General features: G+C 42.3%; 2 long non-coding RNA genes across 2 annotated transcripts; one reads left to right on the top strand and one right to left on the bottom strand.

Annotated features, from left to right (window-relative positions):
* The first annotated feature begins 41,182 nt into the window (after positions 1–41,182).
* On the top strand, positions 41,183–112,727 carry LOC129512332 (uncharacterized). Its single transcript, XR_008665027.1, has 3 exons — positions 41,183–41,270; positions 111,374–111,510; positions 112,175–112,727. It is a non-coding gene; the product is annotated as an uncharacterized LOC129512332 (long non-coding RNA).
* On the bottom strand, positions 77,804–85,353 carry LOC129512333 (uncharacterized). The gene is made up of 3 exons (XR_008665028.1): positions 84,926–85,353; positions 81,697–81,752; positions 77,804–78,187 (listed from the first exon to the last, which is right to left on the bottom strand). It is a non-coding gene; the product is annotated as an uncharacterized LOC129512333 (long non-coding RNA).
* Positions 112,728–144,179: the final 31,452 nt, after the last annotated feature.

The raw sequence follows: 144,179 nt of genomic DNA, 5'->3' as shown, positions 1-144,179 counted from the left end.
CTGAAAATCCTTGAGTTTTAATCAACAACAGGTTGATTAAAACCTTCGACTAGTGATTTTTGAAACCCATGCGCCGGCTACTGTGCGCAGGCCTGAAGGAATGACAGAGACCGCCTGGGATCCAGTGCAGCCTTGCATTCTTGTATTTGGCACCTTCTGCTGAATATATTTATTTACATCTATATGACTCCCACTTTGGACTCTAAAATTGTCGAGGGGACTGTGATTCCTCACACATAGCTGGTGCGTGACAGATGTTGCTGTGAACTCAACTGAATTCTATCTACCTTGAAAGGAAATGCAATCTGGTTGGTTAAAAAAGAGTCGAACACCCAAGACATTCAGAGAGATGCTTTTAATTAAATAAGGGTACAAGGGTAGGATAACGGGCATTTTTTTTTTTTTTTTTTTTAGTTACTACATGATCCTTCAGGGAACTTCAACCCGAATGGAGCCTACAGGGACTGAGAGTCGCAGAAAAGGAGGAAAGTCGATCTCAGGCAGGCAAAACGGTAGTGCCAACATTTTACGAAATTTATTCTAATTCACTTGATTCTGTATCTTTAATTCTACAGAACCATACTTTCACACTCAGATGAAAGACACTCATCCTTGACCAACTACTGGACTTTTCTGGCTGGTCTTGTTTGTCAAGCGTACTAAGTTGGCCCCCCCCAGTAAGTCTCCTCTCCTGGCGTTCTTACCCTAGCATTCTCTTCGCATCTAGAATAGAGCTGTATCAACAATAACATATAGGGTAAGGAATAGAGTGTTGAAAAAGTGATGGTTTCTGAGGCTAAGTCACAAAAGATACCATGGCTTCACCTTATTCCCTTGGATCGCCCACTCTGGGGGAAGGCAGCTCCCATATGCTATGGACACTCAAGCCATCCTACGGAGAGGTCTGCATGGTGAGTAAAAGAGGCTACGGGCCGACAGCTAGGCACGTGAATGGGCGACTTCGGAAGTGAACTCGGAGCCCTCAAAGCCTTCAGATGACTGCAGGCTCATCGACATCTTAACTGCAACAGTTGAGAGATTTGGAGCCCAAAGCAGCCAGATTTCTGACCTCACAAACTGTATAAGATAATAAATATTTACTATAGTTTAATCTACTAAGTTTGGGGCAATTTGTTATTTAGCAACAGATAATTAATATACCTACTGATATAGAACACCAGGATCCCTCAGGATCTTGTACTAAAATACACGTTTTATAAAATAAAGCAAATCTTTCTTAGTCTTAATCTCATGCCATTTTTTTATTTTTTATTTTTTAAAAGATTTTGTTTATTCATGAGAGATAGAGAGAGAGATAGTCAGAGGGAGAAGCAGGCCTCGTGCAGGGAGCCTGACATGGGACTCGATCCCAGGTCTCCGGGATCTGGCCCTGGACCAAAGGCAGTGCTAAACCGCTGAGCCACCCAGGCTACCCCAATCTCATGCCATTTTTTTTTTTTTTTTTTTTTTTTGCCAAGCAAGTGCTTTGCCCCTTTGAATCTTCTTCCTGGTCCCATTTATGACTATATATACCTGGACCCCCTTGTCCACAATCTTTATCTGGCACATGCTTTATTGATAAGACTTCGAGACCCAGTTTACAGAAGCCTCTTTACCACTCAGGATTGATCGTATGGGACTAAAGAACCCCAATTAGCAATGATGTAAACAGAAGCCATTGTTGTAGTTGTTGTCCTTTGTGTAAAATACTGGAGGTAGTCCATTCATTCTGTTATAATGAATATATTACACAGTTTCTTCTAGCTTACTGCTCTGACTGTGGGTCCCTTGTTCAGAATCTAGGATGTCAGTCAGAGCACCAGCCTTCACAACTGATTCCGGGTAGCAAAATGGAAGTTGGAGGATACGAGGGGTGAAATATGTGCATTTGCTGTTGTAAAATAAATTTTGTTGAAGTTGCCACTCAACATTTCTCTTACATGTCACTGGCCATGAACTAGTCACACAGTCGTAGCTCATCTACAAGGAAGGCTGGGAAGTGACTGGTCTATTCTGACGGGCCGTATGCCCAGCGAAAATTCGGAAATTCTGTTGTAATTGGAGAGGTGGGTGGATTCAATCTGGTACGAATGTGACAGTGGAGTCAACAGCAGGAGCCTCAGTCATATCTTCCCTGTGACCCCTGTGGTTCTTTGCATCCTCCACTGGGTTCCCACTAGCTTTTAAATGCCTCGCTGGGGAGACTTATTTGCCTTCAATAATCAAAAGAAAGTTCTCACTAAATGTATCTTGAATGATCGCACAACTAAGTAAATGCTGTGTCGGCCTAGGGTTCTGAGTCTTGCCTTCTCATTTCCTTGAACTTCTTAGCAGAAGACTTTAATTTTTTTTAAAATTATTTTTAAGTAATCTCTACACCCAATACGGGACTCGAACTCACAACCCTGAGAACAAGAGTCGCATAATCTTCTAACTGAGCCAGCCAAGTGTCCAACCACTAGCCTTTACTTGTGTAAAATTTCCCAAGAATAGTCTAATAAAATGCCTGGCTCTCGACTGGTCAATTATTAATCTAAGATCTTGTTTATGGTGAACTTCCCAGGACACTTGCTTTTGACTGGAGAGAACTCCTTAATCTTGCTCTAAGACAAAATATTATAGCAAAGGTCCATTAAGTTCAGTCATATTTCTTTGGTCATATTTGATCACAAAAATATAATTCAGAATGGGAACTTCATCTGAGAGAAGGTGGTGCAAAACGATAAGATTTTCATAAGCTGTTAGAGGCATGTTTTTTTTTTAATTTTTATTTATTTATGACAGTCACAGAGAGAGAGAGAGAGAGAGAGAGAGAGAGAGAGGCAGAGACACAGGCAGAGGGAGAAGCAGGCTCCATGCACCGGGAGCCCGACGTGGGATTCGATCCCGGGTCTCCAGGATCACGCCCTGGGCCAAAGGCAGGCGCCAAACCGCTGCGCCACCCAGGGATCCCTGTTAGAGGCATGTTGAGTAGGTATAACCATTTAGGATAACAGCGGTAGTACACAGGAATCACTATAAATATGTTTTTTCCCTTTGATCCAGTCATTCCAATCCTAGAAATTTATTTTAAAACAAATAATTCAATAGGAAAAAAAAAATCCATGCACTAGGATGTGACTTGCTGTATTATTTATAGTGCAGTAGCCATCAATTGAAAGCAAATAACCTAAATATTCAACATTGGGGAATTGGCTTAGTGTGTTCATGATGCTTTGATACAATAAAAAAAATTGAGGTAATTGTGGAATCATGGAAAAAGAATCATGATATTTTGCTAAGCAAAAGGAAAAAAAAGAAATAGGAAAGGACATGTTCATTGTGGTTACAACCATGCAGAATATGTGTATTGAGAAAAACCACAATAGAACAAAAAATGAGAATAATTTGATGGTGAAATTTTAGGTGATTTTTCTTTTGAAAACATTTCCTTTGATCTTCTTCTTTTTTCTTTTTTTAAAAAAGATTTATTTATTTATTCCAGAGAGAGATGAGGGGGAGTGGTGGAGAGGAAGAGAGAGGGAGAGAGAATCCCAAGCAGACTCCCTGCTGAGTGTGGAGCCCAACCTGGGGCTCTATCCCATATCCCTGAGATCATGATCTGAGCTGAAACCGAGAGTCAGATGTTCAACAGACTGAGCCACCAAAACGCCCTTCATTTGATACTCTGTTATTGTTTTTAACATAAACATATAATCGGAAATTCTTTGCAAGTGATGGCTGACTCCTGTAACAAGCTAGTGGGTGACATACTCCCCACCAAAGGGTAACATGACTAAAGGCCTGTGATGTGTTTCTGGTGGCTGGAATAGGGTCACACCGAGAAGCTATTTGAGCAGTTCCCTGGACATGATGCTTTTAAATTTTCCAGCAATCCCGGGTCTGTACTTCTAGCTGATGAGGAACAGATGGCGGGGGGGTGGGGGGGTGTTACAAAATGAGCATTAGTTATTAGTTACCCTCTCTTCTTTGGAGTTAAAATTTTTAGGTTGACTTTAGAGCCCTACGTGTAGGTTGAATCAAAAGCTCAGCATATTTATTCTTGTTCATTAGCATTGCTTGGCTTAAAGCATATATATGTATATGCTTCAATCTAGAGAGATTTTTTTTGGGGGGGGGAATTAACTTGACAGGAATTATTTTCTTCCTTTTACTCAAATTATGTGGTTCATACCTGTGACCATTTCACTAAAGAGTGACTAAGATAAAAGAGATATTTTGTTTGACATTATTGTAGAAGTTGATGGAATTGTAAAATTCCCCCAGAAATTGAGCAGCTGACTGCCCGAAGGCAGGTAGATGACCTCTCAATATGTTCTCCTTTCTCCGACATGACTTAAAATTCACACAGATCGGGAACGTTGTTTATACAACATATGGTTGCATTGTATGATTCTTTAAAATAATCATTTATTCAGATATAATTTAGATACATGAAGCTCACATGTTTTAAAGTATATAATTCAGTGGATCTTAGTCTGTTGACAGAATTGCACAACCTTCATCATTATTAATTTAAAACATATTCATCACCTGCCAGAGAAACCCCATGCCTATTAGTAGTCACTCCTCATTCTTCCTCATGTCCATCCCTGGCAACCACTTATTTGTTTTCTATTTCCCTGGAGTGGTTATGGATTGCGTGAACACTAGTATAGACACTGATTATATATATAGGTAAAATATAAAAAATATTAATAAATATAATAAATATTTTATATTTTTATAAAAATAAATATAATATTTATAATAAATATAATATATAATAAATATTTTTATTTATTATAAAATAAATAAATATATAATAAAATATATAAAATCTACTATATATATATATATACACACACACACACGCACCTACATGCATACACACCCATTTAGGCACTTACACATGGGCACATACATACATAGTGATACTCTTCAGATTGCAAAAATAGAGACACACTCAAGCAAGTCTGAGCCTTCAGGTATTAGAGAGAGCTTCAGAACCCACAGGGTAAGGGCTCAGTCCTAGAAGGCTCACCCTCCTCCCACCCCCGAGCCTCAAACAACAGTTGAAAGTCCAGATTGTCACCCGGGCTTCTGACCAACTTGAATAGAATAGAACGTCTGCTTAGAGCACAATGTCAGCCCTGGTTCTGAATCAGCCGATGGTGGCAGGGCCACATGTCACAGAGCCTGGCTACCCTTCCTCTCTCTCTCTCTCTCACACACACACACACACACACACACACACACACGTGGGTACACAAAGAGGTATGAACTTGGTGAAAACTCTGTGGCTTCCAAAAAGGGGGAGGCATAATTTTCAGGCATCTTGCACGGAATGTCCAATAAACCAAATAAACCATCATGACATGGAGGGATAGTTGGTCTATTGAGAAAAGCTGAATACAAATTTTTACAACATGAAACAGTAGCGAAAATACGGAGAAAATATACAGTTAAAAAAAAAAAAAACAACATTTTGACTTAGGCAGGGAACCAGTGATATTTTTCCTTTCTGATCTTTAGAATAATCAAATTCTTCCATGTGCAGATATGACTTTATGCAATATACTGTACAGTTTATGAAGTCTACATAAAAGTATTCTTTAAAATGCAGCCGTTTGCCTATCTGCGGAGAGGCAAACTATGAATCTATGGTAAGAATCACTTAGATAATTTAGGATGGAGATTTTACAATTGAGAAAGAAAAAATATTTTAGATGGGATTGATTGTGTTGTTCAGTCCTCTCCTCTCTGCTTCCTAACACAATTATAGGGTCTCCCCTATATTTATTTTCATGAGCATGGAGACCATGTAAAGTCCTTGGTTCACCCTGTTTGTTCTGAACAAGCTGACTCTTCAAATAGAGTTTTTTTTTTTTTTTTTAAACCTATGTACTTAGAGAAATCCATGACATATGGCTCTCTGGTTTATTTTCCAGCTGTTTTCTGTTAACCTTGACTCTGAGAATTTTTTTCTCCAAATAATTTATATATCAAGACAGGATGCAGGTCAGTGAGAAGCTGTACTTTGGATGTGAGGACGTTGAGACGCAGAGCATGAAAAGAGAACAGGATTATTTCAGCAAATTATAGATGGGTGACCGTCCCCAATTTTCAATTCTTTCTTCCTCTCCCTTACTTTTCCTTTTCTCTTCCCTCGCTTGCTTTTATCAAACTTTCACATCCTCTCTGTTGTGCCCGCGTCTGAATGATTTGTGTTTCTGGAGTAATTCTAAACCTCTATGAGTGGCACCCCTATTAAAGTCGAGGCACCACGGAAGCAATTAATTAAAAACAGCAGGCTCTTACCTGATGTCTTCGGGATGATTTTTGCTTATGCTAAATGCCCTACTTTTCCTAATGAGGATGTTCGGTAAACCTGAACATGGTTTTCCCACACTGCACTTGCAGACAAACCCTGTGTCCAGCAGGACTGCTTGCTGCCTGCCAGACCAAATCCTTTCTCTGTGACAAAGGCTGCCATTGTGTCCCCCATGCAGCCCCACTGATCTTTTCCAAAAGGCCTTTTAGAACATGTGCACATTTATTTCCATTCCCTGATGTGCTGGACGTAATAATAGCCAAAGAACCATGGTAACTTGCCTGGACTCAACGCTGTCTAGTGTTCTCTGAAAGCCATATCTGGCAGCTGGACTTCTGTGTGTGTGTGTGTGTGTGTGTGTGTGTGTGTGTGTGTGTCTGGTTGGGGGAGGGTAATCTCTGGTCCTTTTGTTGGAGGGTGAGGGAGGAATAAAGAGCTTGAAGAAGTGACAAGGTGTCAGTGTCCTCCTGACTCAGCTGTTTGGGGGCTTAATCCCAGCCCACAACTGGATGTCCAAGGGATTGAAGGAGAACGTTCCTCCTGGCAGGTTTCCAACTGTTTCCTAATGCACTTGAGAAAGTTCCATGTGATTTTTTTTTTTAATGTAGCACCTGCTCTAACAATCCCAAAGCAACTTTTTTCTTCTCTATTATACTGTACATCTGTTATTTTGCTGACATGGAAGCCGGCATAACAATTAGATTCATTACTTGCCCGATAAATTGATTCCAGCTAAGCTGAAAGACCTCGGTGTACTCTTCCAGCATTTGTCCAATGAGAGGACAAATTTTAATAATCCTGTCTGTAAAGGTTTTTTTTCCTGTTAGACCAGTGACATGTCATTCAAATGAGCTTGTTTCATTTCAAGGTGGTGATGAGATGAAATTAGAAAGCCTGAATGATGGGTAAGACAATGAGAGGTGGCTGGGAATCATTTTTTACTTCCTCTTAAGCAAAAGCAATTCTGGGAAAGTGCTTTAAAAAAAAAATCCTTAAATTTTCTATCTGCAGAACAATTTTAACAAATGAGGACCTTGATGGGATGACAGTTACTTTATCCCCCCACTTCTTTCCAGTAACAAAAATAAAGAAGTAGTTTCTTCTCTAGAGCCATTTTTTTTTCTTACAATGAAAAAATTCCACTTTGTTGTCCTGGGTAGAGTGGGGATGGATAAGGAAGGAAGATAATTTGAAAATACTCTTCCATGTTGAGGTACACATCTTGGTTCAGGCGTAGACACTGTGTGAGGCTGGGTGGTGTACAGTGAAGTCTCACTAAATATATCTTCTGAGAGAAAGAAAACAAAGAAACTGGGTAAAGGGGCCCTATGGCTGGAGGTGCTAGGCCCTCAAGAGAGACGTTGATAGTAGAGATGAAGAAAGTACTTACCCCCGGTGGGAACTTTCAATTGGCATGATCAACTTAAACACCAAACACAGGCAGCTTATATGGTGTAGACTCTAACTTAGAAATGATTTCTGCTTTAAAAGTTTGCTTTGAAGTATTTTAAAAAAACTGATGAGGCTTTTTTTTCCCTCTAAAATATTGTTATACTTAAATTCTATACAACAAATAGAACTGAGAGCCTACTATGTTAAAAAAAAATTTGCTGGTAAATGCAGGGAATAAAGATGAGTAAGAGATAGTCTTCTTGAGGTATTTATAAACTAACTGCATGGGGCACCTGGGTGGCTCAGTGGTTGAGCGTCTGCCTTTGGCCCAGGGCATGATCCTGGAGTCCTGGGATCGAGTCCCACATCAGGCTCCCTGCATGGAGCCTGCTTCTCCCTCTGCCTGTGTCTCTGCCTCTCTGTCTGTGTCTCTCATGAATAAATAAATAAAATCTTAAAAAAAAAAATAAAAAAAAATAAACTAACTGCAAAGATAGAGGGACACCTGGGTGGCTCAGGGGTTGAGCGTCTGCCTTCAGCTCAGGTCATGATCCTGGGTCCTGGGATCGAGTCCCGCATTAGGCTCCCTGCATGGAGCCTGCTTCCCTCTCGGCCTGTGTCTCTGCCTCTCTCTGTCTGTGTTTTTCATTAACAAATAAATTTTAAAAATCTCAAAAAAAAAAAAAAAGAAAAAAAGATAGAGCTAGAAAAGAATAGGCCCATGCCCTCTACCTTTATTGCAGGGCAAAGTAAGGTTAAGTCCCACAGTTAACATGTATTTTAAAAAGTATCTTGGGGGGATCCCTGGGTGGCTCAGTGGTTTGGCACCTGCCTTTGGCCCAGGGTGTGATGCTGGAGACCTGGGATCGAGTCCCGCGTCGGGCTCCCGGTGCATGGAGCCTGCTTCTCCCTCTGCCTGTGTCTCTGACTCTTCCTCTCTCTCACTCTCTCTCTCTCTCTCTGTGTGTGTCTATCATGAATAAATAAATAAATAAATCTTTAAAAAAAATAAAAATAAAAAGTATCTTGGACTTTGTAACATAGAAAATGTACCGTTTGATGGAGGGTCAGAGAGGATTTTATGGAGAATGTGGTACTTTACATGTTTCCTTGAAGAATGGATAGGATTCTAACCCATGGAACATGTACTCCAGGTCCAGTTAACACGATGAATGAAGGCTGGAAGGTCCAAGCTGTGTTCTATTTTCTAATTAATCCAGGGAGATCTAACATATAAATATAACATTAAAGGTACAATTAACATATATATATATATTCATCCACACACATATATGTATATATGAACTGTAACCTGAAACATCATCATAAATACCGTTTCTCGGTGAAGTAATTTATCAGCTCATCAGCAGAGGGGGAAGACGTTAAAAGGGATGAGTTGTTCTCCAGACTTCTGGGAGAACTTCTGGTGTACTTTGCTAATTGTAAGTATGAATATTTGGAAGTTTGAAGTTGGGGAATTATTTACAAAGCTTTGAAATATTCATCTTTCATGAGTTCTTTCGACAAATATCTATTGAACCCCTGAGATCTAAGCCATGTCTAGACAATGGAGATTCAATGATGAACAAAGCAGCACCCTCACTTGGTCCTGGAGCTAAAGTTCTAAGGGTAAGACGTGATCAACAGATGGTCAGGGAGATGTAGGACATGTCAGATGCTGTTAAGATCGATGGAGAAAAATTAATTAGATAAGGGGAAAAGGGTAGTATTTTATACAGGTGGCCAAAGAAGATGGGCGGTGGGTGGAGGAAAGAAGAAGAAGGCAGGGCATTCACACAGACACTGGAAGGAAGTGAAGAAACAAACCATGCAAAGATTTGGAGGGAGAGCACACCAAGCAACAGGAACAGGAAGTGCAAAGGCCTTGAGGCAAGAGCGTGCGAGTGTGAGAACAACTTGGAGACCTGTAAGGCTTGATTCCAGTGAGCTGGGGGAGGGGGTTAGGGGATTAAGGTTTCAGAATTTGGGGGGTGGGAGTAGGATAAACCTTTAAAGTCACTGTAAGAACTTTGGCTTTTACCTTCACTGCCACGGACGTTGGGTGGTTTAAACAGACGAGCGCCAGGACCTGAGCTCTGCCTATGCAGGTGCAGATGACTTGGGCCAAGGTGGCAGTGGCGGGGTGGGGGTGGGGGCGGGGGAGGAAGTGGGCAGAGGTTGGAATATTTTGAAGGAAGATCCAACAGTATTTGGCAATGAATTAGAAGTGGAGAGTGAGAGACAACGAGTCAAGAACAACTTGGTGGTTTTTAGGTTGAGCTCCAGGAAGGAAGAAGGAAAGGAAGGGAACGCTAGGGAAGCCATAAATCAGGGCCGCATCCCAATCTCCAAAGCAGGTTCCCAAATCCCCCAGATACAGTGAGAGGTGGCAGTTTTTCTCAAAAGCGTCAGCAGTCGGACCCCCACCTGGCCCCCTTCACGCCACTGCCGCACGGCCCACATCCACATGCCCCAGACCTGGACTTCTCAAGGAGCCGAAGCAGAGAACACCTGCCTGCAGAGCTTAGCTCATCAGAGAGGAGGGCGGACGCATTTCAAATTTTCAGTTATTTCACACACTGCGGGTTAACAGGCCATAAATCTTTATTTATATGGACTTTATTTTCCAGTGGCAGAAGAGAGAGAGAGAATAAACAAACGAGCAAGGAAATATATGATGTGTCAGGGGTTACGTGGCCGCTGGAGATCTCTGCCCAGCTCGTCCCATATACTCCAGAATAAGAAAACATTCCTTTTCCACAACTGAATTAACATCTACACCGGTGCTGTCCAATAGATATATAATGTGACCTACACGTATAAGCCACACGTGCATTAAGAAGGAAAAAGAAACAGGTGGAAGTCAATTTAATAATATATTTTATTTTACCAGACATATCCTAAATATTGCCACTTTGACATGCAGTTAAAATAAAATTATGACTTTACGTATTATTTTTCATGCCACGTGTTCAAAATCCACTGTGTATTTAATACTTCGAGCACATGTGGGTGCCCAGGTGGCTCAGGGGGTTAAGCATCTGCCTTTGGCTCAGGTCATGATCCTGGGGTCCTGGGATCAAGCCCCTCAGAGGGCTCCTTGCTCAGTGGGGAGTCTGCTCCTCCCTCTGCCCTCCCCCCATGATCTCTCTCTCTCTCTCTCTAATTCTGTCTCAAATAAATAAATAAATAAATAAATAAATAAATAAATAAATAACATCTTTAAAAAATATTAGAGTGTGTGTTTTATACTGTATGTTAACTCCGATAGAGGGTCAATCGTGGCCTACGGCTAGTGGCTGCCGTCCTGGACGGCATTTAGATTTAAACAGCACGTTGATTTGGGGCCAATTCTTCCACATTTAGAGACTTTAAAGAATGATTCAACCCTTCTTGGATCTGCATGCGCTCTCCTACTCAGGTCTCGTGTATGAAAGGATTTACACGAATAAAGTTTAAGGACCGTATTGCGAGTCAAAGGCATCCTTCGACTGACCGCCCCTGAGAAAAACAACCCAATGGAAACAACACTTTCCCTTCTCCAACTTTTCTGCTTTTGGGAATCTGTCTTTCAAACTAGAGAAAGGAGGAGGTCTTACTTTGGGGTGAATGTGTGCGCGTGCACACTTACACGCGTGTGCGTTGGTGTGTGCATGCTCACTTGCGGGTTTGTTTATGCGTCTCTGCCTTTTGTGAAAGGTGGGCGGCCTTGGTGTCTAGTGGATCTCACAATGCCACGGAAGAATCAGTGAATTCCTGGCCGGGACATAGCAGAGCGTAGCCCCCTGAGTGCCACCCTGGGGCGGGGCGGGGCGGGGGGGAGACCCCCATGCTCACCCGTGATAAATAAAATCTGTCTGTACGTTCCTGGAGTGTACGGGGATGTAGCCTTCCCAAGGACGTCGAGTCTTGAAGCTCTGCCCCTGTAACCGTTAGCTGTAAGGAAGTATTCGTGGGCAAGAAAAATTCATTTTTTGGCACATGGGATAGTTGAATACAATGGAACTGTTAGCCTTGAGAAACAAACCAAAACACAAAACCAAGCTTGTAACCCTTGGCTTGAGAGGGGAATGCTCCAGGGCAGGATCTAGGAAAGTGGATGGAGGGAGAGGGGAGGAAAACCCGAACGTGAGAAGGTATCCGGAGAGGGCGGCCCCAGGCGCAGTGCCCGGCCAGAGGCCGCAGACAGGGATGCCCTGGGCCTGTCCTCACCGTGCCACCCGCCCGCGGGTCCCGGCGCCTGGCCGTCCCTCTACACCGACCTCGGGAAGTGTCTGGGCCTCTGATTAGGCGGCCACACAGCTCGGGCACGGGGCGCAGACGTCAGCGGCCTGCCGTCCACCTGCGGCCTGGGACCAGCCGTGTCCCCGACCTGTCGCTTCCGAACGTTTGTTTCAAAAGGTTTTAATTGCACAGATGAAAACCAGATGCATGCTCGAGGGACGAACCCCGCTGGCACCCGGGACCACCGAGAGGCGCGGAGGCCGGAGAGCTGACGCGGGTGGGCGGCTGGGCTGGGGGCTAAGCTGCAGCTCCTCAGGGTGGAGGCCTCCTGGTGACTTGGGGGGGCTGCGGCATTCCGACGGGGAGAGGGCTGTGGGGGAGAGCTGCTGTGTAAAGGGGGTGACGGGACGACGTGAGGCCGGGGAAGGGCCTTGGGGGAGCGGGAATGTCACCTAAGGCCTGCGGGAGCGCAGCCTCCTCCCACCCCCTGTGTATGTCTCGGTGGCCATCTGTCTTGTGGATTCACAAGGATAACAGAAAGGACCGACTTTCTTTTTCTTTCTTTCTTTCTTTCTTTCTTTCTTTCTTTCTTTCTTTCTTTCTTTCTTTCTTTTTCTTTCTTGATTTTATTTATTTATTCATGAGAGACACAGAGAGAGAGGCAGAGACCCAGGCAGAGGGAGAAGCAGGCTCCATGCAGGGAGCCCCATGCGGGACTTGATCCCAGGACCCCGGGGTCACGACCTGAGCCCAAGGCTGATGCTCAACCGCTGAGCCCCCCAGGTGCCCCCAGAAAGGACCTTCTAAACCTGCAAGGTGGTGAATGTCAATGGTGCTAAGAACAACGTAGAGTGGTTGACTTTTGTAAGAGCGAGAACAAAAGTGGAGGCTTCGCACAGGTACCGGGCCGTGTGTACTTGACATCTCGGGGAAGTAAGAGGACAAAGAACAAAAACCTGCGTCACCATGACCATTTATGTTTCAATTTGTTCACCAGACTTTGGCTGCGGGCGCCCCCAGCCAGATACTGTGCAGGCATCAGCCGCCGGGGCCGGAAGGGCCGCAGAGGAGCTCCCCTGGGAAGCAGGGGCCGGGCTGGGGAGGCGGGCACCCTGAATGAGATCTAAGTCCCTGGCCACACCACCGAAGTGATGACGTGCAAACCACTCACATCAGGAAAATCCAGGGCGCTTTGAAAAAGAAACAGGGGGTCCCTTTTCAAAGGAAACAATGCAGTCCAAAATACGTAAACAGAGCTGCTAAGGGAGCAACAACGAGGGCAGTAGTTATTTATCTTTGCTTTACTGCAAAATCTCAACACAAGAGTTTCTTTTGAATCTGGAAGGGTCTCGATGCTCTCACGCATGTGTTCAGAGAGGGTGAGCCACGTGATGGAGAGCCCGGCGGAAGCGGGCCACAGTGCGGGGTCAGGATTCCCCGCTCCGGGATCCTCGGGCCGCCAGGAAGAGAAAGGGCTTCTGGAAAGACAGGTGAGCCTGGCAATGTGCAAAAGTAAGACTTCTATCAAGTTTCAGTCATTTGTTCTTCACTGAAACGTCATTGTCAGATTGGTTACCTGTAGGCAGGAGGATATGTTTAGGTCAAGCTGGAGGAATTTTGGGGAAAAAAAAAATCATGATGCACACAATTAAAGTTTCCTGTACTTTCAAATATACAGCCTCTCTCTAGAATTATTCGTGTATTTAATAACCTCTCACGTACGGCAGCCGATATTTTTCAGCTGGAATTTGAATCAGTTTCTCCGATTTTAAGCTACTCCTGTCTTCTGCCCTGTGTCACTCCCTCATTTGTGAAGACACACGGTCTATCAGATCTCAGGACGCTGCACCGAGCTGGGACGGTCCATGTGGTCAAGTAGGAAAAGGCTCACAATGAAAGGAGGAAACATCCTGGTCTCATCCCTACTTTACCACTATACCACTTAAAAAAAAAAAAATAGTTATACTTCTTTTTTAACTAAAATAGAGCCTGGGATTTGATGATTTCTAATGATCTGAAACAGTTTCAAGATCCTGGGAGGTGACCGTTTCTGATGCTATTTTGAGGCGACCGTGAATTACTCAGTATTTATATCTGAGCGTAGGGTTCGTTCTCTCCCCAAAAGGTTCCCGAGGAAAAATCCAAATCATAATGGGCAAATAGTAACAGAGGTGGAGTTTTCGTTTCCTTTTTTTAAAACTTTGTCTTTCTTGGCATTCTGCGTGATTTCTCGAGTCCATTCTGATTTCTTTGAAGCTGAGTTTATTGTTCTTGCTGCCACGGAACTCTTATCACGAACCCTATTATTATTTCGCTGGGGGGGAAAAAAGAAGTTTATTGCACACCTGTACGCCTTCTACCACCTCTCTGCTGAGGCTCTAGCAAATGTTAGCACATTTTCCAAGGCTCTTGAAGGCTCCAAGCCTTGATCCGTGCTGTTCCCTTTCCTGGTTATTCTCTACGACCTTTTCCAGCCTTTAAAAACTGGGCTCAAATATCACTTCCTCTGCAAAGCCTGCCAGAGAACTTCCATTTTTGCATTCATCACATTGCACTGTAATTGTTTGTTTACACATCTGTTTCCTCAACTGGACTCGGGGCTCCCTGAGGTCGGAAATCTTCTCTTGTTCAACTTTGCAGCTTCCTGTCGGCGGCAGGGAAGTCCAGAGGCAGAAAGGTGGCCCACCCTAAGCAAGTATGTGACCCTTCAGCAAAAGAGTTTTCCTGCCTTCACATTTGCCCCTCTTCTCCCTCCCTTGCTGTTATTTATCTTATCTACTTGTAATTCCTGTTATCTGACAGCATTGTTTACTTTGTAACCCCAGCTGAAAAAAAATGTTAAACGAGGTAGAGGCCTTAATGAGAAAAGAATTCATCTCTGTATTCCTAGGGCTTGACTTAGCAGTGTCCTTGGAGGATCGTACTCAGATACTAAATAAATGTATACCTAAGAAGTGATGTGACACTCGCAGCATTTGACCGTTACCACAGCCTTAGCCCCTGTCCTACGCAGTCTCGATGTATTTACTCATTTCATTTTCCCAGCCCGGGAGTAGAAACTGTTATTTTTTCCCAGGATATATGTAAGAAAACTGAGGCTCCGGACGTTTAAGTCACTGGCACAGATCACACAGTTGGCGAGAAGAAAAGTCGGTATTCAAACAAAGGTGATAGGACAGGAAAAAGCTAATTTATTTCGCACTTGGCTCATCCTCGGGATTTCGTGAATCAAAGTGATATGTGCTGATTTAACACTGAAGGAGCACGGGTCACATATACCAGTTGATGTGCGGTGTTTTCCTCCTTTACAATCTACATTTTAAGGGAGTTTGTTTGGGCGCACATCAGCCAGGGGCTGCTATGCTCTGCACATCTCTGGGAATATTGATCGCCGGAGGCTCAGAACTGAGCAGCTTGTGGGTCTGTCTCCTATGATACCTGTGCCCAAAGCAGCATCTCAAAGCCCTGGAGGATGCGAAAAAAGTATGGATTTAGCAAATTGCGTAATCCTCATTTTGACATGGGTCGTGCCATAAAGAAGAGATTTTCTCTGTGATTTCTAAACTGACCGACTGAAGCTTTTCAAGGACCCCGAGTTCCAGATCTTTGGGCAGAGTGGGCCTTGTGGAGAAAAGGCAAGAAGAAGGTTTCCTTCCCCTTCCTCGTCCCCCGGGTCAGCTTCCTTAAGGAGTTCTTACTGTTCACAGTCTCATAATTCTTGCCTCCATGTCTAAATCTCCACACCTATTTCAAGTCCTTATCACCAGATTGGCTCGGTGCCTCCGTTTCTTCCTCCGTAAAACGAGGATAATGGTAGTAACCGCCCCCCCCCCAGGGATAAACAGGGGGGCACAGGATGAAACGGGAGATGTGCAGGGGCTGGAGGGGAGCCTAAGGAAGACAGGATGAGTTGGAGACACCAGTGGAAAAGCTCAAGAGATAAATATGAGTAAACGAGGTGATGGGTGGGGAAGAGCTGGGCCTTTTCGAGTAGGGTTCCTGACCTAAAGAAGAACAAGGTTGGGTTGATTCCAAAGCCCTACACTTGCTCAAGCCAAAAACAGAGAATGTAGATCCTGTTCTGATGCAAGTGGAGGACGCCCAGGGGCCTGCTGGGGTAGGCTGGGGGAAGGAAGAGCTGGCCATAATCCCCGTTCTTGGCCAACCACCAGACTGTGTCACCGCTACTGCAGACATTCTGAATGTGCCCTAGTACAATGACATGATTGTACTACACGTTTGAATCATTCGTTGGATATTTTCCTATGATGATCATAAATTCTAACCTGTGCATTTGTGCATCGAATATTGTACCCAGGAGAGTGATGGTTGGCCACACTATCCCAGATAAAAGAGCAGAATGAGCCTGAGTCACTCTTAGGAGGGGCAGTGTTGGCTAATTTGTCACCATCCTGATGAGGTTTTCCCTGCAGTAAAATTGCAGCTTACTAGGAGGGACCTCGAGAGGGTTAGATAATCCCTTTCTTGGCTTCTCAACCAACCCTAGACAGATAAGGAGATTAAAGCTCAGGTAGTGATTTGAGGCCCTGAGTAATGGAGATGTTTCCATCTCCAGCTTCGTTTGCCATTAGTTGACCAGTTGACTGTAGACAAATCTCTGTTAAAATACTAGAATGCTTTTTTTGGACTGCAATGAATTTTAAAGACCTGTAATCTCCTATCCCTGCTTTGTAAACAGTGAAGGGCATGAACAGATGGCTTGGTTGTTTCTTCAGTGAAAGGGATTTTCTAAGTGACCGTCTTCAGGCTAAGCTGGCTGAGTTTGAAGACAAAACCAATTGCACCATTCACCTCATTGGCATCTACTCAGAACGGAGGATCATCACTGCGCGTGACAGATAGACGGGGACAGCCTCAGGGCAGACACGGTGTATTGTGGCTGCATTTGAGGTGGGTGGGAAAGCCCAGTGGACCAAAACGACCTTGGATATACAAAGCCCCCAGAAATTCGTCCTTCTTAATGAGCTAAGCTTTTCAAATAGAACCGTCTCTAGGAGTGCTGACACGCGGTAGCTCTATCAACCCCTCACACCTTCGTGTGACTGTGTTGGAAGAGACAACAAGAACCAACAGTGCACAGTGGGGAGATGATGCAAACGCTCTGTTCTCCCCAAGGGCTTCTCAAAGAAGGACCTTATTATTTCAGGGACGAGAAAGCAAGATGGAGAGGAAAAGGATTCTGGAGGACAATAATGGCAAAATCGGGTTATTTTGCTAGTTCCTAAAGATAAAATAGGACTGCTGAGCTGGACAGAAGAGAAACACCTTGTCAATATATATTTATGTTTAGTTTCTCTTTTTTCTTTTGTCTTATTCTTCTTCTTGGGGGACCGAAGTCAGTATTTTCTAAGGAAAATTCCAGAATCCCAAGTGACCAAAAGCTCTGCTTTGGCTGAAAACATGCATAAAGATACTTATGAGCTCTATCTACTAAGAACACAAACGTTTGTTGGGACTCCTTTCTACAGAAAAGACGGGGAAATTTTCCTGATTTTGAATAGAGATCCTTAAAAACAGCTTTATGGAAATATAGGTCCATACACTGTACCCATTTAAAGTATATTTGGGTTTTGGTATGCCCTATTATTAATTTTTAAAAATTTTGGCCACTTGCACATGACATAATATTTGCCATTTTAACCACTTTGAAATATACACTGAGCAGAGAGTTTTAAAATTATTATTATTTTTTTACAGACGAATTTTGTGACTTAACTTGTGCTCATAATATGAATCTGAAAATAAAATAAAGCTGCGGAATATATATGTATAAAAAAATCAGTTGAAAAGACTACTGAAATGGACTCTTGTGTAAATGAGCAGCAAATCATTAACTGGTCTTTAGAGACTCCCGTCAGCAGCCAGGAGCCCCAGTGAGATCCTCTGGTTGCTCCTCCCAAGTACCTGCTCTGGAAAAGTCTATAACATCAACAGGTATATCGGGAAAGGTCGGAACCAAAGTGGCCCTGCAATGTTGTTGGTCCTGCCCTCCAGGGGCTTTTGGTCCAGGGAGAAAGAGTGGTTCACTGACTGGAGCGCGAGGTAGGCGCCAACAAATCCTAGGACCCAGCTACCAATAAAGTACAATTTACTTTATTTATAATTTAAATTTCTTTCTTTCTTTCTTTCTTTCTTTCTTTCTTTCTTTCTTTCTTTCTTTCTTCTTTTTTTTTTTTTACAATTTAAATTTCTTAACAACTGTCTGAACTTTTGTCCCAGACAGACTGATAATACAGTTAAAAGCAGGCTAAGTAAGGAAAAAGATAGGCAGCAGGAAAATCTTTTTTTAAAGCTTATTTTGTCACCTGTGACACTTCGCACGGTAGTAGCTGCCGAGGTAGGAGGCCTTCAGGGTTCCTTGGTAGGTTTGAGAAAACCGTGCTTGCTCCACCCCCAGAGCAAACACACGGCCCTCCAGTCACTGTTGTAATGAGTCTGTTTGCTCTGGACTCTTGAGGCAGAGTCTACAGGGTTGCTAACAGGGGCCGGCTTCACTTGAGGGCTGTGCGGCTCTCTAGGAGAGATGTCAATTGTTGCTTTGCAAACCACGTCAACGTCTGGACACAATGGCAGTGGGCCGTCGGTATGGACACAGGGTGAATCGTGTAACTCAGGGAAGGGAAAGGTATTTGCAAAAGCAAACCTTCCAGGATTTGAACAAAGCTGCAAGTACAGCTTCTGTTTCCTTCATCCTTCACATCAGCAAAGTACATGATGACCAAGGAACGTATATATCCTTTTTAGTCACCCGAACCTGTAGACAATGTTCTAAACTGTCCTTTTTTTATTTTTATTTTTTAAAGTTTTTATTTACTATTTGACAGAGAGAAAGAGAGGGAGAGAGAACAGCAGGAGCAGTGAAGAGGGGGGCCTGCTGAGCAGGAAACCCAACGCGGGCCCCCCACCAAGATCATGACCTGAGCTTAAGGCAGATGCTTACCCGACTGAGCCACCCGGGGGCCCCTAAATTGCCCGTTTTTAGAAAGACACTGTTTGCCTCTATCTTTAAAATAGATAGAGCATAGATGCCGGAGCATAAATGCTATTCTAAACTGTGTTACTTGTACAAATACTTTCAAAATGATTTTTGTTGCCAAAAGTAAAGTAAAACAGTAAAACAGTGATTTCTGTGTGTGTGGGGGTGGGGGTAGTGGGGAGGTGGGCAAGTGGGGGTTATGTTGTGCAATCATGGATTTAGAAGCCAGGGATGGAAAAGAAATAATCAATGCAGGATGGATATTAGGTGTTAAACTTAGGCCAGCAGGACGTAAGCACCAGGGTTTTCTGCAATGTGGTCTTCAGACCACGGGCTTCAAAATCTCTTCACAAAACAAGCAGAGAAACAAAGAAACAAATAAACAAATCCCACCCAAGACCACTGGAAGTCAGCCCGGTGGGAAGAGACCGCTCTTACCTGCATTTTTAAAATCAGCTTTCTATCATTCAGCCCTGGATGGAAATCGTTCTGGTCTTTTCTGATTGTAAAGGTTGTGTTGGAGCGACCACAGCTCCTGGCAGCCAAGGTTCCCCGGGGACTGTCCCTGGCCCAGCTGGCACAGTGGGGACTCCTAACCTTCTGTGTTCCATGCACCCCACTGGGAGCCTGGTAGGTCGAAGGAGCCTTTTTTTAGGACACTTATAAAGGAATAAATAAAACACATAGGATTACTGAGAAAATAAATGACACTGCCCTGCAGTCATCAAAGAAAAAATGTCCTATCTGTCCTCTTAAATGAACACACGAAATAACACTACTTAGCGGTAGCTGCAGTAATGATCCAACTTCCAAAGCGGTGATGAGCGTAAATGAAATTTTGATGTCTTCAACAATCAACATGCCTAAGATTCTGTTCATGATTTCTGTTTCTAGTATTGGTATTGCTACTATGACTGGTTTATTTCCACGCGAAATAGAAGGAAATGCTAAATGGCAGTTAAAAGTCAGCAAAAATAAAGGGTGACTTTTCTCCTTATCTGATTCCAGGAGCTCCCTGAATTCTAACCCTCAATTTGTATACAGCTGAATTCAAATCCCAGCTAAGAAAAGATATTTCTTTTCTAGAAAAGAGGTAGAAGTAGTCACAGGAAAACTTCTTTTGCTTCCCGGTTAAAATGTGTCACTCCTAAGAAATGTCTTCGTAATGAATTATTTTTTAGTTAATTAATTAATTAATTGATTATTTTTTTTATAAACCCTTGTGTTGAGGGCTGCCTTTCAATAGATCGCAGCGAGGGAGCTGCTCTGCTACATACGAAACCCCAACCCAGAAGCAGGTCATCTACGAATGCTTTAGCACCAGGTTCCCCATGAACGTGTGTTGCATGACGGGCTTCCTAATGAATTAGAGGGAAAAATCTACCGACAGCACATGGTAGGGCAGCAGACACACAAAGGTGCTGTTTTTTATTTGCCTTGGAATTGTGTTGGGTGCTCAGCTTCTTACAGACCTCTCACCTGCTGCCCACCTTACAGACAGGTGTTACATGGGAAATTTGGACACCCTGGACCACTTTTCCTCTTGACTTTCTTTGTCAAGATCCCTAGAACAAGCTAAAGCCTCTACAGCTTCCCACACAGAGATGGGGAGGATGAAACAAGATTGCTCACCTTAGGCTAGTAGAAGCTTTGTCCTCGCCCTGCTGCTGAGGCATCCGAAATAGGAGTGTGAGCATCAACCATACATGTGTAGACTTTGAAGGCCTCCCCTCTGGCTCCATCATATCAGGATTCACACCAAAGGGGCTCAGCTGTTGGTGCCTCACCACGTGATGGTGAACGGGGCGCTGAGAGCCCAGAGGATCCATCTTGTAGAAGAGACCTCAGTCTGCCTCACTCAACCCCCATCATGGTGCAGTGTTGCCGAGTAAATGTGGTCCCTCAGTGTGTCCTCTGCTGTTCCAGTAGAAGGGACCGTCAACGGCCTCCTGATGATGGAGTTGTTCACCTGGGGAGGTGAAGGCACACGCACGGAATTGAGCATCAGGGATGCTGAGACTCTGTGACAGCGCTTTCTCCATCTGACTGCCTCCAGTTCCTCAGCTGGAGTCAAGAGAGCCCTATCAGGCTGTCTTTTATGTAGTGGTTGTATTAGTTTGCTAGGGCTGCTGCAACAACGAGCCACACATCGGGCCCCTTAAGCCACGGAAACTTATTTCCTCGCAGTTTTGGGAGTTGGAAGTGTGCAATCAAGGTGTCAGCAGGCAAGGGAGCATTCCAGGCCTCTCTCCGTGGCTTGCAGATGGCTGTCTTCTCCCTGTGTGTCTTCTGTCCTCTGCCCTCTATGCATGACTCTGTGCTCAAACTTTCCCTCTTTCTGAGGACCCCAGTCATGCTGGCATAGGGCTCACCCCAGTGACCTCACTCTCACTCAATTACCTCTATAAAGACCTTATCTCCCTATAAGGCCACATTCCAAGGTACTGAGTGTTAGGACTTCAATAGATGGATATTGGGAGAGGGCTGAGGGTCCATAATTCAGCCCCCTAACAGCCATCTTTCAGATCTTAGCTATTAGATAAGCGGTCAGCTCTCCTAGATGCGCAGCGGTAGATTCGGAGACTCTTCCAGAGGGCAGAGCCTGGGCACTGGTGACTGAGGCACCCGGAGGACAGCCGCTCTCTCTGTCCTTGGCAGCTCTCTGTGGTGCCCTCGGGAGACTCATGCCTCACTCCCAGGAAAGAGGCTAGGGAAAGGTGGCCTTCTCCTTTGGGAAACCAAAGAGCAGCCAGGACTGCAGCAGCTAGCAATGCCAAAGGCAAACGCAGAGACTTTCTTCCCTGTGACAAATCCAGTAACAGCTCGATTCAGACTCTTAGTGCTGGGGGAGAGGCAGATGGCTAATGATCAGGGTCCCAGCCCAAGAGAGGACCAGAATCCCACCTGACCCATGGCCCTTCAGCCTGGCCTTGAGCCCACAGAGCTAAGAGCCTCTTCAGGGGAGCGTCATCATGGAGCCCACACCGGCCTTCACATGCTAACCCTGAATTTTAGCAGTAAATTGCTGGGTGTTCTCATGGTGTGTTATTTACTCTACGACACTTTATCTGGGTTTATAAACCATGGACTTGGTTTTCCTGCCAACTTCAGTGTGGGGTAATTGAAATTAAAAAGAAAGAAGCCAAGTGCCAAAGTCGACAAGTCTCATTGATAGAACAAAAGGAGAAAAAGCAGCTGAATTTCTAAAATAAAATAGATTCTATCTAATGTAAAACAATTTTAAAAGAGTTTTTAAGAGAATCCTGGTGAGGAAATGGCTTTCAATTGCCAAAGAATTTTGTGCCATTGATAGGATATAATCATAAAATTTTATGGTGATTTCGATTTCATTAACGTTTCCTTGTTTATTTACCACATCTGAGATAAGCCACACCTATGAAATCTGAACAATTAAAAATTATCTGAAATTTTATTATGCTACCATGAGATAAAAGCAGTTCTAAATCGATCCCGGCTGTGAATTTTCAACTTCAAAACTTTTACATCGAAATCTGTCTGAAACTGAGTCACGTGTGCCATTTTTTCCTCTGCAAGTAAAGACCTGTTACTGTTTCCAGGACATGCTTCCTTAACTCACTTCTTTTTCTAAACTGAGTTCAGTGATTTTGTTCTCACTCAGCCTCTATGCAATCTGAACTTTAGCTTATTTATTTCATTTATAAGTTTCTGCCCTTGTGTTGGCTTTGGGGAGTATTTTTCGTTTATTCTCCAAGCTTTGCTTTTTTTTATTACTCAAGGGATGGGTAGCTATAATTTACACGTCCCATAGACTCTTTTTCACAGCGTTCTAATATTAATCTCTCAAATCTTCTGTAACCCTGCTTTGCTTGTGAGCCACTCTAGTTCTTGTCCAACCTAGATGCGAAATCGTAAGCTCCTCAGGGTAGTGATCTTGTGTCTTGGTGTTTTGTAATGTGTTCTAGACACTTCTTACCAGACTCTGAGTAATCATAATACACAAATTGGTGTAATTAGATTACGGCTCTGTTAATGACGGTATATCTTGCAGATAACATTCTACAGCTAGGTTAGGGTGTGATCCAGCAGCACAGAGAGCCAGACGTGGGTAAAATGATTAAGCAAAGGAAAAGTCGGAAATAAATTTTTTTACAAGTGTAAAGGAAAGCAAACCTCTTGCAGTGTGGCTATTTGTCCCAAAAAGAAGTCAAAGGTGGACTGTCAGGCTCAGGAGAAGACTTGTACTTTAAAAAGTGTGCCAAATAGGCTAAATAGGAAAATACAAAAGTCTGTGACTACTCATTCTGGGCTTGCTGGAAATCTGAAAAGAAAAACTCTTCCTCAGGTACAGAAAATCAATGAATATCTGAAAAGCATGCTGGTAACATACTGTCTCCCTTGGCAACTGATCTGATTAGTCTGTGACCCAACTGAACTTTTTTCTTTTTTCTATATTTGTTACAGCTCTAATCGCCACGTCTCCTAGATGCTTGGACAGTGATACGATAGAAACGGAAAATTGGAGACACTCCCTCTCTAGCATCAGATCACTTCTGGTCACTTCCTCATGGGCATTATTAAATCAACTGAACAGCTATCTTTAAAATCCCCATTAGGTTTCTGGGGAAACAATATTTATAGATACTGAGAGCCACCTTCCCCGTTCTTTTTCAAAAACAAAAGAAGATAAATCAATAGAAAATTTTCCAAAATTGGGAAGAATAATACAGAGTTAAGAATTTTTTTTTTTTTAAATTGTGTTTATAAGACTAAGAAAGCCCTTCCCACGGAACCTTGGTTACTGCCTCGGGGCTATTGCCACTGTCACCCTCTGGGAATGTAGCGTGGAGGGGAGGGTCTTTGTCACATCCCATTGTCCCTAGAGAGTGAGTATAAGGGGCTGTCCAGACACGGGGCTGGGATGCTATGTCAAAGACAGTGAGGGGCACCCCACTTCGCTGAGTCAGAGTCCTGAGTCTTAGTGTCTCCTGGAGCTGTCGTGCCCAGGAGGAATTAAAGGGGTGCAGCACGGGGTCCGGTGAGGGCGAGGCTGTCATCTGTGTTGACTCAGGCAGCAGAAGAGTTAGCGACTCCTCATGCTACACCGTGACCTCCAGCACAGGAAAGCTTGCAGTCTCTGCCAAAGTCTCAGAATCATCCTTCTGGAGGAGCCAACAGGCACAAGAGGACATAAAGGTGACAAAATGAAGAATGCTAACTTTTCAGCCTTCCTGGCAAGCTTTCTGAGGTGACAGGGTTGGATGGGGTTCACCAAGTGAGTCTGGCAAACCTACGTGCTACTGGAACCATAGCAGCTTTAGGCCACTTTTTAAAGTCATTTAAAAGAAAGTAAAATTAATGTAGGGTGTTATGAATGGAAGGTTTGTATTCCCCCAAACTGACATGTTGAAATCCTCATCTCTAACGGAATAGCGTTAGGAGGTGGGGGCCTTTGGGAGGTGGTTAGGTGACGAGAGCAGAACCCCCTGCGTGGAATTAGCACCCCGTGTAAGAAGAGAGCTTGCTTCCTTCCTCTGCTAGCTGTCACGGGAGGCCACATCCGTGGACATAGCCATCTGCAAGTCGCAGCGGGCTCTCCCCAGATATCCCATCTTCTGGTGCCTTGACCTTGGACGTCCCAGCCTGAAGAACTGTTAAGAAATAAATACATGTTGTTTAAACCACCAGGTCTCTGGTATTTTTTGTTATAGCAGCCACAGTGGACTAAGACACAGGTAATGCCCAGAACCCTGTGGGAAAGTATTCAGTTGTATTTTTTAGTTTGTTCAAGAAAGGATAAGAAACTAGTTCTTGTTGAAGTAATAAATAAAAAAAAAAAACAGACACAAAAAACTAGCTCAATATCTTTGAGGACAAAATGAACATGATTTAGTATTGAAATTGGAATAAAGACTAAAATGAGGAAAATCCTAATTTAATATCTTTCCTGTTTATTGTCTGTGTATGAAACCTACTTATCATCTAAAAAGGTTTTTCATGAATTAATTGGAAAATCTATCTTCTGAAAACATTACATGGTATTGATTGTTCTTGGTTTCTGACTCTGTGTGTATATGGTGTAATATATATAAATATAAATATACACCACACACACACATATATATACATACACACTATATATATATATAAATCAAAATATATATATATATTATGGCATATATATAACATATATATATGTTAAATATATGCATATATTTAACAATTTAATGTCAGGAATACCAGGCAAATGGAATTGTTTTTCCTAACTATAATCAGGCTTTGTCCACTTAACATCAAATATTACCAACTTAAAATTTTTTCTTGCCAGCTTTATGGTTGTTTCATTCATAATTCATTTCTTACAAATCAAGCTGCAAAACTCTGTGTTACCCTCTGTTCTTAAAGTGAAATCTAAGCAAATGTAGTTTAAAATTCTCAGTCATAACTGTTAAAATTGAGATTAAAGCCACTGATCTCAGGTGACCAAATAGAAATGATTAAAGTTAGAGATATTTCAAGATGTGTTACCAACAACAGTTTTAAGACAAAGCTGTTGGGCAGCCTGGGGGCGCTCAGTGGTTTAGTGCTGCCTTCAGCCCAGGGTGTGATCCTGGAGTTCCGGGTTCAAGTTCCACATCAGGCTCCCTGCATGGAGCCTGCTTCTTCCTCTGCCTGTGTCTCTGCCTCTCTCTCTCTCTCTCTCTCTGTGTCTCTCACGAATAAATAAATAAAAATCTTTAAAAAAAGACAAAGCTTTCACAATTTCTAGAGTTCGATTTTTGAACAAGATATTTTCAAGTATTTGAATGTTATTTTATCCTCCATAATTTAAGGAGGCCTTAGTAGATAAGACTGTTATCCTTTTTTGTAAACCTATTAGAAATTTTTGTGGTTAAAAGGTAAGCCTTTTTGCATTTTGTTATAAAGCAGTCCCTTCGTAGATGTTTATAAAGGAACCAAAGCGATACTATTTGTCACGCAACTTTATTTTCTTCGTATGTGCCTAGTGTTAGATGGGGCTGAGTTTAGGAAACTCAAAGCTTCAGAGATCCGAATAGCCCAGGAGGTAAAGTATTAAAGTAATACTTAATTTGCAGGATCGTCACTGTGAACTAAAGGAAAAGGTAGTTGTTTATGCACATGAACGTAGACGTACATACACATGTAATTGTATATATTTTCTTTTTTCTATAACCAGCATTTCTTTTTCATTCTCTACACACATGTTGTGGACTTGATCACACATTTATTCCCTGGGATTCTGTGGAGTATAAAGCATATAAGAGTTGGGGAGGAAGAATTTGAGGCTGATATTTGGTGATGGGTTCTTGGGATAAATTCATTAGGTCTGAATTCATTAGGTTCCTTAGTTGTGTAGAACCAGCAACTCATTACTCATTACTCTTAAGATTAATAGCAAGACCTTATTGAGGGGTCAAGATGCCGAACATCTATGCTTCCCCGGAGAGTTCAGCAGGCAGCCTTCCCTGACTAGGCTCGCCCCCTGGAAATAATTCCTTCTTTTTCACCCCCTCAGCACTTATGGTTTTAAGTTGGATTTCACTTTTTTTTCCCTACATAACCATTTTCCCACCATCGCATATGGTTTTGTTCCTGCTACTTCCATCCAAACTATTATTTTCAAGGTTATAAGCCACCAACTTTCTTGTCACCAAATCCAACGAACACTGTCCATCAGTATCTTGTCTGTCCCCAAGTTGTCAATGCTGTTGATCACTCACCCAATCCCCGGGCTCCCGAGTTACCGTTCAGTGTTTGTTTACTTCGTCACCTCACATTTGTCTTTCCTCGATCCTTCCATGTTGGGTTGCCTCTCAAACCTGCTCTTCATTCAGAATTTGCTGTCTTGGTGCCAGGACCCATCCACCCATGGTGGTAAGGAGGGTACAATATTGTCTGACGGGTAAGGCAATTGGACACACCTACCTCTAAAACTTCTTTGCCACTTTGTGTGTCTTGTGAAAATCACATCTCTAACTCTCTATTTTTCATCTGAGGTTGAGGTAATAATATATCTACGTCACAGTGTTACTATGAGGATTCAGTAAGGTCATGGACATGTCCAACTAGCACAACGTCTGGCATATAGAAAATATTTAATAAGTATAAGGCTTTTCTACGTTTTTTCCTAATTGCCTTAGCTAGAAGCTTGGAGTCATCTTAGACCCTTTTCTATATAATTAAATTCCCTGATACAGCTATTCACGAAGTGCTATTGATTCAGCCTTCTAAAATTTTCTAAAAAGCATTACCTCCATCTATGCTCATGGCTCCATCATATACTGCCTGGATCCCAATTTCCCCGATCCACTCACAGCTAAATAGAGTCCTCAAAATGTAAAACTAATCTTGACGGAACCCAATTTAAATCCGTCAGTGGCTCCCTGCCAAGTTCACAGCCAGGTCTGCCTCCATAATGTGGTGGGGAGAGTGCGTCTTGGTCAGGCTCTCCACTATCTCTTCACAGTTAACTCCTACTACTCCCCACTACAAATCACGCTTGGATTTTCTGGAAAGTTTCTTACTTTCTGTATCTTCCCACGTATGGTTCTCACTCCTTAGTCTCTTCTCATTCTCCTCCTCTGATTCATCTGATTAACCCTTAGACTTCCTTCAAAGTCAGCTCAGGCATTACTTCCTCCAGGAAGGTGTCCTGAGGAGCCAGCCTGGATTAACTGCCTTTTTCTCCTCTGCGCTTCCCATCACCTTTTGCATATCATGGCCATAGCATGGGTTACACCATTTTTTCTCATTTATTTAACTGCTCAGCTTCCCTACCAGACTGAAAGCTTCTGGGAACATGTTATATCTCCTGGATATAATATATGCCTATACATACTATGTCTTAACAGGTATATGTTGAATAAATTGAATGTTGAGTAATTCCTTATCATGTAACGAATGTTGAGTAAATGAATGAATGGATGAATAGATGGATTAATGAATGACCTGAAGTTTTCAGAATTGGGCACACTGGAATGCATTCAGTTCTTTTCACAGGTTGTTTCCATATCTATATCTACCTTTCTCTACTGTCTAACTTTTGCCTTCCTTTCCACAGGTAAGTGCCCAGACTTTAAGTTCCTTTAGCAACCCCATAGACGTATTTACATTAACGATTGCCAGCATGTTCCTCACAAAGGACTTAAGGAAATTAATGTCAGTGTCACTTCTCATTAAAGTTCAGAGACTAGACTCATCAGTGAGCTCTAGGGTCACGGCCTTGTCTGATTTAACTGTGTGTTGAATATTGTTATTAAGCCTGTTTACGGATGACGGAATCTGCTTAGAGAGGTGAAGCGACTTGCTCAAGCTTATGGACGTGCACAGTCGCAAAACTAAGATTTTATTTCCAAAAGCCATACTATTCTACACCCCATCTGAGAGCCAAAAATAAAGTCGAAAAAGAATCACATTGTATTCATTTCAATTTTTATTCATGTGACTGCTGAACCTAAATTAATGATATTCTAATTTTCTGGTATTTGGCTGATATATGCAGTTGTCATTAGATATTTTAGGCTAACGTTATTATTTCCTTTAACAATGGCAGACCGATATGAACCACTTGCTTCCTTCTTGTGTACGATCAGTGAGGAGAAAGAAAAGAAGTGGATCACAAAGATTTACTCATTTTGTTGGTTTATACCCCATTTCATATTAATATCCACAATAATAAATGAAGTAGACAATATTATTTCTGAGACAGCTGTGTTTGAGAATTGTGATTGACAACAGAAGATCTGAATATATATATTGAGATAAAATTTTCACCAGAGTTGATGGCAGTTCTTCACTGACAAATCATTTTCTTTCTTTCTTTCTTTCTTTCTTTCTTTCTTTCTTTCTTTCTTTCTTTCTTTCTTTTCTTTCTTTCTTTCTTTCTTTCTTTCTTTCTTTCTTTCTTTCTTTCTTTCTTTCTTTCTTTCTTTCTTTCTTTCTTTCTTTCTTTCTTTCTTTCTTCTTTTTTTTTCTTTTTTTTTTTTCTACTTTTGTTCCAAATCCCTTTTTCTACCATGTTGAAGGGAGGCTTCTAGACAAAGGCCTTGTTTGAGTAGTTAATGGCTTCACCCGGACAAGTTCCCACCTTATCTTTCATGTCCTTTGTGTACTCTAGACAAATAAAACAGATGGAGATCGGTGCTTTGAGCCAAAGAACACAGTGCAGTTGGAAATACTTGCCTCATGTAGCCACTGCCATGTTTATTGTTGTTCTAGATAATGGATGCTAACACACTACACAGTGGAAGATTTGTAGTCCCTAAAGACACAGTCCTCTTTCTCCCATCCACACCTTTGGTCCTGCTGAGATCTCTACATGCTTACCCTTCTCTCTTCCTCATGAACTCCTTTCCATTTTTAAAACCTTAGCTCCTCTAGGAAACACCCTCTGTTTGGCCCGTGCTCCTTTTCTGAGCAGCACACCTTGGGTATACTCCAGAGGTACCCACCACCTTGAATTATAGCTATGTCTTTGCACAGCCGTCTTCTTTGCTAGGTGTGAGCTTCTTGGGTATGATAAACAGTGACTCACAACCGAAAGTTCAGAGCAAAGTTCAAGGTAAGTCCCGCACACAATAGTCATTCAAATGTTTGTTCAGTAAATATTGAATAAATATGAAGATCTGTCCTTAGTCTGAGATGATGCAATATTTGTAACCATTGAATCAGATGATAATATCCTAAGCTGATCTGTTATATAATGTTAACAAAAATGATCAGGGTTCTTTGCATTTATCCAATGTATATTGAATGCAATTATTTTAAAGCCCCAATGAATGTTTTTATTGAAATATATTAACTCTGCAGAGTAGGTTGGAAGTATAGGACGGCATAACGGCTAAGTTGAGCAAGATTTTCATTTCCAGAGTCTCCAGTTACCTCTTCTGATCCAGGCAGAGAATAGAAAATCAGATGAAGCTTCATTTATACTTAAGTGTGACAGTGAGTTTAGAGTTTGTATTTGTTATGGACTGCTACTCAGAGGATTGGTTCTGATTGGGTGCTGCTGATGTCAGTCTCAGACTCAATTCTTGCCTCTAATTTGGGGTAGAAGAATGACAGCTATGGAGATCTAGGGAAAACATTAGCCTAGTAGATAGCTTCTCTCTCCTTAGAGAGCAGTGCCCGCGTTCCTGGTGGGACAAGTGACCCTAGTTTACCTAAACTATTTTGGAGAAAACAAACAGGTTGGTATACTCTAATTTCCTTTCTGTTCAGGAATAACCATGATATTTAAGTCATGAATATTTAATCAAAGTGTATTGACCACACATTGTTTGAAAATATAGTTGAGTACTTTGAACAAATGAACATAATTACATAGACTAGCACTATATGGACGACAATGTGAAATTCACTGCTACTGATTTTACTTAATAATACTTAACTCCTTTCTTGGGAATAAATTTAGTTTATTTCAATCTAACTGAGGGCTTGTCTTAGCTAACTTAGTGCTCAGCAGGGTGCATACTGAAAATGGCAAGAGAAAACTGATAGTAAACCATAAGTGTGTATTGGCCATGTATGTACCTAAAGCAGCATTAGAAAAATGTCCTACTGCTTTTTCATTAGTCACTCGTTTTTTTTTAAGCTGTTATAAATATCAGTGGCTGAATATAGAAAGAGGAAACGGATATTGATAAGTAAGAAATGCTCTTGATTCTTGAGAAACAAATGTTTGCTTGTTTCTCTCTCATATTTCTAGAGCCACCTGCTCATTGAGGTCTTTATAGGAAGGGTCTCATGTGAGAGAAATAATAAAATGAGAACATTTTATGATCAAAATTCAGCGTGGTTCTTTTAATTTACTGTTTCCCATTGAGTCCTACAGAGGACAAGGTAGTGAATTAAGCGGACAGTATTTTAAAAATGTGTTCCACTCACCTTTTATCTAAGCAAACAGGTTTTGGCTACTTTTGTGCTCTGACTCGCTTCCTATCCTCTCCCAAATTTATAACTGAGTACTGATAATCTCTCTGCTTTTTGTTGTCTTTCTAGCATAAGATAACTTTGAAATAATCAACAATCTATTTTCTCTGAAAGGATTTGCTTAAGGCATTTGAAGACACAATTATTAGAATAAACCTCCTTAACACAGTTATGGAGAGAATTATGGAGAGATTCTGGGTCTAAAGATCATGTTTGAGTCTTGACTTGACCACTCTTTTGTGATCACTTCTGTGATCTTGGGAAAGTGACTTTCTTCTCTGGACCTCAGGTTTCTCATCCATGAAATTGGATGATAATACCTCACAGTGATTATAAGGACTAAATGAGATAATGTCACAAAATCAGAACTACTTGTAAGTTTTAATTATAAAGTTTTTAGATTTTTTCTACTAAAGTGTAGGACAGTGTCTCATTTTTTTATCCTCAGTACTTACCAATAAGCAAGTATACAGTAGACCCACAGAAATGTTTGTTGAAGGTGTCACAGGTGCTTGGTCCATGTCAAGGCTTCCTTACCCACCTGGGAACTCTCCTGGGACCTACACTGAACTTCTTTGGATGTTTCTCACCAATTCTGACACTGTGTCTGGTGTACAGCAGTTAGTTGTCTCTCAAGGAAGGAAGGAAGTTGTCTCTAGAAGAAAGGAGTGGTGGCCATGCTGGTAGCATCCTCTGCTTCTGAAGAAAGCAAAGTAATCTACTGCATCATACATATTTGGCCATTTTTTTTTTTTTGTAACTACATCAGGGAAGAGAAGGTCTTTAAACTCTAGTGACACAGGAATCTAGACAAGCAATTGTAGTGAAAGAATCATGTGTAAAGCTGGGAATAATAAATAATCCCAGTGAGATCACAGGTGTCTTGGCATACATACTTCAATAAAATTTATAAAATGGTTTCCAGAATAAAAGCATATCACCTAATGACAGTAATTAGAATCTATAATAAAACCAAACAAAGAACTGGGAGAGATCACTTATGGTGGCTAAACATACTGGGTACATTTGCCCAGCTATGTCTTCTACAGCTTCGTAAAAGACCTATGAGCCAGGGTCATAGCACGTGAGAACACCATGTTGTTGACCCTGTGCAGCTCATCTAATCACTTTTGTTTCTATGTTGGCATAAAGTCCAGGCTGATGGCCTAGAGATGTGGATTCTAATTCTGATTCTGCCACTAACTTATAAAATGAAGAAAAGCAAGTCAATTGACTCCTGTGTGCCTAAATTTCCTAGACTCTATAATAAGTATCACAGGTATGTTTGCTCTAGGTATAGAGCCGTGAGGGTGGCTGTGAGGACTAAATGAGGGAATGTAAAAGAGTACTGGAAAATAAACATTAAAAACTCTTTATCTAGACATTTTGCAATCGCTCTGGATATAGCAGTTGGCACTTACAAGCCCATATAATGTCTTTCATCATCTTCAATGAAGACACTCCAACTGCCATGACTTCAACTTTTGTTGAAGCTATATTTTTTCTCCTGATAACTATGTTGTTTCAGTGTTACGATACTAATGAAAATCACCTCCTTAGCTGATGGTTCACCTTTGTGAAAATTGGAGCTTTGGCTATTGAAAGCTATGGTAATAATGTTTAATTTTTTTTAGTGACCTTTATTTAAAGTTTTTATCTCCTGGCAAAAAGGGTCTGTCTTGGAGTGCCAGGTGGCTCAGTTGATTAAGCGTCAGTGGCTCAAGTCATGATCCCCAGGTCCTAGGATCCAGACCCACATTGGGCTCCCTGCACAGCAGACAGTCTGCCTCTCCCCCTCCTCATGCTCTCTCTCTCTCTCAATCTTTCAAATAAATAAATAAAATCTTAAAAAAAAAAAAGAGTGTCCGTCTTGTTCAGTTTTTTATTTTCTGGCATAGGGCATGGCATATGACCTGTGTCTAGTCAATATTTATAAAATAAATGGATGAAGAAACTCGCTATTTTTGAGAGATTTTTCCAAAGCAAAATTTTAAGCACCCTACCAGTTTCTTGGAAAAATTAATGGCTAGCTGAAGAAGAAGAAATACTTGAATGCATCTGATCTGTCATCAGATAAATACTCAAATCATCAGGTTAAGAACATATGGATGAACTGCTAATTTGATGGATGCTTTCTGAGTTCAGGCACATGTTGGACAAGCCAAGAAGATCTGCAGCTGAAACTCGGTGAGGTCAAAAGGTACAATGGCTTATAGGTGGAATTGTTTGGGGGCCATATGAGCTCAGAAAAGTTACTATTTCCCTCTCTCTTTCTCTTTCTCTCTCATTTTCTTACTAGTGAATGACATCTTCACAAAGATTTAAGAAATGTAGTTGTACATTAAATGGAGATTTTTGAAGTATAGGTCTTCATTTATTGAACATTCAAGGTCCTCTTATTTATCAGAAATTGACCTATATATTCAAAGTCCAAGATGTTGAAGAAAGACTTTGTGGATCTTATTGTAAACTGTCAATGCAGATTAATAAACAGGCGAGCGCAACATTTGTGATAAAGACCATCGGAACACATACTAGGGTTACTTTATAAAGATTTGGACTGGAAGACAAGGTCAAAATAGGCTTTCAAAAAAAAAAAAAAGGCTTTCTAGAGGAAATACTGTCTAAACAGAAAATAGAAAAAACTGCCAGGCGGCATGAAAGGTGCATGAACAGTAAGGCTGGTCCGTGGAGGAGGGAGAGATGACTGGGGCAAGAAATATCCCTGGAGGTCAACTGGGATAGGCCACCCGGACCTTGACAGCAATGTTAGAGTTTGGACGTCATGATGAGACCAATGGTGAGCTCTTGTGGGAACGAAGCAGGGGGGGTGATGAGATAGAGTTAGTTCTTTAAAGGTTCTTCTGGCCCACAGTATGGATAATGGATCAGAAGGGAAGACTAAAGAGAAGCTGTTGTAGTCACCCAGGAAGAGAAGATGGTGGTTGGAATTGGGGTGCTGGGAGCTTTGAGGGAGAGAAGCCGAGGAATCTGAGAAATTTCAGGGAGTAGAATGTAAGAGTCATCACACGTCCAGCCAAGGATCATAGCTGTGGATCCGCAAGTAGCACATGAGGGCCCCTGGGACTAGGGCTTATGAGACCATGCACACTTGTGACAAGCAAGCTGTATGATCTTGGAGGAGAGAGCCGATGGAGGTCAACTTCATGGGCATGCGGCCTGTGCAGTCACATAGAGCCCTGCACTTAGGTCACTCTGCTTGGTTTAATGCTCTATTGTTGTCATTTTGAAATTCTTAAAGGTTATTGGACAAAAGGCCCTCTGCCACCCCTCCGCATTTTCATTTTGCGTTGGGTCCCACAGTTTATATAGCAGGTCTGGATACTACCACTAGTTGATGTGGGAGGTGCTCATAAACGTCAGCTGGATGAAGGAATTCTTCTATCTGTGGTAAACATCCTCAGTCAGCTTTGGAGTCACGAGGCAAGCAGGAAGCAGCGGGCTCTGCAAGACAGGCAGCTCCCAGCAGCAGCAAGGTCTCTCATGTTCTGCTGCGTGAGGGTCGAGAAGGACTGGGAAGGGTGTCCTTGCCCCTCCAGCTGAGCCAGTGCTCCCCAGGGGTTTGTAGGTGGGCCCTGCCTATCCAGTGAGCTGATTCAGCTTTTATAGGTTGTCTTTTCCGTTACTTCTAGACACCAGTCTTTATTTACTTACTTATTAAATTTTTTTTCTTTTTTTTTAAGTAATCCCTATATCCAACATGGGGCTTGAACTCACAACTGTGAGATGGAGAGTTGCACGTCCCATGGACTGAGCCAGCCAGGTGCCCCTACACCAGTCTTTATTTAATACTTGTGTGGATTATCTAGCAATGGTATCTTTTCCCTATTCTATTGACTTCTGGTTACTCGGGCAGTCTCTGAATCGTTGATTTTTTTGTCTTCTTTTCCACTCCAAATATCATTTCGCTGTGTTCACTCGTCATGCTGTATATTTTTAGCCCGAGTGTACTTACTGCTTCAATTACTGACAGCAAATTATATACCGTACATCCTGTAAGTCTGCTGTCACATTTAGGTATTAAAAGATTATTTTAAAGCAAAACTTAATAGCCCTTTCTTCATGGTAACTCTCAAAGTTGTCTCTTCTGTGTGCCTTCTTGCAAACGCCTCAGTTATAATCTTCACTAACATAGGTCCTTCAGAAGAATCTTACTCCTTCCAGGCACTTTCTACTTGCTGGTAGAAAGATTTGCTGAAAGAATAGTCATTGGTTGAACAGGGTGTCTTAGTCTGTTTGATCTGCTATCACAGAAATATCGTAGATTGGATGGCTCATAAGCCAGAGACATTTCTTTCTCACAGTTCTGGAGGCTGAGAAGCCAAGATCAAGGCTCTGGCCGATACCGCGTGTGGTGAGGACTCACTTTCTGGTTCCAATTCTCACTGTGTCCTCACATGATGGAAGGGGACGAGGAAGCTCTCTGAAGCCTCTCTTATAAGGGCAATCAAGGGGCACCTGGGTGGTTTGGTCACTTAAGTGTCTGACTCTTGATTCAGCTCAGGTCATGATCTCAGGGGTCTTCAGATCAAGCCCTGTATAAGGATCCAAGCTCAGTGGGGTGTCTGCTTGAGATTCTCTCCCCCTCTCTCACTCTTTCTCAAAGAAATGGACAAATCTTTAAAAAATATGTATGTAAGGGCATCAATCCCATTGACAAGGCTTTGCCCTCAGCACCAAATCAGCCCCCAAAGGGCCCCTCTTCTTATATCATCACAGTAGGAGTTAGGATTTCAACATATGAATTTGGAGGGGACACAGACATTCATCCATTGCACATAGCAACCTAAAAAGCCAAATAATGCCTTTGCTACGTTCTTAGGACCTGTGAGATGGGGCACAAAGTGGAACCAACAAACAGGAATTTAGGATTCCTAAGTCCTAAACCAACAGCGGACTTAGGAATCACTGAAACTTGGTTTGAAATCTAGTTCTGCCAGAGTGAGCTGTGTGATTCTGGGCAAGTTATTTAACCTCTTTGATCCTCTGTGTCTTCATCGGCAGAAGAGGGGTAATGATAGTATCTTGAAGGGTCACTGAGAAGAGAAATTAGGTTAAGGGCCAGAAAATGCCCAGTATACAGTATATAAGAACTCAATAATGGCAGCTACTCTGTAAATATATTCTGCATTTTCTTCTCAAAATTTCTAGAACTCAAGGAAGGTGTAAAATATTCTCATTGTGTAAAGTGTAAGAGAAATGTATTAACTTTTATCTGTCTACCTATTTATCCTTTGCATACAGTTTAATTTCCAAAATTGACTTGCAGTATTTCCTCTCCTTTCTTAAGGTAGAAGGACTACACTTCACCTTTTTAATTTGAGAATTTTCAAATCTACATTAAAATCAAGATAGTACAATAAACACTGATGCACTCTTTTCCTAGGTTCACCAACTGTTCATATTCATCAATTGTTAATAATTATTGACAATATCAATTGTATACATCCACTTTTTTGCTGAACCATCTGAGAATAAATTAAAGACATCAAAACCCTTCACCCTTAAGTACTCCAGCATGCACCTTTCAGGCATAAGAACATTTTCCTACACAATCACGCTACATCACATTTAAGAAATTTGATCGTAAAAAACCTTCCTGGGGGCACCTGGGTGGCTCAGTTGGTTGAGCTTCTGACTCTTGGTTTTGACTCAGGTCATGATCTCAAGGTTGTGAAACTGATCCCTGGGTGGAGCTCTGTGCTCAGCAAGGAGTCAGCCTGGGATTCTCCCTACCCCCACCCCACTCCCCCACCCCCCACCGCCACCCCCCACCCCGCCTCCTCTCCTCCTTGTGCAAGCTCTCTGTCTCTCAAATAAATAAATAAATCTTTTTTTTTTTTTTTTAAAAAAACATCTTTCCTCTAGGACAAATCTTCCATTACATTTATTCATTCCCATCCCTCCAGCAAAGGCAAATCATAAGGATTTTTGTTGGTCCCGGGGTTGTTTTGAATTCAAGCCAGAGGTTCTCTGGGAGTCAGGGCAACTTGGTTTCTGGAAGCGTGACTACTTCACAGTCATTGTAACAGAACAAACTAGCAGAGGAGAAAGACAATTCTTAACATGCTCAAGCTCACCTCTCTAGCTCTTCTACAAGAAGGCCGCACTTCATTCAGACTGATTTGCTCCTTCTTCGGCATCTCTTTACGTACCTGGCATGCTCACCTGTACCCCTCTTTTCCGTTTCCACTCTAAAGCCTTTCTCTCCCCACCTGTGGGAAAGCTGCCACAGCCTCAGGTTTCACCGTGTCTGAGGACTTCCCTGAAGATGTCAGGTCACCGCTCCGTCAGCCTTCTCTGAATTGCTGTGTCCCCCTTCTATGAGTCTGTTTACTGAGAATTTTCTTACGTTGTCGTTCAAATTATTTTAGATGATTTGTAGCAAACAGGACTTAGACTCTGTATGGACAAGGTTTTAGAGAGCTTAATAAGTGCTTGACATATATTTATTGGTTGATGATTTTATGTATGGTTGTGTGTCTTTTTTTATTTATTTTTTGAAGATTTTTATTTATTTATCTGAGAGAGAATGAGTGGGGAAGGGGCAGAGGGAGATGCAGGCTCTGTGAGTGCAGAGCCTTGACATGGGGCTCCATCTCAGGACTCCAGGATTATGCCCTGAGCTGAAGCAGACAAATAACTGACCCAGCCACCCAGGCAGCCCTGTAGTTGTGTGTCTTTGATTAGCAACGACATTGTGCTGACTCAGTGCCTTTTACTCAATGACATCCAGCATTTGTCAACAACAGAAAAATAAGTTTTTACAACTGACGCACTTACTGTCAATTGCATTCAGGTGCTTCGTATTATTGGCTTGTCTTTGTCAAAGGTACAGATCCAGCGTTTGAGTCCATCAGTAGCGGCATCTTCATTGGGGCACAGGTTTCAAAGCCAGCTGGATGCCAGGTGCCATGACATCATTCAGACTGCTGTGTGGCCAGAATGATTCAGATGGTTAAGTAATTGAAATAACTGGATTGTCTCATGGTTTGCTTTGCTATTTCAACTGTATTATTGTTTGATTTGAGAAACAATACACTCCTCAACGGCTTTCCTTCTGGAATCTATATTGTTTAAATTATGAATTGACCTTTTAATTGGTTCAACTGGACTATATTGTGTCAACAGACACGGAAAGTTTCCTAAAATTGTGAATCTTCCACTCAGAGATGGCTGTTTAACTCCGGTACATTTCTTAAAATTTCTAGTAAGGCTTGTTTCCCATTTCAGGATCATTTTCTATTTTTTGCATTTTTTTTTTTTTCTAAAATGCCAACTAAACTTTCAATCTCCCCAAACAGCACGATTTGTTTAGTCATAAAGTGACTCCATTTTGATGACATGATTTTGGTTAGAATTACAGCCGGAGGGGTTCTCTTTAACTCATTTTCAAAGGTGCTCTTGAAGGGACTTTGCTATTATCCTCCAAGTTCGGATGCGCTTTTGATTGTTGTATTTCCGGAAATCACAAATAAATTATTCCCTGGGGTCAAGTGTGCTTTCCTTAGCAGTTTTCAGGGAATCACGTCCTGCTCGCCATATCCCTGTGCTGCGGCAGGTGGACGTTTGAGTCACCAGGGTGACCACCTTGAAGCAAGCGTCTCCGAGCTGTAGACCTTACCCTGCTCTTGCTTTCTGTAGTGAGGAAGTCGGCTATGTTTTGAACACATGGACTTGATGGTTAAACATATCAATCACATCTCGGCTTTTTCGACACACCCACCTAAATTTACATTCCACTGAGTTTAGTAGAAATGAAGCAAAACAAATACTATGGGTTTCAAGCCGTCAGGTTAGTTACCTTGACCTAAGTGACAGTCACAGTAAGTAGTTTGAAGTGTTCATGGTCCAACCAGTTTGAGGACACCTCTCTATAGCACTTCATTCATTATAAGTTCAGAAAGGTCAATTAATGTGACTCAATCTATTCTAATGCGATGCTTTCTCATCATTTGCCATTGTTTACATTTATCTCTTTTAAACTCTGCTTCCATGCTATCTCCACAGTTTATTTTAATATTTGATAATGTATAGAACAGTGTTTTAGAATTGACACAATTCTTTGGTAAATGTCAAGCTTGTTTCCTCCTGAATCCTTGTCTCGTGCGAATTCATTTTCACAGTGATGTTGATGCCAGGGAGTGATAAGGATCTACTTACAGACCTCTTTGGGGACTTTAGCTTTCAGGAAACAGGAAAGCTGTTCCTGTAACACTTACCTTAAATACATAAATTGTGGTGAGCAGTTTAAATTATGTGAGTGGGCTAGCTTTTAAAAATTCCTTGAAATGCTTTGATATTGAACTTGGAGTCAAATAGGACATATTGGGTGGAGAGAAAATGGGATACAGTGAGGTTGTAAATCATCAAGGTCTACTGAATTAATATATTTTAATACAAGTCATAATAACAGAAGAATGGTGATATTTTATATTCTTCGACGATTATTTGAAAATTATCTGTTTCTTCTTTGCCTGCCTTTTCTGGTCTTTTCCAAGTCACTCATGTGAAAAGTCACTTATTTCTTAGAATAACCTCCCGTATAAGTTTTTAGCTAAGGATTGAAACATGGGCATTTTTATCATACCAAGATTATTTCCTTTCTTCTCTCTTTCTGCCTGCCTATGTCAAATGTCTGGGAAGACAGTTTCTTCCTTGACTAGATCCTGAAGGATGTTTGCTTGTTTGTTATCAAAACATAAACATTTCCCATAGCACGATTCTTTGTATTTGTCTTAAATTTTTTTGCTATAGTTTCATAGAAAAACAAATTTAAGGGAACTAAAATCTTTCTTGTCTCTTATCAAGCGGAGTCATCTTAAATTCTAATTTCAGTTTTTACAACACATTCCTGTTTTCCGAGTGACCTGTGGATTGCTCTTCTTTCCATACATTTTCACATCCATGTCAGTAAGTTTAGGTTTTTCTTGCCCATTTGACCAAAGTCTATCCTTATTGTCTTCTTCATCTCCTCCTCATTATCTTAACCACTTTTTATCAAGATCTCATTCTAGACAGGGTTTTAGGACCTATCTATATGGCTTATACTAGATTTACAACAACTTACAAGCTTTCCAGATAGGAAACTGAAGCTAAGATAGAGTGGTAGACCAAATAACAACCCCCCCCCCCCACCAAAAAACATCCACACTAATCTCCAGAACACAAAACATGTTTTACCTTATATGGTAAAAGGGATTTTGCAGCTGTAACTAAGGTTTGGACCTTGAGAGGGGGGAGATTTTTGAAGGGTTATCTGGGTGAGTCCAATCTAATCACATGAAATCCTTAGATACAGAAAACCTTTCTTGGTGAGGTTAGAGAGAAATGTGATGAAGAGGAAAGTTGCTGGCTTTGGAATCAAAGAAGAGACTACAAGGAGGAAAAAAATCAGGCAATCCTAGAAGCTAGAAAATAAAAGGGAAACAGATTGTTCTTTAGAGCTTCTAGAAAGAACACAGCCCTGTCAACAATTTAATTTTAGCCTGAGTCTCACCAACGACCAGAGCTGTTAGATAATAGATTTGTACCGTTTAAGCTAGTAAGTTTGTGGTAACTTGTTACAGCGGCAATGGAAAACTGGTAGAGAGAGAGAGGTTAAGTGTCTGTTTATGGTCACACAACATTTTAAGAGTTGGAGCCAAGATGTCATGGCTGATTGATCTACTTTGCCTTCCTCCATGCCATGCTGCTTTCTTAGTAGCCAAGAGAGAGAACTAATATTTCTTTCAGCATGCAGAGCTAAGTACATTTTCTTTATTTGTTTTTCTGTCCAGCCTCTGGGCTGTTAATTCATCATTGGTCTTGAATATCTAGCACGGTGTACACTTCTTAATAGAACCCAGTTTAGGAAAGAGAGAAGAGAAATACCCATAATCGGGGTGACTGTGCTATAGTACTCCACCAACAACGGGGTTGAGAAAGCAAGAGATGAACATTGAAAAACATACATAGAACCAATATCCGTCAAGTGGTATTTGCCAAGAATAAAAAAAAAAAAAAAAGGCCTTGAGTTCAACAACGTTACAGGAAAAGGCACATTGCATTCCAGAATGCCCTGGATGTTAAATTACAAGTTAAGTGAGTATCTAGTTTGTGTGACAAAGGCTGTTGCTGAATCTCCTACCCACACACCCAGCTCATTATTTCACTGTCTCCCTATTGTTCTATTTACTCAGGAAAAACAAAGAAGGTGATTTGTAAATATTGACTAAACAAAGGACACTTTAGAAAAGATTCCAAGAACTCCCTGTGCTTTCATTACCATGACACTGCCATGACACTGGAGTTACCTTCTAAAGAGGGGAGGGTCGTAGCTGACAGCGGTCCAGCTGCTCCCACAGCTTGAGAGACTGCCTTGCTGCAGGGACACATCAGGCCACAAAGCAGGTAACAGTGCAGCGGGAGTGGGCTGGGGCACGTGGTCAGAGGGTTGAAATCATTGCATAACCTCTTGTTTTGCACAAATACTTATGGAATACAGTCTCCTCTTTTCCACAGTGGGAATTCCTGAGTATTAGGTCTGAAGTCTGAATAAGTAAAGGACGAGTAAATACATAAACATCAAACAGCTTTTCTTCTGTAAGAAACAAGGTTATTAACTACTATAACAGAACACTAATGGTAACCATGAATTACCTCTTCATTTAAGAGGTGTTTTTTTTTTTTGTTTGTTTGTGTGGGTTTTTTGTTTTGTTGTTTTGTTTTTTTTTTGTTTTTGTTTTTGTTTTTTTTTTTAAGTAGACTCTACGCTCAATGCAGGGCTTGAATTCATGATCTGAGCTGAGATGAAGAGTCAGACACTCAACAGACTTGAGCTATCCGGGGGGGCCTTAGCAGTATTTTAAAAACAGTGTCCGTTCTCTATTTGTGATTCTTAAACAAAGGCTGATTCTGAATTTGGGGGAATGGCCTATTGACTCTTCAAGATTCAGTTTTTCTGAAATTATTCCATGATCACTTTGGGTGGGTATTGCCATCTTCCTCGGCCCTGCCCATGAGAACCGAGGTGGTTTCATCCAGACCCAAAGGCATCCTCCTACCAACACAAAACTAAAAGCACAACAGTATTAGAAAAAGTCAACTATCTTTAAAAAAAATTCTCATCCCGATATTCATTAGACGAAGCCTGTCCTTGGCCCTCTTTGCTAGCTGCTCACTTTTCTGATGTACTGGTGCAAGAAACAAGACGCCACCTAAGACATTGGCTCTGCCGTTCTAATTTTACCCCCATGTTCCAAGTGAGAGTGGAGATTACAGTTTCCTCTTGGTTGTGAAAACTTCTGTAGACTCTGTAAAAGAAGTTTCTATCTGAGACTGATCCAAGGACTCTTTAAGATGGGAAGTCTTGGGCCATTTGGAATTTGACATTTTACAACTGGAGTAGAGAGAAAATAAGGCAACAGAGAAGTAAATATCTGGTCTCACCCAAAGCTATCTTCACTGGACAGATCTGAATAAAGGTATTCACCTTGAATAATTGCCTATTGCCCTGAAGTATTTTAACTTGACAACAATTATTTATTTTAAAATCAATTTCTACAGAGCTTCTTACTGCATGGAAGATTGACATTTGTGTGTCTTTGCTTCTCTCTTTCAATTTATAATAAGCTTTAACAAATACAGGGCAGTGTATACCCAGAGATAGCTGTGTTCTATTTCTGGACATTTGAATGGCAGCAACTTCCTCTTTTAAAACAAAGACTTTGACTTCTTTCCAAATACCCTTTCATGCCAGGCTACTCAGTTCACATTGCCCTGACTTTTTGCTCCCTAGGCTGGGTCAGGCCATCCCATGAAGCACCTATACGAACTGGGGCTGACCCACATGTCCTGCTACTGCTCTCTTCTTACCACAAGGATGTAGGAGAGTGTATTTATTTGCTGCCCAATATCCACTCTTCTGTCTTCTGTTAGCCATATCCATCTTACCATCACAGGGGTGACCTCACTGTGAAATAAAGTCCAGAGTTAACCACAACTGAGGATGGAGACACATTCCTAATGAAACTGTCTGAGAATGTAGATCCAACCATGACTTTGCCCTGGAATTCTGAGTTATAGGAACCAAAGCTGTGTTTTTTTCCTCTTAGGTTTATTTGCAAAGCATTTTTCTCACTTGCAACTGAGTCAAGTCTTATTTTTATGAGTAGAAGGATAATATATCACAGAGGCTTTCTAATTGTATCTCGAGGATCCCAGAGTGAATGAAATGACTTCATTATTCATTTCAGAAAATAGGGTCTGGAGAGGTATCTGCACTATCATTTTTTTTTTTTTTGTGCGCACAACAGACATTACTAATCAATTGATATGGTGAGCTCTGAGTATTGCAAGAGGCCCCATCATGCACCCCAAGAAGGTGGGGTGGTATATAAAATGAACCTATCCTGATTCTAGTATCTTTCTGGTCAGAAAACAAAAAGAAAAAAAAAAAAAAAGGAAGTCTGCCTAGGGGATCAACTTGCCACTTCCTCGCACCCAGTAGTTAACACTGTCTGACCTCAGGGGCCATGGAAAACCCTATAGTATTTGCCCAAATCCTACTCTGTATTCTCTGACTCCTCAAATTTTCCATCAGAGCTTCAATATTTGTCTTTACATCTCAATGGTTGTTTATAATCTATGCATAAAGCATTTAAGAAACTTACAATCACAGTATCCTTTGGGGCAAAGGTCTAGAAAAAAATGGAATGGATGGTTAGATCTTATTTTTTATTTTGTTGGTTCTGCAGATTGGACTTTCAAAATAAACTTAGGTAAAACAAGCATAATAAGTTGGACTTTCTAACTTTATGCATGAGTTGATTTTGTTTTTAAAAAGGCAAGAAGATAATCTGTTTGCTTATTTGTCTATCATTGTATTTAAAAGCCAAATAATCACAGAATCTACAGGCATAGCCTTGTGCCCATTCATTCATTCAACGAGTATTTGAGGCTCTGCTTTATACTGGGTTTTGTACCAGGTCATAGGCACAGCTGTGACCCAGCAGACACTCTCTGCCTTCACAAAGCTTCCATTCCAGTGTCCAGAGTTTCTCTAAGCAACTCACCCAGATTTTCTCTTATTTTTATCACAGTGCTGGGAAGATGGTTTTATTTTATAGATGAGGAGGTTACAAAGCTAGAGATGATAATTTCTTTGCCCCATGTGTCAGAGTATTAAGCGGAGGAAGTGGAATCTGAGTCGAGGCAGTCTGACTCCTCGGGCTGCAGGTAACACCGGGACACCTACATGGCTCCCAATGTCTGAGAGAGAGTGTGCAAGTAATACCTATTATTGTTAAATGTCTTTAGGGAAAATGTACTTAAAATTGTCTTTCGATCACTTGAGTTTGGCCAAAGGATGTGAGAACAATTTTTCTGGAGCATAAGAAGGAAAGAGCAAGAAGCTAGAACTAAGGTGGCAGTGAGTAGAGGAAGAAGAAGACGAGGAGAAGGGGGTGAGAAGGAAAGAGGAGAAGGTGAGGAAGAGGAGGAGGTAGGTCACCTCTATGAAGGGAATGGTGACAGAACCAACACTGGCTTGGGTGCTTGGTCCTCGGTGGTTGGCACCTAACACACTACATCATTTAATTCTCACCACAGCTGTGGGTCACTCCAGAGCTCACATTCTTGCAGCTCAACCAGTCCTTGGACAGTTTTGTCTGGATTCATTAATTCATTTCATTTCTGGGGTGGACCAACCTAGCACCCCCCCTCCCCCCCCAAAGTGAGGATATGAAGATTCAGAGGGGCGGCATCTAGAGAGTGGTGCAGCAGGACTGGCCCTCTCTGGGAAGAGCATCCATACAAAGAATATTCACTTTGGAAACTTTAGTATTATTTGGTAGTGACATTTCTGGATGTAAAGTTGTGGTGAGCCTCAGGACTGGGTTCAGTCTTTTCTCAATGACTATAACAAAGAATTTAGTCTGCTGCCACAGAAGGTAGCATCTAACCAGGGAAACTAATGTTGAGCAGACAAGGACTTCCATGGACCGAGGCTTCCTGGATACGCCCAGCCCCTAGAAGCTGAGAGCACAGCTTTTTGTTTGTGGATTCCTGGTTTAATGGTGGGTGTGAGTGTATTTCTCTGGGCCTGAGATTATGTGAGACAGTGTGTGTGTGTGTGTGTGTGTGTGTGTGTGAGACCAGCGTGGAGTTTTAGAAAAATTATTCCCCACGGAGGTATAAGTTCCCTCCAGAGTTGAGCGCTCTGTTGCTAGCTATTTTTTAGACAGCAGCATGAGGAGCCGGACAACCTTTATTTAAACAGTTGTTGTTTCTCCTGACCCCAGGTTAGCCTTAGAAAAGTTCTTCCTCCACAATTATTTTAGAGTTACCAAGAGAAAATTCCAGACATATCTAGGCCATCCTTAAAAAAAAAAAAACAAGAAAAACAAAAAAACAAAACAAAAAAACCCAGCCCTCCTTTGTGGTGTTACATTCAGATAGGAGACTAAATGTGACCTCATTTAACTATTTGGTCTGTCAAAAAGGAGTGTCATGCCCACCACTGTTATTTTGAGTGGGTTCCTGCAAAAATTAAGTTTTTATGTGTTCTAGTAGGCAATGTACAATCTTTAGTCTGAAGCACAAATTGTAGCCCTGTATAAGCTATCTAGTACTATATAACTAATTGCTCTCAAAAACTTAAGAGGCTTAAGAGAGTAAACACTTATTATCTCAAAATTTCTGTCCAGAAGTGGCTTAGCTGGGGATTCTGTGTCAGCAGCTCTCACAGGCTGCAGTTCAAAGCTTGGCCAGAGCTCAGTCCTCCCAAGGCTCGGCTGGGGGAGGATCTCTGACCAAGCTTACTGCTGTGGCTGTTGGAGGCCTGAGAAGATCCACTTCCCAGCGCACTTGCGTGGGCCTCTCATCAGGACTGCCTGACAAAGGCAGTTGGCTTCTCGGAGCAAGCAATCCAAGGGAGAAGGGAAAGCTTCTAAGACAGAAGGGCAAACATCTTATGACCTGATCTCAGGAATGACACCCATTGCATCTGCTGTACTCTGTTCATGAGACGTGAGTTATTAGGTCCTGTCAAAGTGGCTAAAATGAGCAACACAAGAAACAACAAGTGTTGGCAAGGTTGTGGAGAAATAGGAACCCTTGTGCACTGCGGTGGGAATGCAAACTGGTGCAGCCACTGAGGAAAACAGTATGGAACTTCCTCAAAGGTTAAAAATAGAACTTCTCTACCATCCAGTAATCTTGTTACTGGGTATTTACCCCCAAATTACAGAAACACTAATTCAAAGGGATCCGCGTACCCCTATATTATTGTAGCATGATTTAAAATAGCCAAATTATGGAAGCAGCTCAAGTGTCTGCTGATTGATGAATGGATAAGGAAGGTGTGATGTATATACACAACGGACTATTACTGAGCCATAAAAAAAAGAATGAAATCTTGCCATTTGCAACAACACGGATGGAGCTAAGTCAGTCAGAGAAAGACAAATACCATATGATCTCACTCATGAAGCAAAACAAATGAGCAAAGGGAAAAGAGACAGAGAGAGAGAGTGCATGAAAGATAAACCAAGAAACAGATTCTTTTTTTTTTAATTTTTTTTATTTATTTATGATAGTCACACACACACACACACACACACACACACACACAGAGGCAGAGACACAGGCAGAGGGAGAAGCAGGCTCCATGCACCGAGAGCCCGACGTGGGATTCGATCCCGGGTCTCCAGGACCGCGCCCTGGGCCAAAGGCAGGCGCTAAACCGCTGCGCCACCCAGGGATCCCCAAGAAACAGATTCTTAACTATAGAGAACTGATGGTTACCAAAGAGAGGGTAGATGGATGCATGCAATAAATAGGTGATGGCGATTAAGGAGGGCACTCGTCATCAGCACAGGAAACATATGGACTGTTGAATCCCTACATTGTACACTTGAAACTAATACAACACTATATGTTAACTATACTGGAATTAAAAAAAAAAAGAAAAAAGACATGGGTTACTAGGTTCAGTCTACATTCAAGGAGAGGAATTGCACAAGGGCTGACTATAGGAAGGATCATTGGGAACTGTCTTAGAGGCCACCTCACCACCGGCCCAACGCAGAAACCTTCCTGTCTATGGATATTCTTGATCACTAAATACAAATAGACATTTAGGTTCCCTCCATTCAATAGTTGGTGAGGTCAAAATAATGCTGTTGGTAATTCTAAAGCAGAGCTAAGCAGAGCTTGTCTTTTCCTAAGCAGAACAAAAGTAAACAATAGGAGGTACATGTGAGAAGAAATCTGCTTCAGAGAACACATAAAGACAACTGAGCCAGTTCCTTTATGTCAGCATTTATCAAGGCCTATGTGTAGGGGACGCTCTGCTGTGCGTGAAGTTGTCCTCTGGTCTCCATGCACACAAAAAGTACATTGTCTATTTAGGAAGGTAAGACAGAAAAAAAAAAAAAAGAAGACTAAGAAAATGGAATAATAGTATGAGTTTACATTAATATGAAGCACGTAAGTTGGTATAAAGACATCACATGGGAACAGGGTCAGGAAACTTTCTATAAAGGTAAAAGCCACATTGGATATACCTTAGGCTTGCAGGTCACATGTGGTCTCTGTTTCTCCTCTTCCTTCTCCTCTTCTTTCTCTTCACCTTCTTCTTTTTGTATAACCTTTTAAAAACGTGAAAAGTGTTCTTAGCTTGTTGGTCAAACAAGCACAGCCCAGCTTTGGCTTATAGACTGTAGGGTGCCAATACTTTTCCATATCTCTCTTCTTTAATCACTTGTGAACGATTTTTATCTCCCAATCCATCTTCAACAGATATTTTTACAGGAGCCAATAAAAATTAATTACTAGGAAAAACCCCCCAAAGGAATCGTGATGCTTGATTTTATATAGTTGGAGGTTATTTTTGTATATTAACGTTCAATTTGGTGAACTTTCCATAAAGCAGATTGCTCTCCATAATGTGGGTGGGCCTTGTGCCATCAGTTGAAGGCCTGGCAGGAACAAAGGTTGGCCTCTCCGAACAAGAGGGAATTCTCCAGCAGACTGCCATGAACTAAACGGCACCATCAGCTCTCCTGGGTGTGGTGCCTGCCGGCCTACGCTACAGGTTTAGACTTGCCAAACTCCATAATCGCCTGAGCCAGCTCCTTATAATAAATCTCTTTCTATATGTATGTACACGTCCTGTTGGCTCTGTTTCATTGGAGAACTGTGACTCATACAGGCACATAAAACTCAAATCCCCATTTTTTATTATTTAGATTCAAAGGCATACGTTTTCTTGGTCACTTTGTTATAAAAGTTTCTAAGTGCTTCCTCTTAATTTCTATACTTATCTCACTGTAGACCAGTTGTAGGTTATGTTGTGCTGCTTTCCTGCAGACCACTCTCTAGCTGGAATTGCTCCAGGAAGTTGGATAGGCAGGAAAATCCCCGTGTGTTGTTTGGCCAGAGAAGCTGAGCTTGAGCTATGCCCTGCAGCAAAGGGTGCAGGAACTCCTACGGGAGCACCCTGTCACTCCAGGTTCATCCTAGGAAGAGCATATGTGCATCTTTGTGTGTGGGGTTGGGGTGGGAGAGGTTAGGGCACAACTGAGATGGGGGAATCAGGTCAAGCAGTAAGCTTCCTTTTCATTAGAAAAAGAGGGATTACAGCTTAGCCCCATAGGCAATGAGGGATCACTATAGATTTTTCAGTAAGGTCATTATGGACATGACAAAAAAAAAAAAAGTGTTGTTTTAGGACTATTAATCTGGGGCAACGGAAGGAGAGAGTTACCGTGTTGTTGGGATGAGCATTCTTGGGCAGTGGATGAGTGGGTAGTGAGAGGTGATATTGGAAATACAGAGAGAGGCCAAATTATGAAGTTAAGGAGTCATGGAAAGATTTTTAAATAGGGGCAATCTTTACCAATTAAGATTAATGAAGAGAATTTTGGATTAATCCAGGCATAATGAGATAACGAGAGCCTGGATTGCCATGGCAGCCAGGGCTCTATTCATGTTGCTTAGCCCAAGATTGGCTTAATACACGATTCAATGGCTCCGGATGGTGGCAAATGAATACATCGTCAGACCTGGAAAACAGAGTGTCTGGTCTCGGATCAGACTGTGTGTGAATAACAAGGCGCACTTACACGTATGAACTATACGCGTAATAGTGTTGGGGGCTGATGCTGTTTTTTTCTAGTATTGGAAAAGGCACCTTGGATAATCTTCTTCTGGGGTTTACATCTATTTTGCAAACGCCATTGATAACCAGACTTCGTTTCTTTGATTAGCAGACTGTCTCCTAAATTAGTTAGAACATATAGGCTTTAAGATATGAGCAAGATGGTACTGTTTAGTTCTAATCTAGAAATTTGAATTCACGTGCAGAAGTTTGAAATACAAGATGATGATTGACTTACAGCAATATAATTTAGAAAATTTGTTCCATTACTTGTGCTTGGAAAACCAGCCCCTTACTTTTCATAAAATCATTAAAAAAGGTTTTCTAAGGCTCTCTTTTCCATACGGTTGGGAGTAATCAGACCTACACTCCAGCCTGTGTGGTACGTGTCACTCGAGAGCAGAATCACTCAGACAAGGCCAACCCAATTCCTCCGTCTCGGTTGGACTGGTGGGAGATGTCATTCTCTACTGTCTCCCGGAGAGGAAATAGTCTGACCTCTTTCTCCCCCTCTGAGTCGAAGGATGGCTGGGTTGATGTATCAAGGCCACCTTTATCTGTGCACACGCTAGGTGAGTTCATGTTCTCAGCAGAACAGCCAATTTATTTGGAACAGTCGTTCTCCAAACGTGGTCTCCAGATCAGAATCATCAGCCCCACTGGGGAACTTGGTAGAAATGCAGATTCCCTCAACCCCCGACCTGACCAGCTCTATCAGAAACTCTGGGGGTGCAAGGCCGCAATCTGCGTTGTAACAAGCCTTCCGGGTTATTTTCACGCATGCTCAAGTTTGTGAATCAGTGGGTTAGAAGGAAAACCTCATTCCGAGTTTGATTGTTGAACCCAGGGCTTCAGTCTTAAACCGGATCAATAGATCTCTGAGTTTGTTTTGGCAAGAAATTGAACAATCGAATCATCAGCAAGGAGTCAATCATGGTGTCGAAGAGAGACTCTGAAGGGGTGACTGGGTAGGAAGTGAGGGAGTCGGCTCCCTGGGAACTCCTGCTCAAAGCTGGGGGTGTTTCTGCACTCCATACGGGGATACTCTGCACCTTGAAAAAGGATGCAGGTTTGCTAAGTGGTTATGCATTAACTTACCAGCGGCACCACCTGTGGCTCCCCAGGCTCCCAGCCCTCGGCCTGAGCCGGCAGCTCTGCCCAGCGAAGGAAGCCAAGCCGAGCGCTGCCCGTAAGGGGAGGCACACGGGACACCCCACATCCCTCGTTTCAGCTTGCTAGGGACGCTCCTGTGCCTTCGTTCCTTTGGGAGCAAACTATTAAAAATGAGATATTGACTAAATTCAAGGGCAGGGCTAAAAAATACCTTTTTCTCCAGCAAATGGTATTGAGACAGATTTTCCCAGGACCTAAGCTATTCTTTGGCCGCAAGTGTACCTTTGGAAGGGTTTCCCTGCACAGGAAGCAAACCAGCTGGGTGCGCTTCACACAACAGACAGATTTGACCACGTTTGAAAATCATACTTTTGTAAACCAAATAACATTTTAAATTCAGCAGGGAAATTGCCACTTAAAAGGAATTTCCTGGCAGCTCTTTTGCCAAGAATATAATCATCTCATTATTTATTTCTTATGAAAAAGAAATCTCTGTATTGCAATAAAAGCATAGAATTTTCAAGGAGGTGGAAAACTCTTGTTATTAGTTCTTTCTTTCTTCTTTCTCTCTCTCTCTTTCTTTCTTTCTTTCTTTCTTTCTTTCTTTCTGTCTCTTTCTTTTTCTTTCTCTTTTTCTTTTTGGGTTGACAAAGCCTTAAGCAAAAGAAAAATTCCTGTTTCCAATTTTTGTTGAAAATCTTTCTAAAATGCTTAAAATTGACTTTTTAAAATTAGTGGGCAGTGGCTATAAATCAAAACTTCCCTGCTGGTTAAAGACTGTGCAGCCCATTTCTATCAGCGAGACAGTGAGAGACGTGGCTTCTGTGCTGACCATGAAAGGATACACTGAGAGTTATTTATCAGAATAAAACTTCTAGCTTTATTTCTTTTTACTTAAATGTTTGGTAGAGAAGAGCATCGGTTTACTCAGACACTTTTGGAGGTTGGGCCCTGGTTGACATTTGTACCAGGCACACCTACTGAGAGTGTGTCTATGTTTGGAAAAACTAATATTTAGGAAATGATCTGAGTTAAGATCTCTCTGGGTTTGACATGCGATCACATTCTCGCTGAAAAAAAAAAATCGTTGTTTAAGCCTGTGGTCTCTGTTTTAACATTTTGCTGTTGTTGAGATTAAAGTCAAATTAACCAATTTGAGATTAAATGAGAAACGGCTCACAAACAGGCCTCTCAACCCGGTCACTTGGGGCAGCCCCCTCTGCAGGTGAGCAGGACAGGACGGAAAGCCACGATGAGACCTCGCTCACTAACCTACACTGGGATTAATTTAAATTCAGCCAAGTTCATGCAGTTACTATGATTATTATTAATCCCTGACTCTTGGTGCCACTGGCGATACAAAGATAAATAAGAGATGGTCCCTGCCCTCAGAGAGAGCTCACAGCCGAGGGTGGAAAAGCTGCTGTATTTGGGGGGACAGGGTGTGATTTGAGAGGGGCGGGTCCAGTTAAGAGAAGAATAATCTGGAATCTTTAAACCTGCTTAGGTGGTGGAGCATGTGGGTGCCCCTGGGGACCACTATGGAATGCCGATCCCTTCTACTTCATCACAGAAACTAGAATCTCAAGCACAAAGTATGACTATTTAAATCTATAGATGAGCTGAAAAACCACACCTGTGAACTCCCAAGCCCCCCAAAATAACACCAAGTTGTGGAGCTAAGCAGGATGGACCGTTCCTCCATTTTCCTGTTCTTATTAATATACTGCTCGCTAACCCATTTTGTCATCTCTAGCACTTGTCACCAGACAAGCAGTAGCAGGTGCCACAAGTTGAAGGAAAATGAAGACTTGAGAAAATTCCTTCCATTAGCTTAGCTTAAAGCTGCTCTTTGGGAAATGATGGGCTCTCGATTTCTAGAGCAGCCCGGAGAGCCCGGAGGTTCTGTTGAGAGGGTATAGGAGCGGCTGAGGTAGAGGAGGGATGGGCCTTGTGTCCAGAAGGATTTATTGTCATCCCAGTGCCAGTCAGGAAGGCCCTCCAGAAAGTTCTCCGCTGCTCCTTGGGGCGGGGAAAGGACAGACATTCCTAAATGGTAAGGACGTGCCTCGCTCAACGTTGCACCTTCCTTAGTACTAATATTGTCCCAGAAAGTCGGTGCTTAATAAGGTGACTGTTGAATGGCACCACGAGCTGGAATTTGGAACACGCGTCCCTATTAAAACAATGTTGTCCTGGTTGTCAGGTTTTAAGGAGATAGTGTTAGGTCAATAATAAAAAGATACAAATGGGTTAGATGCATGTTATGGGCCGATCTTGGAGGTCATCCTATTTATGACATTATTTATGCAGAATGGCGCCTTCTTAAATTTTTGATTCAGTTAGCAAATACTTATCTCTAGATGATCATGTACCAAGGACCTGCTGGGCAGGTTGGGCCTCAGTTTCCCCTTGAGTTAAATGGAGATAAAACAATTCTTGGGGTGCTTGGGTGGTGGCTCAGTGGGTCAAGTGTCCGGCCCTTGATCTCAGCTCTGGTCTTGATTTCAGGGTCTTGATCTCAGGGGCGTGAGATGGAGCCCTGCGTTGGGCTCTACTCTGGGCACAGAGCCTACTTGAAACAAACCAAAACAATTCTTACTTAACCTCATAGGTCTGTTATGGAGATGAAATGAATTATAATTTGTAAAAGTGCTTTGAAGAGTGCCTGCCTTATAAAAAACGCTTAAGAAATATTAGCTAGCACTCAGTATGAGAGGTTTGCCCCACTGAGTAGAGTATTCCTACAAAACCTTCCATAGGCTGTCATGTTGTAAAGCAAAGAAGCCATTACTATTAATTTACTATTGATTTTGAAATTAATACATTAATTTCAAATTAATTTCAGATTAATTTGTTAATTAATTTGAAAAATGTGGGGGTGTTCCCAGGCTCCAAAAATTCTTTCTCCCAGGCTTTTCTGATACCTTACGCCACATCTGGCTAATGGATGCACAAAATAAATAGAGATAAAGCCGAGATGCTCACAACAGACACGGGTCGAAGCTCTGGCAGCTGATGCGGAGATGCTGAGTGTGGCTTCTGGGGAAGAGCGTGGGGGGCCGCTCTCGCTGCCGGGGCGCCCTGCCTCTGTAACAGCCACCGCAAAACAAACCCCGGATGCTGTTTCTGCTTTTCACCTCTTTCTCCTAAAAGGGAAAATCGTCTTTGAATTTCTCCTGGTGAGCAAACACCAGCAGTACTCAGGTAGGCCTTTCATAACAGCCGAGCGACGCGGCATAAAGTTTTGAGACGCAGGTGATCCCTGGATTGTACACAGACACGGTCCCTTCCCCGGCTGGAAATTGAAACACTTTTCTGTAACAGAGCATCTTGGTGGCCGAGGGCAGGCTGTATAATCAGAGTTTCTTGGTATTCTGGTCTTGAAGGGACCAGCTGTTCTCCGCAGTCGGGGCTGCACTGCCTGTGAGCAGTTGGTGTTTGTCTGTGTGGTTGGACTGGTGAGCAGACCCCTCTAGGTTTTCCCCCCGGGGCTGGGGGAGAGCAGAGCAGAGCAGAGAAGTTTCCGTCTCCGGAAACTCTACCCAGTGGCTGTGCCTCCTGGGAACCTGCAGCTCTCCCCTCTGCACGTGGACGTACGGCCAGGAAGGCCTGAGGCCCACACGTGTGACGAGCCTGCTGTCAGAAGCTCTTAGCTTTGTCCATGCGAGGGACTCGCACGACCTGCAGAAATCCCACTAAAGGCGAAGTTTGATAGTTTGAGATAAAGACTTTTTGCCCTGACCTGGAAGAGGCAGGCAAAAGGAAAAGTTTCACTTCTTGGATTTTCAAAATACGTCAAAGCCTTACGGCGAGCTTCTCCAGTTATGAGGTTCCAGGATGGTTTTGGACATCCTAAAGCAAACACGCCAGGTTCTGAAGCCTGTCAGGGATTTGGGATGGAATTTTTACATGCTTCCTGCCACTGAGCCTTGCGTTGCTCAAATTAGTCCCAAGTGGATTGGAGGGTGAAAACACCACACTTTCATGCTGTCTTAAATCTTGGTAAAAGGCAGCTTATTGATGCCCGGGTGACGCCAAGGTGTGCAGATCGGACAAGCTCAGGGCAAGCTATGGCCAGGGTAGAGAGGAGCCGTCCGTCACAGAGCAGGATGGAGGGCTGAACTCCACAACGGATGTTCGTTTCCCCATTTGGATGCTCCTTTTGTCTTTTCTGATTTGTTCCTCGTAATTAACTGCTCCGGTTCCAGGGGCCTGCTGTTGATTTTGGTCAGAGTCTCTCTAAGGGCACATTCTTTGCCTTCACTCACGGTACAACGACGTCCATCCAGTCATCAACGTCTGCGCGTTTTCATTCTCAACTAATTGAACATGTTGCCCACGAAGGCTTGGCCTTAAGAGGCGGAAGTAAAACACGTATAAAGCCGTTTAACCCAGGGTCTAGAGATTCAGTTTTCAATGTCGGTAGGGTTTGCAGGATTTCATTTTGCTGACTTTTCAGCTTTACAAGTTGGACAAAGATTTGCTAACAGGGAATGCGTTTGTCTTGTCCTCAAAGTTCTTGAAAAAGTACCCGTCAAAGGGAAAGCTTACGGAAGTATCTCTGTCAGCGTTCACTAGGGGGACTGCTGGGCACCTTGAGGAACTGCTGTTTTACGCTGTCGCCATCTTAGGTGCCAAGCTTCGGTTTACCTGGTACTGCAAACTAGACGTGGGACGTGAAGCTGGTTTTCATCAGCACAGAGAAGCTGGAGAAGCGGCAGCCCAAGACCTGGAAACGACCTGTGTCTTTTGAGTGATGGGTCTGTGTGTGTTGGGGGGGGGGTGCACCCAGGGGTTGGGGCAGGTGAACCTCAATAAGTTCTTTCTATTATTAGATCTTCACAAACTGACAATTGGTACAGTGACCCTTCAGATTAAATATAGGACTGGTGCTTGGATTCGCAGACAGGATACACAGAAAAAGGAAGCGCATCTAACCGCTGAGCTAGTGCCTTCTGTAGTAGTTCCGGGAGAGCATCAAACCTCTCAAAAGGCTTTGGCTCCATAGTAGAACCTTGACACCTGCTACGGGTTCCAGGGTGAGGGTCTCAGGAGAAAGAGAGTAGAAGCATGGGGTACACTCCCGGGGAGTCTCACTTGTGGGGCTGGACCCACAGTTTGACAGGGACAGAGCAGCTGTGATGGTAAAAGTGACTTTAGGGCATATTTGGGAAGTGTGTGGACCCTGTGACCCCCTCACCCAAGCTGATGATGGAAGGAGTACAACTACTTGTCATCAAGATTGATGGCCCTTCCTGAATAAAGAGAGCTTTACCTGCCGTGAGATGGTAAGACTCAGAAAGAGACTGAGGGTCCACTACGATGCCCCGGGTTCACTGCACGCTTGGGGTCCGCACCTTTCTGGTTCTGGCTGTGGGACGCCGGTCTCGTCGCTTAACCTCTCTGGCCTCGTTCTTCTCACTCACTGCACCGTGGGACACATACATGAGGTTACTGTGAGATAAATGATAAGAGGACTCAGCGCAGGGCCTGGCACATGGCAAACACTTAAGGACTGTTAACAGCATCCTTTATAATTTTTTTTTTCATCCTTTATAATTTTATCGGTGCTTCAAGAATAACACCGAGCATGAAAAAGCAACTTTGAGAACAGAAAAGAAAAAAGAGGTACGTAGACTCTATTAGGAGGTACGCCGGGGATGCCCAACCTCACACATGGAATTCACTCACGATTTTGATTAGCGCCTTTAAAGAACAATGCCTGTGTTTAGTTTTACTTTCTTAAAAGATAGCTCCATACACGAAGTCATTTTATTTTCAAGATTCTAAGGAAATGTGGAAATTAGAAAGGAAATAGCATACGAGTGTGACTGTATTATAAAATACGTAGCAATCATGAATATGAGAAAGCATTTCCCTTTTTAACTTCTCCGAGTAGATGAAGATTTTATGAGTACTAAGTGGAGAACTCAATATCCTTACTACTTAATTCCTTTTTTTTTTTTTTTACTATTACTTAATTCTTTGGGGTAAACTAAGATATTATTATAATTAAGCTACATTTACATTTTTTTTTACTGATACCACCCTCATTTTTTTTAATTTTTTTATTTTTTTTAATTTTTTATTTATTTATGATAGGCACACAGTGAGAAAGAGAGAGAGGCAGAGACACAGGCAGAGGGAGAAGCAGGCTCCATGCACCGGGAGCCCGACGTGGGATTCGATCCGGGGTCTCCAGGATCGCGCCCTGGGCCAAAGGCAGGCACTAAACCGCTGCGCCACCCAGGGATCCCTTTTTTTTTTTTTTTAAATTTTAAAGCTAAATAGCTAATTGCCTTATATTTTATTTTAACTCTAGCACTTGCAAAATGCTCTAAAAGTCTTTGGACGGACTTTTACAGTCTTTTAATAATTTGATCCTCAGAACAACATTGTAAGGTGGTCAGAACAAGTGTGGGGCCATGTTTTATGTTCTTCAAATCAGAAACAGGAAAAAAGGTTGAAGGACTCAGCTAGCAAGGGCTGGGGTTGGCATTCAATAATTCTTACTTTCAGAACTTAAATTTGTCTGGATATTTATAGTTTGAAAGAGTTTGAAGATTTTATTCATTTATTTATTTCAGGGAGAGCTAGAGAGAGCACATGCACCCATGGGGAGGGCAGGGAGGGGCGGAGGGACAGGGGAGGGACAATCATGTGCAGGCTCCACGCCCAGCACAGAGCCCCACCGGGGGCTCCATCTCTCCAGCTGAGATCATGACCTGAGCTGAAATCAAGAATCGGAGGTTCAATTGACTGAGCCACCCAGGAGTCCCTGAAACAACTACTTTAAATTGATCTGCTCAACAATCCCAGACAGAAGGCACAGTGTCTATAAATCCATTTTACTCCTTAACCTCAACAAATGGATCTTCCCACTTAATCATACAAGCTGTTATAGTTCTGGATAAATTATATTGTTTTTTTTGTTTCGTTTTTTGAAAAATGGTATCTTAGTCTTCAATCTGATTTTGTAGCACCTGAGTCCTTTTTTTTTTTTTTTAATTTTATTTATTTATTTGACAGAGGAAACGACAGAGAGCAAGCAGGGGGAGCAGCAGGCAGAGGGAGGGGGGATGCAGACTCCCAGCTGAGCAGGGAGCCCGACGCGGGGCTCGATCCCAGGACCCTGGGATCATGACCTGAGCCAGAGACAGATGCTTAGCCAGCTGAGCCACCCAGATGCCCTGCCTGGATACTCTTTCTAATGGATAGTTTTTACCATTAAATTGAAGACAGACCCCCAAAGTGTCAAAATTTACTAGTTGGGTAGATAATGTAAACTCCAACCTCACATTTGAGTGAAAACTGAAAACTTTAGTCATCTAGGAATCTATAAACCCCAAATGATTGAAATATATGCTTAAAATTGTTCACACAGACAAACGGTTTCGTGCGGACAGGACTCTGGTGAGGAAAGTTCGGGGAACGTTTCTCAGTACCACATCAAGCGCCTGGTGGTTTGGGATGTTTTCACAAGCTTCTTTCTGAGGAAACTTTCACTTTTCAGCGTCTCGCCATGGCTGGGGACCTGCTGGGGACAGATCCTCATCTGCTGGCTCCTCGTGGGGTCCCAGTGCTGCGGGGTTGCCAGGTCCTTGTCTTGCGGAGTCGGAGGATGAATCTTGCAAAAGGGTGAAGACACGAAAGGGTGAAGTGAAAGCTTATTAAGTGAAGGTGAGAACAGCAAGGAAAGAAAAACATCGGCGTAGAGTCAGAGGAGCCCCAAATGGGTGGCCACTGAGGGTTCTGGTGGCCCGTCTTTCATAGAAAACTGACCAGGGAACTTGTCCTATGTCTTGCCTATGACATTAGAGACAAACAAGGTGGATCTGTGAATACCATGAAACGATCCCACTTATATTTAGAACAAACAAGGTGGGTTTGCAAGTATCAGGCGACTCTCTCATCTGTATCTAGAAAAAGACAAGGCGGATGTGCTATGCTCCCTTCTCTCTTGCTAATGTCTCACCTATGGCGCTTCTTGGCATCTGTGAGCCTGGTCACATAGCCCCCCACCTGCCTCTCCCTGCCGAGCGTCACCTGCCCCTTACTCACCAGCTTGTGTGACTTTTACTCATTCCTAGAGAGGACCCGTCTATAGGATTCGCTGAAAGCTACCCCGGGGAAAAAGAAGCAACATCAAGGCGGCTGCTTTCTTACCCAAGGCCAACCGATCCTTTAAAAAAAAAAAAAAAAATCATGTACGTTTGAGATGATATTCAGAAACCAAGAGTAATTTTTTTTCCATCTTTATGCGTTCTCCCTCCTCCCCGTCCCACCGGACCCCTACGTGGCCTGGATCAATTGAGTCACTTATGTGATGGGAATCGAATGCTGTGGGAGCTGGAACAAATGTTTGGAAGAGATCTGGGAAAACTTACGTAGGGTTCCCCTGATGAAGGCAAATAAAAACCAGTCACCTCTTCAGCCCTTGGTAACTTCTGACTCATTGCCTTGTGGACATCTGTAGCTTTTATGGTCCGTAGCACTTTCCTTGAGGTCTGTTACCTTGCACTGTGTTATTACTGTTCTTATCTTTTTTATGGACATGCCTTGCTCTCCCAATTAAATTGAGGGAGAGAACGCATTTTATAGCTGTATATCTCTTTGGGTTCTTATGTATGTTCCCAGCTAACCTCCACCAAGGAGATCCTCAACACACCGGTTACCGCCAGTAATACGCACAGATTCCCCACTGGAGGTTCTGATACTTTCCATCCCCCATGAAGGGAATGGAGAGAGCATCACTTTCCTAGAGAGGCACCTACGACCTCACTGAGCTGACTCGTTGATGTGTATAAGTACAGCTGAGTCAGAAATCATCCAGAGATTAGATATCAAAGAGCTAGCTCAACTAGCTTCATACTCCTAGTTAGATTAATCAATAATGTATTATAATGTATTAATTAATTAATAATGTAACAGCCCAAACTGAGTTCATGCACATGGGGATCGTTGAGTTTTTCCCTCCTTGTGGTTAGTTCACCATATTTTAGGAAGATGTCACAGGAATTAGATTCAGAGACTTTGCTGGGAGACAAGGCATGATAAATTGTTTAGTGGCAATAGTTTTATTGGGAAGAAAAGACAGAAACTTCTTTTTACTCAAGAGCCACACAAGCTTCAGTGGCCTACGTAAATAGTATCTTAATTACGTCTCAAAACAAACCATATTGAGCTGATCATCACACGTGGGAAAGCGGCTTCAGCTCACAGCACTGATTACGGTACCTTCGACAGCATCCTGACTCTACCTCCCCACCTCTCGCTCCTTGCTCCCTCTTCATACTTCGGGTTGACTTTCATCTTAGTGGGAGGGGCAGCTTGACTTGTGCCAGCAAATGGTAGACTGGAAGCCCGGCGCTCTGGGAAGCAGCAACAGGAAGATCCTGATGGAAATGGAGACGCTCCATTTCGATGCCTCGAACAGGGATCCCTGTTTGAAGAATTTTAAAAGAATACATGGCAATGGGCCCCTGGGTGGCTCAGAGGTTGAGGTCTGCCTTTGGCTCAGGTCGTGACCCCTGGGGTCCCAGGATCGAGTCCTGCATCGGACTCCCTGCATGGAGCCTGCTTCTCCCTCTGCCTCTCTCTGGGTCTCTCATGAATAAATGAATAGAATCTTAAAAAAAAAAAAGAATATATGGCAATAAAATGGAAAATAGAGGCAGTTACTGTATTAGGATAGTTTGGGTCAATCTTTTTTTGAACTGTACAGACGATTTATGTATTTGTCAGACAATTGCCTTATTTTGGCCAAGGCAGCATGTCCCTTAGCAAACGTAAGGAGTGCTGTGAATGGGAACATCATCTCTCCCCGTGCTATGCGCAGGGGGGGCTTGGGGATCTTAAGATAGAGTTGCATACCGCGCGTATCTCTAAAAACAACCCCACGGCGTGCAGAAACACGGCGTGCGACGAGGGACCCTGGAAGCTCTGCTTGCCCAAAATACCTCTGCTGGACCCCCGTCACCTCGGTTGGAACTTCCTTTCCTTTGTGATCCGTCTAATCCCAGATGCTAACTTGCTTAGCGAATTTCTCTGTTTTAGCCTCGATTTCCTCAGTTGTAAATTGAGGGGTGGGAGACACTCAGCTTCCTGTGGTCTGTTTCTCCAGGTTCCTCTCCTTCCGTCCCCCAAGGACCTACTTTCGTGTTTGGTGTTCAGGGTTTTCCTGTACTCAACTCGCAGGCTATTCTAGATCATTTTAATTATACCAGAATCCAAATGTCTGACTCTAATCTTAGAAAAACAGTCCAATTGACTACGATTGCCCTTGAGCACTTTCTTATCAAGGAATTGTTCCCTGTGCGAATCTCTGATAACCTTTCTCTAGAAGGACCCAGAGACCTTCTGAGCCTCCACTTGACCTCCCCTCTCTGTTTCCGACTCCGCATCTTCACCATGGACTCTGCCTCCACCAGTGGGCTGAAGGCCGCCAATAGTTGAGACGAGCTAACCCCAGTTTGATCAAGTCTTACTTTTTTTTTTTTTAAGCCAGGCAGTAGGAGTACAGTAATTTCTCCTACTTTTTCATAACATCCTGAGCTCGAGAGCCTGTTGTAAGGGAGAGATACTTAGCTTGAGGGGGGGCAAGGCCAGGCCTGACTTCTGTGCCCACCGTCATAGGCCTTCTGGTCTTAATCTCAGGAAATCTCAGCTGACTCTGTCTCCCTCAGTTTGTGTCCAGCAACAGCTTTCGTGCAGTGAAGGAAACACATACCTAAATACACGCACGTGCACACATACGGAATTCGAGAAGTTTCTCCTGGCAGAGTAAAATACTAGGATGCATTTGGAAGAAGAGGGGACAAGGAGGAGACTGTCAAATTTTTTTATAGGGGCATCCGGGTGGCTCGGTGGTTGAGCGTGACCCCGGGGTCCTGGGATCGAGTCCCGCGTCGGGCTCCCTGCATGGAGCCTGCTTCTCCCTCTGCCTGTGTCTCTGCCTCTCTCTGTGTCTCTCATGAGTAAATAAATAAAATCTCAAAAAAATTTTTTTATATAGCTGAGGTATAATGGACATATTATATTACACATATACCTATTATATTAGGTTCAGGTGTAAAACATAATGATTCAACATTTGTAGGCGATCACCACAATAAATCTAGTTAACATCCATCACCATCATAGTTACAATTTTTTTTTCTTCTTCTTGTGGTGGGAACTTTTAAGATTTCTTCTCTCAGCAACTTTCAAATATGCAATACCACCTTATTAACCGTAGTTGTCAAGCTCTGCATTACATCCTTATGACTATTTTACTTTATTTCTAGTAGATAGGGTCTTTTTATTTTTTCATTTTTATTCAGTTTATTTAAACTAAAAAAGCACACCAGTTTACCCGTTTCTCCCACCCCTATTCCTGGCTGCTTACTACCCTCATCTGTTTTCTGTATCTGTGAGCTCGTGTTTTATTTTTATTTTTTCATTCTACATACAAGAGAGATCATACAGTACTTGTCTTTCTCTGCCTGACTTAGTTCAGTTTCCTCTTAGCAGAATGTCCCTGAAGCCCATCCATGTTGCTGTAAATGGCAAGATTTTTTCTTTTTTATGGATGAATAATATTCACGTATTCTTTATTCATTCATCCATCAGTGGACACTTAGGTTGTTTCCATATATTGCAATTGTAAATAATGCTTCAGCGAACATGAGGGTGTAATATATCTTTTCAAATTGTGTTTTCATTTTCTTTTTTTAAAGATTTTATTTATTCATTCAGGAGAGACACAGAGAGATGTGCATTCGATTGTTGTAAATTAATTGACTATATGTGCATGAGTTTATTTCTGAGCTCTCTTCTGTTCCATTGATCTATGTGTCTGTTTTTATGCCAATACCATCCCATTTTGGTTACTATAGCTTTATGATATAGTTTGAAATCAGGGAGTGTGATGTGTCTCTAGCTTCATTTTTCTTTCTCAAGATTACTTTGGCTTTTCAGCTGAGACTGCCAATTAACTCCAGAAGCCTGAAAGTATGTCTCCAGGTCTGATATTTGCACATGGCCCACAGATATTTATTGAGTGGCCGCTGTGTGTTAAGCCGGGGGGCTGGGTCGTAGGTGGGAGATGTACAAAGCTAAGTGGGATGCTTTTTAAATTCAGTTTCTTAGCGATGGGGCTTCCCCTACTCCCACATGCCTCATAATTCAAGTACCATTAAATGCATAATCCGGGCAAAACTTGCCAAGTTTAGTCTTGACCAGCACCTGATTCCCACTTGAAACTGTAAATAGTCTTAGGTTTACTCAGAACTTGGCTTTCATACAGATACCTCAAGTTCCAGGCTCAATGAAAGGTGAGTAAGCCTTGGGGACGCTCTCAGCATTTCAAGCCTGAGCTTCGAAAAGTAATGAAAGGGACCCCCAGACGAGGCCTGTCTAGTGAGAAGGCTTCACATCAGTCTCCAAACTGAAAGTGATCAAAAGAAAACCTTTCCCCTTTTCCTCCCTCCCTCCCTCCCTCTCCGCCTCCCTTCTTTCCTTCCTTTCTTATAAAGGCCATAAATAGTATAATCTGTTGGAATTTCCAGAAGAATAACCCCTGCCCCCGATATTGAGCACTTTCTTTATTAATCAGGGTGAGACTATGAAGTGTGAAATACTTCTTAGAGGCAGAAATCACTCAAAACTTCTCCACCTTGTGATTTACTTTTACAAGTGACAATTTAGAAGCAGACAATTCCAGGCTCCTCTAAGGTAGGGTACTGTCCCCAGCCTAGCAGTTATTTCTAACAAGCCCTCAATGCTCTCTTTACAGCTATCAGTTGAGCACTCTTGCAAGCTCATGCAGTCATTCCAAACTTTCCTACTAAGTTTCTGCTGCCAGGAGCTGTTGAAGATTTTGCTAGAACTTTCTTCAAAGCATGATGTGTGTTTTCCCCCTGATGAGTGATTTAACCTGATTTATTAGAGGAAATCATTCTTTGAGAACGGTTTAGTATCTTAACAGTAATCCTTTGCCATTTTCACTTGCCTTTTAAATGAAAGGATTTTACCTTCATTGTAATTTCTGTTTTATTGTTTAAACTTAATATTTGTTCTAATCTTAACTTAGGGACAGAAGTTCAATCTCTTGCATTTATTTGAACGTTTGGGGGTAGGTGGGTATGGTTAAAAGTGAAGAGTTTCATGAAACACGGTCTCATTAGGAAAACAGTCCTAATGAGAATAAATATGACTTGAACCATTTCAAAGTATTTATTATTATTTATTTATTTATTTATTTATTTATTTATTTATTTATCTATCTATTTATTTATTTAGATGAGCAGCAAGGCAAAGTTTTTTGAGCGATAGTAAAAGTTTATTGAGCTGTAGTACAAAGCTCCCGAAGAGGGATGGGACCTGAGAGCATTGCCCATCAAAGCCCTTATTTAAAATTCTTCAAATTTTACTTTTTTAAGGAAACCTCTCCAATTATATGAAGTAAGGAGTTGAGGAAAAGGTAAATAAAAATAATCTTTCTAAAATTACCTTCAAGAGTCTTCTTATTTCACGCATGACTTATAGGTATACTTTTTTTAAAAAAAAGATTTTATTTATGTATTCATGAGAGAGAGGCAGAGACACAGGCAGAGCTCCATGCAGGGAGCCCGATGTGGGACTCGATCCCAAGACCCTGGGTCACACCCTGAGCTAAAGGCAGACGCTCAACTGCTGAGCCACCCAGGTGTCCCATAGGTGTACTTTTTAAGAGCAATATATTATTCATTTTTGTCATTTTGGTGTTTAAGCTTTTGAAAGCCAAATATATAAGTTTTAATCTTGAATGTAGAACCCAATACGATTTAGTTGGCCTTTATACCCAAAGTACTGACAAGGTCTTAACTGTCTTCTTACATAAGAACCCCACGTCTTACATTGGTCCTGGTGATTCAGGCTAATAATCAGGCATTCCCATAAACAAATAACAGCCAAGCAGATAGAATAAATCCATCTTGAGGACTGAAACAGTAGAGTGGGTAATCATATTAACTCTTGGCCCATGGCAAGTCTATGAATGTTTACAAGGAAAATCCATTTCCTTGTTCATTCATTCATTCAGTTAAGAATTTTTTTGCAAGCTTCTTTTGGATAACAATAATCATTCCAGATCAGAGGTTGTTAAACAGTGACCTGCAGGCCAAGTCTGGATAGCTCATGAGCTAAGAATGGTTTTAACATTTTTAAATGGTTAAAAAAAAAAGTCAAAAGAAGAATAATATTTTATGAAACATCAAAATTATATGAAATTCAAATGTTAGTGTTCAGAAATGGAATTTTAATGAAACATACACATGCACCAATTACCTGTTGTCTATGACTGCCTTCAGGCTTCCAAACCAGAGCTGGGTAGTTGCAACACATACTATATGGCCTGCAAAGTCTAAAACATTTACTATCTGGCCTTTTACAGAAAATGTTTGCTGATCACTGTTGTAGACACTGGGAATTCAACAATGAGAACAATAGGGAAAATAATTCTGTACTTATGAAATTGTATTCTAACAGGAACTTAAGAAAAATAAACAAGGGGACGCCTGGGTGGTTTAGCGGTTGAGTGTCTGCCTTTGGCTCAGGGCCTGATCCCAGGGTTCTGGGATCGAGTCCCACATCAGGCTTCCTGTGTGGAGCCTGCTTCTCCCTCTGCCTGTGTCTCTGCCTCTCTCTCTCTGTGTCTCCCATGAATAAATAAATAAAATCTTAAAAAAAATAAACAAGATAATTTCAGGCCTTTGAATGTATTACAAAGAAAATGCAACAGAACAAGGTGAAAGAGGGTGAAGGTGGTTAGTTTAAGAGGTCTCTGTGGCAGTGGGTCTGAGAGCTGAATGAAAAGTAGTCAGCCAAAAAAAAAAAAAAAGAAAAAAGAAAAAAGAAAAGTAGTCAGCCATGAAGAATAAGAATCTGGAAACAGAAAATCCCAGTCAGCAAGAACAGCAAGAGGAGGGTCTGAGCTGCAAGGAAGCAAGGTTGTATCAAAGAGGGATGAGGCAGTAGCAAGAGGGGAGATCAGACAGGGGGTTAGAATCAGACTGGGGCCTGGTCACAGAAGGCCCCTTCGGATGAGGCAAGTGTGTATTTTTCTCTATGAGCAAAGAGAATTACCTGAAAGGTTTTATGCCCAGGGATGATACGATCTGAATGAATTTTAGAAAGACAATTTGACAATTGTATGGAAAAGAGATTCTAATGTCAGTCAAAACAGATGCAACAGCTAGAGCGCGTTGCTGTCAACCCAGTGAGAGCTGAGGGTGGCTTGCATGAGAGGGGCAGCCAGAGAGATGGGAGAAATTGGACAGATTTAGAATGTAGATTGGAGGTGAACTGTCAAGGCTGCTGTGGGGAAGGCAAAGGAAAGAGAAAAATCATCGTGGATTACACCAGGTTTTTGGCTAAATCGGCCACTTCCTAATGATATTATACTCCAAACCCTTGAAATATATGAACTATGTCTCAAATAAGACTTTCTGTCCCGGGCAGCCCGGGTGGCTCTGCGGTTTAGTGCCGCCTTCAGCCCAGGGCATGATCCTGGAGGCCGGGATCGAGTCCCATGTCGGGCTCCTGCATGGAGCCTGCTTCTCCCTCTGCCTGTGTCTCTGCCTCTCTCTCTCTCTCTGTGTCTCTCATGAATAAATAAATAAAATCTAAAAAAAAAAAAAAAAAAAAAAAGACTTTCTGTCCCATGAGTAAACACTTATTTTCTACTAGAAGCTTACTTAGTCTTTTACTAATTTTTTTCCTTTCCTGTCTTTCCTGAGTTAGAAAATGGTTGACATTATACACAAAGGCATATTAACTAAAGGACGGATGGAAAGCTTTAGACTGAAGTCTCTGTGTGGACATCTTTCTACAGAGACTGTGGAAAAGGTGCAAGTAACCATGGAAGACCAGCCTAGCACTACCCGTGACCTTGCCTTACCTAGGTGATCTGCTGTTCATTTGTAGATACTAGGGCAATGAATAATCAGATTTCCTTGCGACATTCTCGCAATTGCTCTTAATTCCAACAGATACCTGTAACACTGATTCATTTATTTCAGTTCAGCCTGTTACACATATATAGTTGAGGTTATCCAGCCAAATAGCAGTAGCCTGTATTTTCTTAGACTGTAGAAATGTTATGTTTGCAGAAAGAAAACACATTCCTTCCAGTATTATTAGCATGACCAAACACTGATGATGTGTATCTGCCAAAAATTTTTGTGCAAAAATTGAGGATGTCATCTTACCAACACTATCATTAAAAAGATGGGATGAAGGAACATAAATACCTTTCCTAGATTTTTATTCAATCTCCTATAAAAAGGAAACCAGAACTTTAAACTTGTGCACGGATTATCCTTCTAGCTACACTGATGACTTAGGAAGACGACATGACTTTAAATAGTTTCAATCACTGAGATGGTTGAAAAGATGAAATGAACTGGGTGATGGGAAGGTTGCAGTAATCAGTATGAGACTCAGTAGGACTTGGTGGTGGGCTGAGTGTGTGTGAGGAACACACACACACACACACACACACACACACACAGGTGACTCTTGAGTCTTGACTTGAGCAGTTGGCTGGGTGATTACAGCATTTTGGAGACCAGAAACCCTAAAAGGGAAGGGATGATTAAGGGAATGACCCTAGTTTGGGACCTACATTGAGTCTGAGTTGCTCATTATCTGCACTTAAAGACAGTCAAGAAAGAGTTGGAGATATGGACTGGGTGCTCATAGAAGAGATGGAGCTTGAAGATTTAGGAGGATCTTGGAATCTTGGGAATAAATAAGATAGCCCAGAGAAAATGCGAAGAGTGAAAAAGGCTAATATTTACTCTCTAAGGGATAAGGATAAGAAGAGAAACTTGGAAAGAAGACTGCAAACGAAGAAGCAGAAGGTAAAGAGCAAACCACTAGTGTGGGGAGCCATAGAGGCCACAGAGGATGTTTTCAAGAGTGATCAACAGTTGTAAACGCTGAAAAAAAGGCAAGTGTTACAACAACTGAAAATATCCACTGAATTTATTTATACGTCGACTTTGGTGAGCCTGATAAAAGCAATTCTGGTAGAACCACGGCAGAGAAAATTAGATGACAGTGGATGAAGGAGTATGAATGGCAAGTGAGAGTGCAAAATGAGGATAGTCAGGTTTTTCAAGAAGATTGACAATGAAAAGTAGAAGAGTAGGATGTCTGATCAAAAGGATGTTGGAAAAGGGAAGGTCATTCCTTCGCAGTCATAAGATTTGAGTTTGTTTAAGTGCTGATGAGAAGGAGTAAGAAAGAGAGAAGGTCGATATGTCAGAGGGGAATTAATTACAGATCAGCGTCCAAAACAACACCAGGAATGAAATTTACAGTGTGTGTTGAGGGATCGGCTTTATTTAAAATGATAGATTCTGCTATTTTTCCAGTATGAGAAAAGAAAATGAGGATTAAAAACGAAAGTAGATTTGATAGTCAGAAGTTCTCTTATGATGACTTCTATTTTCTCAGTGGAGTAGGAGGAAAGGTTCTCAGATGGAAATGCAAAGCAAAGAGCAGCTTTGAGAGACTTGAGAGGGGTGAGGTGGTGAGAGCTTGAAGCAGCATGAAAAATGGAAGCTGGCTAAGGAATTTTGGTCAGCTCCTTGATGGCCAGGTTGGAGAGCCCCGCTGAGAGGGGTGATCACAGATTTATGATGGCGAATTGCTCAGTATTAGTTTTCTTTCCTTTTTTTTTTTTTTTAAATATTTAAATTCAGTTTGCTGACATAGTATAACACCCAGTGCTCTTCCTATTAAGTGCCCTCCTTAATGCCTGTCACCCAGTTACCGCAATCCCCCGCCCACCTCCTCTTCTGCAACCCTTTGTCTGCTTCTCAGAGTTAGGGGTCTCTCATGCTTTGTCACCCTCTCTGACTTTCCCCACTCAGTTCCCCTCCTCTCCTCTATAATCCCTTTACTATTTCTTATATTCCCCGTATCAGTGAGACCATATGATGATTGTCCTTTTACGATTGACTTATTTCACTCAGCATCATACCCTCCAGTTCCATCCACGTTGAAGCAAATGGTGGGTATTTGTCCTTTCTAATGGCTGAGGAATATTCCATTGTACACACAGACCACATCTTCTTTAACCATCATCTGTTGATGGACACCAAGACTCCTTCCACAGTTTGGCTATTGTGGACATTGCTGCTAGAAACATCGGGGTGCAGGTGTCCTGCTTTTTCACTGCATCAGTATCTTTAGGGTAAATCCCCAGCAGTGCAATTGCTGGGTCGTAGGGCAGGTCTATTTTTAGCTCTCTGAGGACCCTCCACACAGTTTTCCAGAGTGGCTGCCCCAGGTCACATTCCCACCCACAGTGCAGGAGGGTTCCCCTTGCTCCACATCTTCTCCAACATGTGTTGTTTCCTGCCTTGTTAATGTTCCCCATTCTCACTGGGGTGAGGTGGGATCTCATTGTCGTTTTGATTTGTGTTTCCCTGATGGCAGGTGATGCAGAGCATTTTCTCATGTGCTTGTTGGCCAAGTCTATGTCGTCTTTGGTGAAATTTCTGTTCATGTCTTTTGCCCATTTCATGATTGGATTGTTTGTTTCTTGGGTGTTGACTTTAATAAGTTCTTTATAGATCTTGGATACTAGCCCTTTATCGGATAGGTCATTTGCAAATATCTTCTCCCATTCTGTAGGGTGTCTTTTCGTTTTGTTGACTTTATTGCTGTGCAGAAGCTCTTTATCCTGATGAAGTCCCAATAGTTCATTTTCACTTTTATTTCCTTTGCCTTCATAGTGTGTCTTACAAGAAGTTACTGTGGCCAAGTTCAAAGAGGTTGTTTCCTGTGTTCTCCTCTAGGATTTTGATGGATTTTTGTCTCACACTTAGATCATTCAACCATTTTGAGTTTATCTTTGTGTCTGGTGTAAGAGAATGGTCTAATTTCATTCTTCTGCAAGCAGCTGTCCAATTTTCCCAGCACCATTTATTGAAGAGACTGTCCTTTTTCCAGTGGATACTCTTTCCTGCTTTGGCAAAATTAGTTGCCCATGGAATTTAGGGTCCATTTCTGGATTCTCTATTCTGTTCCGTTGATCTATGTGTCTGTTTTTGTGCCAGTACCATGCTGTCTTGATGACCACAGCTTTGTAATACAGCTTGAAACCCAGCATTGTGATGCTCCCAGATTTGGTTTTCTTTTTCAACATTCCTTTGGCTATTCGGAGTCTTTTCTGGTTCCATACAAATCTTACGATTATTTGTTACAACTCTGCGAAGAAAGACCAAGGTATTTTGATGGGGATTGCATTGAATGTGTACATTGCCCTGAGTAACATAGACATTTTCATAATATTTATTCTTCCAATCCATGAGCATGATGTTTTTCCATCTCTTCATGTCTTCCTCAATTTCTTTCATGAGTTTTCTATAGTTTCTACAGTATAGATCCTTTACCTCTTTGATTAGGCTTATTCCTAGGTATCTTATGGTTTTGGGTGGGGTCTTTCTCTGGTTTGGGGATCAAGGTAATGCTGGTCACATAGAATGGGTTTAGAAGTATTCTTTCCATTTCTATCCTTTGAAACAGCTTTAGTAGAATAGGTATTATTTCTTCTTTAAATGTTTGCTAGAATTCCCCTGGGAAGCCATCTGGCCCTGGATTTTTGTTTCTTGGGAGGTTTTTGATGACTGCAATTTCCTCTCTGGTTATTGGCCTGTTCAGATTTTCTATTTCTTCCTGTTTCAGTTTTGGTAATTTGTAGGTTTCCAGTAATGCAGCCATTTCTTCCAGATTGTCTAATTTGTTGGCATATAGCGGCTCATAATACATTTTTAAAAATCATTTGTAGTTCCTTGGCATTGGTTGTGATTTCTCCTCTTTCATTCATGATTTTATTAATTTGAGTCTTTTCTCTTTTCTTTTTAAAAAGTCTCGCTAGGGGTTTGTCTATCTTACTAATGTTTTCAAAGATTCAGCTCCTGGTTTCATTGATCTGTTACAGTTCTTCTGGTCTCTATTTCATTCAATTTTGCTCTAATCTATTATTTCTCTTCTCCTGCTAGGCTTTATTTGCTGGTTCTTTCTCCAGTTCCTTTAGATGTAAAGTTAGCTTGTGTAGTTGAGATTTTTCCAAAAATTTCAGGAAGGCTTGTACTGAAACTTATTTCCCTCTTAGGACCACCATTGGTGTATCCCAGAGGTTTTGAACAACTGTGCTTTCATTTTCATTGGTCTGCATGAATCTTTTTAATTCTTCACTAATTTCCTGGTTGATCCATTCATCTTTTAGTAGGATGCTCTTTAACCTCCAAGTGTTTGAGTTCCTTCCAAATTTCTTCTTGTGATTGAGTTTTAGTTTTAGTTTCAAAGCATTATAGTCTGAAAATAGGCAGAGAATAATCCCAATCTTTTGGTTGAGATTTGTGACCCAGTATGTGGTCTATTCTGGAGAAAGTTCCAAATGCACTTGAAAAGAATATCTATTCAGTTGCATTAGGATGGAATGTTCTGTATATATCTGTGAAATCCATTTGGTCCAGTGTGTCATTCAAAGTCCTTGTTTCTTTGGTGATCTTCTGCTTAAAACATCTGTCGTTAGCTGAGAGTGCCATGTTGAAATCTCCTACTATTAACGTATTATTATCTATGTGTCTCTTTACTTTGGTTATTACATGGTTGATGTAATTGGCTGCTCCCACATTAGGGGCATAAATACTCATAATTGTTGGGTTTTCTTGTTGGATAGACCCTTTAAGTATGATATAGGGTCCCTCTTCATCTCTTAGTACAGTCTTTGGTTTAAAATCTAATTTATCTGATATGAGGATTGTTACCCCAGCTTTCTTTTGAGGTCCGTTTGAAAGGTAAATGGCTCTCCACCCTCTCATTTTCAGTGTTCTTCAATGAATCTCTTGTAGACAGCATGTAGATTGGCCTTGCTTTCTTGTCCAGTCTGATATCTTTTGACTATCATTTAGCCCATTCAAATTCAGAGTAACTATTGAAAGATAGGAATTTAGTGTCATTGTATTACCTATACAATCCCTGTTTCTGCAGATTGTTTTCTTTGGGCTCCCTCTTTGCTTAGAGTCCCCCCTTAATATTTCTTGAGGAGCTGGTTTGGTGGTCACATATTCTTTCCATTTCTGCCTATCCTGGAAGTTCTTTATCTCTCCTTCTATTCTAAATGAGAGCCTTGCTGGATAAAGTATTCTTCACCTTTCTCATTTAGGACCTTGAATATATCCTGCCAGCCCTTTCTGGCCTGACAAGTCTCTGTGGAGACATCTGCTATCAATCTGATATTTCTCCCCATTTAAGTTAGGAATCTCTTATCTTGACCTGCTTTTAGGATTTTCTCTTTACCTCTGAAATTTGCAAGCTTCACTATTATATGTTGGGGTGTTGACCAGTTTTTGTTGATTTGGGAGAGGTCCTCTAACTCTTACATATGAATGCTTATTTTCTTCCCCAGTTTAGGAAAGTTCTCAGTTTATGATTAGTTCAACATACTTTCTGGTCCTCTCTCTCCATGCCCTCTGGAATCCCAATAAGATGAATGCTATTCTTTCTCAAACTCACTTAATTCTTGGAATCTCTCTTCATGAGCTATTAGTTGTTTTTCTCTCTTTTCCTTCGCTTCCTTCCTTTCATCAACTTGTCTTCTATGTCACTCACTCTCTCTTCTGCCTCAGTAACTCTAGTTTTTAGAGCATCCAGTTCAGTCTGCATCTCAGTTAAAGTATTTTTAATTTTGGTCTGATTAGATCTCATTTCTGCAGTAAGAGAATCTCTAGAGTCTTTTATGCTTTTTCCAAGAACCACCAGTAATTTTATAACTGTAATCCTGAATTCTGTCTTTGACATCTTACTTAAATCCATATCCATTAGATCTGTGGTAGAGAGTATTCTGGTTCTTTCTTTTGTGATGAATTATTCCTTCTAGTCATTTTTTTTTTCCAGTGCAGAATGGCTGTATGAGTGAGCCGAGGCAAAAATATCAACCAACACTTAAGCAAAATACACCCCAAACAATTCCAAGGAAGTCAGGGACCAGAGAATAAAAGAAAAAAAAAAACAATGAAAGTGAAAAACAAATTTTTAAAAAAATAGTAAAAAATTTAAAAAGCGCGGAGGGAAGGAAATGGTGGGAGAGAGAGAATATACTCACAGAATGGACCAAGACAATGATCCTCTTGGTTCTGAGTGTGTTTTGGTCTGTATGTTAGAAGGTACTAAGGTCCAAATTGATATAAAAAAGCAAAATTTATATAGAGAAACAACAGTAACAACAGCAAAAACAAAAACAAAAACAAACAAACAAACAAAAAACAAAAATGAGAAGAAAAAAGAGAGGGGTAGAATGGGAAGAAAGAGAGAATATAGTCTCACAGAATGGACTAACATGGTGCTCTACTTGGTTCTGAGTGTATTTTGGTCTGTATGTTAGAAGGTACTAAATCTTAAAATCATAAAAGAAAACAAATCAAAAAGTCCCCTCAAATACCCAAAGCTTACATATTTACAAAAATATGTTGAAAGGAAGCCAAAAATGAAGAATGTATCTATGACATATCATTGTAAAAAAATGCAAGTCAAAAAGGAAAAAACTCAAAAATGAAGAGTGGATAAAATATTGTAGTTGAGGCAGGAAAAAAGAAAGAATATTTGATATTTTTAACCTGAAAGATGAACAAATCATAAGGAAAAAAAACCTCGAGTTCTATATACTATTTTCCCTCAGTCCTGGAGCTTTCCAGAACTGCTTGGTCAGTAAACTTGCTCTTCCCCTGTTTTTTCAGCAGTTCTTCTGGGGAAGGGGGCCCGCTGTGCTGATTCCCAGGTGTCTGTGTCTGGGCGGAGGTGCCTCACCCCTTGCCAGGTGGCTGGGCTCAGTGTGAGCTCTCTGCCCTGGTAGGACTTTGTTCCTGGAGGCCATGCCTCGCCCAGGTGAAAGGAGGGAAAAAAAAAAAAAAAAAGCTGCAGCCAGATCTCCAGCCCCAGAACCAAGAGCTCCCAGCAGGTACCAACCTGCAGACTCTTAGTGTGCACTGGTGGAGATCCCGCTGGGGGCAGGCATGGGGACGCTGATTTCTACAGTTTGAAGGGCACTGGGAGAGCTTTCATGAGCTTGTGCGTTCACTGGCTCTGCCCCTCCTGGTGGGAACAGGGGATAGTCCACTTCTGTCCCCTGCCAGGCCCTGGGGCAGACAGCATTCACCCGCTCGAGTGTGCACCTGCTCCACCTCTCCCAGATGCCCGCAGAAGGCTGTTGCATTCCAGTCCTTTACTGGGACCTAGTGCGGCAGCGGTCCCCCAACCTAACCATGGTTTACAGTTTATGGCACAGACTGAGCTCTCTCCTGGGCTCGCTCACCCAAACTCGTTTGCCACTCCAACGCTTGGGGATTTTGGCAGTGTAGGCCTCTGCATACTATTCTGTGCCTCCGAGAGTATTGAGACCTCACTGCCCTTCCTGCGAGCACTTCTCAGGCAGGGAAAACTCTCTCTAGAGCAGATTCCTAAAGGTCTCAATTGTGCACTGTATCACTTTCCCGCAGCGGGCTGACAAATGCTCCCTCCCCCTCGTATTTATCTTCAGATATATCCCCTCTGTTTCTCTTCTCTTCTCTTCTCCTTGCACCTTGCAAGGAGCAGACACCTTTCCCTTTGTAGTGTTCCAGCTACTCTTTCTTTACGTCTCAGGTGGAATTCATAGGTGCTCAGGATGGGTTGAAAGTTATCCAGCTAAATTTGGGGGACCAGATGAAAGGAGGACCCTACTCTTCCACCATCTTGCCTTCTTCCCCCAATATTACTTTTCACCTGCACCATGCAACACTGAACCAAACCTGGTAAGCTGCATGGAGAAAGTAAACAGGTGAGGTCACCGGTTTTGGGGTTTGGCCAAGGAGACGCTATGGAAAGACAGTGGGGCGGGGGAGCCCAGAGCATTGGTAAGAGAGGAGGCAGAATGTTTAACCACAAAATCTAAGCAGGGTAATTATGGGACTAAAGAGAGGACAGGGCTGTTAGGCAAGGAAAGAGTAGAAGAGGACCAGAGGTCCTGATGAGCTCCAAGCACTCATTTTAGATCTAGTATATATTTGACGAATACTCAGTTGATAGCATGGGATAGATGCCCATTTCCAAGTGCAAGCACCAAAGATCACTGGACTCTCGTCCGTATAGCTCTCTCTCCATTACTAACACCTCTGCTCCAACTGAGGGGTTCAGTTCATTGAATCAGAGTATGTCATCCTGCCTTTGAACATTTTGTCCTAATAATATCCTGTGCTAATGCCTATTCCATTCCCTTTTGCCTATACAAATCTTACTCATATTTTAATGTTCAGGTCTGACTTTCACAAAACTTGTGGCTCAGAAATAGCACAAGGGAAAAACAAAATCCTCGGACATTTACTGAGCACCTATTATGTTCCAGGACATGTACTGATCACATGCAGTTCTGATTCAATTTGGGCATTGGAGCACTCATCTTCCCTTTGAAAGTGAATTGTCCTTATTGTTTTTAGCACTCTATGGCATGGTATGGTTTACTTGTATCAAGAGGTTCTTTTTTTTTAAGATTTTATTTATTTATTTGAAAGAGAGAAGGGAAGAACACAAAGGGAGAGTAAGAGGGAGAAGCAGACTCCCTGCTGAGCAGAAAGCCTGATGTGGGAATGATCCCAGGACCCCAGGACCACTCCCTGAGCTGAAGGTGGACGCTCAACCACTGAGACACCAGGTGTCCCATATTTTTTTTTTCTGGGTTAATTATGTTGTGTTTTATGTGTGATGGTAGCATCTTTCAGAATGGATTGGGCATAGAGACATAGTTCATAAATTTAGAATGTGAAAATACACATAATAGACTGAAGAGTATGGAAAAAAGGAGAAGAAGTGTGAGTGCCAACCGTCATTCTTTGTAGGTGCTAGGGATTGGGAAAATTTGAAAATTATTGTCCTAGTGTTACAAAATCATTAACATATCTTCTAAAGGCAAGTAATTTACTGCTGATTCAATAGACTCAGACTTGATATATTTGTTATGGAACATCTTCAATTCTACATGACTCTCTCACTTGAAAAGGAGTCAACAATGGATAGAGACATGGATTTCTTTTTATTAGTTGTGTTTCCATATTTTATAGTTGACAATTCAGTAAAATATAGTTCAGTAATTTATTTCAAAAAATAAATACTGTATAATTTGGGTAGTTTTGCATTAAAAGGTTAGTATTGTTGAGAAAAATAGTATTTAAATTAAAGTTGGCTAAAAGTTTAAAAGACTTGACCCATATAAAATATAGTGGTGTTTATAAGTCAGATATCAATGCCAATAGTTCAAATTTTAGCAGCAACAGAGTAATGTTTTGGAGTTAAATTACTGGAATTGGCTCATTAAAGCTATTTTGTAGCATCTCGTTGAGAAATGGCTATGAATTTTTCTTTAATGAATCATCAAAACTTTCTTCTCGTCCTCTTCCAAATTCTCCTCCTACTTCATTTTAAGGAGGTTTATAATATTTTTACATTCAAAAGCTAAACTTCACTTAAAGGATTTGCCAACATGATGTTCATTTCACAGACAAATTAATTCAAGCACAGACAAGTTATACTTGTCTGAGTTTCTGCAGAAAGTTTTTGCCGGAACCAGCAATAGAACTGGAGTTTCCTATTTGCAAATGAGGTAACTATTTTAGAACACTCTCTGCTGTATGTTTAGTGGGTAAAGATGGTCAAACTTGTTATACGAGATGAATGGATCAGAGCCTTTTCACAACATCACCTTCTTCGTGGAGATCTTTGGTTTCTTCATTAACCTCAATTAAGTTTACTAAAGGACTGTTGATTTTAGGGAAAATTTACAAAATATTTCAGTATTTTGAGGGCTCAGCAATCTCTTACTATAGAAAAGGGGGGCTTCTTATATTCCATTTCTATTACAAATGTACAGTGACATATATCATTGAGATGACAAAACCTTTGTAATTCATAGGTGTATATAGTACTCTGATCCCTGGATATACCATAGCAGTGGAGTGTAGGTTTTCATACATGCTATTTTACTTTCTATTGCTTGTTATAATAGAAATATATGCATATTATAGAAAAATTAGAAAACAGACACATAAATAGAAGGAAAATAAAAAAATACTACTCTGAGTTAAACTCTTTGGCACTTTGGTGAGTATAGTTCCATACCCATCCCACTTCTCTATGTAGATGTTTATGGATATATATATATATACACACACACATATCTTTATACATACACATACACATATCTTTAACACCATATATACACATTTTTTAACTTGCCTGTATACTTAATAATAATAACCTTTACATGCCATTATGTACCGATAGCTGTATTTTATATTTTTGCAACATTATTTTTAGTAGCTGTACACTATACTATTATGCAGGTACATTCTACTCTATTTGACCACTTTCTATTATTGGACATTCGATTGTTTCTAACATTTTGTTATTACAATCAGCACAGTAATATACCTACTTTCACATATATCTTTTTGCACTTTCTTCATTATTTCCGGAGGCTAAATTTCCAGAGGAATCACTAGGCCAAAGCCCTGGGCATTTAAAAGTCTGATAATTATCAGCTAAATTGTTCTCCAGAAGGTCTTATAATTTACCCTGTGACCAAATAAATGTGAGAACGTCTCTCTTCTCTCACTAACAAAAATTAAACTATTAATTTTCATCATCTCATTCTGATTTTTACAGTAACTGTGAGATAGCAGAACAGATTAGAAAAACTGCTAATGGTCACACATCGAGAAAGTCACAAGAGTGGGAATCAAGGTTTCTGACCAGCCCTACCACATATTTCTTTTATATCACAGATTTCTCACCATCTTGCTGTTGATGGTGGCAATTCCAAGAAAACCATCAGGAAAGAACCTGAGTGGGAATTCTTGCATGTCACAGCCTGACTCATGTCTGTGTGACTGGCAGTGCTCTGGCCTCCAGCCATTGGACTGTGGGTGGCACAATTCTGGAGATCTGAGTAAGAGGCTATGCTATCACAGTGCTTGTCCAGGCCAGCACTGAAGCCAATAGAAAAGGGAGGAGGAAAGAAGCAGTTGAGGGTCACCAACTTACAGGCCTTGTAAGATGGCCCTGAAACTTTTTGAGTCTTGCCCTATATTGTGATTGAAATAATGCAGGCCATCCATCTGATCTGAAGATTTTTAATTGGTGGGTTTATTTTGTTTCATTGTAAGATTCATACAAACAGAATTCTATTTTTGTTTTCATTTACACAAACACTCAAGTATCCAAGTTCTCGTGAGTGAAACAACAAAAGAAGAGGTGGTAAAAGAGATTGCCTTTTGGATAGAAAGATGTAAAAGTGAGAATTTTTTTTTCCCCTTTGGTATTATATGGTTGGGTAAATTTAACTCAGATTTCAAGAAAGAAAAAAAAAAAACAATAACGAGTTCAATCACGTGTTTGCAAAGTTGTAGAAACTATTTGGCTAAAGAATCATGTAGGAAGCGGTTATGTGAAGGTGCAAGTGATACTTACAAAGGGCTAATGAGCCAGTGGTGGTAGTAGGCGGTGTGGAGTCAGGGCGACAACCAGGTACAGGCTCTGTCTTTGGGGGTGTCTCATTGTGTGGTGGCCAGAGGAGTGCTCCAGGAAGCCTTCCTGACCACGAGTCTTTTTTTTTTTTTTAAGATTTTATTTATTTATTCATGAGACACACACACACAGAGGGACAGAGAGAGAGAAGCAGAGACACAGGCAGAGGGAGAAGCAGGCTCCATGCAGGGAGCCCGACGTGGGACTCGATCCTAGGACTCTAGGATCATGCCCTGAGCCAAAGACAGATGCTCAACCACTGAGCCCCTCAGGCGTCCCCACGAGCCTTGACTTGATTCACTTGTTCTCTTCTGTGCTTCAATCTTGCTCTGCTCTCTCGTCATCAAACCTGCATCATAAATCGAAGTCATTGATTCACCTGTCTGTTGTGCTTGTTGGACAGCGAGCTTCCTGAGGGCAGGAATTGTGCTTTGCTGTGCACTGTGTTCACCAGGAAAGGCTGCATAGAAGAGAGATGGTGGGAACTTAGTAGACAAAATCAAATTATAATATAGGAAACATAGCATCAGAGTTTATCATTTTGGAGTAGTAATTGTGTTTTGGTGGTTATATTCACTGCCTCTCAACAATAGGGGGGTATACTCTTCAAACTGATTAAATAAATTTATATTACATTAATACATTTCAGTCTTTATTAATTTTGCAAACTTGGACAAATTATTTAATCTACAACCTCAGGTTTTCTGCAGAGTAAAAGTGTTAGACTAGATCAATAATTCTCAGTGATGTTTGTGAGACCTCTCCTGATATTCAGAGATGGAGTAGGATATATCAGGATATTTATTAGGATATTTGTGGTTTGGAAAAACATTCTCAGTATCATTATATAATTTTATATTTGGAAAAGGAAATGAAAGGTATTATTTCTGTAATATTAAACAGTAGGGAAAAAAAAGTTCTGGAAAATGTTGACTCCTAGGTTTCACAGAGGTTGGGAGCCGACTCTTTTTGGGAGGTTGTATTAGAATCTCTAGCACAGGTGTGGGAGGGACCATAATCTACATTATTTTATGTTTTTCAAGGAGTTCAACAAATGTGAGAGATACTGCATTAATCTAAAGAAGCTCTAATCACCTAGGATTTCATCATGGCTGACATATACCTTGTTTTTTCTTTGGATTTATTGAAAAGTTCACTTACTTTTTTTTTTTTTTAACTTATATCATTTTGAAGAAAGGCAAAACTGTAGATCACATTAAGACAAGGCTCAGAAAAATAAAGAAGATAAGAAAACCAGTCAGACTGAGTTACTGAAGTATCAATGTGTAGAACTACTATTACTTCATGGACTTGCCCACATCCTTAAGGGTCGGGCTGATAGCTTAATTTAATTGTAGCTTAAAAGATCCTGTGAAAGAGTTGAAACACAGCATAGCATGTTTGGGTGACTGGTTGCTGCCTTTTTGAAGAACCAGAGGCTGTGTTCTCATGGTGCTTGGAGACCCTACTTGAAGGATTTTTTTAAGGGTAACTCTGCTGTTTGGTGTCTGAATGACTTCTCCATACGATGAAATACTTCCAGATAACAACCTGCACAATTCTCATACACCTTTCCTGTCATGAGTATCCATAGCCACAACAAAAGTATAAAATGATTGGAAATGCCATACAAATTTAAAAGAAAAGACCGAAAGGTCACCCTATTATAGCAGTTGATACACAATTCACTTCTTGCAATATCCTCTTCCTGGGGCTTTCCTCAGCTGGTTAGTGATGGGGACAGCTGTGCTGTTTATACTCTGTAACTGTTGGACACCTGGTCCATGCTCTTCAACCCCTCTGGTACCTCGATGACTTGATCACACTCCTGTTGTCCCATGAGTCAAGTGAACCATGATATTTTTCACACTACTTATAGGCCAACCTGGGCTACTTTTACTGTCTATTTTGCCTCTGTGTTTATCAGATATACAGAAGCAGAACCCATTTGTCCTGTTTTATGGTATTTTTAGCTCAGATTCAAAACTACTACATAGCTTTAGACTAAGGGCGTTGTTAAATTGTAAGCAGAGTTTATGCATTTAGAGTAGCAAGTCTAAAATTTGACTTTTGGACCTAAATCTTGAGTACTTAGAGTACTAACTCTCTTAGTTTAGAAGTCCAGGTCTTCTTAAGAGCAGATGTCAAGGAAAGATTACCTGGGCAAGAGAGTAATTGGGGGAAATGCTTGCGAAGGAGAAAAAGGGGTGGGGAGCATGAGTAGGCAAGAGCAAGTTTCAGGAGAGAAGAGAGGATCTGGTTGGAAGCAGCTGCAGACCACAGTCCAGTTCTGAGAAAGCCTCAGCTATGCCAGTAGGGATCCCTGAGCTCCCTGAGCTCACGTCCTATCAGAGGAGACCTGATCAGGCAGAAATGGCCCAGGTTTCCTACCCCCAGTGTTCTCCTTGTCTGGGAGCAGCCGATGGGAAGGAGACCTAACTCTAATGCTGCAGTGGATCCAAAGTTATGTCAGTTTGAGGCTGTCAGACAGCTATGTTCCCTGCTGCAGGTGCTCTGGAAGGGAGAGTTCTAAGGGGGCAACTTCATGGCCACCCAAGTGCCTAAGCATGTGACCTGAAATCCTCAAGATCCTCAGCAGAACTTTCCAAAGCTTATGGGCATTTTTCCCCTCTGTTCTCCACGCCCATCTCCAGCCTAATGTATAGCAATTCATTCCATTCTTAGACTCTCAGTTCCCTCAGAACCAGTTTAGGTCGAGAAGCTACACCTCTGGAGGCTTACTGTGTTTGGCTTTTTATTTCCTAGCCGATAAAATCACTCCTTAAAAAAAAAAAAAATCCTAATTCCACAAACATTTAGGGATGAAATTCCTAGCACTGGGGTAAATACAGAGGACAGAAGATAAATCAGACACATCAACAGACCCATATCCTAGAGAGGTGCATATGTATTAGCAGAAATTTTAATGATGTGATAAATAGAGGACTAGACTGGACACAGATGGGGACTAGCTTGGCCAGCCTGGGCAAAGTCTGAGCAGAGTCTTCAGGGACAAATACAGCTTACTCAGACAGAAAAATGCAGTCAGAGCAAGTCTAGGCAGAAAGAAAGTATGAGGAATGGACTATAAGAAATGAAGCATTCCTGGAAGATAAAGGGTCAGACTTAGAGGTAGACAGGATCCAGATTTATGCTTGGGGACTTGTACTTGATGATGTTAGCCATGGTCACAGGTGCCCTTTACAAGTGGGGCAGAGGACTTGGGTGGGTAAGACCAGGGAACAGTAGGAAGCCATTGCCTATTGAATATTTATTTCCATCCATTCACTGACATTTTTGTAGGAGGATAGGAATCCTGGGGAAAGATTGACTTACATTCAAAAGATGTGGATTCCAAACTCAGCATCACAGCTCACCATAGTTAGACCAGTCACATAATTCCAGAAAACAGACATTTCTGTTATTTAGAAGTGGGAAATAATGACACTTGGCTTGACCCCTATGGAACTATTGTGAGGATCAAATGAGCTGAGATAAGACTTTCGGAAGGCACTTTGTAAACTTTCAGTCTGTGAAAAGTAAGGGACTGTTATCATGTACTGCGCAGGAAATAACAGCACCTGGGAAAACCCACAGAGTGTGGTTTTGTAAGAAGTTGCTCAGCCTTCAAGGGAGAAAATGCCTGGCTCAACATTGGCCAAGAGGAACAGATCTGGGAAATTACGACATGAAGTAAAGCAAATGGGGCTTCTGTTTTGCTTCTGGAAATCACCAGTTCTTAATTGTCATTCTCATTGTTTACCCTTCCTCACCTTGGGTCGTTCTGAAATGAGAGGAAGTTTGGTCGGGTCAGGGAGTACTACTAATAAGGCAGAGGAGATGGTTCAAACTTACTGGATGTAACAAATAGAAACTGAGCCACTTTAATGTGGGGAAGGTGGTAGGCTAGACATCGGGCATGTGAGTGGGCATTCGAATAAGGGTGAGAAGAAACAAGTTCAGCTTTACCAGGAAGCTTTCCAACTCTTCAGGAGTACTATGGGAATCCCTGTCTTCTCATATTCCTAGGGAGAAATAGTATATATTATCAGATAAATAATATTTGCCCTTTAACTCCTCATCTGGAAAAAAAAATCCCTCCTTTATTAGCTTGGTTTTGATGATGATTTGTTCAATTCTCAGGGAAGAAGCTACTAAAAATATAATCAATATACTCAATGTTGGTGAGACCCAGAGGCCAGGCCTGATACATACATTATCAGTACACATATAAAGATATGGAAAATCCCCCCCCCCAAAAAAAAAATTCCCATGATAGAGACTATTCTTAGAATAGCATTGTTTTCTTTAAAAAGTTACCTATTGGGCAGCCTGGGTGGCTCAGCGGTTTAGTGCTGCCTTCAGCCCAGGGCCTGATCCTAGAGACCCGGGATTGAATCCCCTGTCGGGCTCCCTGCATGGAGCCCGCTTCTCCTTCTGCCTGTGTCTCTGTCTCTGTCTCTCTCTGTGTCTCTCATGAATAAATAAAATCTTAAAAAAAATAATAAAATAAATACATAAATAGTTATCTATTCCATGAAGAACAAAAAATTTTATAGAGGAATCAGTCTAGAAGTGTTGGTGTATCCGTTTAGACAACTGGTTGATTTAAAAAAGGGACTTGCTGGCAAAAATGTTAATTACTTTCTCTTGAGTACTTGTATGTTAGGTTGATCTTTGCCATCTTAAAACAAAACCAAAACCAGACAAAAAACTAAGGGACTTTTTAATACTGATCAGATGTCCTCTGAAAGACGTGGACTTTTGGAAAAGAATTCCCCAAGGAAGATGGTTGCTGAGATCCATTCACTCAATACCAAGACCAGCCACTTCTGTTTTTTTTTTTTTAAACTAAAGTTTAGAGGGCAGAAAGTGAAAAACCTTTCCAGTTTAATTCTGAGGACCCACATGGCTCCGTCATGCCCACGCAAGTGTGCGTTTGTTATTGCTGTGTAACAAATTACACGGATTTAGTGGCTTAAAATAACATCATTTGTTGGCTCAGTTTCTACAGATCGGAGGTATGGGCACAGGGTAGCTGGACCCTCTGCTCAGGGCTTCCTCCACAAGATGCTGGCCAGGCCTAGGCTTTCATCAGGGTTCTCTTCCAAGCTCACGGCCTGGTCGCTGGCAGAATTGAGTTGTGTGCGGTTGCAGGAGTAAGCTCCCTGCTCTCTTGCTGGGGTCATTCCCCGCAGGCCGAGCCTTCTCGACATTCTCTGCCCTGTGGTGCCGTCTACACATGGCAGTTTGCTCCTTCAAGGCCAAGAGGAGAGTGTCTCTGGCTTCAAATCTCTGACGTCTTTTGAGGACTCATTTAATTGGGTCAGATCCACGCAGGGTAACTCTCCTTGGATTAATTCTCAGCCAATTGACGGGAGACTTTCGTTACATTCACAAGACCCCTTTTTGTCGTATAAAGGAACATAATCATGGAAATGATATTCCATCATATTCACAAGTTCTGCTCACACTCAAAGAAAGGGTATTGTGGTGCGTATTTACGTCGGGGAGCAGGAATCTCGGGGGCCATCTCAGGACGCTGCCTGCCACCCATACCGTGGCGAGGGACAAGTAACCAAAAGCAGTGACGACTGTTACCTGGGACATAAAGCCTCGATTGAGACAACAGGTTCATAAACGACCTCTCTATATATCCATCAAATGTGTGTAATTCTGCATTGTCTTTATAGATTCATAGTACGTCAAAGCAAGAAGAGCACTTCTAGTTCTATGGCTTTTTCCAACTATATATATATATATATATATATATATAATTTTAAGATTTTATTTATTTATTCATGAAAGACAGAATGAGAGAGAGAGAGAGAGGCAGAGACACAGGCAGAGGGAGAAGCAGGCTCCATGCAGGGAGTTTGATGTGGGACTCGATCCCAGGACCCCGGGATCACACCCTGGGCTGAAGGCAGATGCTCAACCACTGAGCCACTCAGGCATCCCCCCAACTATATTCTATGGAACACTTGCAATAAAGTCCAGGATGTGAGCACTTTTTTGAGGGAAAAAGTGTTCAATAGTCCTGTCAGCTTGGGATTCACTGCACATTCCTGGAACTCCTAGCCCTCATTAGCATAGCAAAGACTCAGGGAGATCCTACAGGGAAAAACAAACACCCAAAAACTTCTCTGGATCCAAAGAAGGGTTCCTAAACCAAGCCCCAGAAAAATTAAATAAGTCACAAAAGCCTACTAGTAGGCTAGTGGAGAAGGAAGGCCTAAAACTAAGATGCTTAGGCTTTCTACCTTCCAGAAACGTGAAGCGTGTTCCTCACGCCCTACATGCCTGCGAGATAAGCTTCAATGAACACAGCCAGCTTCACGAGGAAGTAAACAATAATATGTAAATAGTTTGGCGAATGTATTAATGCTGTGTCCATGGGACCCGTGGTGTCTCTTTGAGAAGCCTGCAATCCCGGCCACGTCTACTCACGCACCATGCAGCAGAGGTGCCAGCCCAGAGAGCGGGCCCAGGGCAGCTGTACCCCCACCTCTCTGTTACCCACACCACAGCACTTCCCAGGTGTAGGACCAGAGGAGGGAAAAAGGAGCTTGTGAAATCCGTCTCCGGGACGTTTTGATAACTGTAGCACACGTACCTGCCAGCCAGACATTTGGGGCTAAGGGACTGATGGAAAACGGATCATTTAAAAATAAGCCCACAATTCAAATGAAGAAAAAAAAAAAAGCGCACGGAGGTCACTGCAGAAGGCAATACAGACCATGTATATAATAAAAACCTGATTCTTGGATCCGAGCGCTTGCAAGCACATGCCCGGGCTGCATTCCACAGTGTAGATCGCATCACGCACATCTGACCAGGAGACAAGAGGTTCCAAGGGGCGCATATTTTCAGCATGAAAACGAGGAGCCATTAGTGGTCGCAAGCACCGGGCCGGTCAGCTGGCGGGCCTGACACACCTTGGCATTCATTGCTCCCCAAAGCCACGCGGTTGCGCCCCGGCAGGGGGGGTGGCACGGGTGGGTGCTGTAGCAGTCACCCCCCTGCATCCCGCTCGGCTGTCCTTGGAAGGAGCCAGGCTAAATAAAGGACCTAGACTCCACCACACTTTTATTATTGGCCGGTGATTCCCCCCACCGGGCAGAGGCCTAGATTCGCAAGTGGTCAGACTTGGTGCATTCTCTCTCCTGGTGCTCCCCTCTCTCCCCCCCCAACTCACCTCATGGTTTCTTTCTTCCTTTTCTGTGGCAGCTGCATCTCAAAAAGGACTGGTGCACTCGTTAAAAACAAGCCCAAGGGGATCCCTGGGTGGCGCAGCGGTTTAGCGCCTGCCTTTGGCCCAGGGCGCGATCCTGGAGACCCGGGATCGAATCCCACGTCGGGCTCCCGGTGCATGGAGCCTGCTTCTCCCTCTGCATGGAGCCTGCTTCTCCCTCTGCCTGTGTCTCTGCCTCTCTCTCTCTCTCTGTGTGACTATCATAAATAAATAAAAATTAAACAAAAAAATAAAAATAAAAAAAAAAATAAAAACAAGCCCAAACCCAGCAAACTGTCCTCATGGTGATGGTTCATAGCCACTCAGACCCAAAGAAAGAAAGAAAAGAAAGAAAGAAAGAAAGAAAGAAAGAAAGAAAGAGGTAAATAAACCATTTAGTCATAAAGGAACTCAAACCACAATATACACCCACCACAATTCTCTGGCAACATTTCCACACATGAGCATATTCTCTGGGGTTTATGGAACCTCCCAGAGCGTCCACTAGGGCATGACTGGGGCAGCACCCTGTGGACGACTCCAGGCTTCGGGGGCTTGCATCTACTGTGCTGGATGCATCAGGAAAATGTAATTTAGGATTTTTTTTTTCTTTTTCTGAGCTAAGGCAGTTCCATTATTCTTAAACGCTGAGTGTTCGGTGGCCATCCTCCAGCTCTCTGGGTTCCACAGCTGAGCCCCCACCCTGATGCTTTCACACCAAAACTACTAGCCCATCGGCAGGTGGCTGTGTGGATACGCTTGAGGACCACAAGAGGCCTTGGTTCTTTGAGAAAAACAGCGAAGCCAGCATCCAAGGAATGGGATTGTATTTCAGCTTGTATTATTCTGGGGCTGCTCATGGAAGAACCAAAATAATAGGGAAAATCATTTCCGAACCCAGAACGTTGGTATATCTGTTAATCGAGAAGTAAAATCAGGTTAGTATATAATATTTTCCCCTGTTATTAGCCCTCAAAACTGGGCTCAGACTCTATTTAGTCTATAATTAACAAGATGTGATGAATATGTTACGCAGAAAGATTTTGAATATGACCGATGCCCCTGCTTTGTTAGACCGTATTCAATGAGGACAGAGTCGTCCTGTAACAGAGAACACACACGCTTGAGCTTAATGCAGATGGATGTAGAGACACATGTTTTTCTTTTTTTCTTTCTTTTTTCTTTTTTTTTTTTTTTTTTGAGACCACGTTTTTCTATTCTAGCAGTGGGACAATATATTTACATCAAGAATATCCAGAAAATCCTGACTGTACAGGTTGGTTGCTGTCTGTACAGTGCTTCTGTCTATCAGTATGGCACAAGGGGGCTCTGGGAAGTGCCTTGTATGATACCCACGCTCCATGTGGGCGTGACATGAGACTTCAGCGTAGTTGGAGCTCGTTAGTCAGAATATTCTTTATTGGGATCCCTGGGTGGCGCAGCGGTTTGGCTCCTGCCAGGGCGCCATCCTGGAGACCCTGGATCGAATCCCACGTCGGGCTCCCGTTGCATGGAGTCTGCTTCTCCCTCTGCCTGTGTCTCTGCCTCTCTCTCTCTCTCTCTCTCTCTCTGTGACTATCATAAATAAATTAAAAAAAAAAAAGAAAATTCTTTATTGTAAGAAATATGGGTTCACTTCTTCCTGGTAATTATTTATGCTAAGTTTATATTAAAAAAAATGCTGCTTCGAGACAGTAAGGTCTCCAGGCTTGAGGTGGGGCAGGGTGATCTTATTTCCATTCCTCTTCTTTCTTTTATCTGGTGGCCTGAATTTGTTTCAATCCACCAAAACCAAGATGAAATTGCTTCCTCAAAAATTCTTGATTTCCTATGATCTGAGGAGCAAAAGGAAGACGGTGTTAGGGGTTCCCAGTAACATGAATAGATATTTTCCCTTTCACTGCTGCACACCAGGATTTCAGGTCAAACCCTAGGAAGGAGACAGGAGGTGTCGAGGGTGAGGAGACAGTTCCCCAGTGATTTTTTTTCTTCTTTTATCAGACTGTAGCTTTAAATGACTGTCTTCCTGGTCCAAAGCAGGCAGGGCTGCTAAGAATTTCAAATAAGTATACAAATGACTTTATCTGATCCTGTAATGGACATATTTTCGATAAGTGAATGGGGAGAGGTGAGATCCCCATTTCAAAGGAACCGGCAGTGGGCCCGCGAGGGTTGGCTAGCAGGAACTTTCAGGAAAATAGTCGTAAGTGCACTGCTGGGCCTCGGCGGGTGCCTTGGGGCTGTACTTTGGACTCTTCACTGCCGGTCTAACAGGTGAGGCCCCAGATGCAAATATTTGGTTTGACCCTTTCTTACTGTCAACACTGCAGCCCTTTGCATGATGTAAAGTATAGAATTTATGGCTGTTTGCACAGACATTATCAAAATAATTGTAAATCCTGCTTTCTTGTTATTTCTGAAAGATTACTGGCCTCACCGGTATTTTAGGGAAGGGGTTCGGTGAAGGTAGGTGAGTAAGGGGCTAAAGAATGAGAAGAGTCAACAGTACAAATGGATTCCAGTGCTCTGCATTGAATTCAGACGCCACGGTAGAGCAAGGAACAGTCACCCAAAGAATCCAAAGTTCACATCAGCACAGGAAAAGGCGATCATTCCTGAACTTAATGGGGTGGACATCAAGGCCAACCTCCTTTCCACACAGACTGTCCCTCCCGTCTTTACTTTTTGCTCATGACCACACATTGTGGTTTTTGACCACCTTCCTTGTTGGATTTTGTTGAATCCCATCTCGTGTTCTTTTTTTTTTTTTCCATCTCGTGTTCTTTTTCAATTTATTTTTATTTTTTTGCTTTTCCGATCTGTGTAAATCTTGCCTCTCCTTATGGTTTTTAAAACATCATCAGGGCAGATGCATTTGGTGTGAAGGCAGAGGGCAGCAAGTAGAAAGATGATGGACTGTGGGATCAGGCCGGCTGCTTTCAGATGCTGGTTCTTTTACCTACTGACTGTGAAAGCACAGGCCAGTTCGTTAACTTCTCCGAGTCTCTCTTTCTGCATCACTCAGAGGTGATCTGTCCTGTGTTAGGTATTACAAAAGAGAGTGAATATAAAGACCACAGCCCAGATCTAGTTCCTTCATATAGTTCTTCCCTTCTCTTGCATGTCTTTGACCTTCCTTGGCCCCAGCACTCTCTGCTTATACTTAGCACACAAGAGCCATCTAAACGTGCTGGTTAAATGTAGTAAAAATACATATGCTTTTTGAGAGTGGATGGAAAGATATAGAAATTATCTCGTATCAGTTTGCGTCAGGGTGGAGAGACTCAGCCCTTACAGAGCTCCACCTGCCTTCCCCTGGATCAGGAGGTTGCTATTTTGTGCTGAACTCTTCTCCAGAGTTGCCTTAGATCCCCACTTTGCCCGTGTAGGTACAGCCTTAATACTTAGATCTGGAAATGGGTTTGTTGAGAGGCAGTAGCAAGGTGGGGAGTGAAGAAGGAAGATAAAGTAGGGAAAATTGGGCAAAATATCCATGTGAGGCAAAGTAGGGAGAGCAAAGCCCTAAAACAAACTAATAAACAAAACAAACACTGAATTAAATACATTTGAAACAACCAAATTCCATTTAAGTAGCGTGATTCTTGCAGCATGGAAACAGTGAGGGCCAAGACTTGGGTAGACATGATCAAGTCTAGTTCATACTTAGGTGTTGAAGTATGTCTGCAAGTGTAGATTCCCCAGGGAATTAGAAAGCTGAGGGATAGTCCAGAAAGTTTAATAAATAAGATTAATCAATTCTATAGTCTATTTGGAAGCCAGCTTAGACTATGCTGCAGGAAAAACACTAGACGAATATTTTGTATATCATTTGACTTTGATGTGTGTAGCATTTTGACCTGGCATGTTCTGGAAATCATGGACTGAGGTGTGCCCCTTTAGAAGAGAACATATCTGGGGGATCCCCAGCAGGGTGGGTGGCTCAGCAGTTGAGCACCTGCCTTCGGCCCAGGGTGTGATCTTGGAGTCCCAGGATCCAGTCCCGCATTGGGCTCCCTGCATGGAGCCCGCTTCTCCCTCTGCCTGTGTCTCTGCTTCTCTTTCTGTGTCTCTCATGAATGAATAAATACAATTTTCAAAAAAAAAAATTAGAAGAGAATATACCAGAGTTAATATTTGATTAATGAGTTGGGGAGGTGGGAGGGCTTATTATGCTCCCATCTCTATTCTTGTGCAGCTGAAATTGATTTTAAAAAATTCACCCAAAATTTACAATTTCAAAAAATTATTTAAGCTGTAGGTTGGCAAGAGGCAAGAGGTAGAGTTGGAGATCCACACTGGAGGATAGCTATGGGCTTCGCTCCTGACCTTGCCCTCTGTTGGGGAACTGGGAGCATTTAAAGGTTGCATTTGTGCCCTGCGTGGCCTGTAGTGTACCCCAGCCTGGGTCTGCAGGGAGGTGGGTCACTGTGCATACAAGTGTAAACCACAGAAACATTTCTTCCCCCTAGGAAATGGATTCTGATTATGCTACGAAAACAAGTGCCAACATTTGTCTTTCGTGTTTCTCAGTGGTTCTGCAGAGGCACAGACTTCGAAAAACAAGTTAAAATTTAATTATGAACTTAACAAACTGTTTTGAATGTTTAAAGGCCAGGCATTAAAAATCATGTAGAATCATTAAGAAACCATAGCTGCCTGTCCAGGGTGTACAACGTGCTAAAAAGGGAAAAGGAAAGAAAATAGCTCCAAGTTGTTTTTACAGTGATTTGGGAAATAAAACTAAAAGCAAAAACGTGATGCCCAAGGTTTCTGTTTGTTTTTTCTTCCTGTGTCTCTAACTTCTATCTTAAATCTAACAAATGACTGCCTGGATTTGTCCAGAGGCAGTGACCAAGCGGGGAGTGAGAAGGAAGCGTAGAAACGCTGGCAAGGGATCAGCAAAAGGGAAAACCAAAAGGAAAGTCATGGTGAACACACTGAACTAACAAATTAAAGTAATAAAACTGCATCCAAGTTGACGTGAATACTGAGCAACCTGATGCAATCAAAGTTGCAGGCCTACCTTGGCCTAAGTATGGAAATTAGCTAAGGTGCAAATGATCTGACGTGCTCTCTGAACGCTAGCTGAAGTCTTAATTTTACATGGGTTTCAGCTCTTGTTTAGTTTAATAAATATTAATTGAGCACCTGCTGTGTCCCAGCACAGCCAGGAACCGGCCACCCCGTGTAAGCAGCGGAGGAATTACAGCAGAGTCGGGAAGGTGACAAGCCAGCAGGTACTTCGGCTGCGGTAAAACAGGGTGTTATAAGATAAAACCATGTAAGAGAAATGATGGCTAATGAAGAACAAAATTCTTATTTAAATCTAATTTAAAAGATGTGAGTGACCACAAGGCCAACGCGGGTTCAACAGCTGACCATAGTGGTGAGTTCTGAAGGACCCTGCCCTCTGCAGCTGAGCTAACGATGTGTGAAAGGCGCTAAAAATACATACATCGGATAGGAATTTTGAAGCTCAACCACCACTACCTATGAATTATCATTATTATATTCAGTTATTAGTCATTGAACCAATACTCTTTTCCATATTCACGCAAAACCATGGAAAATAATTAGATCCAAGCAGATCACAGAACACTTTAACTTTAAAAACTGTGGTTTTATGAAATATCTGTTCAGTCTTCCAAAATATCCAGATGTTTGGCTTTTGCAGAAAAAAAAAATATTGCTTGTGTTTTTCTCTTTTCATTCAGATGCTTTGACATTATTATATAGACTCTAATGTTTTTGTTGTCAAGATGTGATTAGAACCTTCTAAATTACCATCTGTGGCGTCCGGTGTTATTTAGGCCCACATTAGACCTGACATCACGCACTTAATAGTTACTTCAGAGTTTTTACAGAGTTTGTGTTGTATAAAATGCGATGCCAGAGCCTCTATCACAGATGTGTTCAATAAGCAAAAGCTTACGAGAAATTCTCGTCCATATATTAGTCATCTCCCATCAATGTGCTCCCTCCTGATGCAGTTCGTCTCCGCATCCTTGGGGCTGTGGAGTTAGAGAGCCTCGGGCAAGGTCATCGCCAGGCCCATTGCGTAGAGGATTAGGCCTTACAGAGGCTCAGCCTTGCTCGTCACCTCCCCTCACAGACTATGGACTTGCCTTCGGCTCCCGGAGCCCCTCTAGGTATGCTGGGGGCTTTCCTGGTGCCCACTGCCCACAGGGCCTCCCCCAACACTATCACCAGCCTCGGGGGCTGGCGCCTGCCGCTCTGTTGTCTCTCTTCCACCCAAGCGACCTTCTCGCTCAGTCTTTAAGTCCAAAGGTTTATCATTTAGTGTTCTTTCCCGGGTCCTGTAGGAAATACACCCATTTCTCCCAAATCTGTTGACTTGATTTCATTCTCCCAAATTTCTCAATGATTCGTTTTGTCTGAGAAAAGCTTTTGTAGGCCTTCCTTGGCCCTTTGGTCTGACTCATTGGTGGAATCTCCCTGCCTTTCCTTGCCTCCGTGTAGAGTCTCTTGTGAGCCCACCAGGAATTTCCATAACTTCTATGGACTCCGAGGCTTACAAAAGCGTTGGGCTTACTTCCTCATTTCAGTGGTCGCTGAACTAGCCCAGCAAAGAACCCGAATTTCGAGTGGCTGCCATTAGAATGGTTTGTAAACCAGAGTCTGAACGATGCTGTTTGCCCTTCCGAGATCCTCCTATTCTCCATTTTCCCCAAGTGTCTCCCCCTTGGAGATCTGTAGCCCTTCCAAGCCCTTTCCCTTTGCATCTTCCTTCTTTACAGAGTCACGGATCACCAAATTGTCAATCCTCTTAGCGCTTTTATCAGTCATGAGACCTTTCCCCGAGGTCACACTAAGACGTAATAGTGGTTTGGTCGGTTTTTCTGCCAAGGAGTCTTTTAAAAAGCAAATATACACTTTTTTAAATGGAAAGAGACATGAACATACCTTTAAAGGAAGAGTGAGGTGAACGACCAATACTCTCCTTCTAAGTAGGAGAATTTAGTGCATGGGGCATCTAGGTGGAGAGTGCGTGTGAGGGCGTTAGTAGTGCTGTTCCGTACCCGGCAAATATTCCACACCCACTCTGGTACCTTTTTGTCTTTTTAAAAAATTTTTATTGGGGATCCCTGGGTGGCGCAGCAGTTTGGCGCCTGCCTTTGGCCCAGGGCACGATCCTGGAGACCCGGGATCGAATCCCACGTCGGGCTCCCGGTGCATGGAGCCTGCTTCTCCCTCTGCCTATGTCTCTGCTTCTCTCTCTCTCTCTCTCTCTCTCTGACTATAAATAAAAATTAAAAAAAAATATTTAAAAAAAAATTTTATTGGTTGTGCCACATAGTTTGTTGGGCCTCCGACAGCACTCTTCATCTGAAAACTCAAGTAATTGCCGTGCCCAAGCAGGGGCACGATCACCCTGTTCAGCTCCTTCTCTTCTCCTAGCACTCCCTGAAGATCTGGTTTTGAGTTCTGTAGACAGAGCCCTTGACCCTGCATTGCACAACTGCCCTGGAGGGAGAGATGTTCTCTCCCCTTCACATAACCTTGTTCTCTTCTGGAGAAACAGCTCTGCAAGATTACACGCACTTGAGGGAGAATAACATTACCGAGGAGACGATATTTAGCTGTTCCCTTAAAATCCAGTGGGCAGTGATCCAAAAGCATTTGGGGAAATAGAAGTAACTCCTTGCGAGCCAGCCAACCAGTGGCCTACATTCTTTTGCTTAATGGTTTTTTATGAGGGCATAGTTCAATTGCCTTAAGACCAATAAGGTTATTAATGGGCTGTTTAGGTTTTTAACGAGATTATTTAGAGACTCAAAAGCTTTCTGAGCTCATTTAATAGATGAGTTCTCTCATGACAGGCAAACTGTAAGGTCAGTGATCACAAAGTGAGGTGCGCCGATCCCTTGATTTATCGAGGTATGGGGGGAATAGTGAAAATAAATAAATGTATCTTTAAATATTTTTTAAAAACCTTTTTTTGTGAGTGCTTTATATCATTCATAATACATTACCGGGCAGCAGAGTTAGGTCGTTCGTAGGTAAAAACAGATATATTGGGGTGATCTTGTTTTAAACTGTTAAACAGGGGAGATTAAATAAGGTGAGGGCTTACTGATGAAGTAACACCTTGCCTACAATGCCTAGCTCCTCCAATCCACGCACTGTACGAAGATGGGCTCTCTGAGATGCCGTCTCCCATGTAAACAATATACCCAAGAAAATCTGAAGCTTTTCCCTGAATTCCAACCACCTAGAGAATCTAGTATTAGTGTTGTTTTTTTTTTTTTTTTTTTTTTTTTTTTTTTTTTTTAGTATTAGTTTAGATAAAGTCGATGGCAGCTCTTGAAAGAGAACATTTATTTTTAGGCCAGAGCACCTGTCTTTTTGCATGATCCTTCAGTGTCACGGCCGTCAGACATCCCTCCTGGACACAGCGGCAGTGCTCACAGAGCAGGGCTTTGAGGAAGCCAGAGGAACGGGATGCGTGTGGGTGCCCAGGTGGAGTGCCTGTGGCCTGTCCCCTCTGGGGGAGAAAAATTGGAGCCTGTTTTCCTCTGGACATCGGAAATGAGGACCTCCTATGAGAGAAAATGCTGCCTGCTTTGAATTGGCAAGAGAAAGTTTTCTTTTATTTATTTTTCCTTTATTTATTAAAAAAAAATTTAGTTATCTATTCATGAGAGACACAGAGAGGCAGAGACACAGGCAGAGGGAGAAGCAGGCTCCATGCAGGGAGCCCCATGCAGGACTCGATCCCAGGACCCCGGGGTCACGCCCTGCGCTAAAGGCAGACGCCCAACCACTGAGCCACCCAGGGGCCCCAAGAGAAAGTTTTAAAGGCACGATTCCTGCCTGTTTCTCCGGAAGTTTGATAACTAAGGGACCCAAGATGGAAGGAAGGAAAGAAACAGAAGTGTGGGTTTTTTGTTTTTTGGTTTTTTGTTTTTTGTTTTCTCCCACTGTATCAGCCTGCTTCTGCCTGCAGAGGAAAGCGCACTCCAGCTTTGAAAACCGTCATATCTGTTTTCAGATCCCAGGAGGCCGTGTCACTGCTACCTCACAGCTCCACACGTACCATTCCCATCCCGGTCTTGGTGGCCGACAGCCCTGGCAGCCCTGCTCTGCGTGACTGTCTGGCTGGACGGGCCTGCCTGAGCCTTCATGCTCTAAATTGCTTGGTATGTGGTCTTGGATGAGTTGCTTATTCTTCCTAATGATAAATAGAGTAATAACTCCTCCCCACAAAGCTGGGTACACTGTGTGCCATATAATTTAAGTATTCTAAGTGCTGGCTTCCTTTTCTAAGTTTTGATCCCCTCTCCTGGTCAGTTCAACCCATCGCTCATCTGCATGGTGTCCCTTGTCTACCTCTCTTCACGTTAGGATCTTACCTTTTGGGGCCTCACTGATCAGGAAGCTTCTGCGGATCCCTTTCCGTGTAAATTCTTCCCCTTATATTTTCCTTCCACACCAGCATTTCACCAAGAATTGGTCGTGAAGCACTAGTTGTACAGGATTAAAAAGTGTCACATGAAACATAAAAAAGGGGAGAGGCATGGTTCCAAGGGCCTCAGTGCCTTGGGGATATGCTGGGTGTGACAAAGGAGCCCGGCTTCTCTAACAGGGCGGCTGTGGTGCAGAAGACACCACTCTGCACACTTAGCCCATCTGCTTACTTTGGAGTACAAAACCTTCTTTATGCAGGTGCCTCATGGGTCTAGAGTTCTGTGGAACATACTTGAAGAACTACTATTCTTCATTTATCCTGCTAGCATTAGGAAGAGGCTTCCATTCTCTGAGGTCTTCATGTCCAAAGACCTACTGTTTCCTGACATCAGTTGAAGACGAGCTAACTCTGGTTTCATTTCATTATCCCGAGTAACTCTACTCTAGTTCCTTAATCACAAACCACCACCCTAAGACCGTATCTAACGGCCCCTCCCCAAACTAGGAGAATTAAAAAAATAAAAAATCTTCCCTTCTACATCATCTTCATTATGAGCTTCTACTTTTGCTCTCTTTAATGCAGTAAAGAAGAAAGTAAAGAACAATGCTCAGAGTAGATAACATCAATTTTTCCTATCGCAGGGCACCTGGGTGGCTCAGCAGTTGAGTGTCCGCCTTGGCTCAGGTCGTGACCCCGGGGTCCTGGGGTCCACATGGGGCTCCCTGCATGGAGCCTGCTTCTCCCTCTGCCTGGGTCTCTGCCTCTCTCTGTGTCTCTCATGAATAAATAAATAAAATCTTTAAAAAAAATTTTTATTGCATTTCATAAGTTCCTAGGACATTATATACGCAGTATGTAATTTTAGCGTTTTATTCTTTTGATCACAAGATGGCTCTTTGTTCTAACCAAACCTTCTTTAAAGACACCGAAGACCACGTAGAGCGATATAATAGGAAGTGTGTTTACAGCAGATATTCCATAAGCTTAGAGCAACAAAGGAGAAAGTATAGCACGGTATTTGCTGAAACCACAAGGGGAGGTGTTTGTGGTGTCTAAGACCTCATGTACTTCTAGGCTAGAATAAGAATGCTGATGTTGAGCAATTTTAACCCCTTCTCTGTGAAGTTTGCTGGTGTTTCCGGATGTGGAGAGTATCTCTTACACAAGCATTAATTAGCACACTGGTTGCCTGTCAGGACAAGCCCAGGGGTGGTATTATTTGCATTTTGTCAATCAATGCCTCTGGGGTTGTAACGACTCAGACCCAAGGAATGACTCAGAAAGCCAGGGGCCCACGTCGTTCTGCCCTGGACTTGGCCCCACAGCACAGCAGCGTGACTCCATCGGCCCAGCTGCTCACCTAGCTTTCGGTTTTCCTCTCTTACGGTGTCATAGGTGGAACAGTCGGCAATCCAGAGTCCTCAGCCCAGCTTCCCAGTCTTTTCACCTTTAGTTCTTGCTCAACCGGGGGCCGAGGACAACGGCATCATGAGTCATAGGCCCTACATCCTGGCAAGTAATCATTTTCCCACAGCAAGTGATGATTTATGCTGGGAAGGGGCAAAGAATGTTGAGTGGCTTTTTTTTCTTTTTTTTTTCCACCCAGGCTTTGTGCTAACAGAGGGTTGGCTGGGAATGCTCTGGCTCCACTCGCAAGGCCATCTAAAACACTGTCTTTAGAATATTTTTACTTTCTGAGCGTGGGGTCCTTACACATACGGTATCCACAGAGAACTGGAATGTGATAATCCCATCATATGCGCTGTTAAAAAAAAACAAATACGACTTTGAAATGTTTTCCCTTCGGCACACATGAGGACTAGGAAAGCCTCACAGAAGTTGAGAACTGGAGAGGCGCCCAGGCCTGACCCATTTTATAGAGGAGAATGCAGAGACTCGGGGAAGTTGCCTGACTTACCCCTTTCCACAAAACGGCTTAGGGACGGACATATCAGGGCTGCAATTGGCTAGTTTTAAGCTGCTACCTTATCTGACATTAAGATTACCTGTACCACGTCCCCAAGGAAAAGTCTAGGTATAAAGAAAACTGTGATTTGTGCGGTGAGTCACCTCAATTAGTGGCAGAAGAGTCAAGGGGAGAAGCATGATCCCTGGGATCAGTTGGCCTCGGTTTGAATCTTGGCCCTGGACCTGGGTGATGGTGGCCAATTTCCCACTTAATTCCCCTGAATGTGTTTTCTCACCCTTACAGATGAGAATAGGGTTAATAATGTCTCTGTGACGTTTCCTTATGGATGGACAAGGGGCAACGCACGCAGGGCCCAAGCACAGAGCAGGCCGCCGGGCACCCAGGCCCTGCTTCGTGTTTACCCCCCAGCGCTGTGGCCCTTGCCCTCTGTGTCCCCCTTCCAGCGAGCTGAGCTTCGGGGCGGGCCTGTCAGGCTCGGCAGGGCCCAGTTTGTTTTCTCAAGCCAGGATGAATTTCTTTTCCTTTGTGATTTGCATTTGAGTTGTCTCATTTCCCTGAAACGCTGTCACAAGCCAGGAGGCTGTTGCAGAACATGATCTGAAACCTCACGGGCCAGGGAAAGTCCCCTCCCGAAGAGGCTCCTACCCCTCCTTGGGCTTCCCACGTCCCTTTCAAATGGCACAGTCAGCCCGTCAGCCAAGTGTCTGGCCAAGACAAGGACCTTCCCCAAGTGTCCTGCGGGCAGTCTGAGGACAGTGGCGAAGGGAGGGCCTGGCCACCTCCGCTCCCAGGGTCTCCACTGTCACTGTGCCTCCAAATTCCTCTGGCTTCTCCCGAAAGGCCTTTGTTGTTGCTTCTCTTGCCTTTGGTCTCTGTGTCACCTTTCTCCTCCCACCAGGGCCAACTCTCAAAACCTCCAATGGAAATTTAGAGGCTTCTGTGGTTCTTAGGGGGTTATTGGGTCTCTGCATTTTCTGTGTCCTCACTTCCTTTATAGCTCACAGGGATTTCCTAAGAAGCCTCTTCCTTCTCTGCCCAGTAGTTTGGGCCAGCTCCCCGCCCCCACCCCGACGGGGGATTGCCACTTAGGGGCAAAGGCCCTCTTCTTCTTTTTTAAACATAGCTCCGGAAATACATGCCTTATGTTCATTCAGGTCTTGCAGTGGAAAAAAAGAATCTCCGGCCATTCTTGTGACATTTTTCTTTATTTTAAATATTATGTACATATGGTGATAAAACAGAGTCTATTTAATCAGATGGATTTGTCTTTTTACCCCAAATGTGTGTGTGTGTGTGTGTGTGTGTGTGTATTTTCTCCCCAGTGGCCTACTTTCTATTTTGTCACCAGACAATTTTCCCACTTGAGGATATGTTGCAACACAAATGAATTATCTGCAGTAGTTTAAAAAAAAATAGCAATTTATGCCAATATTTTGAAAATACTTTAAATAACAGTAAACATGATACACGAATTTTTTGAAAAGAGAAAATAATAGGCTCTAATCTCGTCCTTTTCATCTAATGACTGATTTCATTTTCAAATATTAACTTTCGTTTTCTTATTCACTTACTATTTATGTGTTATGATTGCTTAGGGTAGGCTTTAAAAATTTTGTGCTATAAAAGTGAAACCAGATGTTGCCTCAAATTTATTGCAACGGGTCCGCCCACTTCTCTAACTTTATGTACACTCTCCTCTCAGACCTATAACACACCAAGTTAGGATGAAGATAACATTCTCCTGTCCTGGGGATTGCTCCCCTGTGAGGCCCTGGAATCAAACTCCATTTTTGGTGCTCCTCTTCCTTTTAAGAATGAAAGAGAAAGATTCCAAAGACACAGGGAAATCTTTATTTCGTTTATTTCACAAATGCCCAGTGAGTATGGAGTATAACTATGTTGATTGGGACAGAGTTTATAGCATCACTCTGGCTTGGTGAATATGGGAGTGAAAGTGATGAAGGAAACTCAATTGTTGGTTTGGTAATTCTGCAAGTGGCTCAGGGCCAATCAGAATGGAAAAGTAATCTCTACAGTCATGTTCTGAAACAAGGGAAGAAGTGAATGTGGAAGTGATATAATAAAATGAGAAGGCATGGCAAGTCATGGGCTGATGGTGGGATTGAATTTGAATTTGGAGATGGGTAAAGTAATGGACCCCCCCAAATAAGAGAACTAAGTTGACTCAATGACCACAAAATAGTTTAGTGTCTAGGAGCAATAAACCAGTGGCTTTGTTTTTTTGCAAAGAGTAGTTGCACTGAATTAGCCAGATGGCCTTTCACTAAAAGGAGAGAAATTTACAGCAAACAAAAGTTGTTATAATTTTGTCTTTTTTCCAGATTTCTATTTAGTTTTTTTCCTTGTTGGCTTCCATTGTATGTAGGCTACCCCACGAGGTGGCAAAGATGATCACAACACAGATTCCTTCGAGTATTTGATAAAATCTTCTATGTCTAGAAATTTTTTCACAAGCACTTAGGAACACAATATAATTCTGCTTATAACTGCATAACATCACAGAACTTCTGAAGTTACATATCTTTACCTGAGAGTTCCATAGGCCTCCGCGCTGTGAAATAATGGACCAAGCCAGCACCCTGACTTTTTGGACAGGATTACTTCCCACACCTAGTAGAGACCCTTGTACATATTGGATACATTGAATGAATGAGTCAATCAATGAATCAACCAACCTAGCAATCCATCAATAGCACTTTTAGGTGATCTCTTGTGCTGCAGTGTTAGGTGTTTTATATATGTTGTCCTCATTCATTCTTCTAACATTATTTTATGGATAAGAAAACTGAAGCTAAACTAGGAATAAAGTGAGCTGAACACCTAGAATTTACAAGCATGGAAAGAAGATCTGAAATTCAAGGGGATGAAGCCTACATGAGCAGGGTATTGGTCTGGGATGTCAAGGAATGTTGTTGGATTCACTGTTGTGCCTCAGCTGGTCCTAGTTCCCAGCCACAGCCATGGGGCCACCACCTTCGAGGCATTCCCAGGCCACTCTGTGTCTCCTGACCCCTGGCTACCACTTGTCAGAACCAAAAAGTACTTACTGTATTTTCTTTCTAATAGCCTTTTAAAATAACACTTGGGTATTTCATATTTTTAGCTTTCACTTCAGAACCTGCAGTCAACCAAAACCTTTTTTAAAAAAAACCATGGTTGAGATTTATTTGCAATCTAGTTATTGGGATTCATTCACTGGGTATTTAGGAAACCCATCGATAATTGTATACTCACCATTGGAAAATCCCAATCCCTTGAGGTTTGTCACCTCAAGTTGTTTGTCAGAAAGAATGACACAAGCTATAGGTCAGTCGTTAGAGCGACAGCAAATTGGACAGCCCGTAAGAGTGAATTTCCTCAAGCTGTAAGTACTGGGTGAGCGGAGGAAAGTGTTAGAAAAAATTATCATGGAGTCACAGGGTTTAAGGGTTTAGTGGAATTGGGAGATCACATTTTTTTTTTTTTTGAGAGAGAGAACACGTGCAAGTCAGTGGGTGGGCGGGGTGGGGGGGCAGGCAGAAAAAGAGAGAGTGAGTGAGAGAGAGAGAAAGAGAGAGAATTCCAAGTAGGCTCCACATCCAGCGTGGAGCCCAACACAGGGCTTGATCTCCTGACTCTGAGATCATGACCTGAGCAGAAATAAAGAGTTCAACACTTAACTGGCTGAGCCATCCAGGCAACTAGTGCGATCACACATTTTAAGAATTTTTACTCTTTTTTTTTTTTTAAACCTTAGAGCCCATGTGAATTGGGTAATACAAAGGCACAAAAAGAACAGAAATAGAGGGAGTTGTCCTGCACAGACCCCAAACTGAGAAGAATGAAATAACGGACTCTTCCTTTCAGCAGATTGTCTCATATGAGAAGAATGAAGGACAACTGATAACACAACTTTCAGCAAGAAGACATATAACTTAGGGCACCTGGGTGGCTCAGTCAGTTAAATGGCTGCCTTCAGCTCAGGTTATGATCCCAGGATTCTGGGATCGAGCTCCACATCAGGCTCCCTGCTCAGTGGGGAGTCTACTTCTTCACCATCGCTTGTGCCCTCTCAAGCACTCTTTCTCTCAAATAAAGAAATAAAATCTTAAAAAAAAAAAAAAAAAAAGACATATAGCAGGAGCACCTGGGTGGCTCAGTGTTTGAGCATCTGCCTTCGGCTCAGGGCATGACCCTGGAGTCCCACATCAGGCTCCCTGCATGGGGCCTGCTTCTCCCTCTGCCTGTGTCTCTGCCTCTCTCTCTCTCATGAATAAATAAAATCTTTCAATTAAAAAAAAAAAAAAAGACATACAGCATATATTCTGGTTAGTTACTAGTGATTTGAATCCATGCAGATGTATCCAATGCTGACATATGTATGCATAATGTGTATTTATGTGAATAGTCATAGACTTGAAGCATTTTTTCATATTGCTAAGACTTAGTACTAAGTGCCAATATGAGAAGATATTTTACTTTCTTTCCCATTAATTTTGATCAGCTTAAATCCAGCTACTTTAAGCTCCCCTGTTCTTGCTTTTGTGAGAGGCATTACTTTTTTCTCTCTGTGTGTATATCTTTATTAACCATATTGTTTGGGCTCTTGATAAAGGAAGATATAATACAGTGCACATTTGAGCTAAACGTTCATTTCTTCAGCAAGGATTTCTATTTAAGACCTTGTGCTAGACAAGGGTGAGAAGGGGTGTGGAGAGATGATGAAGTAAGATGGGCCAGATGATTTCAAACACCCACTGTGAATTTTACCGGATTTGGCAAAAGCGTCTTCGAAGATGTGTTTAAGGTAAGGATCTTGAGAGGGGGGGATTATCCTCGTAAACCCAATGTAAGTACAGGGTTCTTATCAGAGAGGCAGGAGGTCAGAGTGAATGGTAGGAAACGTGATGATGAAAAATGAGGTTGAAGTGCTGCTCTTTGGAAATGGGGTCACAAGCCAAGGAATACAGGCCACTCTAAAGTTGAAAAAGCCAAGGAAACAGACCGCCCCCTAGAGCCCTCAAAAGGAACACAGCCTTCCTAACACGGATTTAGATCCAGCTCTCCAGAGCTGTAAAAGAATATGTTTGCATTGTTTTCGGTCACTTTATTTGTTACAGCAGCAATAGGAAACTAATTAATACACCCTTTGATTCAATAAGAGGAAATCCCAGGAGACACTTAATCCAGTATATTAATATGTGAATTTTTCTGCCTATGTTATATATATATATATATATATATATATATATATATATATATAATCATATATTTATATATGGTCAATTCAATCGTTTGTTTTTCTTGGTGCTAGCATCCAATATATCATATTAGTTTTCCTAAAAAAAAAATATGTATGATTCTAAGTTTAGTAGCAACTTAGAGGAGAGAATGGACAGTTTGTGAGGACATGCTGAGGGAGTCCAGGGAGCTTGGTATGGTAGGGCTTGGTGGTCTCTGTATTGGTTATAAACTCTGGGCCATGTTGTGGTAACAAAAAGCCCTAAATCTTAGAGCGATAGCAGTTTCTTTCTCATTCATGCTGGGTCTACTGCATGGGTGGGTGACTCCCTAGGGTAACCTTCTGTGTCTTCTATCATTATGTGCTTCTATAACCGGGGCAGGCAGGAGAACACTGTAGCCTTTCACGACAACCATGACATGCTTCTGCCAAGAAATGACACTACTACCTCATTGGCCAAAGCAAGTCACATGACTGTATCTAATTTCAAGGACCCAAAAGTATAATCCTCTCCAGTCTGAAGAGAGGAAAATTAGCAGAACTGGTAAGCAGCATTTCCATCTACTCCCTGATCCCAAATTTTTAGGGTAGAGAAGAATTCTAAATACTTTTTAAATATTCATCTATTCTTCCAAATATAATGATAACTGCATGCTCAAGTCCAAGGTACCCATCTTCTTTCATAAAAACATTTGTAAGTCTTGAATCGTCTCAGTATTATTGCAGACCCAGATTTCAGTTTAGAAGTCAATGCTGAGAAAGTGCTATGATTAATGGAGCAAATTTATTTTGAATACTATATTCTTTTATTTTAAGGGGCTTAAAAAAAAACACCTACGGAGAGCTAGACAAAATGAATACATGTGAGCTAATAATAAAGACAGTGAGAACCCAAGTGCTGCTGAATTAAGTATTTAGCAACATTTGTAAAGAAATGGAAAGTCATATCTAATTATTTCATTGTGCTTACCTTTCTTCAGTCAGAAAGTCTTTGGCATGCAGTGCTTTTCTATAGGCATTCCACAGTGATTTAACATCAATTAATATCTACTTGCAGCAAAAGTGTTGACAGTAAGTTTTTAAATTCACAAGCTTGACATTTTGCAGTGTAATTGGGCATAAGTGAAAGAGCTTTCCAGGTTGCTGCTAAAAGCACCACAGAAAGATGTGAGGTGAATGTTAACCCTTTGCCAAGGAGGCCCGCTGCGACTTGCTGCTTCCATAGCAAATTGTTGCTAGAAAAGAAGACAAGAGACCCTCCAATCTGTTTTAATTCATGTTAATTTTAAAGATATTTATTTATTTATTTATTTATTTATTTATTTATTTAAAAGAGAAAGTGAGAGACAGAGAGATCATGGACAGTGAGGAAGAGCAGAGAATCCCTGCTGAGCAGGGAGCCAGATGCAAGGGCTGGATCCCAGGACCCCAGGATCATGACCTGAGCTGAAGGCAGATGCATAACTAAGCCACCCGGGTGCCCCAACCCAGTTTTTTCGTCTACAAATTGTACCTTCAGGTTTCCCAGACTCTGGAAAGGAATTTACTTGTCCAAGCTTACACTGCTGGTGTGTGTGAAAGCTTGGATTTAGAGTCGGGTCTCTGCTCCTCCTGCTTGTGGTCTCTCTCTGACGCTCTCTGAAATAAATACATGCAATCTTAAAAATAAATAAATAAATAAATAAATAAATAATAAAGTCTCCTGGCTTGAGTTCTGTGTTTGTTTGACTCTGTCACATGTGCACCTAAATGTTGGGGGAACCAGAGCGCTGGAGCCCTAGATAGCTCGAATAGGGCCCCACCTGAGTTCCGAAGCTTACGTTTCAAGGTTAGGTTTGTAAACGCAGTATTTAAAAAGCTTACTTTCCCTGTGTTCTCCTAAGGCCCATTAGCTCTAATGTAAGATATGTTGGATCCAGGAATATGACAAAAGACTGGTGTTAGTTTATTTCCTTTGTTTCTTCTTGTTGCAAGCTAACTAGTGTCCCCAGCACCCGGTGAGAAAATTAGGCCTGTGTTCCTGACGAGAGCATTCTGCTAAAAGTGGTTTTCAAATGCCTCTTGATGGAGTTACTATTTAATTTAGGCAGTTTCTTTTCTAAGAAAGAATCAACAGATTCTGTAGGCTTTCCCAGCTAAAACCTTTAGTTTTAATCACCTCCTTAAAAACACTCTCCCTAATCCACTCAGGGCAAGATAGTGGCTTTCTTTGCATCCTGGTCTTTAACTTTGACATGATTAATCACTGAATATTTGAATTTACTACTTCTTTTCTTGTCTTGCTCGGGGTCTAATTGGAAAGGAATCAAACCCAGAGTCCCTTTGAATTCAGGAATTCCAGGTGGCCTGAGTAGTCAAATAAGAAATTTTAATGTAAATACTTTTAATGGATTTTTAATGTAAATACTCTGTTAAGTATGAGATCTGGATGACCACTGTCGGTATGTATTTAATGTGCATAGAAAAACTGATACGCAACCTTCCAGAACATACCAGGAGCTTGAAATGTACTTATCGGTTCTATCTCAGATCAGTCAATAGATCAATAAGTTAGAAAACAAAAAACAAAAAACAAAAACAAAAACCAATCCCCAGGGAGTTAACTTAGAGATTTCTAGACCCCCATTCTGTGTGTATCTCATGATAAAGGGGAATCTGCTCTCACTGGACGCTAGAACCATTCATATCAAACTTCTATCTACAGTTTCGGCCTCACCCCACTTCATCAGGAAGTTGCCGTTTCCTGATAATTAAAATAGCCAGTAAGGTTAGGAAAGGGGAAAATCCATTTCTAGCTTTTATTATTATTATTATTATTATTTATTTTTTAAAGATTTTATTTATTTATTCATGAGAGACACAGAGACGCAGAGACACAGGCAGAGGGAGAAGCAGGCTCCACACAGGGAGCTGGATGTAGGACTCGATCCCAGGACCCAGGGGTCATGACCTGAGCCAAACCACTGGCCCACCCAGGCATCCCCATTTCTAGCTTTAAGTACCAGGTAAGAAATATTTTTTCTCTACCGTATATCACACTCGTGTAGACAAAGTGATTTCATGCAGTTTATTATTTGGGGCAGTCATTAGCAAATATTTTCCGAGCACTAACTATGTGCCAAACATTGGGCCAGATGCTGGAGATTAAGCTTTAAACAAAAGAGATAGAATCTTTGTCTTTCTGGGTGAGGCTAGTAAGAGATTCAGGAAAAAAAAAAAAAAAAAGCCAAGGATAACACAGTATGATAAATGAAATCACAGAGAGTTCATATGCTCTGGAAATGCCAATGAGTGGCCCTTCAGTTGTACTTGAGGGGCTGGGAAAGGCTTCTTGGAAGAGGTGGAGCTAAAATGCAGCAGAAGCAGAGGTTATGGCAAAACTGGGGACTGGGTTGGGGGAAGCAGTGTGATATGCTGAGGAAACACTCAAAAATGAAAGGTGGTATGGCACATTTGAGGTAATAAAGGCATTTAGGTGGGCTAGAAAGAAGGTTAGCGCTGGGGCTGGGTTGGCAGGGCTGGGGTCGTGCAGGAGTTTTCTAAGCTACGTTAAGGGATTTTGCTTTATCATGAAGAACAATGGGATATATTGAAAGAGTTTTAGGCGCAGAGTGACATAATCACATTTATAGTTTAGAGGGGGGCACCTAGGTGGCTCAGTCGGTTCACGATCTGACTCTTGATCTCAGCTCAGGTCTTGATATCTGGGGAGGGAGTTCAAGCCCCACAATGGGGTCCATGCTGGGCATGAGGCCTATATAAAAAAGAAAAAAAGAAAAGAAAGGAAGATTACTCTGGTTTCAGTATTAAGTGGCCTGGAGGGTTTAAAGCCATACTTGGAGAGGCCAGTTGGAACAGGCGGTCCATACTGTTGTGAGGGATGCTGGCACCTGATCTAGCCCAGCAACCAGTGAGGTTAAGAGGTATGCGATGGGGGTAGAGCCTACAGCCATTGATGATTGGTGGTGAGTCAAGCCAAGAGGAAAGTGTCCAGTTTAGGTAATTTTCAGAGATCAGAAACAGGAGTAAGGTCAGCTTTGAAGAGAGAAGGTGATAATTATGGTTTGGGTCATCTAGGGGGACATCCACATGGAGAAGTCCAGTAGGCCATCAGTTACATGGCCCTACCATTCAGAGGAGAGAGCTCATCTGTGAATACAAATTGGCAGTCACAGCACGTAGATGGTAACAAAAGGTACTACGTGGAGTGAGTGCTGAGAGAGGAGTGCTGGCACCAATAACCACGGTGTGGGCCATCGGCCGGAATCCACACAGGAGACTGAGAATGAAGAGTAACAGGGAGAAAGCCAGGAAGTGCCCATTCTGCAGAATCACAGAATCTAAGAAAATCAAGATGAAGCTAAGCACAGGCCCGATAATTCATATATTTTACCATAAGAAATCAAGACAGGCCAAGGGATGTTAGGAGTCGGAGCAATAGAAGTGAAGACTTTGCTTTTAGGGTCTATAGTTGTGAGTGTGTGTGTGTGTGTGTGTTTGGTATTTACAGGAGGAAACAGAGAATGGGGGGAATATTGTCGGCAGATACCACTTCTGTTCCCTTCGCTCAGTCAGCTACGAAGGTTTAGTCATTCAACATATACTTATTTAGAACTTACGTACAGAGTATTTTCCCTAGGGCAGCGGGAGATAAACAGGAAGTCCAAGCCATAGTTGCTCCCTGGGAGCCTGTGATCTAGTTAGGGATGTATCACATGCACAGCAGCACCAATAACAAGGGCAACATATGAGGAGTACCAAGGGCTTGTGTAGAAAATAAGAGTTGTAAAACTCTTACAACTCAAGAATTTAGAGGAAGGAGGCACTAATTTTCACCATGAAGGAGAACCAGCAAGACCAGCCCAAGGGCTGGACATCTAGCTCTGCGAAGAGACTAGAATTCTGCAGGTTTTGGATTGTTTAGTTTTCCAACAAGGAAGGTGGAATCCCAGGCCTGCTCCCCAACATGCCCTTTTCAGGATTATTACTCCATCTTTCCAGAAATGTCTCTGGCTTCTCAAAGAAACATTCATCCTGAGGGGAACAGTTAGTCTTTGTCTCTCCATAGTAATAGAACCAGCAGCTCAGAAAAGAAAAGCCCGGCAGTGACTTTTCCATCACCCCATCAGCCCCAAGGTCGTTCTGAGAAATCCCCAAATTTCTTGTAGGCAGAGCATACGATATATTTAGCAACAAGTTCCTCTGTGCCCTGAAGTATGCCAGAAACATAAACTTTGAAAGCTCACGGAAAATAGGAGAACTTGTGGTTTTGTTACTTGGCAACTGAGATTTGAGATGTTAAAATAGGAAATTTGCATTATTTTATAATTCTAAAACTGCAATACATGGTATTCTCTATTCTTGGGTGCGGGGAAACACTGTACACTTAGTACCCCACCGCTTCAATATCCACACTCGTTAGACTAGCGTTGCTGCTGTTATACTGTTGTCATCCAGAGTGGATGCCTCACGGGCTGGTGTCCAGGTGAAGCAGGGAGTCTAGCTAGAATTTCCCAGGAAAGCCTATATTCAGACGATGAGAAGAATTTTGCCAGCAAACTAGCAAAGTCCCTTGCTAACAAAATGGTGGTGATGGTGGTGGTAGAAAAGAACATTGGAGAGACAGAGATCAGAATAGAGGCATCACCCTGACTGGGATCGTAGTGGGGGATGTTGCATCGGCTCTACTTCGGGGAAACGTGCCGTCCCTCTTGCTGGCCAGCCCCACCTCCCTGGCTGCTGTCCCTCCACCTCTGAAGTTGCCCCTGACTCCATGCCCAATGCAGAAGAACCTATCACGTTGGCAACCCATATCCTTAAACCGTATCTTGTGACTAGCGCCGTGGCCAGAGTGAAGGAGTGATGATGGAAATGGACAGAGTATTTGGCGTAGCTTCATGGGGACGGTGGCATGGAAGACACTCTTCTGTATGACTCGACTAGAATGGTTACCTGAAACTCAAAGCTATTTTAGGTGCGTTGGACACTTCTGGATTCAAGGGTGGGCCTTAGCACATCTCTGCTCCCTTTCCAGTGTTATTATATCCCCAACCACCTAGAGGAGTTTTATTACAAGACGGATATAAAAAAATATTTATTGAACAAATAGCTTAACTGAGTCAATGAGCTGTAGATAATACAAAATCGAGTGATCTTTCTAATGTCTCATGAAATTAAATTCTCACTTACGTTAATGGATTATATTTCTAGACAAAGATCTCAGATTATTGGCCATTTATAAATCACAAATCCTGCAACTTTAGGTGTGGGTATGACATTCTATTATCTGTTACAGAAAAAGCTTGAACTGTCTTCAACAAAATGTTACCTAAGCATTCTTTTCATTCTAAAAGGCGACAAATCTATGAATGTAGATTATTTCTCAAGCTGCTTCCATTTATAACATTCCGTGGTTCTTATAAAAAACATATAAAAGAAGAAACACACCCGCCGGCTCTATTCGACACTTCCTATACTGTAGGCTTTGAAAAATCATGAAAACACAATGCCAATTCACCTTTGGTGGTAATCCAGTACCTCACCCCGTCTAGAAGAAATGTTAATCATTGACTTCTGAAAAGTTGTTGCAGGTTATCTGGTCAGAACAATTAATTAGCAATAAGGACTTACCATTTACTAATCACCTTTAGGGCGCTGTGCTAGTGCCAGTGCAGCGGCACTTTGAATATAGTTGAGAAGACAGACAAAACCCAGGAACTCATAATTACAAACTGTCAAAAATTACCAGGACAAAAAATAACGGGGCCGAGGTAGAGGTGAGCTATTTCTATTAGGAGATCGGGGAAGGTCTTTCTGGAAAGGTCTCATCTGACAGATAAGAAAGATTCAGCTATATTCAGGGCACAGGGGTAAGCATTTCAGGCAGAGAATACAGCATGAGCAAACAAATCACGATTTTAGAGCTTCTTGTATTTACAGATGAAATGATACAACACCTAGGATTTGCTTTAAAATATTCATTGAGCAGGTGGGGAAGGGGAGCTTTAGGGTTATAGACAAACAAGATTGGCCAGATAATGATGATTTTTGGAGCTAAGTGATGAGGACACAAAGATTTCTTCTGCTGTTCTTCCTTTTATGTATGTTTATAATTTTCCATAATAAAGTCTTTTTTTAAGTGTTTTTTAAGAAGCCTGTGGAACGTGTCTGATTTGTAGGTCTCGTTATTGTCTAATATTGATGGTGGTTTTAGAATATGACCCTCTTTTACAACTCACCATTTAAAGAATATTGGAACTTTTGGTCTGAGGAGACTAGTGTTTGGAATATCTGAGCGGGAAGCTCGGCAAAGTTCCCTTCATATAAATTAATCTCTAATTAATCGGTATCGAGGGGATAGCCCTCGGTATAGACTCATGTCTCACTTAGAGCCTTCACAAATTTTCATGAAGTGAGAGGAAAAGAATATTTAAAGAAATTTGACCCTGTTCGTCTTTTAATATATCAACTTTTCTGAAGTATAATTTACATGCAATCAAGTTCACTTATTTCAAACATACAGGTTGATGACACCGTAGAACCATACCCAGATCAATGTAATATGGCATATGGCATACCTCCACCCCTCTAGAAAAGTTTCTTTGTGCCACTTATGGTCAGTTCCTCCTCCACCATTTTAGGAAACCACTAATCCAATTTCTATTATCATAGATTAGTTTTGTGGGTTCTAAAGTCTCATATAATGGAATCATACCCATTCTTGGTATTGTCTCCCTTCCTTCAATATGTCTGTGTGATTTATCCTGGCTGTGGTGTATACTAGTAATTCATTTTTTTTTTTATTACTGAGTAGGGTATTCAGTTGTGTGACTATACCACAATTTGTTTATTTATTCACTTATTGATGGATACGGGGTGGATTCCAGGTGTGGACTATTATGAATAAAACTGCTATGAACAGTGAACATTTGTGTACAAGTCCTTTCTGTTCCATACATTTTCACTTCTTTTTAGTAAATACTTAAAAGTGGAATTGCTGGGTTATATGGTAAGTATATTTTTAACTCTATAAGAAACTTCCAAACTGCTTTTCAAAGCCCTTGTACCACTTTACACTCTCACCAGCAACGTATGAGCATTCCATTTGCCCCCAGTCTTTGACGATATTTGATATTGCCAGTCATTTTAATTTTAGACATTCTAGTGGGCGTAAAGTAATATCACATTACAATTTTAATCTAATTCACACTTACATTACATTTACAATCTAGTTTACGTTACAAGCTAGTAGTGTTGAGTACCTTTTCATGTTGAGTACTGGATATTCATATATCTTTGTGAAGAGTCTACTGAAATCTTTTGCCCTTTTAAATAAGTTATATTATTTGTCTTATAATTGGGTGCTTTACATATACTGGATGTTCTCCTTTATCAGTTATACGTGTTGCAAAGATTTTCTCCCATTCTTCCTTTTCATTTCCTGTATTTTTCTCTTGAAGAAAACAGGAGGATTTAATTTTGATAAATGCAATGAATTTTATTTTATTTTTGGTGTTATTTTTGACCTAGTGAAGAAATCTTTGCCTGACACAGTCATCACACATGTTTGGATCTATTTTCGGTCTCTCTATTCTATTCCACCCCCTTGATTTTTTCACAGTAAGTCTTAAAATCAAATAGCGTGAGTTCTCCAAGTTTGTTCATCTTTTTCATAATTATTTTTTCTCTTAGATCCTTTGCATTTTCATACATATTGTTGAATCAGCTTATCAATTTCTTAAAAAAAAGAGATATGCTGGGATTTTGATTGGAATTACATAAAATCTATAGATTAATGTGGTGAGAATAGAGAACAATCCTGAGTATCTCAATTCATGAACATAGTATATATTTCCATTATTCAAATCTTTAAATACTTCTCTAGCAATGTCTAATCCTTTTCTGTGTCTTAATCTTGCACAGATTTCATCATATTTATCCCTAAGTAGTTCTGTCTTTTGATCTTATTGTAGACAGTATACTTTTGAAATTTTATTTTCCAGTTCTTTGTCTAAATTTAGTTTTTAAAAAAGTCATTTCTAGCTTTAGTACTTTGAGATTAATACATTTGCAACTTAACAAATCATATCACTGACATGTACATGAGTTATTTCTCATAAAAACACAAACTGACTCTACTTTCTACTATAAACTGAGGCATCACATGAAAAATAATTTGAATCAAGCTATGAAATGTGCAAAATCCTTCTCAGCCTTTTCACTATGCGTCTCTTAGGAGAAAATTGGAGAGATGTCACCATGTTCTTATACTATCGGAAATGGGAAATGGGTAATTTTTTTCCTTTATACTGAGACTATCCCTAGAAGGGAGTATAACCTAAGGAAGGATTGGAGAAAAAAAAGCAGCAGAACCCTTTGTCATGATTGTTCACAGAATGTGTGCTAAATGTTCCCATTGTGTTTTTCGGAACAACCTTCTTACCCCAGAGCTCAGTTCAGGGAGTCATTGTGCTTTCCCAAAAAGATCCTGATTCTCTGGGTTTAAACCTGAGCTTTGTGACTTTCCAGTTGAGTAAGTTTGATTGAGTAACTTGTTCTATAGAGGACTTACAGTGCTTTTTATTTTTTCCCCTAAAATTGAAATGGTAATAATTCTTGCTTTGATTCCTTCATGGAACTTTTTCTAAGGATCAAATGTTAAGGCTCATAAAAGCCCTTTGTAAACGGCAAATCTTTAATCAAATGTTAAGTATCAGTATGATTGGAACCTTTTCCAGTGGCTATGTGGAGCAATTTAATTACTAGTGACAGTTTGTTGATTTTTTTTTTCTTTTTAAACATTTGACACAGGAAGAAGGGAGAGAAGACAGCCTTAACATACACAGACTATCTGCTATATGTTGGGCACTTACCTATATGGCTTTTAAACTACTGGCTTTTAACCTATGGCTACTACAACCCCATGAGGCTGCGGTGGGGATGCTGAAGTAAGAACTGTTTTATTTTGTTTGTTTGTTTGTTTGTTTGTTTGTTTTTGAAGTAAGAGTCATTATCTTTTACAAATAAGAGACTGGGATTCAGAGACATTAACTTGCTCAAGGTTTCTCACGTATTAACTATCTGACTTTAAGACTTTGCATATCCTATAACACAAACTGTCTAATTGAGAAACTAGTGAATGTTGGCAATGAGCGCGCAAGGGGAGTGTGGGGATGCTTGAGTAGTGGATGCAAAACAGCTCCAAACTCAGTTGAGGGCCACTGGATTTGCTCCCCACTTGTCCGTGTGTAACCTTGTTGGTCACCACAACCATGTAGAGTCTCCAAGTGGTGAGGCAGGCCAGACTTTTAAGGCAGCTGAAATCACATTTCAGGCTGAGGTGTTTTCATAGATTTTAAGTTTATTTACAGTGTCTGTATGGAAATTTATTTTTGGAAGCTTCAGTCAAATAGTATTTCTTAAGTATCTTTATATCTCTAGACACGGATACAGGACATACCCCCAGGGAGATAATTCATGATAGTTCCCAGCAATACACAGGCAGTGCTATAGGAATCCATAGAATATCATGCTCTAGGATACAGAGGAGGCTGAGAGCGTACGTGGGCTTCCATTGGTTGCTACAATCTCACTTGTGCTTTGAATTGGCAGGTAAGATTCAAGAAGGAAGAAGGGAAGGGCATGATGGGAATGAGAAGACGTGTTTTCTACTGGAAGGACCTCAGGGAGGCCATGTGGTTGGAAACGTGCTGTCAAGAGATGGTCAAGCACGGGGTCTGGAGGGAGACTACCCACATCTGATGGCCCACCAGTGCCTATCTTTGAGATTCTGGTTTACCGATTCACTCCCTGGGCCCGTGCATGTATGTGTGCATGTATATGTACATGATGATGCACACACAATCCCCAACCGTGAAAGAGGAGCAGTGATAGTGCTCATCTCCTGGTGTTACAGTGAAGAGTCAGTGAGACAGTGCATGGCTAGTACGGCAGGCTTCCTGACACATAACTCACACTGATTAAAATGACAGCTGTCTGGGGCACCTGTGTGGCTCGGGTGGTTAAGTGGCTGCCTTTGGCTCAGGTCATGGTCCTGGAGTCCTGGGATCAAGCCCCTCAACTCCCTGCTCAGCAGGAGTCTGCTTCTCCCTCTCCCTCTGCCTGCTGCTCCCCCCACATGTGCTCTCTTTCTCTCTCTCTCTGTGCCAAATAAACAAATAAAATCTAAAAAAAAAAAAAAAAGATAGTTGTCTTTATTACTAATGGTCTCAGATGCCCAGGAAAGGCAAACATTTGCTCAAATTCGTGAACATCACCTTCCAAATTTGTGTTTGTAACCATATCAGTTTACTCGGGCTGCCATAACCAAATACCACAGACTAAATGGTGTAAGCAACAGAAATTTATTTTCTCATAGTTGAGGCTAGAAGCTCAAGATCCAGATGTTGGCGGGTTTGGTTTCTCCTGAGCCTCACTCCGTGGCTTGCAGATGGCATCTTCTCCCTGTGTCCTCACATGGCCTTTCCTCTGTGCACCTGTTAGTTCTCCCTCATCTCATAGGGCACCAGTCACGTTGCACGAGGGCCCCACCCGTATGAACTCACTTGACCTCAATTTCCTCTTTAGAGGTCCTGTTTCCAAATGCAGTCACATTCTGAGGTCCTGGGGTTTAGGGCTTCAACATTCAAATTTAGGAAGGGACACAACTCCGTGCATAATGGTAATCATTCTTGCTTTTCTTCCTCTTGCTTTCAGAGCACTCCTTTTCCTTTTCAGGGTTAGTCCTTACACACCTCCCACATCCCATCAAGTATTGCCTTCCTCCTCTCTTTTTCGGTGGCTTAATATCTGGGGCTCTAGGTCATGTTGCTTTCGAATATTTACTTATCCAAGCTTTTTTTTTCTTTGAAGAAAGAGGTGGATAAATATAAATCTTCCTGCCTCATACATTTATGGTGGAAATAGAATGCCTTTGTATTTTTTTCCCTGTAGCGAAGTGGAGAAGATGCTTTCAGATTTTTATATAGTGCAGATAAGGTAGCAGCAAGCGTGTGTGTGTAGGTGTGTGCGTTTGGCATGTAGCCAGAAAACCAGGAAATCCTGACTGATATTTGGATGAACAATCAAAACAAAAATGCCTGTCTTCAAGTGAACAATGCCTCAGACATGGAAAGCCCAGCTATAGAAAAAAGTAATCATAAAAAAAATAAATGTTAACGAAGATTGCTTGTCTATACGAAAAATGCAGATCGCTGCCCTTACATAGAACGGAAAAGGTAACGCCAAATAAACAGTCCCCAGTGTACAGCGTCCAGCTCTGGACAAGGAAGGACAAAGGACCACAGAGAGGACACCCACATCTCCAGCCCCCCCATCTCCCTGCTGTGTAGTTCTGCTACAACTGGGAACAACTTTCTTCAAATTACCTGGTGGTGAGCTTAACCCAGGAGAAGATGAAGTTGAAGGACTAAAACGCTTAATGACAGAGACACTGGGTCGTCAGGATGGAGTCCTGCAGGACTGGGTCATTGATGACTCTGCATTGGCAACTGGTGGAGACCAGATTTTGAACCTCCTCAGTATCCATATATTCCTGCACATATTACAAAACCTAAGGACCATAAGAAGTTGTTTTGGGTTCAACTTCAAGAGAAAGCCTTGTTTGCAGTCCCTAAAAATCACAAGCTTGTAGCTGCACCGTTGTCTGAATTGTATGACAATGCCCCAGGATACGGACCCATCATTTCTAGTCTCCCTCAGCTTCTGAGCAGGTTCAGTTTTATATACAACTGAATTCCTGCACGGTGGAGAAGTAAAAGGAGCCGTCTCTGTGAGCACAGCTAAACACCGTGTAGAATAAACATGGTAGAAAAGTTCTTTTGGTTTTTATCTCTTTCCCAATCCCTAAATTGCTACCGACTTTCTATTGTTTGAATAGTAAAGTTAATATGAAGAACTAGATAGTGGTGTAAACAAACGTGATAAGGCTTAATTTACTTTTGGTTCTACTCTTACTTTTTTTGTACAACATTAAAGAATATGAGCTTCCAAAAAAAAAAAAAAAAATCTCCCTGCCATGTTGCCACACTGTGGATGTGGTCTTCACTTCAGTGGCACTCAGGCAAGGAAAAAAAAAAAAGAAAGAAAGAAAAGAAAATGCACATGTTGCATATGGAGAAAAGCTTAAGTTCTTCCTCGATTTATGAGCTGCCAAATCTTGCTGCTGGTGTTTACGTTAACAGAGGAATGCGATATTAATATTTAGCTCACTCTGTGGAAATCTGCATTTAAATGGCAACTTCAGGGGCACCTGGGTGGCTCAGTGGTTGAACCTCTGCCTTGGGCTCAGGGCGTGACCCCAGGGTCCCGGGATCGAGTCCTGTATTGGGCTCCCCACAGGAAGCCTGTTTCTCCCTCTGCCTGTGTCTCTGCCTCTCTGTGTCTCTCAGGAATAAATAAGTAAAATCTTTTTAAAAAAAAATTCTTAAAAAAACAAAAAAACAAAATAAACAGCAACTTCAGCATGCAGGCTCCAGAGCAAAATCTCTTGTCTGTCCGGGTCCTGCACACACACACACACACGCACGCACACACATAGAATGTTTTCCAGCTCCCATGGCTGGGGGTCCTCAATTAATCCGGAGAATGACACATGGCCAACAGAAGGAGGGGACGGAGCGAAAGGGCAGTGTTGCCCGTGGCAGTGTGCTGTCGCTTTGAGAACGTGCTGGGGCTGGGAGGGCCTGGCAGCTGCAGCATCGTAGGGCCCTGGTGACCTAGATCCGGCCTCGGCCCGGGCACGAGCAGCCTGCTCGGCGTGTGGCTGTGTGGCCGTGTGGCCGGGCCCACTTCCCCATGACCACCTGGGCTGCTCTGCGCCCGGCTGCACGAGGGACTACTCGCTGCTGGCATCGTCAAGCCTTCAGAGTGAAGAGTCCTTAGAGGTTTTTGAGAAAACTCATGCACAAGCCTTGACGGAGGCTGACAGTCTTGGACAGCAGTGGACAGTCGGGAAAGGCAAAGGTGGGCCCGGTGGCCGTGACCTCGTGACCTCGTCCGCGCTCCACGCCCGCCGCAGAGCCGGGCCCGCACTCTGTGCCCCGCCAGGAGCTGGGTGAGAAAGATGTTTCTAATCCAAGTGGAGCAATAAACAGGGAGTAACTAGGTAGAAAGGCTGAGGCATTCGGTTCCCTGCCTGTATGTGTTTTGGCCTCTTAGAATCTGCAGAATCAAATAATTTAAAGCCTCCTGATAAATACGTGCAAGTGTTTAGAGGTGGAATTATTGCAGCCTTGGCTGGGCTGGACCGGTACAGTCAGGTTTCACGGGAGAACTTTAAACAGCGTGTCCCTCCGGGGAAGGGGGACTGGGCTCTGGCAGAGGAATTCCACTGGGCAAGTGCGACTCAGGAACATCCGGCCGAGGACGGGCGTGGGACCGCAGGAAAGTGCTCCGGCTGCTTTTTTGACAAAAAGCATAGCGTGGAATCGAAAGCGTTCGCAGGCCTTTGTGTGGAAATCCGGGCACCCTCTGAGCCCTGCTTTTGTTGTTGTTCTTAAATTAGCTCGGGAGGGTAGACCGTGGGACTTCCCGAGTGACCCTGCCTGCGTCCTACCCGAGAACTGCGGCGGGACAGTCGCCCGGCCCGGCTGACCAGCTGCTCCCGGGCCACGGCCGGCCCTGGGCCCCGAGGCCTCCCCTGACCGAGGCCTTCCGGAGGACACCAAGCAGGGGAGAAGCTGGCTGGTCCCCGTGGGAATCGCCCCGAAGCAGCTCGTGGAAACAGGGAAACACATCGAGAGCAGGTCTCTGCAAAGGAACGAGGCCACCGCTCCTCTTGTCACAGGGATTTGGGGAGCTACTCAGCGCTTCCTTCACCGCTTACTAAGCTTTTCTTTCCTGCTGCAAGGACTCCGCCTCCCGCCCAGATCCTTCTGGTCTGAGGCCCCCTCCTGTGTGAGAACTGGCCTCCTGCGGGAGAGGCATCCCCCCTCTGGGAGCCCCAATCCGGGCCCCCTGGCAGGGACAAGTTACCGAGTTAACTAAGCAGCTAATACATTCCTGGCGAACTAGGTCAGGAATCCGAGAACACATCCCACTTGCAAAGGGTAGTAGCTGTGGGATCAGTCCTTCAACTCTGAGGGATGACAGAAGATGAAAGTTAGTTACCCCACGTATGCCAGAAAGATCGCAATGATCTTTCAGGGCTGAAAATGGATGTGGGAGTGGAATAACCAGACACTCTCGTCTCCCCGTCTGTCTGCCATCCTGGTCAAGAGGGTAGCCCCTTTCTGGGCCCCCATTTGAATGATAAATTCCATGGTCTTCTTAACAAGGTCTTTCAGTGCTTAAAACATCCTTCTTCGGTGTCTTTCTATAATTTAATTTGTTGCATATGACTATGGGTTTTGTTTTTTTTTTTTTTTTTCACGTGACTGTGGTTGTATTAGCATCAGGGTTTTCTTTGAGAACTTGGGTCAGCGCCTCTGCAGAAGTTGCACGGCTTTCACGGGGTAGAGTTAGGGGCTCTCAGGAGTGAATCCAGGAGGGAGCCTTGCCCACACTGGGAGGTAGGTTAGGTTCACAACGGTGCCTGGTCCCTCCAGGTTGGTCTTCTCTGCCCCATGCCCCTGGGTTACATGTTTTCCTCTGAACTTGTCTTCTCACCATCGCTCTTGCTGGTCCTCTTGCCAAGGTCTGGCCCTCCCACGTCTTCCACTATCACCGATATACAAATGATCGATAAGTGCATTAAAAGTCTGGTTTTTGAAGGGTTATTTGCATTTTTAAAAGGGGCAAAGACTTGAAAGACCCAGGGAGAGCTTTCTCGGTGGAATTTCTGGCATCCACCCTTAGAACCTTAGCCTCTTCACTTGCCCTTAGACCTACGCCCTCAACGTCGGTGAAGCCGACCTGACACCGGGTGATCAGCAGGACTCCGGTATAAATGACCTGAAACGCAAAGTCGAGAACAGCCTGTTGGTTTCATGTGCCTTCCTTTCCTTGGTCTAGGAAGCTGAGTTATAGATTTCTGAAAATGACATTTGTGGGAAAGCACACACAGACATCCAGAGTGTGTCTATCGTTTCATAGTTGGTAGACAGGGAATATTTGGGATCAATGCAACACTAGGACTTCTGATATAAAAGAATAATGTATGCATGGCATATTTCAGTCGATTTCTCAATTAAATTGGCAGACAATTGGCAATCTAATTGTATGGTAGTTACTTTTATTGTGTGAGAAATTAAGCCTTATAATATCAATAAATTCTAGTGGATTGTTTCTCACAGAAAAATTTAAAAATACAGGGTAAGGTATTTCATTAGATCATTCAAAAGCCTTCTAATGGTTGTGATATTGTCTCTCTTCCACCCCTCAATCATTGATTTATTATCTTCTAGGGTTTGCCTTGCCAGAGTATTTAAGGACTAGTGTAAACATTATCTTTGCAAAGGCTTTCAGACTTTCAGCTCTGAATTTCTGCACAGCTTTAATGGGATTCATTATCCAGACATGCAGCATCTCATGAACTGAATCATCTTTTTGAATTGACCATGAGTTCACTGATGCTTTAACTACAAGACATTTTTTTGGGGGGGAGGGGTATAGTTTTCATGTTTTATTGTACACGTTTGAATTTCATTATTAAATACTGAGCTGAAGTATATGCTTGCCTTGGCTCATGTCCAGATGTTTGAATCGTAAAGATAAAATGGATGGCTTTATATTAAATAATTAGAGACTGTAGCAGGCGGTGAATTCTGTTGATACATTTACACGGTGAGTGGTATGAGTAAACTCTAAGGGCAGTAAAATCTGTAAAACTGCATTGCAATGGGGGAAACTCATTTGGGACTGAAGGGAGAGGTCCTTGGTTGCTAACAAGGATCTCACCTTGGCTTCAGACTTCAGACAAACTAAAAAAGAGTCTGTCAGTATATAAAAGCCGCTGAATTGCACTAAATCTCCAGTCCAGGAGAAATAGTAGCAACAGGAGAAGTAAAGGAACTGGCTCGGGCCTTTCTGGGCTCTGAAGGCTGGCCAGTCTGTAGCAAGCAGAGCTGACTGGGGCTGGAAGCGGGAGATCCAGCTGGAGGCTGCCGCTCAAGTCCACAACCTGCAGGTTAGAAGAGCAGGTCGGGAAGTCTGGAGGCGGAGTGATGAATGCATTCCTCAAAAGTCTTTGCCTTCTAATCAAGTTCCTAGGATGCTTGCCTCAAAGAGAGTTAACCACAGGATATTTAATGATGCAAATGGCCAGTCCGTTTCTGACGTACCAGAGCATCTGCCCATGGCAAAGATTTGTTTGTTTTGACCTGTAAAAGCATGGTGCTAGGTTGAATATACGTGCTCCTGACGCAGGCTAGACACAGATGCATTTAGTTCTGAGACAAAGTTATCACCTTCCACTTGGAATTTTCATAAGAAATGGCTTATAGCATGTTCGTTCATTCTATGGCGGTCATCTCACTGCCAGATAAAGTGATTTTCCATTCTTTTAAAAACCATGGACCTTCGTTTTCTTCCCTTATAGCTCTGCTTTTATGTTTATTGACTTTATTAGTTCATTCACTAAGCGGATATGAAGGCAACACCATCTTCCTTCTCCAACGAGGCCTTGTGCCAGGTACTATGCCATGCAAGATATTCAGGTTGCATTCTGGTGGGATGGCTAAGACTTGTACCCTTATGCACAATATTCCAGGCAGTGATGATGTGCCGTATCTGTGATGCAGACCATGAGCCCCAGAAATCTGAAATGGAAGGGATTCCGGCCCTCCTGGGAATGATATTTAGAGAGCCGAAGAGTAGACTTCCTTTTGACCAAGATTGGAGGGCAGTGCTGGGCAGAGAAGCTGCAGCTGAAGAAACAACAGGGAGGTGAACAGGGGGCATTCTATGATCAGGAAATAATCCAAAGGGATCCCTGGGTGGCGCAGCGGTTTAGCGCCTGCCTTTGGCCCGGGGCGCGATCTTGGAGACCCGGGATCGAATCCCACGTCGGGCTCCCAGTGCATGGAGCCTGTTTCTTCCTCCGCCTCTCTTTCTCTCTCTGTGTGTGTGTGACTATCATAAATAAATAAAATTAAAAAAAAAAAAGGAAATAATCCAAAATAGTTGCATTTAGACCTCGACCTCGAGGAGGAGTAGGGCTTGAGTTTGGAAGAACAGTCGGGAGCTAGAATTTTAGGTGAAATGGTTTGGTCTTAATTCCATCGGCGGTGAAGAGGCAGTCAAAAATTTTAAGTAGGATCCTGGTGATTTTGCTGTGCTTTCAGAGAACCGATTAAGGGCAATCTGCAGGATGAAGCACAGGAGGGGGGAAAGTCAGTTGGGAAACTATGGCAACACTCAATGTGGTGGGAGAAGATTTAAACGGTGGTGGTAGCAGTATGAATAAAAGGAAGAGAAGATACGTTACATATGAGTGTTACTGTATTTCCCCAGAGAACTGAGATTGTGTTGGTCGGTGAAGCCATAAAATCAGTTATGCTGCTCGTAAACCTTCAAAAGATGTAGCAAGTTATTTTGCAGAAATCGTGCCCATGGTTTATTTACGAAACCCACTCAATCAGTGATTTAAAAGGACACACGTCACATGATAGGCAGTGATTACCAACATCTTAAGCCCAATACACTTCTTTTTCCAACCCTCCAGCGCCCACACTCTCCAAGTGCAAGGGCTCCATCCCTCTGAGAATGATGTAGCATTTCTGTTTTGGAGATGGGGAAACCGTAGCCCAGAAAGTTTAAGTATACAAGGTGACCCAAAAGCAATATTCTCATTACACTGATTTCCTTTAGCAGGAGACAGGTCAGACTATCTTTAGGTGACAACTACTTTATAGCCAAATAATTTGACCAGACCACACTTTTGATGAAACGGCCTAATTGGGAATAATTAAGGTTGAGCATAAGTGGAGGACTAGGGTTTCTCATCTAACAAGGAACTGTCCTTAATTGCTGAGACCGGCATGGATAATTTAGAAAATTTAGGACAATGACATTGGATTGTTGTCATGGATTATTTGGAGTAATTGTTGTCTCTTACTCAAACTTAAAAAAGAAAAAGGCCTGCTAATTCTTCACTTTCGTTGCATATGTCCCAATCTACAGGCTGCCTAAGACTGTCTATTTAACAATAATCTCGGACTCATCAATGGGAAGAGAGGATCAACACATCTGAAAGAACATAAGGATCAGTGGAATGCAAGTTCCGACGATTCTGACGATATCACCCATTGCACATCCTGCCTGGCACATGACACCAGTAAGCCACGGTTTATTGGAAACAATTGCTGCGAGTGTACATTGGTTGGGCATTTGTGTATCTACCTGAGAACATAGGATTTATGGTTTTGTACATGTATATGATGAGGTAGGAAGAACAGGGAGGAGAAAGAAAGATAAGAAGTTTTACCTAAAAGCAGAGTTTTCTGAGTAGTGGTTCTTGGAGCATTTTTTCCTTACATCACTGAAAGACTTCTCTCTCAGGTGTTTGGCATAAAAATCATCCTTTCAGGATCCCATTTTATATATAACTCGTTTTTGTTCGTGCAGAGTTGCCCGAGAAGGCCGCACTCTAATGGGTTATGACTTAGTCTTCTCTCACAAACAACAGAATCCTGGGCTTTGAAAGCTGACAGGGGGGGAAGAAGGGGGAAAAAAAGAAAAAAAAAAAAGGAAATGTTTATACCTCCTCATTTTGACATGGCTCCTTCAGAAACCTGATACTAAATATCTTCCTGCATCTGGAGGAGGGAAGAAAGAGACCATACAGGCATTCTGTACATAATGTTGAAATAAAACCCTCTATTGTCCCCCAAGACAATAGAACTAGTCCATAATAATGTAGTACAAGTAGAGCATAAACTACACAAGCCGGCAATGCGATCTTTGTTCCAGTGTAATCTTCCATATCAACCATCGACAATCCCCAGAGGTAAGAGAAAGGCCTTTCTCCGATTTCCCATAACCTGCCACCACTTCTCTCTCTCTCCTCGCTGTGTAGAAAGCAGGAGAATAAAGTTCCCCGTTGGGTTGGCTAAACGTGTTTGACAACATAGGAACTGTCCTAAATCTTGGCCAAAGTCTCAAGCGAAACCCAAACTGTTGGTGTGGATAATCAGAAGGAGTTAGCGTCGTCCTCCGTTTCAAGGTCTGTAGGAGGTATTCATTTGGGTGGGAAGAGAAGTAGAAATACTGAGAACTAAGGGTGGGGAGCTCGCGATGAAAGCACAACTGGAGAAGATACCGTGGTAACTTCTCTCTCCGGAGATGGCACCACAGTTTTTATGGGAGTAGGTGGTGGAGACGATACGTTGCTAAAACAAAGTAAGATATCCAAGAACGTCAGGATGAAGTTCACTGACTGAGCACATCGAATCCGACACTGAACCGATTCTCGCTAACGGGTTCACGTCTACCTGGCACTCGGTGAGGGGGCAGGAGGCTCCCGCAGTGCTGAGGAAGGCCAGCACGCTGCCATCTGGGGGGGCTTGCACTCATAGTGGCCATTCCACTTAAGCGCACGGATGAGCATCAGAGAAATATTTTAGCTCCTAGTATTTTTCCTGAGCCTGGACCAGTTTGAGGCTCTAAAACTACCTGAGTTTGTCTATAATTAACCTTGCTGAACACTACGACTTTCAGGTTATAGGCGAGAGTCAACAACAACTAACTCACAAAATGTGTCACACCTTTTCGCACCCATAAGATTCACCCTTTTGTAAGAGAAGATTCAGTCTGTTAAAAAAATATATTTTATGAATGAAAGAAATGAGTCTGAAGATAAACACCGTTAAGACGTGCGAGAGCAATCAAAATAGGACGTTTACGTAGTTAAAAAATTGAAAAGACGAAGGAAGGAAAAGGTTCATGCTGTTTATCTTTGCTGGAGAATAGAAAAGAGAGAAGGGCTCACAAAGTAAGTGTATGGCCCCTTGACATCCTACTCTTCTCCCTGGAAACATCTGGTTCTGCGTCTTTTTGGTACACTTGGATTTTGGTGTGTCTCAGCATCCGTCCCATAGACATGTTCAATAATACTTACAAAAGAGCTATAATTGGTGTAGGGGATTTGCCAGTGAACAAAAACAACGTCCCTGAGCTCACAAACCTTATACCTGGAGACATACAATAGATATATAAATATTTGAGGACAAGAAGGTTATGGGGCGCCCGGCTGGCTCAGTCCGTTAAGCTACTCAACTCTTGATTTTGGCTCAGGGCACAATTTCGGGTGAGATCCAGCCCCACATCCAGCAGCATGCTGGGCATGGAGCCTGCTTGAGGTTCTCTCTCTCTCTCTCCCTCTCCCTGTGCCCTGATGCAGGCTCACTTGTACTCACACTCATACTGTCTTACCCGCTCTCCAAAAAAAAAAGAAATGCGAAGGAGGCGAAAAATAGTTAAGTGGAGAAAGTTACAGAATTGAACAATTGTAGAGTAGCTTATAAAATATAGGGGTATCGGGACGCGTGGGTGGCTCAGCGGTTGAGCGTCTGTCTTCGGCTCTGGTTGTGACCCCAGGGTCCTGGGATCGAGTTCCGCATCGGGCTCCATGCAGGGAGCCTGCTTCTCCCTCTGCCTGTGTCTCTGCCTCTCTCTGTGTGTGTCCCTCATGAATAAATAAAATCCTAAAAAAAAAAGTGATCTTGAGCAAAGAGACAACAGGTTTACACCAAGAAAGTTGAGATTAAATGTACAAAATTACGTTGAGTTTTAAAGCATTGAATCATTGGAAAAATTTATTCAAGAGTAACACAGAATCTCATTCAACTGAAATACTTTGGAAAGACCATGATTATTGGCCACAAACTACGACCCAGAAAAAGGATCACCCCAGCCATTTAAACTAATCCAGTCAATTTGATTAACCATATAATCAAATTAATTTAGTAATTAAGACCACCAGGAAAACTGGAACATATTCGGCGATTCAGTCTATTTTTTATCAGTAGGTACTTTCCAGGGGAAATGTCTATTTTACTGTCTTAGGACAGTGGTTCTGCTATATTTGGCCCATGAACAATTTCAGTAGATTTTCAGTTATTTATCATAGAAAATTTTTTTTTGTTGTTTGGAAGGAACACCAGCAGGCCTGAATAGGATCTGAAGCAACTTGAATCAGTGCCTGATTTAATATATTTTAAAAATAATATTTTAAAAAACAGTCCAATGCTCATCACATTGGGATTGCAGAGAAATGAATCTTTTGTTAAATATTATATATATACCAGGTTCTTACCAACTAGTTCCCTTCGGTGTCCAATATGAACATTCTGCTGAAAAAACTGGCAACGCTTTTCTCAATCTTCAGTGATTCTTTTTTTTTTTTTTTTTTTACTTTTTTTCCCCCCTCTGCTTTTCCCAAGCTTCAGTTTGTTGATGACATAATAAAGTGTTTGGAATTTAGCTGACAAAATGCACGGTTCCTCTCAAGAGCGTTGTGCTGGGCGCTCTTCGTTGCCGGAATTCAGCCTCGATGGTGACTTTCAGGTGAAGACTATCCTGCCACCTCCCAAAGGTCCTCACCTGTGAGAGTGTCGCCCGGCAGGGCATGTTTTCCGTCTTTCTCAAGCACGCTGGGACTGGGATCGATGCACATTGATTCCCGCGACATTTGGGTGGCTTTTATAGATTTGTGATAATTAGTTGCCTAGCTGACTGTCTCCACCCTTAGCGGGACTCTGTGGCCACATGAACATGTTGCAGATGATGCGACATAGAAGGTGCCCAAGCATGGGACGCCTCCTCGGGCCTACCGAGCCTGGGCCGGGGGAGGCGCAGGATTGCTCTGTCTCAGATGCCCACCCACCTCGGGTGGTGTCCGGGCTGCCCTGGCCGTCTTCCCGGTCCTGAGAATCGTCGCTTGAGACATTGATTTTACCCCTCGTGGACTCCAGTGCCCACAGGAGTGAGGGATTATTCTTGCATGTTGGCCTGGGTCGGTGTGTATTTTAAATGAGGAAGGATGCTCTCGGGCCTGGACTCAGGTTACATGGTCATTGGTGCTTGTCAACCGGGGCTTTAGGAAATCAGCGTGTCTCCAGGGTCCAGGATGCTCACCGTGGTCCCTGGGCCCAGGCAGGAGGGCCACAGGGTCCCATGCACCCCGCTCTCCCCTACCCTTGTCCGACAGACACTCTGTCCTCTTCAGTCTGTTGCCAGTCGGTCCATTTCCAGGTTGGCTGCCGGCCACCAACCCAAGTTCCGTGTCAGTGAGGTGGAAAAGTGAAGAGGCCTCTTGCGCCCCCCAGGTAGGTCCCCAAACTAGATGAGACCCGGAGCCGAGACAGGCTCTCTGCTGCCAGCGAACGGGATCTGGGCCACTTGTGCGAGTCGAGCTGCCCAGTGCCAGCTCCAGGCAGGTCATTCCGTCCAACGGGACCAGGGGACACCCCACCCCTGCTGCCCAGCGCCGCGCTCACCTGCCCCGACCCGGGGCACAGGTGGACTCTCAGCCGGCTCACATTAAGGCTCCAGGGCAGCGGCCTGGCCTGCAGCCCACACCCCACCTGCCCGACGGGGCATCTGGTCAGCACTGAGCACCCTGCTCTGCCCAGTGGGAGAAACAGCCATGCTGCCCTAAGCAGCTGAAACCCCAGCCCTTTATACCAGCAACCACCCCATTTCAGGGCCACTGGATCTCCACCCCCCCACCCCCTGGGCCCTGGCCCCCTGGCTGTCTTCGGGCCTGTGCATTGCTCCCCAGAGGCTTGGGCTCCGGGATTTTGTTTCCTCCCAGGGCCACGCCACCCCCCTGACACGCAGTATCCATGAGCTGCCTCAGCAGCTGTAGACATATGGTCCCCATAGAATTTGCCTGGATTCTGGAATTTCCTACCCCCGCGTGGTTCCTGGTCAATTCATTGGCAGAATTGCCAACTGCCTGAGAACGACCCTCGGTTTGTTCTGAGTTTCCTCCTTGGCTGGTGTAGGCCAGTTCATGAAGCAGTTCACCTACCCCGGTGCCGGGTCCATAAAGGGTGAATTGACCTCTGCCTTTGGCCTGCTGTGCCCAACTCCCATCACCTCCCTACTGTAGCTTCTCTCAAGACGGGGCCACACTTCCCTTCCACGACCCTAGTAAATCCCATCAGATTGACGAATGGCAGAAGGGGATGGTGATGGGTTCATTTTCGAGGCTGTAAGCCAGTCCTTGTCCTCCGAGAGCCTCCTTACAGGGTTCCTGTGGGACCCGAGCAGCTATCCTGCTCCAGGTTTTGTAAGAGGAAAAGACCATTCTTTTTCTTTCCTGCTGCCAAAAAAGCAAACCAAAACACAAACACAAACCCTAAATGAAGTGAATTCAAAATGAAGTCAAAGGAGCAGGAACTTTGTTTCAACTCAACACTTGGTGATCTGCTTGATTGCATATTCCACAGCCCCTCCCTCAAATCTCATAGGCACAGACTCATTCCCCCATTAGGATTTGGCTGGGGAGGCTGAAGAGACAATGAGAACATAGCCCAGTTCGGTGAGATTGCCAGAGTTAACAACCTCTTGTGTGCAATAAAACCAGACAGCATTTTTGATGGACCACATTCTCGTTGCATTTAAACAGCCTTGGAAAGCTTCCATGGCTGCTGATTTCAAATAAAAAAACATCCTGGAGGGAAGCAGGGCAAAGATGTGTCCTTTGGGTTCGCCTCTAACACTCGTGGGGCCCAGGGTAAGCATGCAGATGGAGGCCCACATGCCACATGCTTAAATACTTAAAAAGTTATGATTTAAGCTTGAAAACCCTTAAGTAAAACATAAAATGTGTTCTATCTTCGCTCCATGATATTTTTATTGATAATTTAGATGTTGTGTTCACATTTGGGGTTCTCTGACTCCTTGGAGTTCCATTCCGGGACACAATGGCTGGTGAGACCTGGCCTCTCACTGCTCAGCCCACGGTCCTCGGTCCCAGGTCCACCCTCTTCTCTTCATAGTCTGGCTCAAACCTGCAATGTGTGTGGCCTCTCAGACTCATGTAGGTCGCTCTCCCCCATGTGTCAAAATTCCACTGACGCCAACTGCCAACCCCTGGCCACTGCTTTGCCTAGAGAGGTGTTCAGTTTGTACTTAGGTGGACAGACCCAGGAAAGAAACCTTACACAGATCCTGGAAATGGACTCTGGCTGGTTGAAAAGGGTCCTGAGAACCCAAAGAGCATCGTCGAGGGTGTATGAGTGTGAGACTATCCCTTTGGCCCTGTGGACTCTTCTTGCCAAGAACAGAAGCACGGTTGAAAGACCAGGCCGAGCCCTGTAAAATGTAGGGCACAAAGCAGCCAGCCCTCTGGCTTGGATTGATGAATAGTACATATAAGGTAGGTCTTTTATAAGAGGATATTTCACTTAGAAAGTCGACCCTTGCCGCAGTGTCTGCAGATGGAGGGACAACAGGCGGAGGTACTCTTTGCCTCATATGCTAAAGGAGAATAGAAGTCTAATTACAAGGATCCTTAATTCTGAGTGCATAGTGACATCACTTGGGAAAGATTCACCATGACTCCGCACATAGAAATTCTGACTTAATTCATCTAGGGTGGGGTCCAGGCACAAATATATTTTTTTAAAAGCTCCCCAGGTGATTGCATGTGCAGTCAGGACTGAGAGCGTTTGGGTCTAGCTAACAACTTTGCTTCTCGTTAGGCCATCAGTCCCGGTGCCTATCCCAAGGAACTCAAAACCATCATGACTCCGGAGATGTTTATATCCAGAAAAATGGGACCCCGAAATTGCAGCCAACAATGAGTTCAGTCCTGGAGCTGTGATTGCTCTACTGGGTTCTGACAGTGGTCGGGGGAACTCTTAACCGGCATCTCCGCTGTGCCCCAAGCAGGAGGAAATTCAAAATCTGTAACACTGAACCACTCCAGCCTTAGAATGCTGTCGGTCCTGACTGTCTGACAGATTAGTCTGGTTACGCCTCCCGCAGATCCTCGAGGATGGACGAGGATGGACGTTACAGCCAACATTTATCAGATGACTTTCAAGAAGGTGGGGGGGGGGGGGCTGGGACTCACACTCAGGTCTTTTAACTCCAGCTTCTGAGACTTATCAGTTATACCGGACAGCTTTGCGTAGTGCTTCTCGTTGGCACAAACTGCGTTCTTTAGTTTATAACACAGGCCTAAGAAGCCCTAAAGTAAAAAATAAAAAAAATAAAAAAAAAAGAAGAAGCCCTAAAGGAAGGTATATTATTGACCTCATATAAAACACTATCTAAAAAATGGATCATCTAGCTTAAATCTGCACGCACACCAGGAGGGAAATGGCAGTTCAGAACCTCTATTTGAATGGCATTTATTTCTGAGACTCGTAATTGGCTTTTTAATTCTGAAGTTTATGCATAAATTCTGAAATACGCTCAGAGCTGTGCTTAACAATTGATCACATTCATGTCCCCCAAATGTAGGATCTGTGACTTTGAGATTGTAGCTACAATGTGAGTGAAGTGTGAGTATCTGACACTTCAAAATTATGAAATCACAGGACAGAAAGGGATCTTTCATGGCCATCGAGTCTACCTCTGGTTCTGGGAAAGTTTGCATGTAAGTCATCCCAGAGACAAAATTTTCCCACTTGGAAAACAATTTCTTTCACTGCTCAGCAGGGGGGCCTTCTAGTCAAAGCCCAGGTCAAGGCCTATCTTTGTGGCAAAATAATTCCCTTGCAAGTCTCTCTCCACGGCAGGGGAGAGTCAGGTTCTGAGAATTGGAATTTTATGCAATTTAGAGGGGATTTTTTTAATGACAAAGAACACAAAATGAGGTAAAAGTTTTACTGGAGCTATTGGATCCCTGGAGAGTCATCGGTCCCCTAAGATCCTGTTAGGTAGTTTTCCAGACCTGTTTGCCTAGAATGCTTCCTGGTTGCAACATGACATTCCCACCTTACCTGGGACACTCCACAAAGCCCAGAAGGTTCCAACACTCTCTGTGTCTGGTAAATCTGCCTTTGCTCCTCTGCAAACCTGTATTATTTATTTGCTGATTTATCTGTTTGTGCGTCTCATGGTTCCAAAAGGATTTTAAGGCAGAGAATTTTGCTCTTTACACTCTGGTGATGTAACACAAAGTGCTTTTGCACACATTGTTCCTTTTTGTCACCTCCGCTTTTTCTCACCTCCCCTGGCCAAGTTGCAACATGCCCTGATTGCAACCTGTCTCAGTTGTGATTTGGCAAAATCTTCTACTTACACCTGAATCATATAGTTTATTAGGTTTACTATACATTGTCTTATTTTAAAATATTTCTAATGTGGGCAGGCCTGATGGCCCAGCGGTTTGGTGCTATCTTCGGCCCGGGGTATGATCCTGGAGACCTGGGTTCGAGTCCCACATCTGGCTCCCTGCGTGGAGCCTGCTTCTCCCTCTGCCTGTGTCTCTGCCTCTCTCTCTGGGTCTCTCATGAATAAATAAATAAAATCTCTAAAAAAATGAAAAAATAAAATATTTCTAATGGGTAAATCCTCTCTCTTTAGCTAGACTATAAACTTCTTAGGGGAAGAGTGCCTGTCTTATACTTTTTCTCTATATTCCCACATACTTTAGTAGTACTAAGCATCTAATAAATGCTCATTAATTATTTGTGGATTGATTGACTACCAATTCTTGCAGATTTTTACGTAGGGTAAAGTAATATATTGATTAAGGTAGGGTGGGCTTACTAAGGGAAGGCTTCTTATGGAAGTGTACTCAAAACTGATTTTTTTTTTTAAACTGGTTTTTGAAGAAGAACAGAAGGACTATTTGATTGTAAATGAGGGACTCCATATAGGAGATAGGAAAGTAGAGAGAGCTGTTTAATGATGCTTTTTTAATTTATTAAAAGAAATATGAGTTTATAATGATTATCTTTAATGAAATAGAACCCACTGAGTATAAGGACATCTTTAGGTTGGTTGGAAAAGCTATTTTGGATATGACTTTTAAAACCAAAGTTGTGTTTTAAAAGTAATTAGAGTACAGTGGTACCTGGTTCTCAGTGGGTAACTCTCCCAAATGGTTCAATGGAGAGCAAAACACACACACGCACACACACACACACACACACACACACACACACACACCAGATGGGTCAGTGACTGCAGTGAATCAAAACTGCAGAAAGTCCTTAAGGCCTTGACAAGTCTCCAAATAATGATGCTTGAAAGAATGGTGGCTCAGGCCTTGTTGGCTATTGCAGAATGGCTTATGGGATCACACAGGCGATGTTTGAGATCTTCACATCCATCCTTTCCACTTCTTTCTGTTTGTGTGATGACTGGGAGGGTGCTGAGAGGCCATAGGGTGGGCCTAGGCTCCCCTTGCATGGCATCTTTCTTCCAGATGTGTAATAGGAGAAAACCCCAAGGACATGGAGGCTGCAAAGAAGTTCTGATAGTGGGTAAACATCTGTCTCGAGTCAGGTAGAAGGGCAACAAGCATAGGGGAGACAAGCATGGCATTTTACAGATTCTTTACCCCAATCCCATTTAAGCCAGATCCTACATCCTGCCCCTGCTAGCTACCACGGGGGATTGGCAGGATATTACAGAAGGCAGGGGTGTCGGAGGGCAATAAGGGAGCCTAACTAAGCTCAAGGCTTCCTTTATTCAGACACGGGCTCATCACTTTCTTATAGATTGTTCTGGTGGACCAGGACCAATTTTCTTTCTCAGTTTACCCTCCAGCTGTGTGTTGAGAACTTATTATACATTATTTCTATCATCTGATAGCCTGGATGTTTATCATTTTTCTCTCTCTCAATGCACAAAGCACAGTATGGGTCACATAATAGGAACTAGGGAAATAGATTTTGATTGATTTTTATTTTTTAAAGTGCTTCCTCTCAGTAAAACTGGGCCTCCACTCTGTCTCCCCATCACTGAACCATTCCAGCTGTCTAAGACTTCACGTTGCATGGCTACCAGATGCATTTTTACCGAAGCATATTTTAATATTACTCATTTTTATGGGAGTTAACACGTTGCAACTACCTTCATTAGTTTAGATAATTAAGGAAGCTGGTATTAGAGAAAGTCAGAATTAACTTGAGTTATATTTCATTTCAAACACGGAGGGATAAAGGCCTGTGTGGATCATAGGTAGCTATAGCTTTTGTCCATTCTCCGGAAGCCTCCTTGTCTCCCCTACTGCCTGATAGGTGTCACCTCCAGCCATAGGAGTAGCCTGTAACAAGACAAACCAAATAGTCCCCTCACTTTAAAGACACAGTTTAAAATTGGGCATAGGAGTCAAGCAGGACCAGCCAAAATCTTTCCCCTTCCGCGATTTTGTTCCCTGGTAACCAGGTGAAAGGAGTAAGGAGTGAGCTCTTTCAGAGTGGATCTGAATCTGGAACTCCCTTCAGCTATTTTCTTGGGGGTACCCAGAAGGAGTCTTCACTGTGACAGCTCATAAGGCAGCGCTTTCAAAAAACAACTAGGCCAAGAGATGAAGGCAGTGAAAGAGGGAGCGGGGAAAGGGTCAGACAAACATTGGATGTTTACTGACACCCAGATTTAGTCATGCCTGCCGTCAGCGCCTCGCTTGGATTTTCTACCTGCAAGAGTTAACAACTATCTTCCCCTTTTGTTTTCTTACTTATTTGAATGTGTTGTCTGCCTCTGACAACTAAAGGAATCCTAGTTAACATTATCTGTGGAATATCCAGGTGGATTATCCAAATCAGCGTGGCCAAATTGGTCTATTTTTCCAGAATTTCTTTCCCTAAAAGAACCTTCCCAACTGAGTGTACTAAGTCCCCGAATGGAAGAAGGGGTCCATTTTTGTCCCTGTGATTGTTAGTATTAAGTCAGTGGTACAAAGCTCTTAGCACTCAGTGCACGGTGGTTCAAGTTGTTTTGTTAACTATCATTCATCATTATCTCTTCATCCTACATGTTTGCCGGAGGTTACTGCAATAGAGACTAGGTTGAGAAATTGCCTGGAAGTTGGAAAGTGGTAAATCTTTATGCTGTGCAAGAACATTTTGCAGGTAGATTGGAGTTTCGTCCACATGAGTGTAATACATGGAGTAGAACAGGCTTCACGAGGTTGTTGGTTTCTGCTAAGAAGTCTCCTCTCTGCTAGTGTTCTCAGTATATAAGTGTATTTGGGGGGAATCGGCAAGATTTATTTTTACATGGAAACACGATTTATCCTTTTGACTATATACACAAGGAGAGACAAGAGGTGGCTTATTGACAGGGGGTTAGACAACTCCAAAAAGCAAACACAGTTCTAGCCTTTTCCAGGAGCTGCAGTCCAGATAACCACTAAGCTAAACTTTAACAACAACAAATAAAAAGTTCTGTGACTCCTGGAAGATTTTAAAGAAATTCAAACATTATTTTAGAGAAAATTGTGAGGTGAGGATTTTAAGGAAACTTAAAAATTATTTTTCAGAAAACAGAACAATTGGCCATAGCCATGAACTCTACATTCAGCGAAGGCTGTGGACAGGATACACGGAGAAGCATGCGAGTCTTTCCTCTGACTCACGAAGCAATTAAAATCAATTCTGGTGAATAAATCGGTTGTAACAGGGTAGGCGACTACAGTTACCATAATTTGGGGAAGAGCCGGTGAAAAGATAGAAATTGAGAAAATTTCCACGAAAAAAACCAACCACTTCTGCCCCAGTGGAGGCAACTTGAAAACCTCTTTGTTTTTTTTCCGCCCACAATTTTATTTCTGTTCTCACACCCCACCCTCCTTTACATGCATATCAAGGACGGAGGCTTTAGCAACAGGCTTTGGTGGAGGGGGAGGCAGGGGTGCGGGGAAGAGTGCTGTGTATGGCTTTTCATATGTTAATAAGTCGATTCCATGACAACCATTGAAAAAGAAGGGCTGGAAACAAAAGCTACCGCCAGAGAGGATCAGTGCTCTTTCAGGGGCGCTGTGAGAACAGCAGCCGGGCCCCCCTCTGAAAGGTATCTGATGGCCGCTCGTCAAAGGGCCTTGTTTTCATAGTGCAGAGTCAGTGTATGATGCACGCAGAGTTTCAGGAGTCCGAATTTCACCCTCCATGATGCTTCCCTCTTGAAAGCTTCTAAACAAGAATCTGAAGCCAAGAGAACGTGTCAGGGCTTCCAGTGGGGACCGGGAATGCCCTAGACTATCAGGGCCTATGATCTTGCACTTCAGTTTTCAGTGCAAAGGTCAAGGGCTTTCATCTCGGAGGGGAGAAGGCGTTGGGAGCTGGGCACTGGGGCAAAGGCAGAGGGAGAGAGACCTGCTCTCCTCTCCAGGCCGCCCTGGAACGTGGTGCAGCACGTTATCCCCAGCGACAGGTTGAAACTGCACAAGACGCACCCACCAGCCCACAGGAGGACACGAGGGCCTTCCTGGGCCCTGGTAACCAATGAAGAGAAATCCTGGCTGGCTGTTTAGGCTTCCAGAAACAAGAAGTGGCACCCTCATGCCAGATTTCCCAATGTCTCGTACAGCTAAATTTTTATTTTGACTTAAGTAGTTACACACATCAATTAGCTGTTGTATCGTGCTACACAATGCATTCCTTCTAGGCAGTTCTAACACACTGCGAAGTGTTGCATTCAGGAATAATGCTGACTACACTAATTTTCTGTCCGGCCTTGTTTTTCTCTCGTGTGGATTGCCCGTCTTTGATTGAATTCTCTTAAATTCTTCTTATTTGTCCCCTTTAAGTACTTGCCAAAAACTTGCCATGAGTAACTTGTGATACAGTGTTTTCTCTGTTTGGATGGACACAAGAGCTTTCATCACAATGGAATGCTTATGGAATTACATATTTCAAAGGACACTAGCATGGAAATACAACTTCATTCAGAGTCAGGTCACAATGATGAATAGTAACGCCAAAATGAGCCCTAAAAGAACTTTCAATTTGCTTTTAAAGTATTGGCTTTGGTCTTCACTGTAAGTCATGTTTTGTTTTGTTTTGTTTTGTTTTGTTTTGTTTTTTCTCAAAAACTTCATGAACTTAAAAGAATCTCACTTTCATGCTCTTAGTGACTGTAGCTGTGTTGTTCAATGAAAATAAAAGAGATATTGTAGCTATGATAAATCAGAATTTGGGATCTGACAATATTGTCACCATGATTTTATCAAAATATGCCAGTTGCCATAAAATGATTTATTTCCAAATGCATATTTTACTTAATATTTGCAGCATGAAATTTATCATTGTCCAATATTTTGGTAAAAATCATTGAACCATTCATTCATTCAACAAGCTTTTAGTAAGCGCTTATTGCGGACCAGAACTGGATGAAATTCTGTAGGGGCTGAGATGACACTATGATTGCTTTTCTTGAAAAATTTATAGTGTAGTGAAATGGATAGTTATATTAATAGATAATTATGGCTCTTGTCACTTTTTTTTTATATTTCATCTCTTCTGAATTAAGATTTGATGTAGCTTCAGGAGACATACACGACAAAATATTTTTCAAAAAAACGAGGATGAATAGGTGAAGGAAAGGCAACACAGAAAATAAAATAAAATGAAAATATGGGTAGGGTGAGCTCTAGACACAGACCGTAAAATCCTATATGTTTGCCAGAAGTGATTCATAGATTTGACCTTGAATTTTTTAGTAGCCAGTCTAAAAAAGTATTGTTTACAAAATCGATGGTGTACATAAGAGCAGAGTCAACAGAAACTAATGATAAGCCAAGCTTTTACTTGTATTGACATATAAGAGAAAATTCCTTTATGGATTGTATGAAAGGTACATAGTTGGCTTGACCACAAATAGCCGTGCTCTGCACAGTACAACCTTCCCTTCAGCACACGCGCAAACATACACACACACAGAGTAATCCAACCTCCCAATTACAAACATTATGGCCACAGCTAATTGGCCTGCAGATGGGAGGGCACTTGACTCAAGAGTAACTGATGTTTACAGACTGGCTGGTGGCCTACAAGGACATCTGACAAAAAACCCTTGCTCAAAAGGGACGATCGAAGTTGAGAGGAAACAATTGGATGTTTTCTTTTGGAGCATTTGAAGATAAGAGATACACAGAGGGAGGCAATTATTTGGAAGTGTGAGCAGGAACCAAAGGGCACAGAGAGAAAAGTTGGGTTGCAAAGGCCAAGAGGCAGCTGAAACAATAAATAGGCATCAAGTGAAAGGGACACACAGAGCGAGGGATGAGGTGATGATTTCGTGGGGACAGAAATGGTGTAATCAATAAGCTCCTGCTGCTGAGCTGGGGTTTGAGATGATCGCTGGGACCCTGGTGCTTTCTGGATGACAGAGCAGGTTTCCCAGGGGCCTAATTCTATTATCGTTCTGTTCTTCCTTCAAGATGTGGGTTTGTACTTATTACTGGACCTAACTAGAGAGAATTGCTGATTTTCATCATTGTCAGAGAAGTTAAGGAAGCAACCGGTGGCACAGCCTGAAGTACAAGCTCAAGTGCAGCGTGAGAAACCTGCAAGGTGGCTAACAGCATAGGCAAATAGGTGGTCTCTGAAGGTCTGGCCTGACCCAGGAAAAAGCTTATTTTATTTATATATGATGATGGGGTTGCATGGCCTTCAGAAAATCTTCCATAAGTATTATTTCTGTGATTTATAAATAAGTTCTTCCCAAGAATTAAACAGCAGAATGTCCGGGGTTGTGCTCTGGAAAGAATACAGAGCACAAACATCTCCGATGTCGTTGACTGAGGGTTAATCAGCATCTGTTGCTTATCAACAATTTGAAGGATAGTTTGATGTCCTTTTGTAGAAATTTTTAACTTCGGGTGCTTTTTGTCAACTCTATAGGATTGATCCACAGTTGGTGGGCTAGGGCATCTAACAAAACAAAACCATCTCCCAGTTCTAATCTTAAAGACACAAATAAACACAAACCAGAAACCCAAAGCTCGGTGCCGTAAATCGGAGATAAAATGATGTTTATCTATAAACATTTTAAAGTATGGTGGTTAATGATTGCCCCTCCTGGCCCTATAATAAAATTCCAGTTACATCCTCATAGAAACTCTTGCCTGGTATGGCATCATTTAGAAAGAACCAATTGAGTTTTAGAGTTCAGTTGCCTCCAATGATGGTTTTAGTTTCAGTAATTTACAAATATCAAAGTCTATTAGGTTTTGGAGTCCTGCTGGTCATCACAATGAGCAATATGGGAGAGATATAAAGGGAAGACTGGGAAGGCTCATGAAGGGAAACAATAACTCATCAGAACTGCAAGGGATTGGGGGGTGACTCTGGCACTGAGCCATGACAAATAAGGGCCATGTAGAGACCCTACAAGGCTCTGAACCCCTGATGGTCGAAGCCATTCTCTAACTCACATCTCTTAGTGTAAAGGCTGGTCTACAGCAGCCTTTCCATTCTTCGCTTCTCCTATGCATGCGGGAATGATTGTAACGTGGATGTAATCACATGTAGAGGTAGGCAAGGCAGATGAGGGGCTGAAGTAGAACCAGTAAAAAACTAACACATGGGTGATGAAAATGGAGGAGTATCTGGACTAGAATCATGGAAGACATTGACTGCTCTAGTAAATTCAGGTTGACACATCATCTAGTAGTTCTTAATCAAGATAGACATCAAATCACATATGGAAAATTTTTAAAATACATATGTCCAAGCCCTATCCTTTAGAAACTGGATCCTAAAGGACTGGGATGGGATCTGACCTGTGTAATGAGATAATGTTTTCCAAGTTTCTGATCTGCTTCTCTGATTAATAGGATCACAAGAGCAACTCCTGGTGAGAGATCAACTCGTAGAAGTAAACTACACAACCATTTTGGGATTGTATCTCCGTGTTACTTGGAATTTGGTACCAATTTGGAACCAAGTTGGTTTGTACTCATGCTTAACTGTTAGATAACTCTATGTAAGTAAAATTCAAGATAAAGATGAAGCCTTTATTAAATTCCTAATTCAAAGAACCCATTCAAACACTAGGCTCATTCATCATACATGATTCATCATATGTGATGGTGTTATCTATCACAACATCAATTTTGTGAAGAATAAGCATTCTCAAATATGATTTTATTACCTTTTCTTATTTTCTGATTAATTTCCCTTTGGCTGAACCAAGTTACTTGACTTTTAAAATTAAGACTTCTAAAAAAAAAAATTAAGACTTCTAACTTAATAGCCAAGATATATTGAGGGGCAAAATCTTTTTTTTATTTTTATTTTTTTTTAATTTTTATTTATTTATGATAGTCACAGAGAGAGAGAGAGAGAGGCAGAGACACAGGCAGAGGGAGAAGTAGGCTCCATGCACCGGGAGCCTGACATGGGATTCGATCCCGGGTCTCCAGGATCGCACCCTGGGCCAAAGGCAGGTGCCAAACTGCTGCGCCACCCAGGGATCCCTGAGGGGCAAAATCTAAGAAAGTTTCCAAATGTCTTTGATATTACTAATTAGAGAAGATTTCCTATATTTTAAAGGCTTTTATGATAAAAAGAGAAAACTATCAAAAGATATGACTTTTCAATTTCTTGTTTAGAAATTTTTGTCATTCATGTCTCTGTAGTGGATAGACTATTAGATTTGATATCAAGAGAATGATCTGGTTCTTCATGTATTAAATTTTGCTGTGGAACAAATGTCTTATTTTTGTTTTATCTTTGCTGTACCTATCTGCAAGATAGATGAAACGGTATCTCTGTATAAAGGATTTTTTTTTAAAAAAGAATTAAATGAAATAAGCTTTAATATCCTGCCACTCATACTTTTTGACCTAGTAGGTAGGTGTTCAATAATTATTTTTCTTTATATAGCTTTAAAAAGTTGGATGAGAGGGAGAGCATTGTTAATGCTAAGATTTGACTCAGTCATTCTTTCATTTATTTATTTTATTTTTAAAAATATTTTATTTATTTATTCATAAGACACACACACACACACACACAGGCAGAGGGAGAAGCAGGCTCCATGCAGGGAGCCTGATGCCGGACTCGATCCCAGGACCCCGGGATCATGCCTTGAGCCAAAGACAGACCCTCATCCACTGAGCCAGTCAGGTGCCCCTGACTTAGTCATTCTTTCAGTAGGGAACTGTGGATGGATGCAGTTTTTGTCACAGTAGGACCATCTCCTTCTAGAAGTGACTTCTCTAGCCTAACAAGTTTCATGTTTTGAATGAAATGGGAAACTGTTTAAAATTCCAATGATGGTTTTCCTTTTATTTTGTATGATCTCTACAGATGGAACATGAAGCAAGAAAATTGAGGCAGCTGCCTGAGTAATTCTAGCCAAGCCAAAAAAGAGACTGTAATTGTGTGAATGATTATCAGCAAAAGGGGTCCTTAGCCTAAATTATCCAAATAATTGCCACAGTTCTTATTCTACTTTGTGTACAAATACATCACCTCAGTATTGGAGAAATGTGAGGGGCAGTATTCCAGCCAAATTTTAATTTTCAAGTTGTTCTCTCATAAGCTTCCTTGCTCCATTGGTTTAATAACCTCATGGAGTTACCTTATTAGTTTTCTGCCAATTGTTGTACCTTATCGGAGAAGGAGGTGGTGTATACTGTTTTATGCCGAGTTTCAAAACAAAAGATGACTAGCACTTTAAAAATATTTCCTGAGGGACCACATTGTTTACATTTCCCTAGGGAGCTAAGAGTACTCCAGGCAATGGGAAGATCTTGAGATCTCAATATCTGTGTTTCATGAATCTCAACAGAGTACTCGGAGTAAATAAAGTAGGCAGCCATAATATACACATATTAAACATTCAGATGCATAGAAGTCAATATAGTTTCTTTTCCCCCTCGAATGAAAACATTTAAGATTACCCACTTAACAGCTAAAACTTCTGGATAAAGATGAAAAATGCTATCAGATATTTAGATAGTGTGCCTACAAAATATTAAACAAGAGGTGTTCTTCATATTCAACAATTTGAAACTATTACAGCTACAATGCCCGGATGTTACACTAGAACATTAATGTGTTTGTTTTGTAGATGCCTGCCCAAAAAGAAGGTATTTTCAAGAGAAGAGGTTCTGTGGAATATGCTAATTAGATACAGTATATTGTAAAGTGTTTAGAAGATACTACTGCTACTACCACCAGTCTCAGATTTGTTGTGAGTCTTCTGGAATCATAGTAAGGCATTTAGAGTGGTGTCTGATGCGTAGCAAGTGCTGCTGGTAGTGTTGTGACAACTGGGTCCCCTTCCGGCAGACTAGTACCTTTTATAAAGAACCGCGCTGAAAAATCTATTTTAAGAATTACCATTTCATTTTGATCGTTTGTCAGAAAAGAAGTTCCTAGCAAGAGAAATTAATGTGCAAGGAAAGCTGGCAAAAGCGGAGTGAGGAAATAGGAAGAGAGGTGAGGTCTTGGGTACCTGTTGGCTCAGGAGTATTGTTACCTTGTGTCCCCCTCAACATGGCTACACTCCAATCCTCATCATCCAGATCCATTTATTTAAAAATATTTATTCGTGCTGAGGTTTGTAAGGCCGGGATGTGAGTATAAGTCATGAAACCCTCACTGAAAAAAATCAACATGGACAAGAAAATCAGAGCTGTGGGAAGGTGGGCGTCACGAGTTTGGACACATACGTTTTTACTCTTGGACAAGAGAGCTTCAAAAGGAGGGCATCTAAAGGAAAAGCTAAAATGAAAAGCAAGTGACAAAGGCAGAATAAGGAAAGAGAAAAGGATAGAATGGAGGGTAAAATGAGAACAAGAAAAGAAAGAAGTAACTATCAGTCTATCATCTTCTGCAGAGAGATTGTGGAAGGAGAGAGCTCCAGGAGGGAGAAAAATAATAAGGTAACTAACCCTTGCATTTTCAGGAGGGGGCGATGAAAGTACGAAGATGTCTACATGCAGGTTCCAAACAGGGCTGAATGCTGCCCCACACGATGTTGTACATTGAAGTTAGTAGCAGCTCTCCCGGGGAGTGCGGACTAAATGGTATAACCAATAAAGTCAAAGTGCAATTGCTCTGCTGCAACTGAACTTGAGTTTCCACTCAGTCTAGACTGGATGTTCCTATGTTCTAGGTTAGGAGGTGGTGAAAGGGCTCTATGCACGCAGTCTTTCAGGGACCTGAGATGCAAACAACTCCATCATTTTCAACAGGTGCCTTCCACGGATTCTCTGGTTAACAGCATTGCAGGCAGTAGAGGGGGAAAGGATCTCGTGATGTGCTCTCCACCAGACCTGGAAAGAAAACACATCAATCATTTCTGCATACTTGAGATTGGCAGGAATCTGGTCACGTGGCCCCAGCTAAATGCAGAGAAGCTTGGGAAGTGTGGTCTCCCTAAAGACCAGAATGTATTTTGGTACTGGCTAGCAGTCTCTGCCACGCTTGCTGACATTTAAAACCCACAGATTTCACACACACACACACACACACACACACAGGCCAATTTCTAACTTCTCCCAAATGGAAATATCTGGGAAATTTGGTTGAATGCCACATGGCAACAATTTGCTGGAGTCAAGTAGTAGCTTCCCTTTGCAAAGCACATGCTGTCTCTGGGTCACTAGCATCCTCACCACCTCTATGTTTGCCCCAATCCCACTCCTACTTTACTTTACCTACATATGATCAACTCATGCTTGAAGGAGTTCTAGTTAGAAGTCCTCTTATGCATGTAATTGAGGTCGGTATTTGTTTGGTTCATTAAAAAGTAAAAATAGGCAAATCAGGGAATAATAATTTTAAATAGGTCCTTTGGACATTCTATACTATTCTAAAGCATATGAATTTACTTTCATTGGCAGCATTTATAATCTTGGGTCAAGGTCGTTTCTTTAAATATGTCTACTGGTTGGAGCTCAAAGTCAGCTGTTATTTTTCTACAAATCTTAACCATAATACCATCCATTTAATATATCTTTTTAAAGTAAAGGGAGAATTTATAGATGTTTGTGAAGCACTCTGAGGGAAGAATCCTTCAGATTTTGATGATTTTCTCCCCATCATTTCCAGTTGTCTCATTCACATCTAATTTTTAGTGACTTGCCTTTACTGAGTTGTTCCAAAGTACTGAAGTTAGTTTTCATGGAAACCATAACTTCTTTTTATTTTACACTTCTATTTCATCGGATGAAATAATATTCTTTAAAAAAACCGTATAATTACAATAGCAAATATGTTTGTCATAAATACCTTTGAAGACAAATACAACGGACTCTTGGTAAGTATGTTAGTTAAGATGTAGGTTAAGTTGCTATAATAAAGATGCTTAACAGAGTGGTTTCAATATGGTGGAAATATATTTTCAGAGGACAGTTCAAAATCAGGAGAGTATAAACAATAATCCCGGAGGTATTTTTCTTTTCCTGCTTAGTTAAAGGTGAACTATGCTGTGCCTACATTCCAATCCAAAGACGGGGAGTAGGGGGAGGGAAAAGGAGAGAGTCCAAGCAAGCAGTGTTATATTTAGGAAGACACATTGAAGCTGCACTTGCCGTTACTATTCACATTCTGTTGGTGCAAACCTAGTTACGTGACCTTACGTAGCTGCTAGATGGCTGAAAAATGTAGTCCATAACTGGCCGTGTATCCAGATAAAGGGGGAACATCTGCTACTTAAAGGAAGAAAGAGAGGATGAATGCTTGGCACTCACAGTCTCTAACCCCATAAACAAAGAAAGTACTCAGCAGAAATAGAAGTCAGTCTTATATAATATTGTATTGATTAACTTTTGTTGCATAACAGATTTTCCCAAACTTTGTTACTTGAAACAACAAACATTTATTCTCCACATGATTCTGAATTAGTCGAGTACTTCTGGTCTGGCTGGCTTAACTGGGGTTGCATGAACTAGGATGATCTCATTAGGATAATCTGTTTCTGATTCACATGGTCTCTCTTCTAAAACAGACCAGCCGAGGCTTCTTTTCACAGATATCTCAGAGTTCCATAAAGCAGCAAGAGTGCAAGCTCTGAAGGCATAAGCAATTTCCAAGCCTCTGCTTGCATATACTTGCTAAAGTCCCATTGGCCAAGGAAGTTACATGGATATGCTCCGGCTGTAAGGAGTGGAAAGATAAAGACCGTCTCACCATGGTAGACGCAGCAATATCACATTGCAAAGAAGAGTGTATGTAGCGAAGGGAGGCATTTGTGATCATTTTTGCAATCTACCACAACTGAGAAGAAATCTATTAACTTTGAAAAAAAAAAGTTTATTTATTGTTTATTTTAGAGAGAGTGTGAGCGGGCAAGCATGAGCTGGCGGGTGGAGGGAGTGAGGGGGACAGAGAGGGGCAGAGAGAGAGGAGAAAGAAAATCTTAAGCAGGCTCTATGCCCAGCACAGAGCCTGGAGCCTAACAGGGGCTTGATCTCAGGACTCTGAGATCATAACATGAGCCAAGATGAAGAATCAGACACTTAACTGACTGAACCACCCAGGTGCCCCTGAAAATTCAAATTTTTAATGGAGAAAATAAAGAGTGTTGGTTATCCAGGCGAGGCTATTAAATGAAAATCATAAAACAGAGCTTCTAATTGTTATGATATTTGCTCCTCAAAGAAGAAATAATTTCTTACCTTTACTCCTACTTAGAAGTAGGAAAAGGTTTGTAGATGAGAACCCCAAAGGGCAAACCCCAATAAAGAGGTCGATAACCTGAAGACATTGAGATTAAGAACTACTTTCGTTAGAAGACATGAATAACATGAAAGCTGAGCACAGACTGTCTGTGCAGCATGTTCAACTACAATAGGTTATATAACCCCAAAGTCCTAAAAATCAATAAAATAAAATCAATACAATAAACAACTCAATAGAAATATGGGGGCAGGAGGGAAGACTACCTGAGTGTCAATTCATAGAAGAAGAAACTCAGAGGCCAATAGGCATGAATAAAAGTTGGATCTTATAAGACCCCGAGGAAAGGTAAGTTGAACTCTCAGATACAATTTCAGCTTTAAAGATTGGCAAATATCAAAAAGCCAGACAATAATGGATGTTGTAAAGGATATGAAGCAATAGCAACTCATGTATTTTGGACAGGAAATAGTATAAATAGTTTGGAAAATGATTTGGCACTATTTTGTAGAGTTAAAAATGTGCATATCCTATGACCCAGAAAATCACTCCTAGATAAACAGAGTAATCTCTGCTAATGTGCACCAGGAAACGTGTACAATAATGTTCACAGCAGCAATGGATATAAAAGTGAATGTCTGGAAACAACCTAAATGTCTATCGACATTAGAACATATGAAACATTTTTTTTATCCTTTTTTGTACCATGTCAATTATACAGCTGTGAAAAAAAATCAATAAACAATAGCTACAAGTATCTATGTGAGTGGAAATATCTATTTTCAGCAGGATAATGCGGTGGGAATACCTTCATAAAAACTTTTCAAATATGCAACCTGTGCAAAACCAATATATTGCTTAGGGTATCATAAAAATATCAAGCAAAAAAAAAACAGAATGTAAAAATTCGAGGGTAGTGGTATGGCGGACAAAGATACACGAACACGTCAATGGCAATGAAATATTTCATTGTATTGTTCTTGATACCTTATGTATACATTATACGTATTCTTTGGTGTATATGTATACTTTTTGTCCTAAGAGAGTCAATGGTAGCATGCGGGCTGATATCACTTACAGTTTTTAGTTAGAACTTCTCAAAATATTCCACTAAGCAACCATTACTCCTGAGGTCTGGGGATAAAGTCAAAGCCCCTTGCTCTGAGCAGAGACTGTCTTTGAATTCTCCAGTGACATTAAAAACTTTCGTCATTAATTTTGCATTCTACTCCATAATATTTCGGTGATTATTTCAATACTGGAATAAAGCTATTCCTCTAAAAATCTAGTACAATTGCAATTCTTAGAAAATGAATCATTTGATCCTATGGCTTTAAGGACTCCCGGAAAACTATAGAGTATTTTACATGGTAAACACAGGGCTTGTTATGTTACAATAGGAGGAAGTGTCTAAAGTTTTAAAATTCTGTGGTAGTTTTAGTACAACAAAGATGCCTTAAAAAGGAGAGACAAAAAAAAAAATTTGCCATGGTATTGAAGGCATCAAAGAAAGACTCCCAGATACATATTATTATCACGTCACATACTTCATAGACTTGCTTGTTGCGTTGGCTACTTGCTTTCCTAGCATGTAAGCTCCTTCTGGTTAGAGTTGTCCATTTTTTTATCCTTCTGTTCAAAATAAGTAGCTCACAGAATGCTCTGCAGGTGCCCCTCCCCACTCCCACCCCTAGCTCTCTTAATAATAGCAAGTTATTTGACCCTAAGGTTGTCAGTAGAGAGCAAATCCCACCGTTAAGGGAGGGTTGCCGGTGTTCAGAACATCAGCATATCCCAGGAGCTGGTCCTTCCCTCAGGGATCTCACTAACCTAAATTTGCCATGTCTTTGTTGGCCTTGGGTACACTCTCCTTCACTTTTTCTGAAATGAGTGGTCGTGAGGCTGTCTCCTCATACCACACAGCGTGACCAGTAGCCTTTAACAAAACTTTCTTCAATCTAATGGATAGCAACAGAAAATAACTTACTGGCTGGTTACTGTTCTCCTCAGTCACTAGTCCAAATTTTTGCTTCCCACCTTGCCTTACTTTCATTTTGATGTCACTACGGCAATGGCCATTTTTCTCCTCTTAACCTCATGCATATACTAGACAACATCTGGATTCTAAGGTCAAGAGAATGGGGTTGGAGAGGAGAAGATAATTCAGT

This window comes from Nyctereutes procyonoides, unplaced genomic scaffold, assembly GCF_905146905.1.
Source record: "Nyctereutes procyonoides isolate TBG_1078 unplaced genomic scaffold, NYPRO_anot_genome, whole genome shotgun sequence".
NCBI classification, from domain to species: domain Eukaryota; kingdom Metazoa; phylum Chordata; class Mammalia; order Carnivora; family Canidae; genus Nyctereutes; species Nyctereutes procyonoides.
Note: the sequence above shows the minus strand (reverse complement) of the source record. Positions and strands in the feature narration are given on the sequence as shown.